The 144,179-nt window shown below is 43.1% G+C and overlaps 1 protein-coding gene across 4 annotated transcripts; it reads right to left on the bottom strand.

Annotated features, from left to right (window-relative positions):
* Nucleotides 1–34,621: 34,621 nt before the first annotated feature.
* znf827 (zinc finger protein 827) lies at nt 34,622–139,443 on the bottom strand. Of its 4 annotated transcripts, none has more exons than XM_079552691.1 (15): nt 138,941–139,443; nt 112,639–113,874; nt 107,697–107,869; nt 106,801–107,287; nt 91,281–91,553; nt 72,983–73,225; nt 69,012–69,066; nt 67,913–68,013; nt 56,693–56,830; nt 51,963–52,134; nt 50,482–50,648; nt 43,459–43,662; nt 42,177–42,354; nt 37,576–37,626; nt 36,807–36,946 (listed from the first exon to the last, which is right to left on the bottom strand). In XM_079552691.1, the coding sequence occupies exons 1-14, from the start codon at nt 138,981–138,983 to the stop codon at nt 37,578–37,580; spliced, it is 3,519 nt and encodes a 1,172-aa protein (XP_079408817.1). In that variant the 5' UTR covers nt 138,984–139,443; the 3' UTR covers nt 36,807–36,946; nt 37,576–37,577. The 4 variants fall into 4 exon arrangements, 3 of the variants coding, with proteins under 3 accessions (XP_079408816.1, XP_079408817.1, XP_079408818.1); XR_013792673.1 differs by having other exon boundaries at nt 36,861–36,946; nt 42,168–42,354; XM_079552690.1 differs by lacking the exon at nt 37,576–37,626 and having other exon boundaries at nt 34,622–36,946.
* Nucleotides 139,444–144,179: the final 4,736 nt, after the last annotated feature.

Below are 144,179 nucleotides of genomic sequence, written 5' to 3'. Positions count from 1 at the left end.
TAATATGTGCAATAAAATAAATGCATTAGATGGTCGTCTGTGCATGTTTGTCAGGTAGCTGTCCCGTCGAAGGCCCATAGTCACTGGCATAAACTCCAAATACAGTCAACCTGCAAAAGAAAGAAGATGAATGGACTTTATCATGATTCTCAACAAGGTGTGTTCACAGACAGCTTGACACAGTGGTTTGGCCGCTCATTTTAATGTCCGACTAAATGATTTTCAGAGTGGAAGAATCTATTAAGGGAATGATCTTTATCAGACAAGTGTTTAATATTAAATGTTCTCTGGACTTCCCTCTGTCGTGTTTGCTCTTGAAATGAAGAACGGGCTGTGATTAATGTAACCCCTCTGAATATTGCTGCATAGATTTGTCCAGGTTGTAATGACATTTGTTTTTTGCGCTCGTAAGAATGAAATGCCAGTACAAGATAACTCCTCTATTACTCATCTTCAAATTGATTTCAAATGCATTGCGCGAGACAGTGAGCTTGAACTGCGCAATTCACAGTTGTAGCACAAAATAACAAATCAAATCTCTGCATTTTGAGACAGTTTAGCTGCTCTTGTGACACAGCAACATACACACTGGAATTGTCCGCAGAGTGGCTTTAGTTTAGAGGGAGCAGAGGACAACATGAAGATTACATCTCCAACTAAAGAGCACTAAAATCTAACAATCCATTCTAAATTTTACAGGACACGCCATAAAGACGTCCCACTGCGGAAATTTGATGCATGATACTTGCATGCATGATAAACATAGACTTACTTCTTCATACTTGAATGGAATATGTGGCTGGAGATTCATTTTTTTGATTGCTGTTTGAACTGACTATTTTAAAAGGACTATTTTAAAAGGACTACTGAAAAGGTTGTTGTTGGTGGGCAGAAGAAGGAAGAAGCTAACGGGCTAACCTAACTGCGGGCTAACCCCACTTAAACAGTCTTTACAGCCAAGTTTGAGTGAAAAAAAAAAAATCTCCATTGTTTAATTGGATGTACAATATCCCTCTCTCCCTTTGTCTTTTCTGTCAGCATAGTATTTACTCTCACGGACAAATATTGAGTAAAAAAATGTAGCAAACTACGACACCTGCAGTGGCGCTTATGGCCTCTAGGGGCATGAGTTACTTTGTACTGCTTTAAAGTCGAGTACAAACAAATGTTGATTTATTCACAATTTAAAAAAACATTTGATGCATGATGCTTTGTATTTCAATATCGCAGCAGTGGCCCGAGCATTCGTCCACAGATTATAAAGGTTGGCAGTTTGAATCGGACTATATAATATGACTAGTGTTTGAGTGGGTGATTGATAGCTGTGGCTGCAAACATAGCCTTACATTAATGCCATGCTAAGCGCTTTTGAGAGTCTTAAAAGGTGCTATTAAAGTGAGAGGAAATATTGAATATGGAAGAAAGTAGCCCCAAAGTAGAAGGGTTAAGTCTAATGCCAAATATATGTTATAAATAAATAAATAAATAGATAAAGAAGACATTTATTATACAACTAATTAAATAGCTTATATGAATAACTTCTATAGGATACTGTCATCATGCTGCAGCCCTGATCCGTGTTACAGCCAGTAACTTTAAAATCACCCAAAGATTAATCAAATTTAATTATGTATCTCAGACGTACTCAAATTTTATAGGAATGTGATAAAATCCCCCATTTTTTAAAGTCCCACTTTGGTCATTTTAACAGTATTAAATAGCAGACAATCAAACAAGAAGAGTGCTATAAAGCTCCAATTGAGTTTATATTACAAAGACATATAAAACATTTTAGTTACGGCCCTGACATGATTATCTTTACCTTCCCCCCCCTTTCCCTTATCTTTAATACCGCTTTCTACCACGAGAGGTCTCCCTGTGCTCTATCCTGACGAGCAGTCCCCTCCCTCCCCTCTCCCACGTTCTCCCCCCCCCCCCCTGCCCCTCAGGTGCCCCTCCCGCCCCGCGCCCATTCTTCACCGAGGTTGCCCAGGGTGCCAGGTCACGCAGAGGTGAGGACGTCAGCAGCTGCCACTCCGCCTGCTGAGCACACGCTGTTCCTGTGCCGGAGTGGTGCAGTGTGGACGGGATCAGCGGGTGCAGGGCGGGCTATAGCATGACCTGGGATGATCGGATGATACACGTGGGTTGCGCTGGAAACTATAGGGCCATGGGAGGGTAGTGGTGATTACACTCGCCCTTAAAGCTGGAGGATAGTTTAACCTCGTGACGTTGCAATCGTTTGAAAGAAGCAGAGGCTGGGTAAAGCTCACAGTTATTAATAACCCACATACTTAACTCACTTGGAATAGTTTTAAGCACGCTTTTTACTTGCAATTGAGTAATTTGATAATCATTATGTAGCAGTACTCAGGGGCGGACTGGGACTGAAAAAGGGCCCTGGACTCTGGACCAGCCTGGCCCAAACTAGCGTAAATGCGACACTTCCACAAATGCATATTTAACCCTTAACCGAGTGCATTTTCTCCAGTTCGGCTTTACCCAAATCTAAAAGCTTCTTGCCCGAAGAGCAACAGCCTGATTTGAAAGCTAAGACTTACAAAAGTGATTGAAACTTTTTGTCACGTTGTCACCACATTTTTGTCAAGTTTTTGTTGCTTTTTCGTCACTTTTTTGTTGTGTATTCGTTGTGTTTTTGTCACTTTTGTGTCACTTTCGTATTGTGTTTTTGTTGCTTTCTCGTCACTTTTTTGTTGTGTATTCCTTGTGTTTTCGTCACTTTTGTGTCACTTTCGTATTGTGTTTTTGTTGCTTTTTTTCATTGCTTTTCTTCCCATTGCTTTGTTGTGTTTTCGTCTCTTTTTTTGTCATGTTTTTGTGGGTTTTTGTTGCTTTCCAGGCACATTTTTGTTCCGTTTTCATCCTCATTTTCGTCGCTATTTTGATTCTTTTCTTTTAAGCTTTTAGATTTAGGTAAAGCTCGGTTAAGGCGGGGGATAAGAGGAGAAAATGGAAAGGCCAGACCGGTGGCCCAAGAGCCAGTGGCCCTTCTGTGCTCTTCCAGAATGGACATGTGGCCAGTCCGCCCCTGGCAATACTTGTCAATACGTTTCTGTAGTCTTCCAAGTGATTAGCTTGTTGACAAATTACAAGATTTTTAAAGATCTTCTACATTCCCTGAAAATAGGGGGGATATTTCTTTCCTCCGTTCTATGTAGGCTATATTTTTCCTTGTTTTAAATATCAGTTTTTATGCTATATCTGCATGATTACTTACAGGTTACAGGTACCCTACTAAATTGACTCCACTTCCCCTTGAGTAATTAATTGTGTCTTTCCTTTTTTTTTTAAGCGATACTCTTCAGTTTGACAACTCCACCCACCTCAGGGAGGAAGACAGAGATACATCTTCAATAGAAGTAGGCAAGCTCGCTTTGTGGCAGGCCAATTTCCGTCTATGTCAAAAGAGTGTAGGGGCCGAACCTCCCAAATGTTGCCCAAAAAAGTACCACATTCTCTCTCAAATCCCAGGTTTATACATATGTGTCCTAACAGGGGGTTCAGGGGGCGTCCCCTTGAAATTTGTTTTGGAATTGACAGTGACAGTTATATTGGATCTCTGATGTGCATAATCATGTTTATTAAAATAATCTTGTGGGCCAGAGGTTCTTTGCTAGGACCGGATCTTGCCCTTGAGCCTGAAGTTGTCTGCCCGTGAGCTACGCTAACGTATGAATCACATGCATTTCAATTTTCAGAATGATTTATTTATTGCAATAAACTACAGGATTTGTATGTTTGACCACGTGTTTCCACCCTCTTGTATAATTTTTCTCTTTTATTGTTAAATGTTCTCTGTACAGACTTTGCACATTTACTTTATTATTATTTTTTATTATTGCCCTACTTTATTTTACAAACTACAGAAGATTCTGAGGGTCAAACTTGTAATTCCCAGAGGGTTTTCAAAATGGCACGAGTGATTTGTTGTGAAAGCCAGTTCGCTATTTCGAATCATTTTAGCAGGTTTTAAAGACATGAATATGGTGGCCTTGTAGGGCAGGTCACAACACCAAAACACAAATTATGAAGAAATTGAAAATACAGATCATCTACAAAAACAAATCAAGGATTCCCAAAAAAAAAAAAAAAAAAAAGCTCATTTTTGAATTCCAGTGCAGCCGCAGCAGCTCCGAAGAGAGAATAGGTCAGGTGTTGGTGATTCCTTTTACTTTACACTGGACATCGTGTCCTTGGGCAAGACATGTCATCTATAGCCTTTGTGGAGACATAAATGTGCCGCTGTGTGATTGTTGTATTGGTGTTATTGGTGGTTGGAAATCTAACTTAGGCATTTATTCTTGGTGCCAGTGTGTCAGACCAGGGCTGACTGGTGCACTTGGGCTATAGAGAAAGGACCTGGTTTCTCCTGAAATGTCAGCCTTTTAAGGCAAGAACTGTACAGCTGGATCAATGCATCAAACGCTGATATTTATCTACCTTGATGTATGAGCATTCGTCTGTAATTGAATCAGAATTTATGCAGTTTTCAGGTTGACTGGGAGTCTTTTTCATTACCTGGGCACGTTGACACTTGATGGGAGAGTTCTGGAGAAGAGACACAAGTCCTGAAACATCAGCCTTTCATGTTGTGAAATGTCTTGACTAACTGAAATCTCATATGTTAGGGAAGAATTGGCTCTTTAGATCCAAGATGCCTCCTGCCCTAGGCTATTTGCAAAGCAGGAACATAATTTTAGCCCGACTATCCATCAGTGGTCCTGTAACTCAGTTAATTTCACAATTCTTGGTTTGCTCTAAATCAGAAGATTGCATCATTTTAGGGAAAACTCTTGATTTATCATAAACTTTGAGATATAGTTTCAATGAGCTGTCCCCTCGACTGCTTTTCCAGAGTTAAGTCAGTCCTAATGTACTGTATGTTTTGATGATAACTAATGTATCTATAGTAACTGTACGTCGTTCCCAGGTCCCTGTGCGTTTGCCCCTGTCTGGAGGAGGAGGATGGCTCTTGAATGCAGATGGATTCATTAGCCGTGAGTACCACCCTTCTCCTCCATCACGCTGACACCAGCCCATACACACTGGAACTGCTTTGGCTCCTCAGAGGGAACAGGGAGTCCTTCCACTACGGACGGGCAGCGTACACATGCATTTGCTCAGACACATGTTGTCTGTGGTGTAAACAAGCCCATGCGCTCCCACTATAAGGAAGATTAACTCAAATACTGCCGGATTGTGTTCGTCCATTTTAGCCTAAACACAGGGCCAGTCCACATGTGTTTAGCATTTCGCCCGATCCCTCGAATGTAAGCAGAGGACAGAGACTGGCTCTTTGATGAGGTTGCGAGGCGTTTTTTCATGTTTAATGGAGGGGCTTAGGCTGACAGGCTTTCTTTGTGTCAGCAGTCTGAAGTCAAAATGCTTTTCCTGGCGCAGGACAAAACAAAACGCTGCCCTCATACGGTTGTTATTGCAGCCCCAAAAGTCAGCTTTTCCTCCTCAAAACCTCAATGTCTGGACCGAGGGGTTTCAACAATGCAACATGGAGAGCGTTAGACAACAAAGCAATGGTTTTATGGCACGAGAGCCTATGATGTAATGATGTAGCGCAATGCACAGAAGGAATTTTAGATGTGGAACAACGTCTGTGGCATGTAGCATGAATTATGGCATTGCATATATGAGGTCTATTGGCATTAAGATTTCATACAGATTTTCCTTTGGCTTCACTTCATGGACCTGTGACTCTCATTTGAAACTTTATTCATTTTTAATCCAGGTAATTTCATTCATGCTTTAGCAATGTATTTACATTAGGTGTTTCTCTAATTTAGGCATCATTTTGTCCAGTTTAGATCTATTTGTGACCCTTTTTAGACGTGGGTTAGTCCTGATCTGATCTTAAAGCAGTACTAAGTAACGTGTTTACCTTAATAAATCCTTTCCATAGTCCCTGTGGGGGTAATACAAGTGTTTATGGGATGATTGGAGGGTCTTTCATCTCCCCCTGGTGTCTCTGGCCAGAAAACCATATTTGCAACTTGACTGCCACCGGACCGGAGCCACCAATACACACTAATGGAATCACGAAGAAGAAGCTAGCATGCTAACGGGCAAAGCTAGCTGTGGGCTAACGTCTATACAGTATTTACAGCCAACTTTGAGTAAAAAAAATAATTTCCATTGTATAATTGGATGTACAATATCCCGCTCTCCCTTCGCCTTTCCTGTCAGCGTAGTATTTACTCTCCAAGACAATTAATATGTTAAAAAAATCGTAACTTGCTACGACACCTGCACTTGCGCTTATGACCTCTAAGGGCAAGAGTTACTTAGTACTGCTTTAATCAAGGCCTGGTGGTATTTGGAAGGTCAATTATTTTGCAAAGCAGTATTTGGTGTAAAAAGTTTGAGAACCACTGACCTAGACACTTTCCTTGCTTGGACAGTAAGTTTATCTTCATTCTGTGGACCTCCTCCTGGCGTTCCACTTTATTGTCTCCCTCTTGGCCCTCACTTCTTTCTTCCAGATGTGGCAATACCGTTTGGGGACGGAATGTTATAAATTAGACGTTACCATAGACATCTGCCATTTTTGGGGTAACTTGCAAACGTTGGCCATAGATTCACATTAGCTGACATTGTAAAGAGCACCTCCGTTAGCTGCCATGGATCACTAACTATAAATGCATTGACAAGCTCTTTATCAAAGCGAAGTCCAGTAAGGAAGCGGCAACCCTTCAAATGCAACAGAATTAAAACACACATCACTTGTAGAATGATCCGTGCTTAAAAAAGACAGTCAAAAATGGTTCTCCATCGGTTTATTCCGAGGCCCATTCCGGTTGCTCTCTGCTCACATCAGAGCACGAGGGAATCCTGACAGTGAAGGAAATGTCAGCCAGGACCCCCTACAGTCCAGCTGTAGTGCATTCTGACTAGCATGTGTGTGTGTGTGTGTGCGTGTCTGTGTCTGTGTGCGTTTGCGACAGGCGGTCATGCACTACCGCTCTGTTTGTTCAGCTCCTCCACAAACCGGGCTCTGCCACTGCTCCCCTCCTCCTCTTCCCACCCCCCCACCACCGTCCTCCGCCGCCGCTGCTCTCTTAAACACACACGGCTGCCCAGTGCTCACCTCCTGCAGGTCTTGTACATCTATCCGCTGTCACATGCGCCGCTTTGCCTTGTTGGCCGCCTGCTCCGACTCTGCTGGCCACGCTGGCGTTTCCATGTAGTGACAGATGAATGATCGCGGAGGGGATCACATAGCCTTGTTTGCCAGTGGTATAGTATAGGTTAGTAAATAGACAACATGCTTGGGCAAACGAATCTTCTATCCCTTTTTGATGAGATTGAGCTTGTGTTATTATGCAAATCGAGGGGGATGAATCATTAGATTAAGTCCGTGCATCCACGCATCCATCTTCTTCTGCTTATGTAGACATCACTGGGACAGCGGTCTAAGTAGGGACTCCCAGACTTTCCCCAACCCCAGACGCCTCCTCCAGCTTCTCCCGGGGCCTTATCCCAGTGGGACATGCCAGAGGGAGGCATCCAGGAGAGGAGACATGCAAAAACATCTAAGCTGACTCCTCTCGACATGGAGAAGAAGCAGCTTTACTTCAAGCCCTCACTACAACTCGCCTGGCCACCCTGTAGGAAACCGATAACGTAATAACGGCCAATTACGCAACAACTCTGTTAAGCCAATAACATAATAACGATTTACCGGCCGATAATTTGATAATTATTATTATATTATCATCTGTTATTACGTTATCGGCTTATTACATTTTGAAACTGGCCAAATTTATTACGTAATTGGCCGTTATTACTTTATCGGTTCCTACACACCCGACATAGGAAAGTCATTTCAGCCAGTTAGTTTGTGCAATTCGTGGTTTGTTGCCATAAATTGTTGGGGTTTAGTTTAGTAAGTGTCCAGAAGAGTGAGGACCAAGTGCAATAGTAGTAGTCAGTGGGTATGATTACTCCAACATGCGCGAGTGGCTTGAATCACAACTCCAAGTCTGTTTTTGATGAGGGAAAAACATTGTAACATGCCTAAACGCTCTATAAAGCAGATATTTCACAATATCCCCTTTTAATCAGTCTCCAAATTGAAGCTGCGCTATACATTTTTTTGAGCTGAATCTCTGGACCTTTGGCCGTGAGAGTGCACCCACTGACCCGATCCATACCGCTTCACAATCACTCACACTAATAGGGTAAGAAAGCAGCATGGAAGCCTTCGCCGGGACGTGTGTGCCTGCGCTGGTTGAAGTAACTCCAGCGTGATGCTTTATAAAGAAGACCCTTATGGCGACGCGTCTTATTGCATCAGCCGCTAGGATGGATGTTAATACACGGCCCGCAGTGCTGAAGCTGGCATTCGCAGTGCGTCTCATTGCGCGGGCTAATTCTATTTAACCTAGTGAAGTCTGGCTAGCTGGTACGGTCAGAATGCCCTGGGGAGACCGGCGTGTACCTCGGCTTTTATTACCCACCTGAGGAAACGCGTCTCTCCCACACGGACACTGTTTGCTGTGTGTAATTTTACTGGGCAGCCTTTGGGGCAGGCCTTCATCTGCAGGAAGGCGCGAATCGGGCCTTGGCGCCAGTAATTGGACTTTAGAACTGATTGGGGAACTTGATTGACCCCCGGTAATGGATTTGAGTGAATAATTATTTGTAGTTATGGTTGGAAGATGATATCAGGGAGAGAGAGAGCGAGAGAGACCAATCCCACCAGTGTGACTCACCCCTGCCGCCAGAGCACAACGCTGCCAGCACTCAATTAATGAAATCCAGCTGCTCCGACGGCCCTCGTGCAGCGACGGATCAAAAACACACACGCAGGAGTCGGCTCCCGAAAAAGGGTTATCTTCATCCAACCTTTCTCTTTCGCACAACTGGCAGCCTGTGGCCCATTACAATAGTGATTATAAAATCTTCCCCACTCCAGGTACAGGACATTAAGGTTGATAATGTCTCCATTATTTTTTAACGGCCCGTGGCAGTGCTCGGCGCGGCCCGCAGCAGCAATGTTAATGAGACCTCTCAAGATGGCGGGCAGCGCCTCCTCAGGACACAAAATGCAATCACTCTTAATCCAGGACTTTAATTGCTGGCCAGAGCTGCCTAAGTGAATTCAGCCGCCCGCTCTCTGCAGGCTGCACCTCCAGAAGGCTCAGCGTCCGACTGACCAACAGATAAAGCAGGCTTCAAAACAAACTGCGCTCATGAGTATTGGGGTCAAAACCACAGGGGCAGGAATACCGTGTTCATTCTGATGGTCTCATTTGCTTTACAGTTCACTCCACAGTACACACTAATGTATAAGGTACGATAAGGTGGCCTTGTATCATTCCATTCCCAGTTGTAAATCTGTAGCAGCAGTAGTTTACGTAATAAAGAGGTGTGTAAAGGTTCAATATCCCCTGTGAAGCAATAGGTGAATGAAAGCCTTCATTGCCTCATGCTGTCACTCTATTCTTGGGCAAGACATGCACAGATTGGCACTGAGGAATTAATAAGAGGCGGCGGAGGCATATTCTCTCAAAATGGTAATCAGAGACAATATTGAGAGTTATATGTAGTCTCACTTGCAAACATACATTAATTCCTTGTAGAAATGAATCAAAGTGTAATCCTCACACCCCTCAAGCACTCTCACATGGGCCAAATCAACCTCTTGAAGGGCCCCCTTGTACACTACTTATTTGTTCTAATCTCAAGCACTTTGTCCTTTCGGAGCATGCTGTTATTGATACAACAGATTTGTCAAACAATTCTGAAGTATAATAGGAGCACATGTGATGCACTTGTTTTACCCTTACCCAGAACGGGAAAGTCTTTCATGTCAATCTTAATCAATGAGAAATCTGCCTTTGTCTTTTGTTTTTCGCATGTCTTTGCTGTGTCATATGGAACAAATTGACGTGTCTTACTTCTGCTTTGCGTGTGCAGCAAAGTTCACATTTTAATAACAAAGTGCATTTTTGATACAAAAGTGCAGTGCTTTGTGAACTGAGTCCGATGAAAGAAAACAATGTGAAGTGTTTAGGGAAGTGTGTGCAGTGTGTCAGGAACAGTGCCTTATCCATTGAGAATTTCAATGTGCCTTGGCTTCTTGTTTTGTTTTGACAACAAATACACATTAGAAGCACCTCATATCAATGATCTTATACAATTTCTGAACTATTATTTCGATAGATATGTAATCATTTTCTTGCTCTTAATATTGTTTCTCTATGTGTATGTACTAAGACAGTTCAAAGAGGCTAAAATGACCGCAAGCTAACATTAGTACGACTTTTCTCCTTGTTCTTGCTCCTTGATTTATTAGAGCCAAAACTAATTCTCATTATCTTGATAAAAGATGAGAGGTATCGGTGTTTGTATTGGTCACCCATTATGCTAAAACAAACATTGGAATGGGTAGCATTGGTTAAATGATTTCAATTTCGATCTTGATTTAGGAGGCACCCACAAAAGGCATTCATAGGTATATCGCATCCTTCCAGCCCAGTGAAAAAGAAAAAGTCCGACCCTTTCCTCTTGGGTGGTCCATCTTGTTGAAGTAAGGCTTATTTTTTTGAAGGTGTCTTGACGCAGACAGAAAAATCTCTTTCCTGGCTGCCTTTGTGCATAATTTGTGCCGTCTTCAGAGGCTGGAGGAGCTAATATGCGGCGAACAGGCACCTAGCTCCTCTTCTTCTCCTGCTCTTTTATCTGCTCGGTCTGTTCTTTGATTGACCCACTTGCTCCCACATCATTATCGCAGCTCTCCTTTCCTTCCAGTAAATTTCCTTTGCCTCTTGGAATGGCCCCAGTGCCGGTTCGAGCTTTGTTGGGGCCCTGTGCAAAATTGTATTGGGAGTCCGAAAAATGACCACAGTTTTTCTTAAGAGGAAATTGGTTCTGAGAGTGTCCCTCGTGGTGTCCAGTGGGGTTGCTCTGAGAGTATGGGGTCCTCGGCCCTCTGCTATGGGCTGTTCCCTATATGACCGCAGCAGGAGCTTGGTTCGCATTGCCGGCAGTAATTCAGACCTGTTCCCAGTGTATGATGGTCTCCACCAGGGCTGCCCTTTGTCACCGGCACTGTTCGTCAGTTTATGGACAGATTTTCTAGGCGAAGCCAGGGGCTGGAGGGTGTCCGGTTTTCTGAACCTCAGGAACTCATCTTGGCTTTATCAAATTAGAACCTTCAGCATACACTGGGGCGGTTTGCAGCCAAGTTTGAAGCGACTGGGATGAAAATCAGCACCTCCAAAGTCGAGGCCATGGTTCTCCACCGGAAAAAGGGTGGCTTGCTCTCTGCTGGTCAGTTTCTATTTCTGTAACAATTTAACAATGTTCTTGCTACTGTCACATTCATAAGTCACTTTGGAACTTGAGCAACATTTTGCGTAACATTTTGTTGCCAGCAATACAAAACATGCTCCTCATGACCAGCTCAACACAGAAAATGCTTCTTTTGCAGTGGGTAATCAAAGAATGGATCAGAATGAGGACATATTTAATCTCATATTTGGCTGCCTTTCTTTTTCTTGTGCAACTGGTTCAGACTGTTCAGACAAGCTATTAAGTTAACAAAAAGAAGCAGCTAATCTCAAAAGGCACTTTTATTTTGTTATCTCGTTATCTATAAATGCTGCACTCAGAAAAAGATTGACCTATTTTATTTATAGGCTATTTTTGTTTCAGATTTGTATATATTTTTAAATGTGCACCTTACGGAGCTTTGTTATACAGTGTTATGTTTACATTTTATAGTGAGTTTTCAATAGAACTGCTCGTATTTGCCTTTGACTTTGACTGAACATTTCATTTCACAGCTCTCACGTATTGATGTACATCCCTATATATCGATTCAACCTAAATATATCGGGATATGACTTTTGGTCCATATCGCCCAAACTGTGGCTGTAGTTTAGTATAAAGACTTCACTTACTTTCAATCTATCAAAAGTGACCTGCTGTAAATACATTTTTATCGTCTAGTCTAGAATTTTCACTTCTATTTTGTTGGGTTTTGTGACGTGTGAAACTTAAATCAGACTTACTCGTGCTGTATTACTTTTACTTGAATATGTTGGCGTAGTCTCTCAGTCGTACATCTGGGAAGGGCTCTTCAGAGTAGTGCTAAACTACTGCTCTAAGCAGCCCATCCAGATTACAATGTGACCCTTCTTTAAGATGTTTTTGCTTGAGTAATAATTTGGCGCACTATTTTATACTTCTCTTGGGTAAATATTGTGTCTCCTCCTCTGCTTGAAACAGCTTTATATGGGCTCATCCTTGCAGCACTCGTCCTGTCATGTGTGTTCATGCGCCCCTCCCTTCCCAGCCTGTCCCCCCCTGACTGACCCCTCATTGCCCTCTTGCCAGTGTCCATTATTTCTGGCTGCCCATTGGCCTGGCCGCTCTGCTTGCCCCGGAGCCCCCCAGGCAGCCCATGTTATGACAGGCAACGCGGGGCCACTCTCTCTCTCCGGTAACATGTAGAGGTCAGCCTGTCATACCTGTCCGCGGCCCGTCCGTGCACACGGCTCCGCACGTGCGCACACACTCGCGCCATGAATCACTGTGTATGGATAACTGCCAGACAGCGCGGGCCGTAACCTTAGATTCTGCAAAAGTGAGCGATGGGGCGCAGTGGACTAGAAATTCACCTTTCCCCAACGGTGGTGGAACAATGTCTTTTTCCTTCCAAAGGTCTTCCATGATGTGTTACCTCCTTTGCACTGGGGGCTTTATGGGACGGGCACATTTCCATAATCTGAAAATGCAGATGTATGTTCCCCAAATGACAAATGTGGAAGGAATACTTCGACCTTTGGTGCAGCGCTCAGTGCGTGACAGGGTGCTGATGGACAATGAGATCTAGCAAATAAACTATCGTAAAACTCATAACGGTGATTCCAAACATGCTCCTAATGCTCAGACATTCATTTGATTTAAACATGTTCGGTTTTATGTAGTCAACATCATCTCCAACAAGTAGGTGAGACACTCGTCATCTTACGTATGACAGTATGTTGTATTGTGTCTGGAGTATGCTCAAGTTGTACGCATTCCCCTCATGGGTCATATCCAGGGGTGTTGCTTCAAGAAAAAGCTCAAATCCATCAACGTGAAACTTTGTGGATTAGTCTCTTCTTGCATGTAAACCTAAGGACTACTTGTGCAGAAGTCTTTCATGATATGTGTTTTTCCTGCCTTGGCACCTGCACAAGAATGCAGGCCCTGTTTAGAGCCCTGTTTAACTGCATAGTGGCTGTTAACTACCGCTCGGCCAGTCTCGGAGCTGGCATGGGCTGCTCCCGTGTTAATGACCACTCACAGTGAGTGCCCTGAGGGGCCGCAGAGCCAGCCAGACCCTCACCGCACCCCCATCTGCGGCGGGCCACACCAAATATGCTCCGCATGTTATCCGTCTTCTGCTCCCATTGTCAGGGGCTGAGCGGGCTGAGGGTGCCAAGTCCTAATTTATTATGTTCATTTCTGCACTTTAATGGGATGGGACTGTACAGCCCAGGGTCCTGACATGCTTCTCTAACCTCCTTTTGGAAAGTCATGTCTTATTCCTCTGTTTTCTTCAGAATTCAAGCAGTAGTGGTTTGTCTGTCACTAAGATTTTTTTCAAGAGGAACTTAGTGAGTGAAGTTTATATTGATGACCTGCACTTCTAAAACATTTACCATACGGCTGCCTAAAGTAAAGAGAGTCTTGCACTGGCGGATATATGTTTCCTGTGATTATAAAATCAAATTAAGTTAATGTTGCCATTATGATTGTAATTATTTTAACCTCCCACCTTTTCTCTAAATCAGCCTATAGGCCAGTGTAACAACGTCTCATTTGAAAGCTAAGACATACAAAACTGATATAACACTTATTTACACTTTTTTGTCACTTTTTTGTCACTTTTTTGTCACTTTTTTGTCACTTTTTTGTCACTTTTTTGTCACTTTTTTGTCACTTTTTGGCGCTTTTTTGATTGTTTTTTTTAATGTTATTTTTCCGGCATGTCTTTGTCACATTTTTTATATTTTTCGTCATGTTTTTGTGGTTTATTCATGTCTTTTTCTGCTTGTTTTTTGCCACTATTTTGTTGTGTTGTCGTTGCGTGGTTGTCACGTTTTTGTTTCTATCCTATAGGCCAGTGCAATACCTCATTTGAAAGCTAAGACCTTGTAGTTTCTGAGAATAAGTAAAAAACAGCTCACAGGTGGGGGATGGCAGATATTAACCAATTACCTGCCATCCCCCACCTGTGAGTTATATAGAATAGAATATACTATAGTAGCTAGAATAAATGCACAGGACCCTCTGAGAACCAATGTATGGCACATATACCAATAGAAATTCTCCGTTCTGGGAGGTGGTTAATGACCATTAGGCCTCCATCACCTCTACCCTGACCGAACACGCTCGGCCCATCCTGACAAGATGCTCTCTCCGCGGTAGTTGGTCAGCAGTTGGTGTTTGGAGTGTGTGTCTGGCTCCTGCTCTGGTCTGGGGCAGTGGCCGCACCACAGGCCGGAGTCCACCGCTCTGCCGCACCAGCGTGACATGTTCGGGAGGCGAGCCAGGGACATGATGGCACATCCCTGCCTCCTGGACACATGTAGCGGGAGAGAGAGCTGTCAGCCTGGGCAGATGGGCAGGCATCAGTCCAACCACACTCGAGCTCCGGAACGCTGCCTCCTGCAACTGTCGCCCGCCGCCACACGCAACCGCTTCCTGGCACGCACCGACGGCCAGGTGTCCCCCCACCAGCAGAGTCATGCTTTATCGAGAGGGTGACATTTTTGCATCCTCATCCTAAAATGTTGTAGCTGTGCGTGTGTGTGAATCACCATATCCCCCAAACTATATAAAATGCATATATTTTGGGATATTGGTTCATATTATTCATATATTTTAATCTGATTTATTATATTATTTTACGCACATTGTTGACATTTAAAGTGATAGTCTGTAAGATTGAAAAATGAGGAGAGTGAACGAAATTTCAAAAGTAAACAATCAAGCTCCCTCCCCCTCCCCTCCTGATTGGACGTGACAGGCCGGTTCACAGGACAGCTCGTCCCATTGGCCAAAGTTATGGCACCGGGGATTCTGATTAGTGGCTGAGATCAACACAGGGACTACTTTACAAAAAATGTCATGATTTAATGTTACTTACATTATGTCAAATTGCAGGCCCAGGCGGTCGAATTATGTGCATTTACTGTATCTATTCAATTTGGAAAACATTAAGTTACAGACCATCACTTTAACTATCTTGTTCTGAGGCTGAGACTCAACAAATGAAAAAAAAAAATCTTTGCTTCACACAAATTATTGGTGTTTTGGTGGACAATGGCATATTTCATCTCCAAATTTTTCACCAGGTTTTTTTTTTGGGATTGATTTTACTTTTGACTCTTTACCTGCTTTTACAACTTTTAACACACATTCATTCATACTACACTTCATGTACATATTTAAACTCGAAAAGGAGTGGGAGGAAGTGTAACTTATAAGTTCCCACCCCATAAGTGTTTCATTAATGTGGTAAAAGTATTCTTTCATTTTCCTTTAAATGTTTTTTTTTATTTTTTTTTTATGTTATCATTTTGAGACAGGCCTCAACTCTGACAATGTTCAAATCCAGGCTGAAAACAGTTCTGTTTGCCCGTGCATATGACTGAATGTATTTTATTTACACTCTTGCCTTTTACAGTAATTGATGAGTTTTATGTTGATGTCCAGAGGAGAAGGAGCGACAAAAACAGAGGTTAGGTAACTTTGTGTGAACGAGCAAGAAAAATAGTGCTCAAGACAGAGCGAGTCAAAACAAGACTTAAAAATAGCGCTCAAGACAGAGCGAATCTAAACAAGACTTAAAAATGCATATAACTGAAAGTATTTTATCTACACTCTTGCCTCTTACTGTAATTGATTAATTCTATGTTGATGTTTTTATTGATTGTATTTGTTTTCTTATATTTATGCAACTGTGAAGCACTTTGAATTGCCTTGTGTATGAATTGTGCTCTACAAATAAACTTGCCTTGCCTTGCCTTATTTTTGCATTGATCTACTCATGCCACGATCTAACATACATTTTTAGAATCGGGCCACCTCCAGCTTACAAGTATGAATTTACTAAGTAATAATAATAATAATAATAATAATGCCTTACACTTGTAATGCGCTTTACAAGCCTGTATTAACAAGTTTCTCAAAGCGCTACATTGTCGTCATTATTCATTCACTCCATACTCGGTGGTGATAAGCTACTGTTGTAGCCACAGCTGCCCTGGGGTAGACTGACGGAAGCGAGGCAACCAGTCTGCGCCATCGGCCCCTCCGACCACCACCAACCACTCACTCACACACCACATTCACCCCAGGCTTCCTGGTGTTACCAAACGGTCTCCCATCTTTTTTTGTGCGCATACCTACAGTACTTGCTTTGCATCAATCTCCGAGCTGCTCAAACGTACCAAAGTTACTCCAAACATAAAACTTTCAGTGCAGAGTGTACTTGCTGGGTCAGTAAGCGCGGTCTTGAACTTGCACAGGTACGGCTCTCCCCTAAGTGCCTGTCTGGTGTTATCATGCTGGCGGCTAATGTATGGGCGTATAAATCCGTGTTGTGGAATGTTTTCTTGGTGTAAGAGCGCTGCAGAGTGATTTGTGGAGTGTAGTATAGGTGCATGTTTGGCCTCGTGCGTACATCTCCGACAATATCATTAGGCATGTTCGCATACAGCCCACACCTGTGCTTGTGTGAGCGGTGGCCTGTGCAGCGCAGAGCCGGGCCTGCTACGAGGGAGGGCCATTAATCTTGGCTAAATCAAATAAATCAAGAGCACTTTAGAAAAGAGCTGTCAGGGTAATTGTTGTGATAGCCCGTCTCTGGCTTCTCAAGGGGGAGCGCTATCGAAAATTGTGCCAGGGAATGCGCGCTCACTGACACCTCCCTAAAATGCAAGGGACTGGGGGAGAAGGTATAGCTATGGCTGCCCTGTTTTTACTGTTAGAGAACATCCCCAACACAAGTAGGTAAGCATAGTTTTACTCAAGCACTGAGCACGTTTTACTCTTCTCATTGAGCATATTTGCAGCCAAACCGATGTGTGTGACGTTGGCCTAATGAGTTTAGCACCAATTCTACCACCAGTGGGCATTTCAGCCAGACAAACACACGCTCCCATTTAAAGTGTGAGTTTTATGATAAATTTAAATTTTTCGATCTTTTTACCGTGTTACAACATTGTTCTCTCATCAAAAACATATCTGGAGTTGTGCTTCGAGCCTTTCATCATGAAGTAATAGTTCCCTACTCCCATTGTTCCCTACTATGCCACATTTGAGGCATGTACTCTTTTTTTTCTTGTCATTGAAACAGCTGCACAGCGAAGAGGAAAAAGAGGAGGAGGGGTGAGAGGGGCTTACAGGGAGATCACGTGCAAACCAGGAAGTGAAACTACTGGATATTTACTTTCATTTGTTTTAGATCAATACTGCAAACCAATACTCAATACTCAAGTACGGAAGTGAGAGAGAAGTAAGAGAGAAGTAAGTGCTTTATTTGTCATTGTACAATTGAACAACAAAATTGCGTTCAGGTGTTGGGTTAGTCCTGAGTCGCTGTGACTGAGCCGCGCTGCCATTTTGGGTCAACCTGACCAGCATGTTTTTGGAGGTCGGGGAAACCGGAGTACTTCCTTCAGTGCTACTCTGAAACAGTGCAGTGTTTTTGTCACTGTTTCAGAGCATGGTATCCTGCACTGGTCAGCACTTCCACCTCCTCCTTCCTCTACCTCCTGCGCAGCTCCCTCCGCTCCACAACAGTCTTTTACCATCTTCTCCTTTATCCTTTCCTCTTCTCCGGTAGCTCCTCTTTTGACGCCTCCACTGTGCTGCAGTAACCTGGCTAACGTCATGCTGCTGTGTGCGCTCGAATCATTACGAACTGCACAACAGCCAGGGGACCATGGCCGAAATTTTCGCAACCAATCACAGAACGATGAGGGACGGCAAGACGATGACGCGCTATTCGATATACGGAAGCTTGTAGTTTATTTACCATGGATCTTACGGATAAAAATGAAAAAGTTTATTCACGGATCCAACATGACAGCAGCAGACGCGAGGGTATTTTTCGATCAAGCTTTAGACCTTGTACGTCATACGTCATCTCATACGATGATACGATTGGCTATGGCTTCGTGCAGACGCATGATAGACATTCGTAGCGCCAAATGATGATGATCGTAAACCACACCTCTCCTACGAGAAAGACTAAATATCACTTGTGATTTTAGTCTGGTGTTAGCCAGGCTAGTGCTGCAGGTCTTTCAGAAGAAGAAATGTGTAGGTCTCAAATGTCTTTAGCTCATAAGCTAGCTGAGATGTACAAAAACATCCAGTAAAACGATGTGGAGCACAGAAACTACAAATGCAGTTTGCAGAAAAACGCTGCTGTACCAAGAGAGAGAGAGGTTGCCAGATATCTGCTAAAAGCTTAATAACAAACAGTAAAACCAGATTAGGAAATGGAATTTGGCAAAAACACATGATTGTATCTTCTCTACGAATATGAAAGTGTTGAACTGTCTCAACCACGTGTACCATTTACAATTTTACATGGGGCTAAAATGTAGGCTTCTCTTTTAAATGTCCAGTTGTTTTTGTTGTAAAGTTAGAAGTTAGTTTTGAAATAGGGCTAAATCCTGTTGCACACTAACACAAACTTTTTATGAGAGAGAATTCATGCAAAAATGTGCAATGACACGCCTGTTCACTTTTGGTTATGGGTTTCTTTTCCTGCCATCATGTCAATCCCACATCTGTCAGAAACTCCCTCTATGCTGTTCCTGCTGTTTGCATTTCTCATTAAAGAAGTCAACACGACTACTGTATGAAACATGCGACCTAATCTGCAGCACCTTCCCTGTAGGGGAATAAAGCCCAGTGTGATATTTCATTCAAAAGAGCGCGGCGGCCTTTCAGGGTAGCCATATTGCCGGTTGCGGGGATGAGACAGTGCAGATAATGGGGACGGAAAGAGCAGCATGTGAAAAGGCTGCGCTGCCCTCGGCGCCTCCCCGCACCAATGAGGGTTAAATGACTATCTTGGCACCTTGGCAACCATTTCCGTGCTCCTCGCGCTGCTGCTAATTTTTCTGCGGACGCGCTGCATTCACACGTCAACCTACCTTCGCTTTTGCCGTCAAAAAAAAAAAAAAAAAAAAAAAATCAGAGCCATTAGAAGTCCTTGAGATTTTCTGTGCCGCCTTTTGGATGCACTCAGGCTACATTTTGCGCTGAAAGGGAGAGGCCGGTGGTTTGCAAGATTAGTTGTCTTTCTTTTTTCAATGAGTATTCGTGTTTGGACTGCTAAACAAATTTGACCCAGCTCATTGCTTTCATGTTTATAACTCAACTTCGGCTCACATTCAGGGGGAAATAAGGCAAAAGGTTTTCAAACAAGCAGACACAAATTATGACTTATGGAACATTTTAATTGCAGAAATGTGAAGTCGGAGGCTTAATTTGGCATCATGTGTCAAGTTATTACAGTGCATTAGCAATGGTAGGTAAACATTCATAGGGAAATTACATCTCACTATCCAGACATTTAATTATTCAGCATTAATGTGACAATGTAGGTTCAGGTTACTTTGTCCCATTATTTTATTTTGTCACTTTACTCAGTTAAAGCAGTACTAAGTAACTCATGCCCCGAGAGGCCATAAGCGCCACTGCAGGTGTCGTAGCACGTTACGTTTTTTTACTCATTAATTGTCCGTGAGAGTAAATACTACACTGACAGAAAAGACAAAGGAAGAGAGGGATATTGTACATCCAATTACACAATGGAGATATTTTTTTTCACTCAAACTTGGCTGTAAATACTGTTTAAGTGGTGCTAGCCCACAGTTAGCTTTGCCCGTTAGCCTGTTAGCTTCTTCTTCGTGATTCCATTAGTGTGTATTGGTGGCTCCTACCTGTTGGCAGCGAAGTTGCAATTGTGGTTTTCTGGCCAGAAACACCAGACATTTAACACGTATTACCCCCCAGAGGGACTACGAAAAGGATTTATTATGGTACACAAGTTACTTAGTACCGCTTTAAATTCATGTATTAATTCTTTTTTTGCAATGTACTGTATACTTGCTATCCCGGGTTTGTTTTGTTTAGTTCTTGTTTGGTTAACATTCATATTTCATAGTTCATAGTTAAGTATTTAGTTTTTATCTGGTTCAAAATGTTCATTTAGACTAATCAATTTCCAATGTAATCAAACACAGTAATGCTTACAACCTTGTCCAGACAGAGGAGATGTGTGTTCATTTAAAGGCTTGGCTCTTGGTGGAACTGGTTTTCTAGCTTATTGAGTATTTTTGTATTTTGTTTTGTTTTGTATGTTGTTTTGTATTTTGTGTTTTATTGTTTTCTTAGTTAAAGCACATTTTTGCGGTTAAAGTCATATCACGCATTCCAGTTCACACAGTGTCCGTCACACTTTAATCCGTTATGTAATTAGGCTTTTAATCACGTTTTAAGTAAGTAATGCCAGCATATTTGTTGAGTTGAAAATTGCAATATAGGAGCTTATATCCCCCATTACCACGGTGAAGCTTTTGAAAATATTTTTTTGTCAAATGGGATTTTTGAGTCCGCCTCTTACTTGACCACATTGGCCAGCTTCCCCACAATTACAAAAAAAAAAAACAACTCACCCATTCACTGTTTGAGTTTCCCAGATTCCATTTCTTAACCAATACTTCATTAAACATTATGAATCCGCTAAAGGCAGCTTTATTTCACTACCACGTTTCAGGCGCAAAATCAATACATCTCCAGACAGTAAAAGTATTCCACTTTTACTTTTCGAAGCTGTCAATGCTGTTACAGAAGAGAGTAGCAAAAGCAGACTGAGGGGTCGTGACCTCTCCCGTTTAAACGCGGGATGGATTTGTAAAGCCATGAAAGACATATGGAGTCAGACATTATTACCATATTCATAACCTGTGGGGAGTTCAGGCTCTAATGTTGGCAGTCAGTCTAATGGTCAGCAGGGAGCCAGCCAATCATTCAGTACATGCATCCTTGATAGAAGTACTAGTACAGCGAATGTAGTACTTATAAAAGTCTCCTCTTCAAATGAAAGTTTGAACTTGAATGTGCCGGCACTTACAACGGCGGCGGTGAACTTTACACGTCTCCAAAACATGTGTTGGATCGACACACGTGACTTTCTGTGCCATCGGACTGCCGGTGACATCATCCCCGCCAACCTCCGACTACATATTCAGGGCAGGCTCAAAAGTTATAAAAAAGTAAAAAAAGCCATAGCGATAGGGATGGATGCCGCCTGTTCATTTGTGTGACCTACTCTCCGGCCGAAATGAGGATGAATGGAGAGAATCCCAGTGTCTGTGTGCAGAAGATGGATGAGCGTGTGCCTCAGCCTTTAATTGATTGAGGACTGGAATTCAGTTAGGGATAATTCAATCATGAAAATCATTAAAAGCTCAAGTGCACGAGATAATTAGGAGAGCTAACCAGGTTGTAATCAAGACTGTACAAATCATCCACGGAATAGACTTAGCAGCCTTTTATCCCCTAAGTCTAAGGCTTCACGGCACATGTTTTTAAGCCTCCTACCTTCTTTCCCCGGTACTTTGAAGCAGCCTTTTCTCCGCTATAGCCCGGTATTTATTAATAAACGGCCATTGTGTTTTAATATTTCCGTTTACTTTGGCCTAATTGGTGTGCAGGCCGCTCTCCTCAGCTGCAGATTCCCAGGGTCAGCGGCAGGTCAGCGTTCTACTTCATTACTCCGTCCGGGGAAATGAGGAGCCTGATTAGTTTGGGCCTGACCTTGGGCTATAGCGCTAAGCTCTCTCCGACGGAAGCGCCGCACTTCAGATCTCCCAGAGTCGAATCATTGAAATCATCACTGTTCTCGGAGTATATAAAAAAGGAAAAGGGCGGAATGTGTGGAATGAATTTTCTGGAGATAAGGTTTTAGACGAAATTCAGTGTAGTCAATGAAATATTGGCTTTGTCTGGGAATGATTAAAACAGCTGTTTCAATTAAGATGCTCCAACATCTGGGGTATATCGAATGGATTGTCCATTGTCCAGTTACTTTAATGCAACTGTCTGATGTGTAAGAGCAGCAGCTCTACTCTAAGCTTCCTGACATCTGATTTTCTGGTATTGGCCTGAAGCACGTTTTTGTTGTCCGTACATATGTCGGATTTCTGCTGGTTGTTGCACTTCAAGTGAAAATTATTATTAAGTTAATCTTTGATAAAATGTTCATGAAATGTTGTTCTTTCTTTGTAAATATAGCTATGTGACAGCAGACATGAATGAAGTAAAGTGTTGCCCCTGGAAACCGACTATGGCGGGTGACTTTAAGTACTGCCATGGTAACAGAGGAGCCCAACAACACCATTCATTTCAATGAGCTGCGTCCAGTCAGAATGTCCGATCCAGGGGGTTTGATCCTCACCCCCCGCTGGGACAGGCTGCCCCAAGTCTGTTGTGCCAGCCCCAGAGGCTTGTGGGTAATCCCCTGGTCTCAGTGGGACACCCCTGCAGAGCGGGGACACAGCAGGGAGGAGCCGATCACATAAATATACGGGATATAGAGCAGTGATACACAGTATCCTCATGCAGGTCAGGTGTGTGACAGCTCTTGTCACTGCATTTACAACCACAGCATAGTCTGGATCAGAGCGTGAATACAGTCCTCCAATGATGAACTTCTCTCCTGTGTTCACCTCGGCCTCTGCACGTCTCTTTGTCACAAACTGGGGACAAAAGTACTTTTCTTTGCTACCGTGCTCCTCTGCTGTGGCATATCAGTGCAAAGATTCCAATACAGTGGGCCTGCTCCAAACCTGGACAAATGCAACAGATTGCTCTTAAGTCACAATGATACATTAAGTCACATGTATCGTTTGCACAATAGTAAGAGGTGAGCCAAAACAGTCATCTGATTCATGTTATTTGTCCATTTGTTTATAGGCTAAATGACACTTTATTTCCCTTTGTTTTCAAATTGGTCAAAATGTAAGTATCTGTGAAAGTGGAGCTATACTCAGCTTGGTCCTGACATCAGCCCATGCCAATCGATAGCAGAGGTCATTTTGTCTTTTAATTCTCGCTCTCCTCCTTGTGCTCCACTGGTCTGCAAGCCAGTCTCAGTGGGTATACCTCCTCACTACTGCGCTGTGTTTATATTGGGCCAAAAGGAGAGCTGTCCGTCTCAAAAACTGTACTTCATTCAAGTATTTATGTGAATTTACTTCGTTACTTCCCACCTCGGAACATACATTGCCGACCTCATCACCCGGCCGTAGAAACACAAGATAATCTTTTTCCGTAGCGATGCGCGGCACATCAGTGTGAACTGCAGTGGCCCTTTGATGGGAGTGATTGTAGGAGGAGAGAGCGCGCGAGGTGGTTGTGTTGGGAGCCCGAATGGTGTCTAAGCAGCTTTTCTCTCAGGGCGGGGTCAGGGGGGGTCATGGCGGGATTACACTTTTGGCAAACAAGAAGGAGCTCCTCTCGCACACCGCCCCGCGCCGCTCCCCCATGACTCTGTGCTGCTGTAATAAAGCCGCCGCAGCCTCAACCTACAAACAAAAAGCTAACACGCTATCGATCGACAGCGGCCAACTCAGGCGAGGGGCAGTCAGGAGGTCGCCCCGGCAGACAGCTCGCGCCCGGGTGAAGGGCTATTACAGGGATGAGGGAAAACTCAGCCGTTTGGTCTTATCACTGAAATTCCTCCCTTAGTTGACAATTTCAGCAAACTGTCGGTGCACAGATGGACTTAGTATGGACAAACTGAGACGTGCAGTGTCCTGCAGGGGAACTGCATCAGTGACGCTCCGTTTTTGTCCTCGCTTTTAGTTTGGCAGAAAACACAAGTCATAAAGAAGACGGCGTATTTCATCAGTTTTGTGCCAAGCATTAGGTACTTGCAGCTCTTTTCTGTTGAGCATGTGCCTAGAATTGAACACAGCCACAAAAGGAAGGTGGGCGAAGTGTCTGGCCCAAGAGCACATTGTGTCTACGAAATATTTTTGATTTTTCTAATATTATTACAATGCTCAACAATACTCAAGATTTTGCTGCTCTTGACACGATGAGTGTCTATGGGCCAGATCTTGTGCCTGGCGCTCGGGGTAATAGTAAATTGAGAATTTCCGAGTGGTAGAGGTGTGCGCTCTGGCGAGAGGGCGTCACAAGAGGAGGTGACTGCTCTGATGGGAGTACCGCTAACATTCATCTCCTCGTTTACATCGCGCTGCCTTGTGGTCTTCCTTAAAGGGACTATACAGAGTTTAAAAATGTTAAAATGAGCCTCCCCCTACATGTTCCAGCCATGTCCTAATCTGTAGCATGAGCCCCGACCTATTCACCACAACTGCCTCTAAAATCCGGCACTGTCACTCAAAAAGGTGATACTTCGGGTCCGAAGTGCCGTCATGCACAAGCTTAAAGGGGGGGTATTATGCAAAATCGACTTTTTCAAGCTTTACATCATGAATGATTTTTTTTGAGTAATCTGTAAAAACTCTGATGGCAGCCATTTTAGGGATAGGTTTGCCGGAGTCCTCCTAGGAACGCCCCCACCTCCTGGAGACGCCTCCGAGCTTTCGTCACCAGCCGAGTAACCAACCACTGCTCCTCAGCAGAACCCCCTCCCCACTGATGCCACAGACAGTGTGTGGAGGGGGCGTGTCGGAAAGGGTCAGAGGTTCTTAAAGAGACAGAGGCCTATTTCAAGACATTCGCTACAGCCATTTTGAGAGAGCAATTTTATACAAGGCAGTTGTATAAAACTGCCTTGTTGGTCTGCATTTACAGACCAACAGAAGGTTTGGTCATCATTGTAGTGTGCTATAGACTGGTGCTATGTGATTGAAAAAAGCATAATACCCCCTCTTTAATATAGAAGCTGCAGTTACATGTATGACCTGAGGTGTCAGTAGTGAGTATAAAATGGCCAACTTGCATCTAGCCCCTTTAAAGGGACTATACAGAGTTTCAAAATGTTAAAATAATGTATTTTCCTCTCCCTACATGTTCCAGCCATATCCTAATGTGTAGAATGAGCCCAGACCTGTTCACCACAACTGCCTCTAAAATCATGAACTGTCACTCAAAAAGGTGATACTTAATACTTAATATTAAGTATTAAGTATTAAGTACTTAAGTATTAAGTACTTAATATAGAAGGTGCAGTTACACGTATGACCCAAGGTGGCAGTAGTGAACATAAAATGGCAAACTTGCATCTAGCCCCTTTAAGCATTACAGGCTCTCACAGGTCAAACTAAAAACTTTATTAACCCCATCGTGAGCTAAACAATGTTCATGTCTCTCTCTCTCTCGGCTGTAGAGAAAGAGCTACAGTCGTCCGCAGTGGCGTGGATCAGCACTCGCTTGGTTGTAAATGCGAACAAGAAAAAATCACATGTTCACCCCCCTCAACCCCTTCCCAGCTGAGTCTGTTTGGAGGAAATCGGCTCTTGTTCATACACCGCCATTGGCCATGAGCGTTTCACCAGCCCACGTACCTCCCACTTAAATTAAAATCTTAAAGTCTGGAGTGGCAAGATGTCAAAATGCGCTCCTAATAAGCGCAAAATGTCACGCCATAGTCTGCGTTTTGAAACACAAGATCATTGAGTGACTCAAGGATGTTGGATTACCAGAATTTTGAACATAGTTTGATACGTTAGTTTTAACTTCTGTACTTCTATCATGAAGGACAGCTGTGCATCTTCAACTCTTCAATGCCAAAATGTGAAGGGTAGAACAAATCAATGTTTTATTTTAAAATTGAGTCAAGATAGAGACAGACGGCAGCTCTGGAGTCGCCCATATATGGTCATGTTTGAAGCAGTTGAAGGGGAAAACAAAGAGGAGAAAACTCTAAACTTTTTATAACAAATTATTAATAACGTTTTCTAACTAATCAAGATACAAAGACATGGAGAGGGGCAAAGTAGTTCAACAGCCCATAATAACATAAATATAGTGCTAACATGATGCTTCACGTTAGCATCATGCTACATGCTAAGGCTGCTACGACTTTTTTTTTTGCTTCTACTGAACTGAATCCATATGGGCCCGATTTAGACTTGACTTTATTTGTGTGTGATAAATGAGTTTAGACCCCGCCAGAAAACGGCTAAAAAGAGTGAACATTTGTGTTTACCAAAATATACTTCCTTCCTCCTCGGCGAAGCCACACCCCCTTCTATGACTCGATGCCGACTGCGTCTGTTTAGTCAAATAATTCTCTCCAGTTTTAGTCTAGTTTTAGTCGACTGAAATTGCATATAAGTTTAGTTGACTAAATGTAAAATCAATTTAGTCAACTTTACATGAATGATATTTTTAATCAAGGTCCTCTGCTTGATGTTTGTTCTACATGAAAAAAAGCTCAGAGCTGTTCCTTTGGCAGTGAAAATGATATGAGGCTCTTTCAAACCATCACTGGAAGTTTTGATGATTTCATTTTATTTTTTAAATTTTATTGAATCATATTTTAAAATATCTTGACATTTCAGTCATAGTTTAGTCTCATTTTAGTCAGCACAAAAATGACTTCAATTGCAATTATGACGAAATATTTTAGTCAACGACATTAACCCTGGTGAGGAGTGAATGATAATGCCTGGAACTGTAAAGTGACTTGAAGCGTTTATAGAAGCGCTCTGTTAAACTTGTAGAATAAGTATTGATCTCATGATGTCATAGCCCCCCCTCACAACCCAGTTCTCTTGAGAGACTCTTTTCTAAAAAATGGTTACCAAAATCATCCAGTAATGATCCAATCTGTAAATCCAAATGAGTTTGGTGTTCTCAGATCAATAGACATCCCCTGCAGTGGCTGCGTGTCTGCTCACTTCCTCATCAACACTTCCCTCATGGAGAGGTCAGGAGCGGCTGCACTGCCCCGAGCGCTGCTTTCAACTTAATTAAGCAGCTTTAAACACAGCCCCAAACATTCATTAATACAGGACGAGATGAGCAGGCAGATGAGAGAGAGAAAAAGAGAGAGAGAGAGAGGGGGGGGAGGGGCAGGTCAACAGGGAGGGAGTCGTCCCAGAGTTTTGTCCTAACGCTCAGGAAAGTGCCAGGGTGGTGCCAGTCCCCTTACTGACTGCAGAAGTAGCTACCCGTATATTGCCCGGTTGCAGAGAGATAACAGTTGAAATGGGTTGGGGGCTGGTAAACTATATGAATACATGCCAATGGTGCGGTAGTTCGATAAATGGAAGGTATAGACTCGGGGTATACAGATTTCTGCGTTACACAATTTAAGCAAAAAAAAAAAAATTCAAATAAATGAAGATGAAGGATAACCTATGGGGGAATCCCACAGGGACAGAAGGCGAACTTCATAGAAAGGCCAAAACTACTTCTGTTAAAACTTAGCAAGGATGAAGCGTCATTTATTGTCCACATTTTGAAATGTTCACTCTATATTCAACCCTTCCTTCGATGTTACTGGATGGGGCGCCTGCCAGGTATAAGCTGCTGACGTTAATGTTGTTAATAAACTATAAACAGGGGTGGCAGACAGTAGCCACAGTAAAAACAGGATCCCAGACTGCTATTGCACATGTTTTGGGTTGATGAGGGGACCTTAAGAGCTGTACTTACATGCGGTAATATAATTCCAAAAGTAATCTGATGATTCAAACCCCTGCATAAGGTGCAAAGGCATGTATTGGTGACATCTTTATTGTTACTATAAATAATCATTTAAAGGGGCTGTACCCAATTTCGAGTGATATCCATTTGGCCCACTTGCCCTAGATCTATGTTGTACTTGCTGACACTTGCAAAAAGAAAACACAAGAGAGAAAGAGTGAGAGACACACAGCTGTGCAGAGGATGAAATTATGGACTATTTTTATGTATCACAAACCTGGAAGTAGCCTAATGCTAATAGGCTAATTGTTGTTAGCATTACACCACATCTGTCCATTTCTGCTTTTCCCCTCACAGCGATGAAACATGCTAAAACACGCCACAAAACGCTAAACTTAAGTCGCTCCCACTGTCCCTCTCCAAGCTACACATTTGATATAGCTAGACCTACTTTAACATCGCTGGCGTAATTAAACAAATCCTGAGCGTAAGCCGGCGTGCTAGCGGGAAACGCCATGTCACAAAGGCCTAACAATGTGTTTCCCTCCCGTGTAGACAAAATAACATGGGACTTGCGAGTGACAGCTGCTTTCGATGTAAACAAAAGCGAGCCGCGTCACTCGTCCTGACAGTGAGGGGAGTGAGAGAGAGAGAGCGGAGGAGGACGAGGCGGCGCTGGGAGGCAGGGCTGGCAAAAGGAGAGCATCGGACCAAGGTGTTCTGTAGCTCGGGGGCTAACGGTGATAAATGAGTCCCTTAATGTCGGCAAACACTTTATCTCTGCTTCATCTGTTTTCATTAGGCGGGTCCAACCTTTGCGCTGGCCGGGAACGCGCTGTAACTTTCATTACTCCGACAGCCACAGCGCCGGGAAGAGGACCTCCCATCGGTCCAATAAAAACAGCAGCCCCGCGCCATGACACCTCCTATTCCTTATTATTACCGCGCCACGCCGCAGTGGTAAATGACCCCGCCCGCTGTCCCTCAGACCTCATCAGGGATTTCCTTAAGTCACACTAGAAAATACTGTCTATTGACTGCATTGAGTAAACCTTCGCTTTCATTATGGACCGATTAGATGTGTCCACAGAAATGTGCTTTTGATTGTTGCGCAAAGGTTACAGTATGCTGTAGGGGAAGTGGCGATTTTCTTCTCACCACAAAATCATTCATGAAGTATTCATTAAGCAAAGACCTCCACCAGGTTCTTATCCTTTCATGCCACAAATTAGTTTCTTTCCTCACTGTCCTGGAAAGCATCTTGTCATGAGCTGTCAACGCAAATGGGAGGGACGTGGCCCAAACTCAAGCAGTTCTTTGTAGTGTTGTCATATTTTTTGTTGCTTCGTGACAGTTGCATTACACTAAAAAATGCGGCCAACAAAAAAGCAACAAAAAACGACTAAAACTTGACAACAGAAACTAGGAAGAAGCTTAGATGAGTTTTGTTGGTCTTAGCTTTTTTGAGGTGTTGCCCTGGCCTATAGGCTGTAAATTCTTAAGAGGTTAAACATTTCCTCATTACTTACAACTTGTGTCTAATTAGAATGGAACATATTGTGTTGAAATGCTTAAAGGGACTATACGGAGTTGAAAAATGCTAGAATTATGTATTTTCCTCCCCCTACATGTTCCAACAATGTCCTAATGTGTAGAATGAGCCCAGACCTGTTCACCACAACTGCCTCTAAAATCCTGCACTGCCACTCAAAACGGTGTTACTTAAGGGGTCAACGGGATATGTAGGAAATCTTTAAAAGGACATTTCCAGTGTGAGGGAGCTGTCCACCATCCCTCACTGACCAGGTACGCCCCCACTTGCACCCTCCATTTGTTGTTTCTCCCTGATGTCATAACATTGTCTCACCCTCTAATTGGGGCTCAGTGGTTCATACCCGTAGCTGGGTGTGTTCTGTTGTGTGTGGATGGGGAAACTCTTACGGACTGTCCTGGTGTTCATTGATTCATCACCTCAGATGCTGTGGTTATCCTGCGCTAGTGAGAGGCCATTTTAACAGCTAAAATCTTACATCCAGTATTGTTCCAGTACTTAGCATGTGTTAACTCTGTGGGTTGTAATATTATCAGATTTCATGGTATCGTACTTGTTTATAGAATACTGTATGATCTGGCTCCGCCCCCCACTGCAGGAATGTATCCACATAAAAGACAGTGTTGGCACATGAGCCCAAAGCAGGGGAGACTGTGCTGTGCCTTTTAAAGGAATAGTTCACCGTTTTTCCATACTGTGATATGTTCTTACCAGAGCTTAGACAAGTTGATGCGTACCTGTCTGGTCTTTATGCGTGCCCTCAGTCACGGAAAAAGACCAAAGATGTTGTTAGCATTTGGCTCCTCCCAATGTATTCCTATAGCTCCAAACGGGGGTGAAGTTGGGAGCTACCACGCTCCTCCACGGGCATCCACAAAGACCAGACAGGTACGTATCAACTCGTCTAAGCTCAGGTAAGAACATATCACAGTATGGAAGAACTGTTTACCCTCAGTCACGCAAAAAGACCAAAGATGTTGTTACCATTGGCCTCTCCCAGTATATTCCTATAGCTCCAAACGGGGTGAAGTTAGTAGCGATCAAGCTCTTCCACGGGCACGCACAAAGACCAGACAGGTACGTATCAACTCGTCTAAGCTCAGGTAAGAACATATCACAGTATGGAAAAACGGTGAACTATTCCTCACACCTGGAACACTGGTCCCACCAACATCAGGAACATTAAAATTCTGAGAAGAACCTTCACTAAATCGCTTAAAGTATCTCTTGGACAATCAAACATGCAGTGGATATATTGGTTTTAACCGATAGTGTTTACCATTTTGTGTTTTGTATTGTCTTGTCATCTGTGTCGCTTTGTTTATAACGCCTGCTTGCTGTTGTTTTGTAGTTGTGTGGCCTTTCCTGCCTGTGAACAGCAACCTGCCCTGGGACTACAGATGAAAATTAGCCATATTTACATGTGGACTTTGAGGACTCATTTTAATTAATATGCACTGTCCCATCATAAATAATTAATAATAAATAAATAAATACAGGATTTAGCCTCTGGGCCTGACTTATAGGCCCAGGGTCTAATGGAAAAACATGTAACAAGGATCAATGGATGTTCAGCACTATCCATGCTATTTCATAATAAACAACTCACATAAAGTGATCTGATCATTACAACCTGTTCATTTCGAATATCTTATAACAGTTTTCTTTAACAGCATTTCATAAACTAAATTGCAAACACTTGGCCACTCCAGCAGTAGTCGATTTCATTGCATTAGGCTACTTTAGGAATTTCTATCGTGGTTTTTGAACCCAGCCTTGACTAGTTGCAATAGCAAAAGCATGCCCCCGCTAGCTTTAGCATGCTGTTGCTAGCTGCGGCATTCTGCGCGGCAATCAAAAATACATTTAGGGAGGTTAAAACTAACTTAGCGATTTAATTCTCCAGGTTCTTAGCTTCAAAATAGCATATAGCATGCCCATATTCAATTAGATTTAGTCGGTAAAAGTGGTGTTTTTAAAGCGGTGAGAGCCAAAACTGGTATCGGTTCAGTATCAGATATTTGTAGCCGATACCCGATATATTTTATTTTTTAAAGTACAATATTAAAACAGCCTTGTGATTGAATTCATGCCTGGGTTGGTTATTGGTCCCACTACAGTATATTGGCTTTTTAACCCTGTAGTCTACATGAATGACCTGATCCATTTTGGTTCATGGTTGTTGTCCTCCATCTAAATGAATGCTTGAACTGTTTGGACTGTCCACTCCATCCATTTCATAATACCATTAGCTGTATGAGTGGAACTGCATTCAGCGCATAATCATATTTTTGTGTTTTAATGCGATCTTTTTTTTTATCGTCCAATTACTCCTCTCGGGGTTTTCATCATCAGCTTAGGTAAAAAAATATTAAATAAATACAATCAGATAAGGACAGCTGCTTCTACAAATGTAATATTCCACATTTCACGGACCTTAATGACCGCTTCTATTTTAAATTGGCCCCGGGAGGATAAAGCCTAATAAGTAACAGCAAAGCACAACCTGAGGGACAGTAAAATGACCCAGAAATGCACATAATTAATGCTCTCTATTCAGACGCTGTAATTAACTAGTCTTCAATCATGCTGTTTAGGGCCGTTAGCTGCATTGTTTATATCAAATGTCATTTCTAATGTCAAATGAAAAACATCTGAGGGCTCTTTTACCAACTGTGACCGAATGTGTGACTTTAACTGTGCCACACAACTTCAAATAATAAAAAAAAGACTACAATGGGAGTAAATTAGGTCTAATGACTAAAATGACAGTAAGAAAAAGCACAGAAACACACACACAAGACTAAAAGCAGAGTTGCAATATCTGATGTAAGCTTTACTTTCAAATCCTGTTACATTTAGATCTGGCAAGTTGAACATAAAAATAATAATGCCAAACAAAGAAAACAAATACAAAAACCCAAAGAAGTACAAATGATCTATTTACCAGTTATCATCACAACCCTGTACAGCCTTAACAATGGAGTAATAAAAAAAGAAAAGGAAAAAAAAAAAAAAAAAGCTTTGTACAGCATATACCAATCTTTACCAAGTGCCAAAACAAGAAAGTAGAGTTGAGCCTTTACTGATCGGGAAAAGTACAGCCGAACTTAAAGCTAACCGATTGTAGACAGTGCAGCGCGATGCTAGCGGAAATTAATAAGTGCTAAGAACGGGGGGGGGGAGGTCAAAGTCATGCATACTTCGAAGTGCTAAGAGAAAGGTAGTCGAGCGTGGAAACAAAAACAAAACAAAAAAACCTACGGCGCAACTTAAATAAGTGCTAAATGAACACTGGTTCTCAAAAGCCCTGTTTGCCTCGTTAGACGGTGCATTCATGATTCGTAAAAGGCAGACAGTTAGAAAAAAAAAAGGTGTCAAATACCGGACACATTCATGATTCTATTCTTTTTTTTCTTTTTTGTCTTTTTGTTTTGGACCCTGACAATTAGTTTGACTCATTCTCAGAAGTCTCCGGTGGTTTCCTTCCACCAAGTGGCACTAGAGTATAAAAGATAACGGAGATAGTAGGCCGCGTGAGTGAACAGTGGCGTCAGGAAGTTTTCATGGCTCACATGTTTGAAGTTTGAGTCTAAAAACATTTTCCAAGGTTCAAAAAAAAAAAAAAAAAAAAGAGTGCAGCTATGATTAAAGAAAAGAAGAAATGTAATGGCTCTTCAATAGGCATTGTGTTGGGTCTGAATACTTACATTGCTGTGATATTAAAAAATGTGTATTCATATTTTTCTAAACTTTTGACTCAATGGATAATTTTTCACCAACATTTCAATGTATATGCTTTTGTACATAATATGCAATGTAATAAGTAGTAGAAATTGCAGACTGAGACACTGGTCAAAACAATGCACCCCTCCCCCGATGTCGATCTACTATACCCAGGCTGCTGCTAAAATATCCTAAGTTGCTGACGAAGCCTCCGGGGAGTGGGAAAACAACCCGATTGGCTTGTCTGCGATGAAACAGCCGTGTACGCTGGGAGAGCTAAGAAATGATTTCAAGAGGTGTGAAAACTTCCTGACGACAGCATGCCTTCCACTGACAAAGCAAAGAGGAGCACAACAGACAGCAATGTAACGGGGGGGGGGGGACGTGACCGGGACGTGACGGATTCGATCCTAAAAATCACATCCCGCGAGCATTTTGGTCTTGAGAAGTTCAATTCCGTGTCCAATTGTTGTTATGTTCTCATAAACAAGACATGATTCAAACAATGCATGATGTAACAAATTACAGAAAATAATAATAATAATAATAATAAAAAAAAACCTCTTTACAAATAAGAGGTTTTGGCTTGAAGACCACTTCGGAACACAAGCGCCACATCGACAAATGGGTAAAGCTTTTTCTAAAATAATTTAAAAATGCTTGTATTGGTCTCGGAGACATACTTTCTTTTTGAGCATTAATGGATAAATACATATTTTTTTATCTTAATCATCAAAAAAGTGCAGCACTGTGCAAAATTGGCGTTGACAATTTAGCCTGGGAGCTTTAGATCCCAGGATGAGCTCGACCTCTACTGTCTAATTCATGCTAATAGTATTTCACACAGTCTTACTGCTCCATGTGAGGGCTTTCCAGCTTTTGTTGACACCGAGTTTAAAGCTACGGGTTGGGTCAGTGTGGCAGTGTTTCTATAAAAGTGTGTGAAGGAGTTATTTTTAGTTTCTCTAAAAAACAATTGCTCTGTGCAGACTCTTAAGTTGCACATTCCTTCAAGTGAATAAATAAGTAATAAATATAAAAACAATGTTTTTTTTGATGTGCTCAATTATGTCCATCTACAGTTTTTTTAGACGCCACGATGGATTCCGCTTTAATAGAAAATGTAGTGGTACAACTTAAAGGGATAGTCTGTAAGTTTAGTTTACAAATTTAATAGATTACGTTCTAGCCTGGGTCTGCAATTTGATGTAATGCAAGGTCTATCAATTATATTTTTACTAAAGTCCCTCCTTTTGCTGATCTCAGCAACTAATCAGAATCCCCGTTGCCATCGCTCTGACCAATGAGACGAGCTTTTCTGTGAACCGGCCTATCGGGTCCAATCAGGAGGGAACGTGATCGTTTACTTTATAAATCTGTTCCTCGCACGCCTCATTTTGGAAATTGGGAGTGTTTTTTGGGTCCAATCAGTAGGAGAAGAGGGTGGGAACTTAACTTGTTTACTTTTTAGATTACTCTATCCCTCTCCTCATTTTGCTATCTTGCAGAAGACCACTTTAAAGTTAATATATAATGTGTAAACAGGAAACTGGCTGGTTCAGTCTATTATGTATGTTTTAGGTTGAGCTCTTGCACTGCGTTTTTATAAAACTGCAATACTGACCCACCGCATATGCTTCAACCCTCTACATTGTGATATCTTGGACTGACATTTCAAATAAAACTAAAACGAACATACGAGATTAAGTGCTTTTGGCTTGAAGTGTAACTACATTAAGTGCAATTAAAACTTAAAGAAAAAAGAAAAGATTGACAGAAACAAAACAAAAAAAGAAAATGGGGGGGGGGAACGTGAAGCGCTAAGTACCGTGTCAGCCGGCGTCAGGCGCGCGTCGAGCCTCTCCACGCGGCGCCGTAACAAGTGAATGGCTTCGCTTTACGACGCGCCGACGCGAGCTCTGTTCATTTCATGCGTGTTAGTAGAAAAATGTCGTGATGTAAAAGGCTCAGTACAAAAGTCCAAAAAAATGTAAAAACAACAACATGAAAGACAACAACAAAAAAAAGGCCACCGCTAGCTTTGCCGACCAGCACAGAAGACGTCCCTGTTCACACTCCTGCGTCACTTGTACATTTAAAAAAAAAAAAAAAAAAAAAATACATTCATTCAAGTCATTTTGGAACAGTTTTTTTTTTTCTTCTTTTTTTTTATACACAAAAAATTACAAAAATCTCCAAAAAGCACCATTGAATCGGCCTGTGGCGACCGGACGCGTGGGCGAACCCGACGCACGGTCACCTCCACAAAAACAATTATCTCGTATATCTCCTCTAAGTATGCGTGATACATGGTTGTGCATATAAAGCTGCGTTCATATTCGTGCGGTCTCAGCAATAATGATTCACCTTGCCCAGCTATTTGTACTAAATCCACCAGGGAGTGCAAATACTTCTTATAATAACATCCTAATAAAGTCGCATTTATCAAGTTCTCACCGTATTTTCCCGTGAGCTTTAAAAACAATCCAAAAAAGCCCTCATTGATTCTGAGACGCAGGGGATATGAGGCAGCAGTTATGCATAATATGAATTCACTTGTACAAAAAGAATGGGGGGGAAAAAACAAAACGAAAAACATGGGAACGGGAGGGGCTTACAAAAACTATGTACAAGATTGATAAATAAGTAGTAAGTGCGTGTTTTTTTTCTTTTCTTTTTTTGAGGCGTTGCTTTGGAAACGTGCCTTTTCCTCCCATGAGAAGCGTTTCGTTTCTGTCCGCCGCTAACACTCGAGAGAATATTTCCAATTTAGCTTCCTAATGACGTCAAAGCTAGGTTGAAACACAGAACCAGGCATGCTATTTTGATGCATAATAGCAATAGACAAAAAAAATAAAAAATGCACTAAAATATAGCACTTGCAAATTTTCCTTTGTCTTTTTCAAACTTTTATATTGTCAACCGACCAAAGTAAATAGCTATAAAAACGGAGATGCGTCAGTTTCCTCTGATAATGCAACCAGCTCCGGCTCATTCAGACATTTAAAAACAGAAAGTCATAGAGTAGTAGCTGAAGTCGTAATAATTCAATTGATAGAACTGATAAGAAAAGCAGCTTCTTGATATAAATGCCTTTAGCATGTACAGCCTTTTTCTCTTATAAATGTTTTTTTATGTTCATATGTTTGTCTGCTCCAGCTTATTCTGCTGGTCTGATTGAAAAAGACAGAGAGTCACACAGTCTTGGCCCTCTCGGTGAGTCCCAGGTAAGCCATGAAGGAGTGTTTGTGGGAGGAGGAGGGGGCGAGAGGCGGGCAGGTGCGGGGCCGCGGCGCTGATTGGAATGTGTAGAGGGTGGTGAGGGGGATGAGGGGGCGCTCACAGTTAGCGCGCTGCTCCAGAGGGGAGGAGAGGGAGGGGGGGTCCACGGGCTGGAGGGGCTTTCCTAAAGTGACGGACAGCGCCACAGACTGCAGAGCCTGGGAGGCACTCAGGTTCATGAGCGGGCTGCTGCTGCCGCTGCCCCCGCTGCTTCCTGCTCCCAACAGGAAGTGCAACTCGGCCGGGGACACCCTCTCCTCCCTCTCCTCCTCCTCGTCCTCCCCCGCCGTGCGCTGGTGTTGCTTCACGTGGCGGCTGAAGACGAAGGGGTGTGTGGTGGTGAAGGGGCACTCGTGGCAGCCCAGCATGTGGCGCGGCGCGTGTTTCAGCTTCTTGTGCAGGTTGAGGTTGTCTTTGCGTTTGCAGCTGTAAGAGCAGCGGTCGCAGTGGAAGGGCCGCTCACCCGTGTGCACGCGCACGTGCTCGATCAGCTTGTTGGCCGTCTTGGACAGGTAGCCGCACTGCTCACACTTGTAGTGGTTGCCCAGACGGTGGGCGCGCATGTGGCCGTCCAGCGCGGCCTGGTCAGGCCACAGTCCTTGGCAGATGCGGCAGCGGTACTCCATCTTACAGTGCGTCTTGAGGTGGCACTCCATGGCCGCCGGACGATTGGTGGAGTAGATGCAGAAAGGGCACCTGCAAGATGCACACAGGGACCAGGGGCACGGGAAGGACAGCACACAGAGAGAAGACTGTTACGGCAGGAGCTCCACAGAAACACAGTCACATTCTGCCAACAGGGTTCCTACATGTTCAACTTTACCAAACCAGTATTTCAGAAACATTTCACTGATGTGTAAGGATTCAGAATCCAAATATCTTTGGTTTATCAAAATAGAATTCACCTAAATAAGACTAAAAGTATTCAGTTTATACAAATAACTGATGTGTCTGGTTGACAGGACACAGCAGAAAATGACGGTGCTGGAGAAACGTTCAGCAAATGTCAATCCCAGGCAGGTGGGTTGAACAACTGGGCCACATTGCAGCATATTTTTAAAATTAAGTTGAATATTTTGTTGCAATAAAAACTAGAAAACTATGTTAACAAAGCTCTCAAGAGGCCATATTAATTATTAACTATATCTTTTTTTTATCGAGTCTTTGTAGGAACCCTGATCGGACACTGATGAGGAGGAAAGGACAGTTGGAGGAGTGTGTCATGTCATGTGCAGGTCGTATGTGTGGAGTTTTAATGTGTGTGGGAGTGGGGTGACAGGCTGCAGTAGGACATGAAGGAAATGAAGGAATGGAGTGGCACTTACATTTAAATAGCACCTTTCATCTGCTCTGGGCCCCAAAGCGCTTCACAAACCCTGCAGAACAGAATGACCTCAGAAAAACCAACTCACAACGGTCAAGGCCCTATCTCCCTCACTATACTGCACACAGGAGCACAAGGAGCATATTATCTGGAGAGCGCAGGAAATTAGTTGTTCAGCATGGTTTCAAGGATGAGCAATGTGTCATATTTTGGTCAACTTTATCCCAACTCTTGGTCAGAACGTCACAGCAGCAAGTTAGTGAATTAATGGGTTTAACAGTGTGATATTTGCATGTCCCTCACCTCCTGCACCTGTCGAGGGCTGAGTGTTTTTGTGAGACTGGAGTGTGAGCGGAAGTGACTCAGCACATACACACTGAAGCAATGCGTCAATGGCTCATAAAATATCATTCTAGCCGGTTTTTCACCGAAGCAGTGGTCTCAATTTCAGAAAGCCATTTTGGGAGTCAATCCTTGTGAGTTTGCAACTGACTTTTAATATTTGCTTAAAGTGATAGTCTGGAAGTCTAAATGTATTACAAATGTTATAAAATGTGCAAAATCGCCATTTTGTAGTAATTAATAATTCCATCCATCCATCCATCCATCCATCCATATCCTCCGCATTGACCAATGAGACGAGCTTTTCCTGTGAACCAGCCTGTCAGGTCCAATCAGGAGGGAGGGGGGAGGAGCTGGATCCTTTACTTTTGAAAATTCTGTTCCTGCTCTCCTCCTTTTTTGCAAAAATGAGAAGGGCTTCCTGGTTAAAGAGGGGAGGAATTTGATTGTTTCCTTTCAAATTTCACCATCTCGCCTCACTTTGCAAACTTACAGACTATCACTTTAAAACTATTACATCAGAATCAGATGGATAAATCCGTACTACAATTTATTTTTTTATTTTTTTTGCTACAGGTCTCAAGATGATAACCCAATCAGAAAGCAGAACAGGTCCCTCACTTACTGTTCGGAAATGAACATAAAAGGACTCTCTCCAGCTTCCCTATCAAGTTAGCGCAGCAGCTTGCCAGTAGGTAAAGCTTAGTGACTCAATACTGGAGATTCTTAGCTTTTTTTTTAGATTCTTCAGTATCAACACTAAAAAATAAGCACTGCCATATAGCTTCATATGGCAACAGCTCGATATTCTGTAAGTCTAAACTAATGGCTGGAATGGACAAAAGCTTTGCCCGCCGTGTGACGCCTCTGACCAGTTGTTGATGCACAAGTTGACATTAAGTGGTCAAATTTCATACAGTTCGCTACAGCACTGGAATTGCTTTGCCGAAATGTTGCAGTTTCTAACAGATTCATATTCAAAAAGATGTGTCTGCATCTATTTGATGGAATCTAAAACATCCGCCTCCTGTTCACTTGCCTTTTGACTGCTAGTTTAAGGAAATCCATGTGGTTTGACAAACATTTACAGCAGACAGAAGATACATGTCAAACTGTTAAAAAAAAGCTCCTTCACAGTTATTCACTCACACTCGGCAACCAGCAACAAGTCCCCACATTAGCCGCTAGCGTGCGATCGTTTTTCGGAGCTTTTCGCGCTCCTTATGTGTCTGTGTTGCGTTTGACGAATTCAGTGAAGTGCTCTCGACTTTCGCACGCTCAAAAAGAACATCCACTGAAGGCTACACAGAGATGCGGAGCACACACTTTTTTGTCAATGAGGAAAATGAGGCGACATTCATGGTTCGGCACATGCACAAGCTGGAGTTATGAGAAGTAAAGAAAAGCAAAAAAACACAAAAACAACAAAAACACGTGTCGCTTGGAATGAACCTTACATTCTGCCACATGTTAAAATTGTTAGCTTGTTTTTGTTAGCTTTTTTTTCCGTAATCGCTGTAATATGGCTAAAACTGGTGTGTGGTGTGACGTTGAGGCTCGTTGGTCACGGATTGGGCTTTGTGTGAGGCCTGAAATGACACAAAAAATGTATAGCAGTACAACAAAGGCTCCTGTGGGGGTCAGAGGATGGACGTGAGAGGGTACGGGAGAGATGTCAAAGCTGCAAAAGCAAGATCGAGAGTCGCTCCTGTTGCGTTTGGCTACTTGTTGCTTGGGTTTCAAAGCACAATCCTAATGACTGTTTAAGACTTTCAAGACAGTAGAGGGACAGGGAGCAGAGAATTGTGAAATGAGCTATTGAAAATGTTCCTAGATCTATCAAGCAGCCACGTTCATAGACTGAAAGTGGGAGTTTGCCAAAATAATGCTAATCGCCAAAGATAGTAGGCTTCTTTGAGCTTGCGTGATTTCTATACGCACCGAACTTCAACACCTAAATCAGTGCACTGTGTATCAAATGAACACACTTTATTTATTTGCAGAGTCTTGGAGGGTACATTAGATTTTACGGGGGCCAATCTTTACTTTTGGATTGGGTTTCTCATCACGAACAGATCCGACTATCCCTCTGCTGTCTGTGGTGTGATCCTAAAAGCACACATTAGCTGGTGCATTAGCCTGTCACGGGGTGAGGCCTGTGCTAATGCTGTGAGCTTGCACTTGGATGATCATGTTCCAGGGGCGTGCCAAGAAGTTTTTTTTTCCTTTTTTTTCTCCGTTCTGCACAATTAATTGCGATCGAATCAAAATCACAGTGTTAATGGTTGCTATATATTTAGGGAACACGATGTGATCCTGTATAAAGCTCGCAAACACTGTAGTTTAGACCTCTTTAAACATGTTCTGAAATACATGTGATTCTTGTATTATTTTTGCATTCTTCTGTGAAATGTTAAAGAGGGGGTATTATGCTTTTTTCAATCACAGAGCACCAGTCTATAGCACACTACGCTGATGACGAAACCTTCCGTTGGTCTGTAAATGCAGTAAATTAGAATAACTGCCTTGTATAAAATTGCTCTCTCAAAATGGCTGTAGCGAATGGCTTGAAATAGGCCTCTGTCTCTTTAAGAACCTCTGACCCTTTCCGACACGCCCCCTCCACACGCTGTCTGTGGCATCAGTGGGGAGGGGGTTCTGCTGAGGAGCAGTGGTTGGTTACTCGGCTGGTGACGAAAGCTCGGAGGCGTCTCCAGGAGGTGGAGGCGTTCCTAGGAGGACTCAGGCAAACCTATCCCTAAAATGGCTGCCATCAGAGTTTTTACAGATTACTCAAAAATACGTGAATGTGCCAAGGCAACACTTCAGGCGCGTTTTTAATGAGGGAATGACATAACATGATGTAAAGCTTGAAAAAGTCCATTTTGCATAATACCCCCCCTTTAAAAGGAAACATTGACTTTTTTGAGCTTTTAACATTACGCTATACTATTCTCTTTTATTTCTTTTTCTTATTCTGCTGCTGAACCCCGCCAATCTGTACTTCCCAGATTTTACTGCATTATAGATCAGACACGGAACTATCCACCACATTTTAAAGTCCATAATCCATCATCGGACCGGTTCAAAGCAGTTCTGCGCTCCATCACGGTGCCATCAATTTGCTTGCACGTCATTAGATGAAAGTGAAGGCTCGTTTTCACAAGTGTCTGCAAGAAGGGCATACTGTACTATATTTGAAATTATGACCAACCCAGTCTCTCACTCCTTACTGTCCATTTCACAATTTAGAACGTACAGATCCTAAGGTAGAAGAATTGAACTGAATTCTGTTGCCTGGATGTGGCGCAGTAGTAGTGACTGCAGCAGCGTGGAGCTCGGCGGAAAGCGGGTTGTATGGGCTCGGCTGTGTGTGCGTGTGTTTTTTGTGTACGTGTTGTGTGGCTGTGGGCAGTGGAACAACAGACCCTGAGGGGAAGCCCATTTCCATCTCCTTTCACTCAGCCTTCTGCTGCCTCCGGAGCATGCACTAGTATCTAATAAGTTCCACTTGCCAAGACAGACGAGCACAGCCACAGACAGTCGCTTTTCATTCGCTGGCTCAAGATAATAAGTACGTGGACTAGAGTCGGCATTTCAACACAGCCAACCTACTCCTTTGTAAATCGCATTTCTATCAAGTGCTATGCAGCGGTAGTTTGCGGGAAAATAATCAATTTGAGTGTATTTTAGGAGTAATCATAAGATAGTGATCAGAAAGTGTGGGTGCTGACAGTAAAACCTCATCAGTGGAATGTTGGTGCCTTTTTCCCTGGTTGTATCACATGCTTTGGTGATCCACGCAAAATACGGTCCTGTAGAACAAAAGCAAATGTTTCCTTCTATAACTGGCTCTAAAGAATAAATAAATAGGCTAAGTCGTGCTGACCGTTTTATTTGGTAGGACAGTTATTATGAACGATTTGGGGAAAATGCCTGTCATTGTTCTGACAGGCACAGGGCCGCTGCAAGCCATTTTGGTGCTCTAAGCAGAGACTGGGGGATTGGTCGATTTCGTCGTTGTGAGGCTTAACAACAGAGATTTGATTTGCAACAAATATATATATTTTTTTATAAACAGCAACGCTAATACAAGAATCACATGCATTCCAGAGCATATATAGAAGTATTGAGATTTGTTACGTAACGTTGACTGTAGCGCCTATTTCTGTGTTCCTGTGTGGAGTGAGTGGAGGGGAAGAGGGCGTCAGGGGGGAAGGGGAGGAGCTAGGAACCTCTGTGTGTACTTGCTTTCCTTACTTGAGCCCTCCGGAGGGGACGGTGTGGCACTTCTTGTGCTCCAGTAGCTGCTCGGGCGTCTTGAGGAACTTGTGGCACACGTCACACTCGAACATCCTGGTGATGAGGTGGATCTGCAGGTGCCGCTCGTACATGCTGCGCGTCTTGCACACAAAGTTACAGAAGACGCACTCGAAGCCTGGGCACAAGGACGCAGCGCGGGCCAAGGTCAGCAGTGGCAGGGTGGCAACCATTTCAAAGGGGCATGGCTGACTTTAAACAATTCTAGTATGTTCAAAACAAACAACCGCAAAGAGGGGGTATTTTGCTTTATGCAGGAAATTGGTAATAATGTCAAACACATCGTTATCACCTTACACTTTCTTTGTTATAAAATGTAATATCGATCTAAAACGGCTCAAACTAAATATTCAGTAGTTTCACTTCCTGATTCTCCAAGTGATCTACCATAAACTCCTCCCACCACCTTCATCTTGCTCCCCTTCGTTGCGCAGTAGTTTCAATAAAAGAGGAGGGGGGGGTCATGTGGCTGTGGTGAAGCCATGGAGAGTGTTTTTACGCTGCAATGAAAGGATAAGAGATGGAGAGGTGAGGAAAGCGTGGATACGTCGGACCTCAGAAGGAGCTTTTTGGAAGCTGCTGCTGCTGCCCTGTTATGAATAGCCACTGGGGAAGAGTCAAAGATTACTCAAAGATGCGACAACTCCAGGTATGTTTTTGATGAGAGAGCCAAATTGTAAAGTGGTGAAAAGCGATCAAAAGTACCCCCTCTTTAAGTGGTAGTTAGAAGAGTGGAATATTGTGTTTTCTGAAATGTAAAGTAGTGCTTCTCATACATGGGCTCTCCGGTTACATATTAGACCTGGTTAAGTCAAAGTCTCCCCTCTCTGTTCTTCTTATGTCACTGTGTGTAGATGGAGCTGAACTGCACAGACCCTCCATTCAGTCCAGTTGTATATTGTTGACCACACATTCAGAGGATTTAATAATATATGTGGTACTTTCTCTACTCTACTAAACAAAGCAGAAATCTATGCTAGTCCTGTGCAACATTCATTTGTTATGTATGTGTTTTATAGCATTCTCGTCTGAATCCAAGGGCATACACTGCATGAATAGAACTAGCACTAGCTCAGGTATTACAGGTATTTCTTTTTTAGACATTTATATCAAGTGATAGTCAAATATTCTTTAGGTTGCAGTTGGTGTGAAAAGTTTGACAACTACCGACTACCTTCTGCTCCTGTGCGATTTTGTAGTTTGATCTTCTCACGTCTTTTACCTTTGTCATTTTTGTCCTCAGCTCCTGATCCCGAGTGGCTCCCGGAGCTGGATTGGCTGCCGGCGGAGGAGGGCGGGGCCAGCAGGCTCTTGAGTTCCTCGCTGCTGTGGTCCCCGCCTTCGGAGCTGTTGAGAGAGTCGCTGAGGGCCGACAGGGACGAGGAGGTGCTCTTGGTCTCACTGAGGGGACTTCTGGAGTTTAGGACTGCACACAAGAACGTACACGCAAATCAATTGCTGTTATTAAGGCATATGCTCAAAAAGTCCCATTCACACATCAACGCAAGAGCTGAGAAGAAGAAAAAAAAGAAGAGAATTAAAGTGCGGTTTCTGCATTTTTCTGATTTTTCAGGTAACTCTGCGCAGGGAGCCAGACAAGGGATTAGAGAACAGCAATTTACAGTACTCCACATTTAGTATTTCTGCCTTGGCATGTCTTAATGTAACACGAGTAATTCTGAATTCCAGCACAAAGAACATTCGGCATAAAAGCCTACGTTCCTCACACCCCCATAATTCACATCCGCAGAGCAGCAGACCCTCTTGCATATCCTGCTCGGGCTGAGACCCTGTGCTGCCAGTCCAATCAAGACGCGGTGTGCTTTTATCGATCTCCCTTCTCTAAAGTCTGCAATTCAGTGGTGAGAGAGAGAGAGAAGGGAATTAGACGAGAGGCCAGGGCGCGGGAGGAAGGGAGGGAGGCTCGAAGGCTACGGAGGGAGGGGTGAGGGAGCGCAGGTCACGGCCGAAGGAGCTAAGATGGCGGGGAGCATCTCAGGGCAGCGCTCAACAAAGGCCATTCACACGGGAGGGAGAAAGGCTGCGCCGATCCGGAGATGGCTGACCTATCTTTCATAATACGAGCGCGGCGATGGAGGAATTTAAGACCACTGTACGCGCTTTTTACGGTGAAAGATGTGATTAATTGCAGTCAGCCCGGGTCTAAATATACCAGGGTCGTTTACAGCACAGGCCTGAATGAAGGAAACGCTTTACTTCCCTGCGTTTAGCCAAAAGGTTACAATAGCTCCAATTAGATAGCGTAATGTGCAGGTGGACCTCGACCCTGAGCCTCCTTAAATATGAAAGATTTTCTTTTTTTTTTAAGGCGAACGGCTTTGACCACAAAGGCTCGCATAAAGCGGAAGGTGGTGATTTGTCTTCCAAGGAAAGGTATGTTGTTGAAGATCTGATGTTGACCGTTGACCAGGTTCGGAACAGCAATTTAACTAAAACATTCGTGTGGCATACTTTTGCCGAGGCTGCTAATTTTAAAAGTAATCTTCACAGATAAAAAGTCCTCGTCCTGGCTTGGTTTCTTTTTGTCTTTAGTTCAGCCTTTTATCAAGTGTCCGAGTAGAAGAAATGTAAGATTTTCAACCCTCTTACAAATTTTTGTCTAGTCTTCACCTTGATCTTTTTTTCTTTTGCAATACATTGGCAAGTATAACGTTTTTGTTTCAACAAAGGTATGTGCGTAACGTGTTCCATATTTAATGCTTTCCCAATGATATAAACTGCATTCTGTCAAAATGTACGCGAATGAGAAAGAGATCCCAACATCTCCTCTTAAAAAAAGTTGGGGCCATGTTCATACTGTACGTCCATTGTATGTCTGTAAATAAAAGCCAAATATCAACCCCGCGCTGGGATGAATTAGGCGCTGTCCGCCCTGTAACAGTGCGATAAACGCCCAGCGCAGGTTGAGAGACTTAAAGAAACGGCCACAGTTGCACCGTAAAGCCGGCTCGTCTTCTCGGGACCCAAGGCCTATTGATTTCTTCCCCCTCAGGCACGATAAGGGCCAGCCTCCTCAGATAAACAAGGCCACAGCGGCCCCTCAAAAGACCCCTGAGCTGCCCGTGCCGGACCATCCCCACCCACCCACACTTCTACAAACACAGGCAGGCGGGCAACGATCCGCAATAAAGTGGACAAAGCTCTTTTAGACAAAAAAAAGCATCGCATCGACCAGCGGGGTTCAGAGCGCATCATTTAAAAGTCCACAAAAAGGTACAGAGGGGGCTGAAGCTGAAACACTATTCTGCCCGCTTCTCGCCGCACTGTCCTTTGAACCGGAGATCTGACTGCATTTAACAGGTTTACAGAGGAGTTGGATTACGGGAACCGCTGATTCCTATTCACGTCGAGGGTTGTAAAAACACAGCTCATTGCGCTGGAATTCAGACTTATAAACCATTAAAAGGTCATAGGCAAGCTTCTTCCGATCCACTTTAGTCATGTTTTTGCTTTTAATTCTAAGTGGCACTTAGAATTGCAAGTCCGCCCCCCCTGTTACTTGTCCTAGATTGTCGAAGGAGGTACAGACTGATTCACTAACATTCAACATGTTTGTTCTCTGTGGCTTTTAACTGTTTTGAGATATTGACTTGAGCCATTTTCGCATCACTGTGACATTTCTATTTTTCGTGTTTCAGTCACGTGACTTTTCCTTTTGAAGACTATGGAAGCTGTCTGAGCCTATTCCTTCAAATCCGTGCTTCTGTTTGCCAACGGTTTACTGGACCTGTATCTACATCAAAGTATGGCGAGGTTTTCGGAGCCTTTATATAATTTCTGTGGTTTCTCCATCATTATGTTTATATGTGAGGTGGGGAAAGAGTGTGTATCCGACTGCGCAAGATAGCAGAAAGTTGACTGAATATGAGTTAACATTTAACTCAGAGGCCTCTTTTATACGCCTATTCTTATTTAAGTCAAATCTAGAAAAGTCTGTACATTCATAAATGATTTCCAACTTGGCTTTTATCACCAAAATAGGTCGATGGGTTGAAAACATCTGGAGGCTTAAGTCCAGCGGCTTTAGGTAAAAAAAGAAAAGAAAAATTGAACAAGTTTAACTGCCTGCTTCTCCTTTTTATTTCTGTTATGGACGCCATTTTTCAAAGATTTATATTCAAAAGATTTGTATTTATAATTGCTTTTGAAACGTAAAAAATTCTAAGTGCTGTAGAGTTCAGGACTGTGATGTCACATCAATAAGCATCATAGGATTTGCAGCAATAATAAACTAACGAAGATTTTAAAAGGTAAAATACTGGAGTTATTGTTCACATCAAAACACCGGGACGCTACAGTATGTTAGATATATTTAGCAGTTGTTCCACAGCTTTTCTCTCCATTTTTTAAATACTGTTTTTAGCTAATGCTAGCACCCACAAACATGGCGGATCTCCATAGTGACAGAGACTTTTCCCAAACTCTATTCACCTTATTCCGCCCCGCCCACTTTTGCTTCTTTTTGCCACGGATCGGCGCTTCCATTGTATTGATACTTCCGGTATGACACACCAATAAAGTCACGCCAAAATCAGGTCCTTAGGGATGTTTTGTCACAGCAGATTGTTCAGTAGAAGTGAAAAACGGCACTCGTTAGCATAGGTACCATGAAGCTAGCATATCCTGGCTAGCATTTTTTAAGCATTTATGGGCTGTTGAACCACTTGGCTCCTCTTCATGTCTCTGTATCTTTACTTAGTAGAACAAAAAATATTCATAATGCAGCATTTGTTAAAGGAATAGGCCACCGTTTTTACATACTAAAATATGTTCTTACCTCACTTTAGTCGAGTTAATATATCCCCGTCTGGTCTTTGTCCGTGCGCTCTGCCAGGCAAACGGAGCACATACGCAGCCTCTCCCACATGTCACATAGCTCCAAAAAAGCTCACGATAGAAGCTACCAAGCTCTTCCACGTGTTCCCTATTTAAATAAAGTTACGTGAAGTGTTTTCATGCGAAGTATATTTACACAGAAATGTAACATGTCGATTTTATAAGCAAATAAAAAGGGGTACTATATTGTGAGGCGTAATGATACGAGGAGCAAAACGTCCGCGCAGTAACTCCTAAAGGTTATTGACGGAAGTGAGCGGGGGAAGTCTTTAGGAGTTACTGCGCGGACGCTGTGCTCCTCGTATCATTACGCCTCACAATATAGTCCCCCTTTTTATTTGCTTATAAAATCGACACGTTACATTTCTGTGTAAATATACTTCGCATGAAAACACTTCACGTAACTTTATTTAAATAGGGAACACGTGGAAGAGCTTGGTAGCTTCTATCGTGAGCTTTTTTGAAGCTATGTGACATGTGGGAGAGGCTGCGTATGTGCTCCGTTTGCCTGGCAGAGCGCACCGACAAAGACCAGACGGGGATATATTAACACGTCTAAAGTGAGGTAAGAACATATCTCGGTATGTAAAAACGGTGGCCTATTCCTTTAAAGCAGTACTAAGTAACTGATGCCCCTAGAGGCCATAAGCTCCACTGCAGGTGTCGTAGCATGTTGTGTTTTTTTCCTCATTAATTGTCCGTGAGAGTAAATACTACGCTGACAGAAAAGGTGAAGGGAGAGAGGGATATTGTTTTCACTCAAACTTGGCAGTAAATACTGTTTAAGTGGCGCTAGCCCGCAGTTAGCTTTACCCGTTAGCCTGTTAGCTTCTTCTTCGTGATTCCATTAGTGTGCATTGGGGCCTCCGACTCGGAGGCAGCGAAGTTGCAATTGTGGTTTTCTGGCTAGAGATCTGCCAATCATCTCACTAACACTTTTATTACCCCCAGAGGGACTACGGATTTATTAAGGTAAACAACTTAGTACTGCTTTAAAGAAGTGATGGAGAAATGGGAGAAAGTCACGTTTTTTTCTCTTCTCTATTTTCCCCCTTTGGCTGCTTGAAACATGACCATACATGGGCCTTTGCAAAGATATCGTCTGTATCTATAGACGTGAGGTGGGATTCAAACCAGTCGCACATTTTCCTACGTTTATTACACAGAGTAGAATTCCGATCCAACTTCCTAAAACTAACTAAATGTTATCCATGGTCTAATAGATCTAAATCAAAATTCTATAATGGTCTACTGAGGCGTTTGTAGCCATAAGCAGACAATGGGGCTCCTTTGTAGCATCTTTCAACTGTACGTAATATGCCCACACAGTATGCTTCAGAATCTTCATATTGAGTAGCCCATAATCTCAGATCTAGCTCCATCGAAGCATCCCTTAAGTACCTTTCTTAAGTATTGCTTGAAGATAAACCGCACACCTTAGAGTGGTCTCTTATTAGGACCATTTCTTAACAGTGCAATATTCCTCCTCATTAATCAATATCCTACCATAACATCTCACCTGCCAAATAGATGGATTGTGTTTGCAGCGCCGAAGAGCCTATTAAGGCCAAATAGGTTTTATTCCATTTGAGTGAAATCTTTTTGTTTTTTTGTTTTTTTTTGCTTTAGAAAAGACAGTCTCTCTTGATTTTACGATGAAAAGAGAACATTTGTGTTGGGATAAGTACTCTAAAAATACTTCATCTGATTCACATTCTCCTCTATCACAAAGAATGTAAATGCAATGTGCTCAAGAGCAGAGCCAAAACAATAGAAAGCGTGGCCAAATTCAGCCCGTGACTATTCTGAGCTGTGAACGAGAGCCACAGTGTGTGTAAGCTCCCACCCACTCCAGCAAAGAGCAGCGATATTCACAAAATGTCACTACAAATGACTTTAGTATTTAGTTATAACATATAATTAGCTCTATATGCTTGAATGGAGTACCGTCTTCTCTTATTAGTTCCCTGGGAACAGAACAATCATTTGTAACCTATATCTTATGTATTTAACTGTGTTTTGATGCAGCACATTCAAGGCGTGTGCCGAAACATAGATTGGTCATTAGAGCTGGAGGGAATTCAATTATAGCTGTTGTTTGGTAATTAGACTTATTGATTTCTGACGGGAATAAAAGTTGGTTGGATGAAAACAAGACACAAGATTAAAAACAAAAACAATATCTATTTTAAGCCAAAAGGTGACTTCTCAAGGATACCAAAACATGAGCACATGTGCATTCATTGTATTTAAAAAGGGTTGTACTTTTCCAGTTCTCCCATGTTGGACTTACAGAGCTGGTTAAGATCGATTGTTTTACTTAAATATGCACCAAATTAGTTAAACTATCTCATTCACGGACGTCCTTTCTCCTTTTGGTGGTAGTGTATTACATCACAAAGAAAGAAACATAAAATTACTTTTCTCTCTATACTTTAAAGTCAACTAAAGTTTGCAGATTGTGTTAAAGGTGTTAATAGTAGGACACAAAATGATGGAGAAAAAATCCTTATATATAGATAACTGCTTTTAATATGGCAATAAACATTAAATGCAAGCAAAAATAAGAAGAATTTGTTACAACAAAACCAGGGCCTTTCTGTGTGGTGGAGTTTGCATGTTCCTGTGCCGGGTTCTCCGGTTTCCCCTACCACTAAGAACATGTGCAATAGGCTAGTAAGAATGAAGCCTGTGTGTGAGTGAATGAATGGTGGTGGTCTGAGGGTCCGTTGGTGCAGATGTGTGCAGCTGTGCTTCTGTCAGTCTACCCCAGGGGAAAACATGCGTAGGTACCTTACCACCACCGTGTGTGGACTGAATAAAGAACCAATCCCCTACACTACGTGAAGCGCTTTGGGTGACATGTGTCATGTGATAAGAACCAAACATGCTTCCATTCCATTGTGTTGCTTAATATGCCAATTATAATTTCACTATAAATTATACAGCCCTAAAGCACAGAGAAAAAAAGATCCCATGTTTCCCATAAGCAAGGGAGAATATAGTGCCCCCCATAACCTAATTTTCCTCCACCATTGTCTAAAAATAAGCTGGAGAATAAATTACATACAATTACGCTCTACTAATCAAGAAGAAGTATTTTTAAAGCTTCAGAAATCTGTATTCCCTACAAAAATACTGCAATTGGGATCACCAGTGCCCAAGAGTCTCTGCAGAATTCTGTAGGAAACACTGAGATCCAGAAATGTGACATACAGGTAGTGCTTTTCCCAAATTAGTAATCACATTTGACTGATCGGGTTCATGCAGAAATGTAGAAAGCCTTTGGGAAGCCACTGGGCAACAAGCTGGAGGGCCCGGATCAAAAATCACTTCCCGACGCTTCACCTCCAGCCTCACCCGCTCTTGGACGTCTGAACAGTCATACCTGCGTGCCCCGTACTGATGTGGCTCTTCATGTCGCTCTCGTCCATGCACACGTAGTCGCAGACGCTGCAGCACAGAGAGAACATCCACTGCTCCTTGTCCACATGGAGCGACATGTGGCTGACAAACTGGGCATTCAGCTCCGTCTGGAAACCACACACATGGCAGCTGGACGCACAAGACACAGGAAGAGGAGACAGTGAGACGGACAGACGGACCCAGGCAGCGCTACATTCTGCTGCATAAATTCATGAGTGGCACGCAAACCGAGCGGCATTTCGACAAATCATTACAATTGGAAATGGAGAACAAAGATGATTGAAAAAGCCAGGCGGTGATTTCGTAGTTTCAAGAGTGGAGGAGAGTACGACCAACAACAGAAACGGGAGAACGAACTTTGGTGAACAAAAGATGCTTAGGATTAGGGGTTAATGTACTGTATTGTGCGATTGTGGGTTACTTCAGGTGGTGTTCAGGCTCCTCTGCAGTTCGAGGCTTTGTTTGATTTAGAGCTGACTTTATGTACATGCTGTGTTGTTATTCAAGTCAAACAAAAATGTTAACAGGCACATTGTTGGCACATTTCTGGTTTCCTGCTATCCATGTGCAGGCCGCATATACAGGCTTTGGTCCTGAAGTTAAACCATGAGGATGTTTCTGTTACATTTAATACAGAATATCAAAACGTGTACTAGATTTAACTTAAGTTACTGTATCGAGGTTCTTGTGGTGAGGAATAAGGAAGAATGATCGATTTTACTTTAGTAGCTGCTCACAAAAGTAGTTATTTTGATACGGGGTTCGTACAGACAGTCAAATGTAATGCTTTATAATGCCCAAATACTGTATTTTAATGCCACAAACGCAGAAAAAAATCTGTACTTATTTCAGTCCAACCCCCACCTAAACCGAGCACATTTTCTCCAGTTTGGCTTTACCCAAATCGAAAAGCTTCTTGAAAAAAGTGTCAAAATAGCAACAAAAGAGTAACAGAAGTATGTCTTCGCTTTCAAATAGGCTGAAACCTTTTAGATTTGGGTAAAGCTGAACTGGAGAAAATGCACTTGGACACATTTCATCAAACAGAGGACAGAGAATTGGACAAAACCAACTTTTTTTTTTAGCGATTTCAGCCAAAACTCCATCTGAATATGTTTTAGACCATCATCTTGGTAAGTTAATTTTTCCTAATTTTCCAATGAATTTGGATTCAATGCTGGTTTGAATCGAATTTAATGCTATGATTTAGGCACAATTCAATTAATAACTTTTAATGCCCTGCAGAAATCCTGTGTAAACTCCTTAATTTCCGGACTGTATTGATCTCACAATGGAGCAATTCACTTGTATTGCATCTATCTTTTTTATCTAAATCTTTTCTTTCCTCACATACATAAACAACAGGAACAGAAGATACACACATCCATGATGAATGTTTTGTTCACAGCTGAGACATGTTCCTCCTCATGAGTTCGTACCCACCTGTAGTAGTAGGGGCAGTTCTTGCGCTCGGTGGAGTCCGCTGTGACCGCACTCACAATCTGCTCGGCGTCTGTGCTGACCAGTTTGACAGAGTGGATGGTCAGGTGCTGATTGAGGTTAGCCCTGCACTTGGCGGCGTAAGGACACAGGTGACACTTGTACTTCCTCTCCTCTGAAAAAAGGAAAAAAAAAAAAAAAAGGGAACACACAGTAAGCGCAGGAGCGAGTTGGACAGCGCCTTGGATGGCAGGTACATTGTGGGACACATTTCAGCTAATGTAACAAGACAGTTTGACTAAACCTCACATTAGTTATATAATTTGGCAAGCAAGAACCATCGCTAACTTTGTACATTTTCATATTCTCACGGTTGTTTTTGAAAGTCTGAATGAAATGGCACCTCCTTATTTATTGGAACTGCTGGGGTCCTCATTTCAGCCCAAGAATCTCAAGTTTTTGCCCTTTGTCCCAACCAGCTTACCCTGGCTATTCTCAGGACAAGACTGAAGACTGTTGCGTCTCAATTATGAAATCACTTGCCCTGGCACATTTAGACTTGAATACTTTAATACACTTTTTATTTCCAAATGTTTTTTGCAATAATTTGCAATAAATATTTTCCATTGAACAAACTTTACTCCGTATAGAGCAAGGAAATTAGGAAAGTATTTCTATTGGACATCTCAGACATAATGCTTTGGAATTGTGTTTAAAACCCTCTCAAGTGTGTGGATTGGCTGTGGGTGCAGGTCCCAGGATTTGGCGACTCGGAGAGATTGCTGCTGCTGAAACATTTTATAATGCTCAACAAAAACAGTGGACCAATGAAATATAAGCTTACTGCACACCCTAAAAAACATGTAAAGGAAAAAGACTTTGAATGGTAGTTTGTTCTTTTTACTATATTATAAAACAATAAGTAAATCAATCACGGTAACGTTTTATATTAAGGTGTGCTCATTAAGTATTAATAAGCATTAATAATATGCTTGTAAAGTATTAACACACTGCTTATACATTTATCAACAGACTAATAGGCAATGAATAATACGCTTATTCATAGCCAACCCTTAACCATAACTGTAAAATGATTACTAATGCTTATCAATACTTTATGATCACACCTTAATCCAAAGCAATACCCACACTGTTTCTCTCAGTGCTACATCTATTGCGATATGGGTAATGCGTCAGATAATGTTGCAACAGCGGTAATTTGAAGATACATTGTGTAGTTCAGTTTTTACACTCCAAGTAACCCCAAATTTGCAAACCTATGAACTGTTGTGGCACATCCTGTAAAATGTTTGTTCTGTTGTATAAGTATGGCCGAGTCACTGCACTGATTCTGAAATGTGAGAGTGCAGATGATTTTTCAGAAAGTATTCCCCTAAAACGTTGATTCAAAACACAGCTAAATACTGCAAGATAAGAGGTCATTCAATTAGTTCCAGTCTAATCTGAAATACTTCCAAGTACCCCCTGCTCAGTCCCCGTACCCCTGGTTGGGGAAACTCTGGTGTAGCCCCCTTTCCAAAAAAGCAGCCCGGAAGCCAGCGAAGACTTCCTCAGTCCCAGACACGCATCTTTACATCTGAACGTTTTTTTTTTGTTCATCCCCGGAATTAACCACACAACAACAAATGACTCCCTAGATCTTGTCCCCCCTCTGACACACTTACACGCTCCCCATTTGCCCAAAGGACACGAAGCCAGGCAACCTTTATGTCGCCGGGGAAACCAAAAAGACCATCACAGTGACATATGCCCCTGCTTCTGCTCTCTGTGGTGTGGCCAAGCTGTTCGCGGCCAACACGCTCAGATGGTGTGTGTGCGCGGGGAGGCCGGGCAGCGTGGGTGTGGGTGCGTGAGTGTGTGTGTGTGTGCGCTAAATGTGAGAGCATGTCCAATCGTGTGGGGGCATTTTGTACACGAGTCTCCATTTGTGTGCCCAGTAATTTAGTCTGCTGTCCGGCGCACTCTGCATTAACGTCTAATCTAGTGTTAATTCGCTGTATGCGGCGGTATTAGATGTTAAATAGTAAGCCAATATTACAACAACAGTAAAATGGGGCTTTTCCTAAAAAGGCCAATTATATGATGTGAGAAATTATATTTGAGTTATCGCAACCACAAAAACGGCATTGCCAGATCCTGTCCCAAAACCAAAGCCCTAAAAATGAGTGCTAGCGCTGCCTCCAGTAGTTGAAGCTCAGGTACTGGAGAGTGAAACCTGAGCTTGTGTCTTGATATGCAGCTCAAGGCAAACAGAGTTCATTTGTAGTTGTACGGAGGCTAAACCACCCAGAGCGCCTCCTACAAAACGTGATCTTCAAAGTGTTTGGAGAGACCGCATGCACGTTTAAGCTTGCTTTATCATTCTGCACCACAAGATGGAGCAATGAGTGACTACCTGGACCTGGGCCACTCAACAATGCTCAAAGCGGATACATTTATTATTACCCTAGAAAGCTAAAGCTAAGGAAATGGTCAAATGGTCTAAGTGAGTGGTTCATGAACTTTCTGGAGCCGTGAACCCCCTGAAGCTTTGGGTGATGAGTCGCGTACCCCCTACTTTGAAATGAATGAAAACGCTGGGAATACCACATGTAATATTATGTTCTTTTCCTCCGTTATTACAGTGAGCTCAAGCAGGTTTTCCACATTCATTAATTTTTTGCTCGTCTGGGTGATAGGCTATTAAGAATATGTAAATACTTATTGTGAAAACCAGGTTGTTAGTGTGAATGGGTTAAGCTGAGTGTTTTGCTTTGTCCCAGTGGACCAGGACTCTGCTGTCACTCATTCTGAGCATCAGACTCTGGCCCCGCCCCCTCTGCGTCTCCCTCAGTCGCACTGTCAAACCACCGTTACAGATTCAAATGTGCTGGTTTAAGCTTTTGTTTAAGCGAAGACAATGTATACGCAGGACATTATCATCTTTGCACGTGCCAAAGCACATCAGCTCGTAAAAATTAAATGTTAAATGTTTGTGTCAGACACAAAGGCACGGGTTTAGCGGCAGATGGGGGGACAGCATATACACTTCTCCTTCTCCCCTCGGATCAGAATGAGAGGAAAACTCCTCTTGCAAGTCGACGTCACCATCAGTCAGACGGGGCACAGGCTCCTCTCTCTTTATGACAGATATTACAGAAATTGCAACTTCAGATCAAATGCACTCGGATCCAAAGTGTCTCTTGAAGTTTGGTTCTGGAGTGGACACATTTAGGTCCAGAACAAACTCATCCACGTCTGAATTATAAGACTCTTCCGCCTGTACAAGCGGGTTTCCCGCGCGGTGGTAAACGGGTCAATATTGATAAAATTGTGATAAATGTTTTCTCCAAAATTTCTTTGCATACCCCTGGGGGCATCTTGTGTACCCCCGGGGTACATGTACCACAGTTTGGGAACCCCAGGTCTAAGCAGGAAACTTTGCCCCAAAGCAATTTCTTTAATCTCTTGACCCCCCGCCTTAAATGAGCACATTTTTTTCTTTACTTTGACTATCAAAATCAAAACAGGTGACAAAAAAGCAACAAAAATACTATGAAAAAGGGACAACAAGGCGAGGATATTTGAAGGGTCTTGGCTTTCAAATGAGGCATTACAATGGCCTATAGGCTGTAAGGCTTTTAGATTTGGGTAAAAGTGAACTGGAGAGGCGGGGGTAAGAGGTTAAGGTTCGGCTCATAAATGATAGATTTGCCTATATATATATAACGGTAATGCATATAATCATTATATCATTTGTTTATTTCCTGACAGAAGATAAGGTACGCAGATATTTGCACTTTAATTGTAGCTTTAAACTTCATGTATCATCAACATCTTTTTTTTTAAACTGATAATTCAGTTGTACTTTACTTACTGTGCGATAACAGCCATATTTCCATTTTAGTTCTGGGGAATCCTAACCTATGTAATTGCCATGTTAGTTACCATGCTATTTTCATCCTATTTCCATGTTATTACTGCGCTTAAAAGAGGAAATGCTACCGACCCCTCTTACACATTTTATAACAATTTGTTGGATGTTATACGCTTTTGTTTGACTCAACGGTTCATCGGAATCCCACTGTTTGCCAGGAAGCTCACATATTCACATTTCCCCTTTCATTCATGCCTCTGACAACAGCAATAATTTCTCAAATGTCATGATGACAGTTAATCCCTCGTAAGATCTCTGACTATCATCTGCTCTGTTGTTCTAATAAAGGTGAGGGGTGAAGGAAGGGAACACAGGGGTTTATGTATTTATGCTTTAGTCTAATGATTATTTTTCATTCTTTAAAAACACTATGCTTTTATAGAGGATGTAATGCTCTGTATCCTGGGAATGAAAATGAAATGATTTAGAATATAGGAACTGAATGCACATCACCATGAAAACTGAAAACTGACTGCGACATGATAAACTAGAAAAGAACTCAGAATAAGCCAGTAACAGCGATCAGATCAGTTTGAAAGCACAGAGTAATCAAGTCACCGGGGACAAGTATTGCCGTTATTCGACGCTGTTGACCAAAATCCACCAGAATGACTTGGGTTTGTTTTGCTGCTCTGTCTGCGAGGCATCCTTCTAGCGGGGTAATTAGACGATGCCGTATTCCCACTGAGACTAATCGCGTGGTAATCGCTTTAAAAGAAGGGTAATGCAGTCTAGCCCACCGTCTTTACTTACCGTACGCGGCCTGAATGCGTAACACAGCGGCGGAGAGTCGTACCTGTGTGCAGAGAGAGGTGTCTGGAGAGGGTTTGTTGTCTTCCGAACACTTTGCCGCAGATGGGACAGGGATAGAGCTGCTCGTTCAGCCTCCACTGGGCGATCCCGTTCCCAGGCTCGCCGTTGTCCTTCTCCGAGTCTAAAAAGGGAAGAAAAACAAAACAAAACGCAACTTGTGAGGATGAATCCATATCGCTGTTTGAAAGGGCACAATTAGCAAATTCCATAGGCTGCAATCATTTATGGTGTGCGTCCTACAGATATGACATATGGATCACACACACACACACACGTTTGTAAGGCTATCTTAGTGAGGACACTCATAGACATAATGTATTACCCAGACCCTAACCCTGAACCCTAAGCCCCTAACCCTAATCTTAACCCAATTCTAACCCTAACCCTAAAACCACATCTTGATCAAATAAGTTAGGACCACCCAAAATGTCCTCACTTTGTTGGTTAAAAACTCAAACTGGTCCTCACAATGTCGTAATTACAAAAAAAAAACACACACACAAATAATAACTACACTTCATTTAGCCTTAACCACCGCCTTAACCAAGCATATTTTCTCAAGTTCGGCATTACCCAAATTGAAAAGCTTCTTTAAAAAAGCGGCAAAATAGCAATGACAACAAGACGTAAAGGAGGATGAAAACGCAACGAAAAAAGCACAAAAATGTGTTAAAAAGTTCCCAAAACGTGATAAAAACATAAACAAACAAACAAAAACGCAACAGAAGCGCAACAAAAAGCATAAAAATATGACGACTTAGCTTTCAAATGAGGCATTACACTACAGAGGCTGTAAGCGCCAATCAAGAAGCTTTTAAATTTGAGTAAAGCCGAAATGGAGAAAATGCGCTCGGTTAAGGCGGGGGTTAAGAGGTTAATAAATGATTAATTAACACTTAATTTATCATGAACAATTCATTAGTTAAGTGTGACTAACACTTAATAACAACTTTACTACAGTTAATGTGGAACTCATAATGAATAGTTCTTCACATACATCACTTATTCATTAGGTAGTTATTATGTGTTAGTCACACTTAAAGGTACACTGCGTAACATTTTGGACTATACTGTTGTGGCAAAACAAAACATGCTCCTAATGACACAGAAAATGCTGTTACTGCAGTGTGTAATAAAAGAATGGACTTGGATGAGAAACTAACCTGTTTAAATCCCACATTCTACTGCTTTTTGTCACATCTCCATGGAGACGAGCTGGAGACGTACCCACTCCCAGTAAAGTTTACAGTCATATCTTAGGAGGAGTGAGCCTCATAAATGTTTGTTTCTACATTTATGAGGTATTTTTAAATGATGAAAAACTCTGTCATAAAATAAATGCTTGTATTTCAATTTTATTTATTGGTTAAATTATACGCGGTGTGGCTTTAACTAATGAGTTGTTCATGATTAATTAAGTGTTAACTCATCATTATTAAGGCTAAATAAAGTGTAGTTCTAGTTCTAAAGTGCATTGACAAAATTAAATGTAGGCGGTAACGGTAACCTAGCTTACATTACTTTCGGTCTAGATTTCCGCTCCAGTTGATTTGGTTTCCAGCCAGTGCACCGGAGAGGAGTAAAAAAAATCTCAGACAACACATCCTACATGAGTGTTTAACTGTGAGGTGAGAGCAGCCAGTGGATCTTTGGCTCCAGCTGGAAACAATAGACACTGTGATACACTGTGGGCTAATTTGTTAACCCACAAGACTGAAACCTGTCTGGCAGCGTTTGACAGCTGCTCTGTGTGTAGCCCGGGGGCAGCGTTCGGCGCAAAATACATTCTTAATGTCAACACAAAGTCCTGGTCCTTTGCTCTGAGCCTGCAGCTCTGCATCATCTGACACGGACTCCACTGCTGCAATAATCAGAGGAAAAAAGGAGAAGAGGGTTGTTCGTACGCTTTGATACAACTGGAGGAATTAAGCTTCAATCTGTCCCTGACGAGTGAGCTTAGAGTAACGCACATACGCTCTTCGAACATCCAGGTAGTAGAGAGGGATTGAGGAAAAACACACAGGCACTCCGTCCTCATGCATCAAAGTTCTCTTTTTTCCATTTTCACAATATAGCCTTGTTTTTCAGTCACTGTCATGGGTTTTAGCAGTGTTGCAATGACAATGACAATGACAGAAGAGGTAAAAGTATCAGTAGTAACTATTTTTAATTAACAATGCTACAATTTTGTGCTGTAATGGGCAAGCCATACAGTGATATGAGGAAGTCTGATACAAAAATGTTCAGTTTTTTTTTTTTTATCTTAAAAATATGCTCACAAGCTTATATATAGGCTGCATCAGAGGGCAAAATGAATGGAAATTGCAATAGCAGCTTTTTAGTGTCACAATACTTTTAATATAAAAAAACCCCTGCTATTTTGATGTATTATTGTGGGGTAATCACTGTAGATTTTTTACCAATCAGGTACAAGAAATTGATGCTTTGTAATCCGATTTATAAATGTAAAAAAGTAATTGAAGGGGTTTTGAAGAATCAATTTTTCTCATAACTTCACTGTGATATCAATTATTATTCAAATTTTGGGGCTGGTTATGAAATATACATGGATGTTTGTATAAATAAATATATATTGTTGTCTTATAATGTGGAATAATGTGTATTTGTGGAAGAGACAGTAAGACGTTAGACACTGGGCTGTTCAGGATTAAGAATTGGCCTGGAGCTCCCTCTGTATGCAGCAGTGGGAATGACAATATTAAACAGTGAATTCGAGCTTTCACTTTTCGGCATACTAGCAAAAAAAGTGTTGCGGTAAACTCATTTCTAGATGATCTATGGGCTTTACAAATGTGGAGCCAATATTGCAGTGGTTAAAGTGATAAGATTGAAAAGGGACCATTTAAAAAAGTAAGTATCGAGTTCCTCCCCTCCTGGTTGGACCTGGAGGCCACCTCTAGTTTGCGAAATGAGGAGAGAGAGACGGGCACTTTGAAGCTGCTGCACATGTGGCAGTTCACCTTTTTTCACCCTTTGCTATCTTGTCAAATAAAGCCTGCGGGCCCAAAAAAAAAAAAATCCTTCACAAAAATGAAAATGTGCTGCACAGTTTTGTGTTCAATCTATTGAAAATACAGATTCCTTCGGCAGGTTGATAAGAAACAACCAAATTAAAACAGGATTAATCAAAGCTGCGTGAATGAAGTCAAATATTACTTCAGGTACGTCGTTTTTGGTGAGAGAAAAACATGTTTTAAGGGCGGGGAAAAAAAAAAAGGATTTCGTGTGATATGTCCCCTTTAAAGAAACTTGAGTTGCGGAAAACCTCACCTGACCTCTGAGCGACGTGTGCTTTGATATCCGACTTTGACCTACTCTTCGCGCCGCTTTGCCTCCGACTTCTTGTCTGTTAATACGGGATATCCTACACCTTCTTATGGGGCGTGTAACTCGAGCTCAGCCGATGAAGGAATTAACTTGTCCCGTCTCGCGCGCCGTGCAGGGCTTGGAGGGATGCCCCCGGTCACGCGAGGTGACGCCGTGCCATGACCGCGCCGACACACTGGTGATTAAGCCAATTAGAGCGACGGTGTGGCCCTTGAAGTGGTTAATAGTTTAATTAGTGTTATTAGAGAGGGAGAGAGAGGCCGACAAACAAGGGATGAAGGCCGGACAGGAGCGGGGAGGAAGAGGATCAGCAGCGCCATCACACAAACTCCTACACTCTCACTGACTTGAGAAACACCCTTCTTACATGAGCCCTACTCGCTAAGACCGGTGTTACAATTTGCACTCTGTAGATTTATTTCGATTTTTTTAAGGGCACGCCGAGATCACATGACTTAGAACTCTACGATTAGCACAAATTTTACATTTGCAAATCCCATTTTCAAACACATACATTTGCGACAGGTCCAAGCGCCTCCCCAACTTTCCAAACGCAGTCAGCATTTCAATTTGTGGCAGAGATGAGTTTGCAGGCACGTCTCACAGGTTTCAGTTTGCAGAGTGATAACATAATAGAGGTTGACCGATATATCGGCCGGACGATATTTGGGGTTTTACAATATCGGCTATCGGCTGATCTGGCGCCGGAAAAAACTGATATCTCCGGCACTGAAAGGGATAGGGACTTCCCATTTTTTTGCATTGGAAAGAGCAAAGTCAGGGCTTTAAAACTAGTCCTCCCACAACTCCCTCGGCCCCAGGGGAACAGAAAAAACATCGCAATGAAAATTGGTGAGCTACAAGTTCCTTAAAGCAGTACTAAGTAACTTGTTTACCTTAATAAATCCTTTTCGTAGTTCCTCTGGGAGTAATACGAGTGTTAATGGGATGATTGAGGGGTCTTTCATCGCCCCCTGGCCAGAACAAACACAATTGCAACTTTGCTGCCACCGTGTCGGAGTCACCAATACACACCAATAGAATCGTGAAGAAGACGCTAACAGGCTAATAGGCAGAGCTAACTGGTTAGTGCCACTTGAACAGTATTTACAGCCAAGTTTGAGTGAAAACAATGATTTCCATAGTGTAATTGGATGTACAAAGTATGTGGCCATACCGCCTTTGCTCTGCCCAATCCCGTCAGATCTCAGAAGCTAAGCAGGGAAGGGCCTGGTCGGTACTTGGATGGGAGACCGTTTGGTAACACCAGGAAGCCTAGCGAATGTAGTGAGTGAGTGAGTGAGTGGTGGTGGTCGGAGGGGCCGGTGGCTCAGACTGGTTGCCTCGCTTCCGTCAGTCTACCCCAGGACAGCTGTGGCTACAATACCGAGTATGGAGTGAACGAATAGTGCAATGTAAAGCGTCTTTGAGTGTCCAGAAAAGCGCTTTATAAAACCAATGCATTATTATTTTTACTACTTTCTGTCAGCGTAGTACTTACTCTCACGGACAATTAATGAGTAAACTTAACATGCTACGACACCTGCAGTAAACACAAGTTTCAGTAAACCTCAGTGAATATGCTGCAAAACATTTTGAAGCACAGAACTTGGAGAATTTACTCGTGGACTTCGTGGCTAGTAACAGCATGCTAAAGCTAATGGCGGCATGCTGATGCTAACGGCAACTTATCAAAGTTGGGACAAAAACTATTGAATCACCTAAAGTAATAAAGTAAAATCGGCCACTGCAGGAGTATTTATGTTTTTCCAGGATTAAAGACCAGACATTTGTAAATAAATAAATAAACATTACTCAAAAATATAAATAAATAAATAAAAATAAATAAAAATCCCCCAAAATCGGCATCGGCCTTAGAAAAGCCCATATTGGTCAACCTCTACCACATAATGTTTACTATATTAGCCAAAATCCTTCTAATTGTTTTTAGCATCGGTGCCTGCTCCAGGTTTTACATTCGCTCGTAAGAAGCTGCAGACACCATGTTCCACAACTATTTCTAAGTATACTGCAACGGTGCGAGATGGTTTTCGCTAGAATGGCTCTAAAGCCTGGTCTCATGGCGGGATAATTAGGCCGATTTTAGCCCCCGATATTCCCCTTGCGGCAATCTTAAAGGAATAGGCCACCGTTTTTATATACTAAGATATGTTCTTACCTCACTTTAGTCGAGTTAATATATCCCCGTCTGGTCATTGTCCGCGCGCTCTGTCACGCAAACGGAGCACATACGCAGCCTCTCCCATATGTGACATAGCTCCGAAAAAGCTCACGATAGAAGCTACCAAGCTCTTCCACGTGTTCCCTATTTAAATAAGGTTACGTGAAGTGTTTTCATGCGAAGTATATTTACACAGAAATGTAACGTGTCGATTTTATAAGCAAATAAAAAGGGGGACTATATTGTGAGGCGTAATGATACGAGGAGTAAAACGTCCGCGCAGTAACTCCTAAAGGTTATTGACGGAAGTGAGCGGGGGAAGTCTTTAGGAGTTACTACGCGGACGCTGTGCTCCTCGTATCATTACGCCTCACAATATAGTCCCCCTTTTTATTTGCTTATAAAATCGACACGTTACATTTCTGTGTAAATATACTTCGCATGAAAACACTTCACGTAACTTTATTTAAATAGGGAACACGTGGAAGAGCTTGGTAGCTTCTATCGTGAGCTTTTTCGGAGCTATGTCACATATGGGAGAGGCTGCGTATGTGCTCCGTTTGCGTGACAGAGCGCGCGGACAATGACCAGACGGGGATATATTAACTCGACTAAAGTGAGGTAAGAACATATCTTAGTATATAAAAACGGTGGCCTATTCCTTTAAGGATGCTCCGATTATCGTAATGGCTCTAAAGAGAATCTTATCAGATATTCCTGCCGTGTGAGGTGTGTTAAGACTGCTCTCGTCTGCTCGGAAGGATGTTGGGAAAATTTAATAATAACATTTTTGAAAACCCTCATTGTACTTCAAAAACTCACTCGCACAAAATAAAAAGTCCAAGAGGTTAGTACACAAAAATGGCTATTTGGCTTTTCTGGAGTTTAACTACAACTTAGGGAAGATAACAAAAACAAGTCTTCTGACGGGCTTCAAGTTGAACAAAAAGCCATGCCGTGTTTTCAGACTATTCTTCAAGCAACTTTATAGCAAATGTCATGATAGATAGAGCACCACATTTATCAAGTCAAGGTTGAAAAATAGCTTTCACGATAAGAAATTTTGAATATCCATTATGATTTAGGCTCGTGTTGGGGAAGGAAAAGCCAATGTTTTCAATTGTATTTATATAAAATCCATATCAATAAATAAACGCTTCAAGTTACCGTCTCGACTTAACTTCCCACCTCTCTATGTGACAGACCTATGGCATTAAGAGTGACTGTGTTCTGGTGTAGGTTCATTTAATTTACTCGAAAAGAAATAAAGCTTTTACAGTCTGACAGTAAAAAAAAAAAAAAAAAAAAAAAGCGAAAGGAGGAGGACGTGAGGCTTGGGGACACAGGGGGAAAGAGGAGGTGGTCGGGGCGAATTAACTTTCAGGACACTCTTGACACCCAGGAGCCAATCAGATTTTCATTAACTGGCAGTGGGACGGGCAAAGCTGGCACAAGCTAATTAACCTCTGGAAGTGTCAGTGCCAAAGAAGCACAGAGGAGAGTTCCAGGATGCCAGCACGAGCGGGAGGGAGGGAGGGGGATGAGTGAGCGGCGTCCCAGGCAGGCAGAAGGCTTCGGGTTGGGGCAGGAGTTTTGGTGTACATTTGGGCTGCAGCGGGCGACTAATCGGATTTATCGTGACGAGCCTATGATTAAAATAATTGATGACAGATGTGGCAGTTGTTATCTGGTCTGCACAAAGACTTTATCACACTGGTTTTATCACAAAGACAGCACTGTAATTAAAGAGGGGGTTTTGTGACTTTTTGCAGGTATTCGATAATAATCTCAAAACACATCTTTATCATTATCTTACACTTTGGTGGTTAGAAAAGACAATATTGATCAAAAAAAAAGGTAAAACCAAAATATCCAGTAGTTTTCCTGGTTATTCAACTCTAAGAAGAAAAAAAAAGGCCCGGGTGGCCTTGTCTGGCTATGAAGTAGTGGAGTTACAGTTGAGTGCTTTTACTCCGCAATGAAAGGAATAAGCTTAGCAAGGGATTGCTATTGTGCTAGAAATAGCCTCTGGGGAAGATTCATTCAGTCATTGCAACATGGCAAAAGCTCTATGAGAGTGATTTTGCATCATACCCCTTCTTTAAGAATAATGTGGAGATTTTGAAGAGAAGGTCAGGTATAAGTTTTATTGTTCACAAAGATGAACATGTTCTCTGCATTAAACCTATATTCAATGTTACTGAGGGAGAGAGAGACGGCAGAGAGTGGCCAGAGACCATAGACGGTAAAAAAGAATAGACGTCTCCTGCTCACTCCTCCCCGTTTGCCACAATGACTTCACTCGAGGGGGAAATCATGGCAGGTTTACAGACTCCCCCTCCCCAGCTCTGACGAAGCATGTTCCTAAAAAGGGCATAAGGGCGGGATCTTCACTGTAGACCAGGGGTCTCAAACTCATTTGGACCGGGGGCCAAAAATGCAAACCCAGTGTTGGTCGGGGGCCGCAACAGACGAAGCCTTTTATATTAAGTCAATTATGATTTAGCAACTTTTTATTGTTTGCTATAATATAACTTAAAATAGACTGTACATTACCTATCTGCACATTTTAAAGCTTCCAGAGGTTTCCAATCAGCCAAACATTTGCTGAGCTTCTAGATTTGAAATTACAGATTTAGACAATTAGTTTTTTGTAATTAATCCCATTTTGGCTCTGGGCATCAGTGAATGATCTTTCAGGAGTCAGGTCCAGTTTCTGTCTGTGAGCCTTTTAAAGAAATGCAAAATGTACAAATGTCATTTTAATTTAATGTTGAAAAGCACAACCAGGGACTGGAGCTGATCATGAGCACCAGCAAAAGCATCAGCTTCAAACTTGTTTTGCTCTGTGTTAATTTTCACCCTGTCATATAATAAACACATCGATGAATGTGTGGACTTGGACACTTTTCCAGACTCTGGTGTGTCTGAGATCAGCTCAGTGAGATTCACCTCATGTAAATAATGTGGAGTCACTGACCTCTGACCTTTTTCTGACCGACAGTCAGAACTGATAGGGCTTATATTTTTTACTGTCAATGTTGCTGTCATTATTTGCAGTATTTTAATACATTTCCATATTCTCTATTTTTAATGTAACTATGGGTCATGTGTTCCCACATGTGTCCTTAAGATTAAATTCATTGACCTGATAATGTAGCTCTGAGAGAGAGATGGAGAGAAAAGGCTCCTCACTTTACTGTTGTGACGCTTTTAAACACTATGCAATGCAATGTGTTCGCTTTGCAATGTCCTAGGCTGGGTTTACACATGGGCACGATGCGTTACGAATGCCACGAATCCACATTCGTGGCCCAGGATCACGAATGTGAGTGGAATTGGTAGAGGTTTCACGCGCCGCCACGAACTGTTGCTGCGTGTTGTGATTAATGGCACGAATTATTACGCACTGTCACGAATATGCCTCCTGCACTGCTGCGTGCGGTGGCGCGCTGCTGCGTGCTGTTGCGGGTTATTGGGAATTGTCGCGTTCTGTCAAAAAATCTGCCATGAATTGGGCGAATGTGGACAAGATGGCCTGCCGCGCACACCGGGTTGGAGGCGGAGCAGGAACGTCTCGCTCCGCCGTGCTCTCCCTGACTCGTTGGGCTCTCGCCAAATCGGGATAAACAAAAAGTGAATAGACCATCAGCGTCGGGCTTGTCCATAAACTGAAGAATGGCAATAGTTTTTTCAGTCTATGGGACAGTCACACCAGTTCAACCCCGTTCCTGTCAACGTGTAACACGGGCAAACGCATCAACAAACGCACGCGCTTCATGTCAGATAAGTCCGTGCAACAGCCGCACATTAAGGGCTGACTTTGCTCCACAGAAGAAGCATAAAACACTACACTCACTGTGCACTCGATCTTCTGAGGATCCGTCGTAGAACTTGCTGCTCTTAAACCTCTTTATCCATGATTCTCACGTGTCTGGTCAGTCCTCAGCTCCAGTTGGAAAAACTTTATAATCCACAAACACAGGCCTGTCTTCACCTGCCCCGCGCCCATCATCGCTTGCTTTACGTGTCTAAGGTTGTAAATAAGCCTTAACTTATCCATGGTGTAGCTGCTGGAACCACGCGCTGTTGTTTTGGTCAGTGGAGGCAGCGTGGGAGATGCATTCAGGGACAGCGGCGCATCTCCCTTTCTCTGTCTGATGTTTACATTCTCGCGTCCGCAGCAGAGTTGGCGCTACCGCGCGGTGCCTCATGGGAAATGTAGTTCTAACGTGTTTAATGTGATTTACCGGCGGGCCGCATATAATATAAATAAGTAATTATCTCGCGGGCCGCAAAAAATTACCTCGCGGGCCGCATTTGGCCCGCGGGCCGCATGTCTGAGACGCCTGCTGTAGACTCAGCCCTTGCGTGACGTGTAGTTCACGCTGTTCCAATGCTAACAATGCGACCCTCATTAGCACAAGATTTCAAAACATTTTCTTACAAAAAACAGCCTGGTATCCTTAATCCCTATGTTATCACAGGAGGAATATCTAGCTCTAGATCAGTGGTTCTCAACCTGGGGGTCGGGACCCCCAAGGGGGTCGCAAGATGAATTTGGGGGGTCGCCAGATCATGTAGATAAAATATGCATCCTTTTTTTTTAGCGTATATTATAATATTTTATTGTTGCATGTGTTTGCTATGTTACCAGAGTGCCATTATATGTTCGTAATTTGATGAATTTTATTATAGCCATTTGTTTTTTTCTTAGTTTTTTACAAATTATGTAGGATAATGTTCTGATTTCTCACGGCGTGACCCGGGCGGGGGGTCACGAACCCCTTTAACTGTTATAATGGGGATCGCGGCTCCAAAAGGTTGAGAACCACTGCTCTAGATAGTTCCAAAAAAAATGGGACCATGCTTTGAAGTTGTTTTTAACGTGTCTAAAGTACAATGCTTTCCAATGGGGGACTAGAGGCTATATGGAGGTATTACAGCAATGGCCATTGCCAGAGACCCATCAGTGAAATCAGAATATGAGCTGTGGAATAGCCACAGGAATACAATATAGGAGGTTTTTAGCTGACTGTAAAAGTTATAGTATGTTGTAATTATGAAATTATACTTATTTACAAATATGCTCCAGCAATGGTGGATCAGTTTCTTTTACCTAAATGTGGTAAAACATTGATTTAAAAAATATCATATACGCAATAATTGTTTGACTAGTACACAAATAAAACAACAACGCTGAGCAGTTGACAACTAAAATACTGTTTGGATGCTGAGTTTTACATATACCGGTAACTATAAGGATTTGAATTCTAATGATGAGGTGGCTGTGTGTTCATTCTCACGTAGAAGTCTAGCGTGTGGGGGGTGTATGTTATTTGCAGTTTAAGGTGATGTGAAATTATGCACAATCATATGTTCCTTCATAATTCCCGGTTAGAAAAAATAGCTTCATGCAGCTATAAGAAGAAACACCGTAGTATATTTTCAAATGCGTGTTGTTTATCACAATTTGAGTCACACACTTAACCTAAAACATGCCAAAAAGAGGACCTCCTGATGCCAAAACAATGTTTATTAAAATATTGTTTTTGCAAAGTCCAAATGTGTATTGTCCTCAGCATTTCCCACGTAACAGATGAAACCTAGACTAGCCCGGTCTCGGCAGTCGGCACACTCCCAAGTGCTGTAGGTGTGTGCTCTGTGTCTTACCGGTGAGTTCGGGCCTGTTGGAGGAGCTGGCCTCTGCGGGGGAAGAGCTCTTGGAGCGCGAGTTAAAGGGTGATTGTCTGAAGCACTCGTCCAGAAAAGGACTGAAAACACACAGACATGATACATCAAACACCTGCCAATATCTGAGGCTGCTTCCAACTCAGTCAGGCAAAGGCCAAGAATCTATAGGTGGATATAAATGCAAACAAAAACACAAACAGCTGGATATATGTACTCTTACTGGTTGAAAAATCCGCACTACAATCCCAACAGCTGGGAGTATCTTAAGCTGCATGTGCAGGATTGTAACACGGGTTTGTGGACATGCCACGCCTCATTTGAAAGCCCAGAACCACAGAATACAGTCCCTGAGCTTGGGGTAATGGAGGCCTGTACTAGCTACAATTAAGACTTCATTTGGACACAGCTGGATAGAGTATTTAGAGAGAGTACTTTTATGTTTACTACAAACTTGTAGTAAAAGGATCGAGACCACAACAAATGTAAACAAATATTTTAATATGGATAAATTGTTCAATCGATATTTGAATTACTTGTTCACTTTATATCTGGGGATGTGATTGGTATATATACATATATATATATATATATAAGATTGTTAAGACCATTTTGAGTTGGCTTACATTGTTTTTGAAAATGTAATATTAAAGGTGCATTATGTAACTTTTTAAGCGAGAAATAAAAATTGATAATGCCGCGCAGTTGGCCTTAACGTGACCCAGTGGTCAGCATGGAGCCTTTACTTTCGATCACTGTGGTCTCTAGGACGCTCCAGGATCAAATGTTTGAAAGGTTTTCACTGCTACCAAAAAACCCTACAAAACAATTGATCCTGGGGCGTTGTAGAGGCCATAGTGATTGAAAGTAAAGGTGCCGTGCTAACCACTCATTGGGTCACATGAAGGTCAATTACACACATATCGAGGTTTTTTTTGTTTTGTTTTTAATCACATAAAAAGTTCCATAATGCACCTTTAATGCAGAGTATTTTTTAACAATATACAACCCCAGCAAGGTTGTAGCCCTCTATAATAAATGGATTGCCTATAGTATGTTTCCAGTAAAATGAAAGACTCACCTGTTTTTCCCGACCATGTTGCCGTCTTTATGGTTGTTGGCTTTGCTGACTTTTTCTGAAAGAAGGAAAAGGGGGAAAAAAATGTCAATTTCTTACACTGACGCAAACAAAGCCACTCTGAATCGACCTCCATTATCCTCGTGCGGTTAATGCAGTGAAGTTCCGATCAAATTTCACTACAGGAACTTAATCTCCTGTAAGCCCTGAGTAAACGGCTGTTAGCAGCTAGTTCTCTTCCGTGAGTTTAACATAATGCACGTACATAAAAGGTCCATTATGTTCCTGTATGCCAGCCAAAAGGGCCCGCAGACTGTAGGTTGCGCGGTGCTAGTGAAGCGCAGGTCCATGCCAGCAGGGCGCACCGGCCATCTGGGCTTGTGGGAGTCTCTCGGTAGGGCCGTCGCCCTGTGGGACAAAAGTTAGCCCCATGGTGGGAACAATTTTGAGAAACTGTAATAACGCGAACCGATCTGCATTCTGCTACCCAGATGGCACATGTGGGATTTTGTATAGTGCTGGCCTCTGTGCGTTACCTATAGTATGGAGTCCAGGAAACTTTCAAACAGTGCTGTTCGAAAACGACTCCTAAGTACTGTGTATAGTGCTGTATATTTGTTTATCCAAGCTTAACAAAAACAAATATGAGCGGGGTTATATTTACTTTCCTCAGAGTTATATAAGATGTATGACAGGGGTGTGTCCAGACTTCTTCTTCTTTTTTTTTTTTTACCTTTATTTTGTTTGGTGATCCGAAGTAAAATCTAATCGACCAGTGAAATTCCAGAGGTGACCTGTGCCTCCCCTGGCCATCCCCTTGAAACACCCCTGGACATCTAATATGGTGGACTTATGGCTCCAAATATATTCCTGCATGATTACCTTAGGTGCTTGATTTGTTCAGGATCCCACAACTAGTAAATACACAGATTTCTATTTTCTCTTGCAGAGAGAAAAAAAAAACTCCTTTAGGCCACCTGAAGTGAAAGGTTTTTTTTTACACTTTTCCTTTGACATTATGAAAGGGATGAAAGTGCATTTCTGATTGACATTTCAGCCAAGCATTCATAGGTCAGTCGAAGCCAAGGACCCGCAGTACCACGAGTGACCACAGAACAGCCACCTTCATGTGGGAAAAGAGTTTTTCAAGATCAGTCTATAGCTCTGTATTATGCCATGGCGGAGGTCAGCACTCAGCTTTTGGTTAGAAAAGAAGCTGTTAGTCTTGAAGGTCTCGGTTATGCAGTTCGTAACCGTATGTATCTGCATGAACCTCAAGAGGAACTCCACAATCAAAGCTGGGTTGAGCAGCCAAAATATTAACATATACATAGCGTATAATTAATTTTCAAGTATGAGACACATTACTCCAAAAGAAAAAGAGATAAAATTCTGTATAACTGTATGAGATTTATTAATGTGGATACTTGTGGCTCAATGACAACAACAAAACCCAAGCGGAGAATGGAAACTTTAAATGTGATATAACTTTAGATGTAAAGAGTTCCATGTCATAAAAAATACTACTCTCAAAAGTACGGTGTTGTCAAAATCATTCATTCATTTGAAAGTTAATGAATTTCCCTGTTACCTTTCCTAATAATTTACTGTCTACATCTTTATCTCTACTACATCTTTATTATGGCGTATTGTTCCCCAGAGAGTTGACAGTATCTAGTACCGTTAATATCGTTTATCGCGATACTTTCCTGCCTTAATATATTGAACTTCAAATTTGTCATCGTGACAGGCCTAACCACACTTTTACTCTTTAACAGTGCTTTTTCTACTTTTATTCGAGCCATTATTTGGGTCACTACTTGTTACGTCTACGCTGCGTTACTCTTACCGCTGCTGCTCGGTCAGCTGGTGTAAGTACAGCAGCTCTATAGAAGACGGCTTCAGAATAGAAGCATATGTGTACGTTTCAAGGCGACGCTCTGAAATGAATTTTCAAAGCGCCAGTCGTCTCAGTGTTCAGAGCGACCTTGCTACTAATGTGTCTCTGAGGTCTTACTGCTCTGGGTAATTCATATTGATTGCTCATTGTGTGACAGCCGCAGCGGCCCACTCTCTTCTCTAGTGCCCCCTCCTGACCGCGCCGGAGCAGCGTACTCTATGGGGGGGGGGGGGTTGGACAAGGCCTGCCTCCCTCTTTCCCCTCTTCTCCCGCGCTCTCTCTCTCCCTGGGTGGGCCGCCTGCGACTTACTGTACCCCCTCTGCCGATGCCCTCTTCCGATACACCCACCCTCCGCTCCCGAGCCCACCCTGAACGGCCCCCGCTCCGTCGCACGGACCGCCAAGGACAGAGGTCTCTTTTCGCGTTGCCATGGCGATGCGGCACGGGAGGAAAATGTAAAGGGGAAGGAGGGGGAGAGAGAAAGAGAGCGAGAGAGAAGGCGGTTGTGCAGCCAAGTGTGCTCGAGTCGGCATGTCTGAGAACCAGAGGAGGGGGGAGAGCGGGAAGAAGGGGGGGGGGGGGGCAGTGGGGCAGACACTCCTCCCCAGGGGGGCCCTCGCGCGACTGTGTAAAGGTGTGCGCGGGAAGAGAGAATGTCTGTCAGTGTGTGAATTTGTGAATTTATGCAGGGACAGGATGAAAAGGAGGTGGGGGAAAAGGTGAAAGCCGTAGAAGTAGAGGATGTGTAGCAGGCGCTTGTGGTAGTACCTCTCACTACTACTATTTACTACAAGCTAACACTATATTTAGTACACTATCAATTTGATTTTTATACTGTGTGGTCCTGTGGTCCTAGCTATACTAGTAATCAGTATTAGAGGTCGACCGACATGGATTTTTCTAAGGCCGAGGCCGATTTTTGGGAATTTTTATTGGCCGATGCCGATATGCTAGGCCGATATTTTGGGCCGATTTTTCCAAATGTCTATAATCCTGTAATCCTAGTTGCCGTTAGCATCCTGTTGCTAGCCGCTAACTCAGTGATTCTCCAGGTTCTGTGACCTGACATGTAGAATGTCCATATTTATTCATTGCAATGTTTCTCAGCTCCCCTGAGGCCTAGGGAGTTGTTGGAGGACTCGTTCAAAAGCTCTGACTTCGGTCTTTCCAAAGCAAAAAATGGGAAGTCTCTATCACTTCCTGGTGATATCGGCTTTTTTCAGCGCTAGATCGGCCAATAGCCAATATTGTAAAATATCGATCGACCTCTTAATCACTAGTCATGTTTGTAGAGGGATTAACTACAGAATTACTAGTAATTTCCAGTCTACACTACAACATGCCTAGGCTTCTACACATGCTTATTTACATGTGCAAGGTGCAAAATGGGGAAACACAATAGTTTGAAATTAGCTGAAGCATTCAAACCTGGGACCACAGCTTGGGCTATGAGCTGGGCTCTCTAAAATGACACTCTTCTTGTTTCTCAAGAGACACTTGACTTGTCTTAATCTAGCCGGACAAACAGCTGTCTCCTTCCTCAAAGTCACTTTCACGATCAGGGCAGGTAAAAAGCGCGGTATCCTTCACTTTTACAATATGTTCGTCAAAGCGAAAATAGATGACGTTTGATTAAGCCTCTGCATCCGTCTCGATCAAAAAAGATACAGTATGTGACGCAAGTGATAAAAGGATTTTGTTCTAACTGAATAAACTTTAGAATTTATCATCAATTAATAAATGCACATATTTGACCTTTTTTCCCTCTAAAGTTTAACCATGCAGAATGAGATGTTTTAAGGGTAACTCCATTTTAGTATAGCAAGTGTGAAAAAGGCATGCTCCAAATAAACTGAAGGCTGAAGTGGACTGGAGACAACTGTATTTTTGAATTATACAGATTTACTTGGACTAGAGAGAGTTCGCCCCTGAAGTAAAAGTGAACACTCTGCACATCTAAAATAGGAAGAGAAAGTAGCGCTCCTCGAACTACGACACGATGACAATGTTCAACTTGTACTTTGGGAGTTTGCGGCTCAGGCTCATGTAGATTCCCCGCGGGGAGCGTCGTACCTGACAATTTGAACAGCAGCTCGGAGGCCATTTTGACCGATATGTCCTGGGAGAAAAGATCTTTTTGAGGGCGGGCCAACGTCTTGGGGAGGTTACTCATGGGCTCGGTCTTCTCGCTCGTTCCTAAAGTGCTGAAGGCCAGCAGGTGAGAGGCAGGAGGGGTGGGGTCAGCCGGTGGCGGGTCCACCTCCATGGGCTCGGCCTTTACCCTCACCTTCTGGTACTGGGCGTCTTTGTTGTTTTCTGTAACACATAAGAGAGCCGTGGTTAGGGTTGAGGGCAGAAAGTGTTTCAACCAGGAGTGAAAGACTGGTTGGACTTCAGGAGCCGCCATCACACTAGGACGACAAGCTAAGACAAAAAACAGAAATGAATTTGTTATGTACTGTATAGTAAAAAAATAAGTCATTGTAGAAAAAGCAACAAGTCACATACAACTAAAATCATGATTAAAACGACTAAGCACACAGCAAATTGTCCACTAAAAGTGAAAAACTGGCACTCAAAGCTAGACGTGAGCATGAAACATGAAGCTAACAATAGCATTATGGTTAGCATCATGTTAAATATACTCATTTGGGAGGTTGAATCACTTCAGTCCACTTCATATCTTTGTGTCTTTATTTAGTAGAAAATACATCCATAATTCAGTATTTGTTGAAGTTGTGGAGTAATAGGTGAGAGACTTTTACTCTTTGTCTACCTCTGTGGAAGTGAACATTAAAGCAGTACTACGTAACTCATGCCCCTAGAGGCCATAAGCGCCACTGCATTTGTCGTAGCATGTTGCAGTTTTTTACTCATTGTCCGTGAGAGTAAATACTACACAGACAGAAAATACAAAGGGAGAGAGGGATATTGTGCATCCAATTACATAATGGAGATAATTTAAAAAAAAAAAAGTGTTTTGGCTGTAAATACTGTTTAAGTGGTGCTAGCCCACAGTTAGCTTTGCCCGTTAGCCTGTTTGCATCTTCTTCATGATTCTATTAGTGTGGATTGGTGTGCCGACCTGGTGCAGGCAAAGTTGCAATTGTGGTTTTCTGGCCTCAGACGCCAGGTGGAGATGCAAGACCCCCCAATCATCCCATCAACACTTGTATTACCCCCAGAGGGACTACGAAAGGGATTTATTAAGGTAAACAAGTTACTTAGTACTGCTTTAAACACAAGGAAGTGCATTGAGTAGATCAAATCTGGTGCTTAAACCCTGGCAGTTAAGTGTTAGATTTGCTGGAAACTGCGTGCATTCATATGAATATCTTGAGAGGTGATTGGTTAAGAGGTTTAAGAGTGTTGGCTGACAAGACACAGACGGGTCACTGGAGGTAACATTTTTGGAACGTTTAGACGCATGGTGAGAGTAACGTGACACAATCATGTAGTAAGAAGATACTGAGATGCACCACATTGATGGGGTCTGGAGAGAGCTGTCATGAACTCTGAGGTGAATTAAAAACAATTAATATAAGCGCACTTTCTGTATGTGTTGATTGTTTGCATGATTGTGCAATGTACAAGTTGTATCTATGTCCACTCGCTGAAATGATATTTGGCACAAAGAGAATGAGACTAGAATAATAATTTAGCTTTGTTAGCATTCCAACATCATACTGAAGTATCTGACATAGGGTATCCGACTATTGCCATGCACTGCAGTGTTATCCAAAGTTGTCTAAAAAGGCTTTATATTTCAAGCATATCCCACGGTGTCCTAATATGTAACCTCAAGTGCTAAAGGTCTTGGTAAAAGTTTGTTTAGCAGATTAAAAAACAACTCTTTTGGAAGAGTCTTCACTCCAGCATGTTGACCTCTGTCTGTGGCCTCATGCCTGTGGCAGAGGTCAGAATCCTCTTCAGCACAAACTGATTTGTGTAAATAAGATGGAGTTTTTTCCCTTAACCGTCTGGTTTATCCGCACCAGACGAAAACAACGTGATATCTTAAGCAAACAAAATTGCCCGCGCCATAGCTATGCTTTGGATGAAAACATCTAAGGTGGGTTTGCTTGAGAAAAGAACTACGGTAAATCCTGAATACGAACCGTAGCCTCTATTCAAGAGTTCCAGTCACATGTTGAGGACTGTTGACTTCTCAAATTATAGAATATAGTGACGTTAAATTATTTTACTCACGTAGAAGTACATAGAAGTGACCCAAACCATTATTCAAGTAAAAGTAAAAAGGTGAAAATACTACTTGATTGAATACTGAGAACCTGAGCATAAACAATTCCAATGTTTTGAAGAATACCCCATAACAAGAAGTAGTATGTAAAACTAACAATAGAAAAAATAGTTCAAATAAGCTTTGAAAATAACCAAAGGTGTTCAAATACTGTTATTTCAGTGGGATAAATCTACGGCAAGAAGTTCAGTTTCAAGTTCAGAGTACTACTAAATTCATTAAACTGTATATATTTTTTGAAAAACAAAAATGCAAAAATGGACTGCATCGCTTAATGTTAAAAAAAAAAGAAGTCAAACTGAACTTGCCCATTTTAATGTTGTCGACGAGCAAAATGTGGATACAGTTTATCTAAAAAGTTGCTTGTACATATAACAACTTTGGGAAAGAGTTGTTAAGAATCACAATGTGCCGTTTCTTGGAAGAACTACCGAAGCCGTCCGATTAAACATGCTGTATTTTTAAAGATGCATGAATGGAAGCTAAAATAGGGAAATCCACACAGCAGCCCAAACATCCTCGCGGACTCCCAAGCCGCTCTGAGCCGGTTAGCTTCTCGCTGCGTGATTAGCGGGGCAGGAGGGCACAGCGAGGTCACACAGGGAGGGCTCGCTGAAGCAAACAGGAAGAGACGCCACAAGCTTTGGAAAGTGAGCCTAGCCAGGCTCCGACTTTGTTTATGTTAACTGGAGGTGATGACCAACAATGGGCTAAATGGGTACTACAAAAAGCCCCGCTCAATGCTAGCGCGAGTTCACGAGGTCAGGCTAAAAATAGACTACATGGCATCGGTGAGGAATGTCCCGGGTTGATCCGCACAATTCTCTTTTATTTTCTGTGGACAGCTGGGAAAACAACACATGGGAAACAAAATGATGATTCATAAACATTTTTTATATTTTGTGGTTTTGGGGATACATTGTATTTCAGCATGAGCAATTTCCAGCTTATAGCCTATAGGTATCTATTACTATTTTGTATTTTCGTGCAGTAGCATACAGTTTTTTTTCCATTTTTTTTAGCTTTTTAGTGTTGCACTTGTAATGTGCTTTGTATTTTTCGTGACCACTTTAACCTGTTCCCATAAATTCCGTTGTGTTTTTACAATGATAATAAAAGTGTAAATTTGTGATGGAAGACCTCAGTGATTACGCAGTAGGCTGTGGCTGGATATTGCACCAACTAATATTGCAATAACGACAATTTTGCGATAATTGCAGGGCCTCTTGGGGTGAAGGACTGTCAATTTGATTCCTTGCGTTTCCTTGGCAATTGACTTCACCCTTATAATTGCAAAAATCTTTTGTCTTATTGCTGTTTAGTGGCGAGGCTGTTTTGACGCACCTTTGTTAGTTCACCCTAGGGTAACTATGGCAACAGAGGTCGCTTCTCATGTGTCAAAATGTGGCTTTCCTTGATGCAAAGAGAGAACGATGGTATTTAATTAATCCATCCATCCATCCATTTTCTTCTGCTTCATCTGGGACCGGGTCGCGAAGGCATCAGGCATTTAATTAATAGGAAAATTAACAGTTTCTTAATGATTTTACTCAGGCTTTACAAACTACTTTATTCCCCATTAGCCTTGGTGTGTTTTTGTGGTAAAGCTTAAAATAACCTACCTATGCCAAATAATATCCTTAAGTTATTATACAATACGATTACACAGAAAGTCAGAAGAAAGCGCACTTCCTCCACTTCCACTTCCTTTTGCACAACGGTGACCAGCGCAGCAATGCAAAATGAAACTTACAAAAAGCGAGTGGAAGAGAAATTGGCAACAAACGGGATCAGAAATAAAGTTTGGTGAAGGTGCTTGGAAATAAAACATAGAGGGACATCGTGGAAATCTCAGTGTGGCGTTCACCAGAGTGTGGGCTGGCGTTTTGAGTGCGGAAGAGTTGACATTGGTTAAAATAAAAATAAAAAATGTCTCTAGTTTTCTTTATAGACAAAATTTCAGTTTGACATATGTTTTTTTTTTTCCTGAAGTGGTGAGAAAGAACCGACATGTGCATTTTCCCGGTATAGCTCCATGATCTTTGACTCTTGCAATAGCGGCGCACTGACAAGCGGCGAGCAAGACAAAGCAGTGCGGCTGATACGGCGCTGCTGACATAGCCACTCCGCGCGATTATGGGATATATGAATTTGGCAGGGCATCGGGAGACCAGGGAGGAGGGGAGGGGGGGGTGAATGGCCGCGAAGAGGGAGATAGCAGTAACCCTGGGCCAACCCCTTCCTACCCCCACTTCCCCCTCCCTTCCCCCCTGGCCGCTGCTGAGCCAGGATGTAGCGTGTGTGGACTCCCCAGGTGCCGATGTCTGGTTTATTGGTAACAGCCAGCGTGGAGCGGGCACTGACAACCATCGGCCGCGCTAATCCCCTAATCAGGTGGCCGGCGCTGTCCAGGAGTAACCTAGGAGGGGCAGAGGAGAGAGCGAGAGAGGGGGGGGGGGTTTGTGTGGGGCACAGAGCTGTGAGGGTCAAATAAGGGACACTTCCATCATTGGATCATCACCCCGACGACAAAATCTGAGCGGACTGCTGTGGCACATATGAACTCAGTGATTCAGACAGGGCAGGACCGACGGTACAAAAACGCAGCAGCCAATTTTATATATATATTTTGATAAAGAGTATATATAAAACTTGGCACTTAAAACAAAAAACTGTTTCCATGAATATTATTATATACACAACAAAAGCTATACAACTTTACTAGAAGGAAATATTCTATGTTTCTAGCTGAAATTCTCTATTTCATTCGGTCATCATTATTATTATTCTATTCTTGATTAGCATTACATTCATATTTATCTGATAGTGAAAGGAAGTAGTATTTTGGCGGCCAATTCTGCAAACCTTCCAAACTATGGCAATGACTAGGAGTGTACAGGCCTTTTTCATCAAGTGAACATCGTAAAATGTGAAAAACATGGACATGGCATCACTATTAGCTGCTGAAGCATAATAGGAAATGGGGGCAGGCTCCGGAAGCTCTTTTCTGTCATGGACTTTTCATACAAACTTTTTTGCCCCTCATCAAGTCATTACTGAACACAGTCTTGTCATTCGCAACATCGTCCTATTTCCCTTTTCCTATTTTTTATATTATTTTGACCCAATTCAAAATCTAGGAGTTGGCTCCAACAACCAGCCAAATTGCTTGCATGAACGTGCTTCAGTTAGTCATTGGGAAAGCCACTCTCACTTAATATAACATATTAAACAATGTACTGGAGTATTTAGTAGATGTTTTTACGCAGCACCACACTTTCATTTAGACTTTAGGAATGTTAATGTCAGTGTCAAAACCCGACTTAGAGAGACTTAGAGACTACTGTAACGGCTTGCTCACTGTCAGACAGCTGCAGTACATCCAGAACGCTGCTGCTCGAGGCCTGACAAGAACCAGGAAATACGACCATATTAGTCCAGTGCTCCGGTCTCTGCACTGGCTTCCTGTCACTCAGAGAATAGAATTTAAAACAGCTCTACTTGTGTACAAGTCTTTTCATGGTTTAGCACCAAAGTACATCGGACATGTTATCGCCGTATGAACCATCTCGGGCCCTGAGAACTTCAGGGAGGGGTCTCCTGGTGGTTCCCAGAGTCAATAATAAACACGGTGAGGCTGCGTTTCAGAGGATGAGAGAACTCTGACAATGTTCAAATCCAGGCTGAAAAAAGTTCTTTTTACCCGTGCATATGACAACTGAAAGTATTTTTTATTGTAATTGATGATTTTTTATGTTGATGTTTTATTGATTTTATCTGTTTTCTTGTAATTTTATGCAACTGTGAAGCACTTTGAATTGCCTTGTGCATGAATTGTGCTCTACAAATAAACTTGCCTTGCCTGTGCCATATATTGTCTGTTTAAACGAGCAGTAAAAAAAAAAGAAAAGAAACCTCAGCAAAAAGCCTGAGGCAGAGCGTCCATAGTTTGGACACTCGGCATATGGTGCATAAGTTTTTAGTCCGAGACCTTTCATCATAAGGACTTACTCCACTGACTCTTGACTCATTGTTTAGCTGGAAAACTGATTTTAGCTCCACCAAAAAACTCTTCAGTGGAGCATCAGCCAGCCTTGGTCACACTCTGCACTCAAGCTCTCACTTTGTGTAAATAGAGCCATTACAGAGATCACACGACACGTCCGGAAGAAAATACTTGATAATAAACGACCTCATGCTGGGAGCAGAGCGTCACAGCAGCCAAAGGAGGCAAAAGAAAAAAGTTTACCTGACACAAAATAATATATATATAAAAAAAATATGTCCTTACTCCCACACTCTTAATAGCCGTAGCTTTTTGGCTAAGGTCTTGACCTAATGTTCTAAGCCATAAAAGCAGCCTTCAGTCCACGTACATTTATGTGTCATCTCCTCAAGCGCCTTCTCCTTCTCCTCCCGCTGCACTCGCTGCCATTTCAGAGACGAGCCAGGCAGGTCCGTGAGAGCGTCAATGTGAAAAGTGCGGCAAACCTTGTGGCAGTAATTACAGCTTTTGGTAATGCTGCAATTGAACAATATCTAAAAATATTCCAGTGGATTACAGGTGAAAATCAGGGTTAAACGGTGGACTATTTAGCTGATTGTAAGATGCTGGTTTTGTTGGCGCGACTCTATTCGGAGAGAGTGAAATATCAAAGCGACAACTTCTGAGGAGTGTGATTACAAAACACGGAGAGGAAATCAATTCAGAAATGCGGGTAAAGCTTTGTTTCCAGTGACAATGCAGGGTCAGAATACGATAAACTAATCGAGGAATACGCCGTGAGCTGTATAAAATGAGACAGAATAGCTTGAAATGAAGCGCTGTAGTCAGAGCCGAAAATCAAACACATGACGCTAAGGCGCAGGCCATCTTTGTGTGCAACCTAACCCTTAGGCCATTGCGCACCACTGGTTCAGTCAGTGATCGCTGTTTGTTTATTTATGGAGTCTAAAAGCAACCAAGAGCCAGATTTAGTAGCATGGGACCAGACATTAGTCATGTCAGTCAGGTAGAAATGTGTAAATATTCCCATCAGAAGTGGAGGCTCCCACCTGTAATAAACGGCTGTGCGTATCTTTCATCTTTCCGTTTTATATGGAATGCCATTTGGGGTCAAAAAAAGTTTTAGAAAAGGCTTTGTCCGTGTGTTTGTGTGTGTGCTTTGTTTAGGGATCAACAACAGAAAAAACACAATGTTGATCTCTACAGCACAGCCTCACTCCAGTTCTCAATCTCAGACCGACTGTGACTGGATTTTCCTGTTTTTTAGCCATCAACTCTGACCCCGTGTGTCTACTCGAATCTATACCAAAGTGACAAGCCACCACTGTACAGTATATTAAATATGTACGCCCAGGCCCGCATGCCGCTAAGGCCTTTTAATGCATGCAAAGTCGATTTATTGCAGCGCTTTGAAGCAATGACAACACGCCGCCAAGTAGTTGAACTTGACAGGCCGTGATGAAGACGTAGAGTGGGAGATGCATAAGCAAAGGCGAAGGGCACCGAGGGGAGAAAGCGGCCAAATGGTGCCAGGAAGAGAACACCCCCCTCAGGCAAGATAGAGGACAGGGGAAGTGGGACAGGAGGAACGGGCTGGTTTTTAAGATGCGACCATTAGGAAGGATTAAAGAGGAAAGACTTACGGGTTACTTTGATAAGGCCGGTGATGTTGCTGAATTAGGAAAACGACTCAATATTCTGAATATTCGTAGGACGGGCGACCTGGACCTGACCCTAACACAATTTCAATTTTAGAGCCTAGATAGCCATTTCAATCCTGATTCTTGATTCAAGTAGCTTCATGTTGACTCCTTTGCTGATACATAGGGGAGTGAAGCAGTTTCTATAGCTATTAGCAGGATACGTTTATTTCAAAGGAGGCCATTTGCACAATATACATACCTCCATACTTGTGCAATAGTCTCATTCCTTTCCATGTTTGCTTTCTTTTAAGCCACATGCCCTTGCTCGTGTGTTTCTGTCAATCCATGCTAAGTAGGGATGGCAATAGACTAGCTTGTGATGAATTTCACAAATGCATTCGTCAGAGTAGGAAAGGTTCTTCATTTTAATGAGAAAAGCAAATGCGTGTTCAACTATTGCATCCCAATCAAGGTATTTATTGTAAAGCCATTTGTATACTTGTAAAAAGCTCACTGCTTGACATTATTATGGACGTAGCGCTGCAACAAAAGACTTTTTACTGTACTAAACCCTGCTTGTACCGTGCCGCTCTACCGTAAACAAGGCTTTAACATCTCCCTCCCCTCTCTCCACCTCTATCTCCTCTGCCCGTTATCCTAATCTAGCCCTCTCCCTGCTCTGGTACTACACATCTCTCTCCCAGCCCCCACTCGTCCACTCACTCCTCTCTCAAATCCCTCTCTTCTGTTGCTCTCTCGCCGACCTGCTCAGACAGGGGTGAAGAGTTCAGCCGCTTCAAAGGCTGCAGTGTGGAGACTGCATGTCATGTGGGAGCCACAGCAGCCTTGCCTTGCAGACTTCACAGACGAGCTGCTGCTACAATTGATCCTCAACTTGGAGAAATCTCGCTAGCCTCGCCTCCACCGGGGTAAGCAAAACTCTGGTGTGGACAAGTTGATAAACAGCCTTTAAAGAGCGAAATGGCTGCGTCGATGCTCCTCCCGACAATAACACGAGGTGCAAATGTGGGTCGCCGAAAGAGCCAAGGCCTCGTCCCAAAGTGGGTCGAACAAAAGACGGCAGCAGGTTTGAAAACGGCCACTTCGGCATTAGGGGTGGCGATCTGCGCTCCTATAGGCGGAGGTGAGGGAAGTGGCGAAAGAGGAAGAAAAGATACGGATGTGGAGGAGAGAGACAGAAGGAGCGAGGGTGGGTAGGGCGGAAGCTGGAGAGGTCAGCGCGCGGCCACATCCAGGAGGCATGGTGAGGACACCGCGAGTGCAGCACAAGGCTCCGCATCAAGTCATACAAAAGTAGAACAAGTGAATCTCGACCGGGGCTGGGTTTTTGCTGACACAGGCTGCAACGATAAGTGAAAACGCAATAATGGGCAGCAACGTTTAATATGAGAAAAAATTAAATCAAACTGAATGTGCTTCTCTTCAGCCACTTAATCTTTTTATGAAATATCCTGCAATTTGACATAGCAGTCTTGTTTGAAGATGCAATTAGCCATTACAAGTGTACATAACATTGTAAAGCACTTGACTGATAGCAAAAATGAAAGGGCATTGACATATGAAATACCCGTCTCAATACAATATTTGAAATGGTTGATTTTGAATAAACTTGTGTTGACTTGCTTCGATTGCTTTGCTTTTGTAGGGGATTTCGCTATCTTAATGCCATTTCCGTTTGGATATTTCACAAAATGTCAGGCAGGTTTAAAGGCACAATGCGGATCATTCCAGGTTCAAGCGTTGCTATGTCACGAGACCAACTAAACTGCTAAATAAACACGCATGATAGCAATACCAAACATACCCCTATTGGTGCGCAACAATGCTATCGTTTCTAGGTGTTTTTCACCAATTATAAAGCAGTAGTAAAATGAGTGCTTGTACTTTGAGCACATTGAGTTGCCTTGTATTCGGAACGCGCGGTATAAATAAACTTGCCTTGCCTATTTTGTTTTATTTGAGTGAAATGGAGCTGTATTTGGGGGATAGCTTTTGGGTGTTTTGCATGTTCAGTGAACAGACCGAGAAACTCTGAACAAATGCCTACAAATGCCTTAACTTGACCTTACATTTTTTTTCACAGCCAGTGAACTCGTGAAATGCGGAGGTTTAATTAAATGTATACTAGGTGTAAGTAAAAGGGATTACTGTTTTTATGACTACTATCTGACATCTAACCCGGCTGTAGATTCGGAAACCGGAACCCTTGAGATAACTACACCCCCGCCGCCACCGGAGGGACGCGAAACAAGAAGTGTGTGTGTTCTACCAGACTGCTTGCTTCGCTACCTGCTACCTGGAGGAAACCGTGCAGGCGCAACAGCGGGCCGAAGCCCACACACACCTCTGGGCATGAACACACACCTACCTGATCTCCATCTATCCATTCCACACTCATTTTACTAGTAATATCGCACAGTGTATTTTTTATTTTTTTTTCTCATTACATCTCTCGTCACTGTCTCTGGAAATACAAGGATTGCTAAAAAATGATTTCATTTGGGAGACTGGAAAAAGATTTGCAAAAAGGAAAAAAAAAAAAAAAATCAATTTCTTCTTTGACAAGAAAAAATAAAGTAGGCCACTAAAATGTAATAATAGTCACTATAATAAAACATCGCACAGATAAGACGGCTAATAAACCTCAGCTCAAACAAGACAATGAATCATTTCCCCTCATTCATTCATATCATCACAAAAATCTTCCATTTTACTTTAAAACGCCTGGTGCTGTTGCTGCCACAAAAACTGCCTGGGGATTAGATTTCGATTAATAGCACAGAAGGCATGGAATACCGTCTCTTGACCAACAAGGACACATTAACAAACATTATTAGATATGTTGTCCTTGATCTTTTAAATAGCATTAGTATTTCCTGCTTCAAGTCAGGTGTATTCTGAGGCTAAGAGCAGTGCTAAGGAGAGAGGTAAATGTCCATGGTAGGCCTGTTTCACAGTATGCAGTACAAAGTGTGATTTCACACTTATAGCGAGGGTGGCTGGATGGTGAGTGGGTGGCACGGCTGTTACCCACACGATGCCAGTCTGCCAGGGCACCACCTAGGGCCCCGCGCCCCCTTCTTGAACCACCGCTCCGTCCCTCCTTACCGTGACGCCATGTTCCCCTTGCCCTGCGACACCAGCGCCCATCTGCTAGACCGCGTTAGCCGCTGGCGCAAGGGACTACTTAGCCTGGCGTAATTAGCCCCTAGACACCGGCAGCCTGGTTTTAAACAGATGTGGGGGAGGTATGCGATAGCAAGGCCACTCCACGCCGCCGAAACAGCGTTTGATAAGGAGGAGAGGAGAGGAGGAAGGAGAGGAAGGAAGGCAAGAAGTGACCCAGTTAGGAGATGATGCAACTTGTGTTACAGCACAATGTGCAGTGCTGATGACAAGCGCACTGGCCGTCGACTGTCCACTGGTACGGTTCGGCCATAGAGCACGGATTAAATTAGGCTGCATCTGATTTCTACATTGACAAGGCTCCTTCACCCTTCCTAGTTCAGTGGTCTTTATTCACGCTTGCTGGGCTAGACACGTAAACAGGAATAATGTTCAGGTTAGAATGAGGGCTAAGCACCACCCACTAGAGGGCAGTAACTGAAGACCACCCCCCACTCCTCTACCTGGAAGGGGTCCTCATTATCACTCCATCACCATAATATTGAACTGAACAGAGCACAGACATCTGCATGTTTGGCGTTTACTTCTAGTTCACCAACCTGTTTAACATTTTTATACTTCAAAACAGGCAGACTTTAGGCTTTGAATGAAAGGAAGATCACTGTGGCAAAGCTTTCAAAACTGAACATCGTCTCCGTCTAAAAGCAGAATCTTTTCCCTTTACCATCATGTAGAAAAGGCGTGTAAAAATATACTTAAATGTTAGGTACCGTTAATGCACATGGACTTTTTTAGCATTACAATGCATATTTTAGTTTGATGGACAACATAGAGTATCTTTCCCCCTGGGCAGATTCCTTACATTGTTGACAGGGGCACCTGACAGCACACATTCTTATGTATCTCAGACTGAGGGCTTTATCTGAAAACAAACAGGACACAGAGCATGGACGGTCTTAAGACTCAGAAGATGTGATTTAGGTCTGGCTCACTGGCTCACTGGCTCATTGTGTTCTGTGACTGACCTCTCGTCCGGGGGGAAACACTGCGAGGTCTCCATGCAGATGCCCTTGAACCTCGTGACCATAATCACACGTGACGCTAACGCCAATGACCTTTCCCTGGCTCGGCTCTCCTGTCCTCCGCCGCCGCCAATGCCTCGCTCTCTTCCACTACTCCTCCTCCTCCTCCCTCCTCCCACCCCTCCCCCCCCCACCACCAGGGTCACTTCAGGGTCCAGACTCTTGTCAAGGCTGTCACTCTGAGACGGCCCTCTCCATCTAACCGCCCCCGCTGGTTGCCATGGCGACGGACCGACGGGCACTGGCGCTCCGGGGGAACTGTGTGAGGGGGCAGAGGGAAAAAGGCAGCGGAGTGGATGAACACGGCGCCATCTTTTACCTAACCTGGGTCGACCTTTGCAGCGCTGGTGTGAGAGGCTCGGGCAGGCAATGCAACTGTACGGGATATGGAGACTGTTGGAGAGGAAACTGCAACAGATACACATGGGTAAAGGAGTGATAGTAGGTCTCAGACTGTGCTAACGCCACTGTCCATTTAATACTGGATGGAGCAGCGGAACGAATCGCAATGGATTCTGAATTAAAGAAACAAAAAACATAGCTATTAAATCTGATATTCGCAATAGTCAAAACAGAATTAAAATCACACAGTAGGAAAAAAACTAATTTGCTCTTGTACTGTCCCACAATGAAAATCTACAAGTCTGTCGGAACAAGATATATTGCTTTTGGGAAAATTGTCCGCGATAGTAAGTTGTAAATTTCATAATTCGCTCTGTGCACAGAATGTTTTTTGGCTAACTTCCTGTTGACCACTGTAGGATCACGACTACTTCCTGTCCACACTTTAACGTAAATTAAATCAATGAAAAAAATCAAGATTTTAAAAAACAGGACAAAACTTAACCGTCCAGTTAAGTGTGGTTCTTAAAAATTAAATTTAGATTGTGATGGTATTTTACCATTTTGTTATCGTCAAATTAGCGTTAGCCTTTAGCGTGAAGGCTAAAACGCTTACAGTTATAAACACAGATGTCTCCTCTGGGGAAGTATTTACATTCTGAGTAAAGCTTTGAACATGTTGTAAATAATTATCAGACAGCGGTTTGTTTTTTGCCACGTACTGGTAAAATATTTATTTATTTCAGCAAGACACGGCTAACTCCATAAGAATAAGACTAGGAAAAGAAACGAGTGTTACACCAGGAAGTTAGCATCGTGTTTCTTTGCCGAGCACAGAGCCTAAAGGATTACCTTCCAAACTAACTCCTGAGATTGCACATTATTGGATCACTTGCTATATAATTTGTTAAGTAGAACAGAACACATATAATTTATGACAAGTCTCTGGCAACAGCATGATGCATAAGATTTACTGAGCACTTTATCCTCCATGAAGGCAGCATTAGTGAGGCAGGGACAGACCGGGCCCTGATGGTGAGCAGCATTCTTTTAAAGCACAAAAGATAAACACGACTGACATACTGCTCCTTCCACTGGTCTGTGGAGCAGGCCACGCACTGGCTTCCTTTTTTAGAAACTCCTCAGACGCTGTATGCATTGCTACTTTTTGCTCCCTTGCCGTAAACACTGTAGTACAGAAGTTATTTTTATGTTTGCTATGTGAGAAAAAGCCCAATCATTTACTTAGACGTATGACTTCAAAAAAATGTCTATTTTTCAAAGTGTTGGGACAATGATTCCATGACAATAGGAGACCGTATTGACTGTAATGCGCAGTGTTTCAAAATGCAAGTCTCAATACAAAGTGAACATATGAAGAAGCCACAAGGCCACTCAGAGTCGCATCAACAGCCTGCACATGGCATCAGTACAAGCGGGGGATCATGTTGTTCATTACACATAAAGCTGCAATAGATGATGTACAGGGAGGCACTCGCTCTGTGGCAAAGAGTTCATCCAAACCTCCATGTTTTGATACTGTCGTTGTGTCCTTGAGCAAGACAAGACAGGAAAAATGTGATGTAAAGTGCTTTGGGTCTCTTCTAAGGCACTCTATCACAATAAGGTGAAGAGATAAAGTAAACCCGGTGTATGCTGCACACTGAATGATGCTGTATTTTGTTCATGTCGTACTTGACTCTGTGACCGGTATTCCAGATACTGCATTGCTATTAGACACTGCTTGATATCCGTCACACTATGTCTTTGGCTGTATGACAACAGTTTTCCCGGTTTTCCCACAACAACACTTTCATCATCAAGTACACCCAACTTTCAGAGGTTTGCTTATTGTTTGCCATAAGGATTAAAATTATTGCAAATATTGGGTTTATTCTTCTATTTCAACAGTAAAAAATGGAACACTGCCATTGCCTAGGCAGTACTTATTTTTTATAAGTTCATCCGCCTGAAGAAGTATTTATTCCCATACTGATCATTCAAAAGGACAGAATGGCACTCCATGGCCAAGACTGAACTCAAAGTGCAAGGCTAGCTCTAACATTCAGTTTAAAGGTACTTTGTTAAGGTAAAATATAATGCCCAGAGTAAATGAAAGCAGCAGACAATGACAGTCTGAGTGTGTCTCTGAATAAAGTATGTGTTGTGCACCATAATAACTTTGTAAAGTAAGAATTTATGAAGCGGAGCTGGGCAAAAAAAAAAAAAAAAATCCCATACTTACGAATATATCGTCCATTCAACTAAACCTCAGCTTGAAAAAACAATTGCCTCTCAACATAAAAAAGTTTATATTTATTTGATATGTTTTTTTACTACTGTATGTGCGAGTACCACTTGAAACAATGAAAAGTTAGAGACACAAAATTGTCAGGTAGTAAAAAAAAAAATCCATTACTCGATCAAGATTTGATAATAATCTAACTAGAACAGCTCTTTTATGGAATAATTACGTCAAATACTACAGAGACCAGGCAGGGGAGCAGACGCATGTAGTAGCACTGAGCTACCACAAATCACTGCAAACACCAGAGGAGCCTAGGACAACAATGGCGGCTGCTGTGGGCTGTCCGTCAGGGAGGCAGGCACTGGTACGGGATGAAGAAATGCGTGTTACATCTACCGTGCCATCATCATCATCAAGGGAGATGCACGTTTATGTTCAAAATCAACAGCAAACGAGAAAGAATAATAGACTTTTCTTTATTAGAATTACAATGTGGGGAGCAGTTTTATCTGTGTGCAGCAACACTCAATAATAGCTCATTGTCATGCTCAGAATAGACGGCGGCGAACAGCACAGAGTCGCGGACGGCAGCGTGCAGGCGCCTGTCAGTCAACGTCACAACACGGGAAGGCGAGTTTTTTGCGGCAGGCAGTGAACATATTGTGCAATGAAGCAAGATGTGCCACCACTGTTGTGTTTGTCTGGCCAGATGTGATCACCGCCAGCCCACATCAGCCGAGCCAAGCACACACTGCACGGCGCTGGCAAACTGGACTAGGACTGTGTGACATCTATACTGCGAAACAAAGCCAATCAATTTCCGTCTCAGAGTTATCATATATGACGTGCCTGTGAATTGGAATGGTAGAGCGCGGAGCCCGTAGAAATCATATTAAATACCTTTAGCTATCTGAGCCTGTTCCTACAAATGCATGCCTCTATAGCCAGCGGCTCCCGGACCTGTTAGGCTTGGAAATAGAAATTAATGGTGAAGCCAGTCCCTATGTTAAAGTCTGTCGAGGTATGACAAGTCCGTTTCATGGCATTTATATCATTTCTGTTTCGCCATCATTAATGCATTAAAAGAGGATGTTCTGTGGGCAATGGGCACTGTATATCTGGCTCACAAAGAAGCTTAAATATGATTTAGCATTTAGCTCAGAGGTCACTTTGTGTTCTTATCAAAAATAAAACACAAAAGGTTTGCATGATTAATGATTTCTATATGGTCGATGAGTTGACAACAGCTGAAAACAAGTGTATCTTTTATGATTTGCGATGTTTTGGGGCTGAATGCTAACGGCTATAGGTAAAATACATGGAACAGGCTAAGGAACTTTCTGGGACTAGCCGGCTTGCTAACTTGCTAACACCCCCCGTTTGGAGCCTTTGCTGAGAGAGGCTAAATGCTAACAACATTTGCGTGACTGAGCGCACGCACAAAGACCAGACAGGTGCACATCAACTCGTCTAAGCTAAGGCAAGAACATGTCTCAGTATGTGAAAACGGTGGCTTATTCCTTTAACGCCGCTTCTCCTTGTTATTTCTATGGTCGTGCCAATGAACACGACTGTCATGGCGCCCTTGGATACGGTTGACAACCCTTTCCCACTCCAGTAACAGCAACATGCCTGATTGTAACAGAAAGAGCACCTGACATACACATTAGTTTTTCTCCAGTCCTTGGGCACAGAGAAGTTGCCAATACAGAATGGCAGTCCGATACCATGGTGTGTGGGGAGAAAAAAAACAAAGCATGTAAAAAGATAAGATACCCCCGCTTCCATTCTAAAGATAAAATGAAGGCAACAAATAAGCAACACAAATGCCCACAGTCAGTATTTAAGCTGACGTGAGCGTTAGCGATGGCACAGCGAAGAGTCCGGGATCGCGATGTCATATTGCAAAGCATTATGGGATGTAAGCTGACCTAACATTTGGTCCCTACATTGTGTTCTCGATCGTGTATTTAGCTAATGTTACTCTATGTGCCGCGTGTGCTAGTACCCACAAACATGCCGGATTTCCATGGTAACAGAAATCAGAGTACCAAGTAATACCAGTTTTGGTATCGCAACCACCATAAGAGAAATCTTGACAAAAAAAGGGCACAGAAACATACAATGACCACACACATAACTGTCATAACTTTTGTCATTAGTTGAATGAGATGATTTCCAAATTCAAAACACTTCTCCCCCCCCAAACCCCACCACCCCCCACATCCACGAGCTCCTCTTGGATTAGCTTCCAGTTAATTACACCGATACTTGAAATCCTCATGTAGGCTTGCGGCTAGTGGCAATCCAGCGCTCTACAAAGGCTTGTACTTTAAGAATTCAAGCACATAAAGTAGAGTTTGGCTTCAGACTGTAGCAATAGTGAAAACACAGGCAGTCTCTTGTCGTTTTTTTTCTCAGGGCTTCTGAACACAACAAATTGTTTTGCTGGCCAGGTTAATAACGTGGCACTGTAAGCTTCAAGGCATACAAAAGAAATTAGGACAACTTTTTTTAATCAAATTTCAATTCGGTTGGCAATTAAGGGATGATAATTTTTCAGCTACAATTTAGCACTACAGGGAGAGCAAATTTGATCTTCGACAGCCCATGAAACAGCCTGCATTGAATAAAACACCTGTCCAATAGACCAACAGTAATTTACGGCAAAAGCTAAAATAAGTTTTTGAATTGATTTCATTTTGGCCGGACGCCGCTCACAGTCAATAATTGCTGCGAAACAACTATTTCCATACAGAGTTATAGCAGCGCGGCCAGAGTTTGAAGAGAGAGAAGGAAAAAAGAGGGAAAAAAAGCGCAATGAAGCCGTTGCCTGAGGACTTGTTGCTAATGTTTTCGCAGAGCTCAGAGCAGAAGACGCAAAAGGCTAAACTGCAACTCTGTCGTAGGACGTGATGCCTGTCAAAAAGCGTTTAACGCGGCGCCGTGGACAACAGGTAAGTCAGGGTCAATGGAAAGCATAACAGAGAGTAAACCGCGGCGTTGTTAATGAGAGCGAGATGGACAGCGAATATATAGAAGCCAATATGTTGATATGCGACTGGATGGAGGAGGAGAAGAAAAGCCCCGGCGTGTAAATCTAAATGTATAAACTACGCATGTTTGACATTTCTCCCATCACGCAAACTGGCAGGCAAAGGCGGCTCTTTTGACCTCGGAATATTATTGAATAAATGTAAGTTACTCTTGTACATTGCCTGAAACCTGCAATCATTTGTATCTATTTTTCTTTGACCCCTCCCTGACCTCGACTCCTCTAATCTGCCTGGATGAACCTTTCCCCTTCCTCTTGCTGGGTCTGATAAAGCTTTGCAATCATTTCATATTTACTGAATATGATGGAAATTTGACCAGATGAAAGCTACGGGTTATGCTGTATAGTAGAGCTCTGGATCAATTAAATCAAGGTTTAGGAGCAAAAATGCGAGCAAAAGCTTGTTGCAAAGAGATGGAATTGTAAGTATATAATTACATGTTCCAAAAGAATGAAAAAACTGAGGACAAAACCTGCAGAATATTGTAGATCGTACATGAAAGCTTCTTCTAGCAGGTCACATTTCAATCCCACACTGCGAACAATGCAAAATATTTCATTTGATACAATGTGCTAGGAGGACATACCTGAGAGCTTCATGAGCAGCTCTGAGGCCACCTTCACGCTGATATCATGACTGAGCAGGTTGTTCTTAGACAGTGGGCTACTTTCCCGTGGTTTCATAGACCCAGGGCGTTCAGGGGTGGCCACGGCCCCCAGCGGTCCGTCCTGGCAGAAGGGGCTGGGGAACCCGGTGTGCGCCTGGGACTGGGAGGCCGGTCTGGGGCTTAGAGCTTCCTCCACTTTGGGCTCTTCCTTCAAGTGGAACGGAGACTTCATGGACTCCCTCTGGTTGGCCGCTGCGGGTAAAGACGTAAGGAATTAGTTGTTTTTCTCAAACTCATTGTGCAGTAAACAGAACTTTGTAGAAAGAATCTTTAAAGCCGATACAGGAGGCTGGATATATCGCTGTGATAAACTACAGAACAAGTGTTTGCAGAGATGAGTTATTTTTATGTCACACAATGCTCATGTTTAATGCAAGGCTGAAGTAAATTTCATTGATTTAAGCTGTAATAGTATATTCCAAGAAGCATTACCAATAACACATTTATGTATGAAAACAAACGAACAACAAGATGTGCGTTATTTCTCATTCAAAGTGTTTACTCGCACCTAATTTATACAATAAAGTATGGAGTGTTTTTTAAGAGCTACACACACCATAAGAGAAGTGATTTCATCCAGATCAAAAAAGTGTGTTATTGATGCCATAAAGGTATTGGATTTTTACAACATCCACGAAAAATGTGCTATATTCTAAGGTGAATTCAGCGAGAAGCGTGAGAGAGAGCAAAAACTGGTCAGAGGGACGCATTTGACCCCTGAGCCATAGTTTGGACAACCCTGATCAATACTGCGCTGCACCAATGGAGAACAAACCTAACCCCTTTCATAACTACGGCAATATCCAGCACTGAAAGCGACGCCTGACAGAAGATTGGCCCAGAAAAATGACCACTTGCTTTTCACTTTGACTGGACGAGCGAAAACAACTTTATTTCATGCAAATTGAATCAACATGTTCCATTTTCTCCAGAAAAAGAAAAAAACAGATAGCAGAGTGCCACAGGGCTGCGCATCCCGCCAGTACCCTCACTGTCCAAAGAGCATTTAGAACACCATTTCCTTCCCACTCCCAGACCGAGCAATTTATTCGCCGCTACTTTTAACTTCTAATCTGAATCCTCCGACCGCACTACCTCTGACATCGTCTCAATCCACTTCAGACGCTCGAAACATGAAACAGTTCCTGTAAAGTTCTGGACGGAGAGATTGCGATCGGCTAAAGTCTTATCAGAAATCTGTGCGGTGCCTTGCCTAGGTCAGGGGGACTGGACTGCCACATGGATCCCTCTGCTCTCCAGTCATCTTCAAGCGAAACTGGGCCACATCTAATGCGCCTTAGATGAATAATTAATAATGAGACATGGAGCGAGTTCCGATAGCCGCCAAGAAAAGAACAGTGGGCCAAGCTCCTCTTTTTGCGCGGCCCTTGGTGGATTGGAGTGAACTAAAATGTACAAGATGATCCGATTCAGGCTGTTTTAGCGGCTTTACGCGCTTGCAGGACACGTTTCGGTGCGTGTCGCAGGAGTATGCTGCCCTACAACGCCAATAATGTGGAGCCAGTTATTTACAAAACAATTCTTTAAGTAGCTCTGACCTTTGAAGTTAACGCGTGACAATGGCCAAGAAAGTACACCCTGTGCAATGTGCCCATTTTCCCCATAGTGAACAACGCAGATTCCCTCATGAATAGGTCTTGCCTAGTACTTTTATGAAGCAGAATCAGAAACTATAGCAATGTAAAGTGGACCATTAGTTGCCATGGAAATGTTCAGAAGGAGGTCAACACATCAATACCCATAACGGTTGCTCTTACATACGTTTTAAAAAAAGAATTATCTACTTCATTAACATCAACGAGCCCAGTTCTTCTCAAAGCTTTCACATCAACTACCACCTCATAAAATCTTTCACCTTCAGTACCATCAGGCCGAGATTAGGATGAAATCAAGACCAAACCAGGTGTAAAACGGGTTTACAAAAGGCCTGAATTGGGCTAAAATATGTCCAAAAAACACCCAACTTAGTATTTGTGAGCATGTTGCACATCATTTACTAATATGTAAAGGGCATATATCACCGGAGAGTTGCAGAGACGTTGCGGAGACTGTTGTGACTAGTCTCCGCAACTTGGACTGACTGCGCGCATACAAAGGGCCTATTCTCACCGGCCTAGAGACTAGTTGGAGACTAGAATCGCCACTGGTCACAGATATGTCTCTGAGACGTCCCCTGGTAATCAGATGAGACTCCAGGTAGCCTCTGTGAAAACTTTCAGCCGAGTCTCCGTGTCGTCTCCGAGAGCAGCTGTGGCAACGTTGCGAACACGACGTGAGACGTTTCTGTGATGTCCCTGCAATGTCTCCCGAGACCAGTCGGATACCAAGGAGATCTCAAAGAGCCGTATGGAGTCTCTTTGAACTTGTTCATTTTCACTGAGACTACCTGGAGACTTGCCTTATCTCCAGGGGACATCTCGGAAACATCTCCGTGACCATCTCCAGGCCGGTGAGATAGGCTCTTCAATGAGAGAATATTTTGCAAGTAAAAAAATTTGCAAAAACAACAGGAACCACGTGGAAAAGTGGATCAGCATAAGAATCATTTGCGCAAGAACGAACACTGTATGACCCCCTAAGTGCACTACTGGGGCGACGGTGGTGCAGAGACTAGAGTGGGTCGTCTTGGGATCGGAGGGTTGGCGGTTTGAATCCCATAGGTGCCCACTGGTGTATGAATGGGTGAGTAGTTGATGCAAAGCGCTTTGAGTGCTTAAAGCAGGTAGAAAGCTGCAATATAAATGTGACCATTTACCATTTACTGTTGTCTACACCAGTGGTTCTCAACCTTTTGGAGCCGCGACCCCGATAATAACAGTTAAAAGGGGCTCGTGACTCCCGTCCGAGTCACACCGTGAGAAATAGGAACATTAGCCTACATAATTCTTAAAAAACAAATGTATAAAATAAAATTCATCAAATTCCGAACAAATAATGGCACTGCTACAATAAAATATTATATTATATGCTAATAAAAATATGTATATTTTATCTACATGATCTGGCGACTCCCCAAATTTGTCTCGCGACCCCCAGGTTGAGAACCACTGGTCTACACAACAACAAATCGACTGCTTGGCTGTATGTGTTTAGGTCATGAATTCTTGCAGCAAATAAGAGTTCTGTAAAGAATTTGTTGTTCTTTAAGCCTGTAATGTATTTAAACTAAAGATGAAACAATTTTGCGCACATTATTTAGGCCTAAAATGCAATGTGCAAATACCATGTCTTGACTGATGTTAACAAAATCTGAGTATAGGAGGAGTCGGCAAAGTTATTTACAAACACCCAACATTTCATGCCAAGCAAACGCTCGAGTGAATATTTCAGAGGAATAAAACCTCCATTAAAGCAAGGTCCACTTAAAAACAGTTGCACAGAGCCAGACAAACACAGAGGCCAGCGTTCGGGTCGGGCAGTAACAGACGAGAGGCCATCACTCTTGGGCAGCGTGCTGTCCAGTCTCCTCTGGCCCCAGCCGCGATCTGCTCCGCTCCTCACCCCGCCGCCTCACCTAACATCTCTGCCCCCGCCACAGGCCCACCGCCCCCCTGCCCGCATCATCAATCTGCGCCAGCTCGGGCCCCTCTGATTAATGATGATCTATGCCAGGGTGGGGATACCGGGGGCACGCGAGGGGACAGGTGCCTTTGTTTTTGACCACCCGTGTAGTCTACAGCGAGCGGCGCCCAGGATCAGGCCACAGCGCCGCGGCACGGCAGGCACCTGTTCATCAATTTATGTTTTTGTTTATTTGTTTTAGTCAAGGTTAGGGCAGCAAAAATGTCAAGCAAATGTACTCGTAAGAAAAATTCGGAACGATTTACCTATTGTGCTTGTTTTGGGTGGATGGGAGAAACCAGAGCACCTGGAGGGAAGCCAGCCAGACGCGGGGAGAACATGCAAACTACAAAACCCATCTTTTTCCTCATGTCATTGCGACGTTGTCGTCGTTTTTTTTTTCTCAGCGTTACGTTTTTGGGATGCTCTTTAGTTGCATTTTGGGATGCTCTTTAGTTGCATTTTGATCACATATTCGTTACATGTTATACATTACTTAATTTTGTTCCTTTTTTGACGCTTTTTTTTCCGCATTTTCAAGTTATTCTCCCCCTTTGATTGCTTTAATAAATCTACAATAATGCATACAAACAGAATACCAGTATATCATTTTGTCATAGTTTCATTGGTGATTAGTTTTTGTCAGCGAAATAACTGAAAAAGACAAAATGAGTCGACAAATTAACACTGGTGGAGGTTTTTTTTTTTTTTTTTTTTAGAGACTTTTTTGGGGGGGACGAGGCGGGGTGCAGGCGACCTTCAAGTTCAGGGGCAGTGGCGTGGGGTCGCAGGCGGCACCAGCTGGAAATGTCAGGCGGTCAGATGTCAGCGGGCAGGCTAAGTATAACCTGGTCAGCGCCGGGGAAGGACGTCCTCTAATTAGAAGCGTGTTGGGCCATGTTGGATCAGACGGGGACAGCGCGCCTGGTCACTGCCCGGCAAGCACACACACATTATTCAGATATGTGCTACACAAGGGCTGCACGGTAACAGAAAACGGCAAATGTCTAAACTAGGGCCAAAAAGAAGGTTAACCTATAGGGCTAAATCGACCTTTTCATGAACATGAGATGCCACATTTCTGTAAGGCTTTATAAAAAAAAGAAAAAAATGAGAGGAAAAAACAGTGTAAAACTCTGTCGGATTGAAAACTTCAGCTATATTTCTGGAGCCGAAAAGAGAAAAATTGATTTTCACTTTTCAAATACCAACCTAGCCTCAGTGCCGTCTCCAATTTCATATCAGACTCCACTGCTTTAAATCTCCAGTCTAATAGCTTTTTGATACATCTTGCAAGACGGACCGGAATCATTACTTGCATCAGCTCCGCACTCGCTGCTGTTTACAAGAACATTCTCAAATCAACTTTTTTTTGTTTCATTTGGTGCGACAGAGGCAACATCGTGGCAATACATCTAGCAGGATATAGGATATTATGGAATAGTTATCACTGAATATTCGTATGAGCTGAAATATGTATGCGGCTGGTTTTGGCAGCTGAGCTTGGGCTAAATAAATATTTCACAATAACTCGGGAAGTAGGACTACACTTCAGTTCACCATTTTGGAGGATATTAATATTGTCCCCCTGAACCGAGCACATTTTCTCAAGTTTTACCCAGAATCTAGAAGCTTCACAATTGGAGAGCTCAGAGCATTTCAGGCCAGTGTAACACCTCATTTAAAGCAGTACTAAGTAACTTGTTTACCTAAAAAGATCATTTTTGTAGTTCCTCTGGGGGTGATACAAGCGTTAAAGGGACTATAAGGAGTTTAAAAATGTTAAAATAACGTAATTTCCTCCCCCTACATGTTCCAACAATGTCCTAATGTGTAGAATGAGCCCAGACCTGTTCACCACAAATGCCTCTAAAACCCTGCTCTGTCACTCAAAACGGTGTTACTTCAGGTCCGAAGTGCCGTCATGCACGAGCTTAATATAGAAGGTGTAGTTACAAGTATGACCTGAGGTGGCAGTAGTGAGCATAAAATGGCTAACTTGCATCTAGTCTCTTTAATGGGATGATTGGGGGGTCTTTCATCTCCCCCTGGTGTCTCTGGCCAGAAAACCACAATTGCAACCTCCCTGCCAACGGGTCGGAGACACCAATACACACTAACAGAATCATGAAGAAGAAGCTAACAGGCTAACGGGCAAAGCTAACTGAGGCTAGCGCCACTTAAACAGTATTTATTTACAGCCAAGTCTGAGTGAAAAAAATGATCTCCATTGTGTACTTGGATGTACAATATCCCTCTCTCCCTTTGTCTTTTCTGTCAGCGTAGTATTTACTCTCATGGACAATTAATGAGTAAAAAACTTATGCTTATGGCCTCTAGGGGCATGAGTTACTTAGAAGTGCAGTTTAGATGTTTATGTTGCGTTTTTATCACATTTTTGATGCATTTTTGTCACGCTTTAAATGCTTTTTTGTAGCATTTCAGCCGCTTTTTTGTGTGTAGTAGTAATGTTACTGTGATCAAGCGTTATTTTGCTGCACATAGATGAATTTTATTAAAGAAAACGATTAAATCCCTTTGCACTGGTTCTGAAAAGCCAAGTGTTGCATGGATGGGGCTATCGTTTCACACAGAAATGCCTCCCGATGTTGAACCGTTGCCCGTTGCCTCGTCTTGTGCATTTCTAATGAAGACCGTCAATCCGTTCATCCAAGCCCAACAAACACGAGCCCGCACATCCTCCTCTGCAGCCTTACCGGAACAAAAACAAGGGCCCTAGCTCTCGCACCACCCTAGTGACCTTTTGGGCTGCCACTATAAATAGAGTGTATTTCCACTCAGAATCCATGTAACGCGGCCCGATGAATTATTTAGTAGCCTAATCCAATAGGCATGCTTTTTCTTTTGTTTTGTTTTTTTCATTCCAGGCTGATGGCTCAATAACAAAAAGCGCCTGGGCACTGTGGGCAGAACACTAGCAACAGGAACAGTCTCCGAGCCTCCCCATGCCAAGCTTTACACTTTAGCCTTTTGTCTGTCACACTTTCGCAATAACAATACAATCGCGAGCGTCCAGGCTGTGACACGTCGGCTTGTGAAGCGAGCGCGGCGGATCTTAGCGGGGACTTGGCCGTCTCCGGGTGACTGGGCTTCTCGTCTGTCCGCTCTGTGTCAGCCCCGGTGCATGCTCTGCGCTGCTGTGGCTGTAAGGGCCACTTCTAGCTCCGGGTTGGACGATACTATCAGTTTGTCTCCATGTTATCACACCTCGCTGACACCTGCCACCAATGCCACTTCTATGCTTCTTTTTTTTCCCCCTCTCTCTCCCCCGTTCTCCTCGCCGCGCTCCTCTCATCCGTCTCGCTGCCAGGCGCTTGTCCACTCCGCCTCACCTCTCGCTCCGTGGCCAGCGCTGCCGTCAAATAACTTCATTAGCTTTCCACCTCTGTCACACCAGCCTGCTCCCCCTCTGACAATTGGCTGCTGTTTTTTTTTCATGGAGGGAGAGGGGGAGAGAGAAAAAAAAAGCGCAAGGGCTACGCGGGGCAGGTTGAGAGCCCAACAATAGCTGACAGTGCGCTAGACGCCGGGACAGCGATACTGATGGCTGCGGCGAGGATGTATGGTCCAAGGGGTCACACACAGGAGACCTGTCTTTGTCTGTTCGCGCGGGACGCCACCGAGAGGTACATGCAGATCGGACCTGGAGAGGAGGGGCACCAAACATGGGAACTGGCAACAGAGCTTTGCTGTGTGTGTACTATGCATACAGCATTTGAACAAGCACACTGTACTGTATTTCATTGGAAGATGTGGTTTAAGTAGTAACACTCCTTTTTGATGCTGACGGGTGAATCTCTTGTTCAATGAAAGACGCAATGAACTAGCTTGATCTGGCCAACCGTTACTGCTTAGACATATTAAAGCAGAACTAAGTAACTCATGCCGCTAGAGGCCATAAGCTGCACTGCAGGTGTCGTACCACGTTACGTTTTTTTACTCATTAATTGTCCATGAGAGTAAATACTGCGCTGATAGAAAAGACAAAGCGAGAAAGGGATATTGTACATCCAATTACACAATGGAGATAATTGTTTTCACTCAGACTTGGCTGTAAATAAATACTGTTTAAGTGGTGCTAGCCCGCAGTTAGCTTTGCCCGTTAGCCTGTTAGCTTCTTCTTCATGATTCTATTAGTGTGTGTTGGTGGTCCGGACCCGGTGGCAGCAAAGTTGCAAGTGTGGTTTTCTGGCCAGAAACACAAGGGGGAGATGAAAGACCCCCCCAGTCAACACTTGTTTTACCCCCCAGAGGGACAACGAAAAGGATTTATTAAGGTAAACAAGTTACATCATACTGCTTTAAATAACCCTGGAGAAGTTCCCCAAAATGGCCATCCAGTTTTTGTATTCACAGTTAGACCATTCTGACCAATCAACGCGCCGGCATGGAGTAGGGCTAAGCAAAAGAAAAGAAAAGGTCAATGTAAAGAAAAGATCACCACAAAATTCAAACATCAGTAGTATTTTGTCAGCGGAACATCAGCAGTTAGTAGGGGGTGATTTCCCGCTAAGCTTGTTTGTGAAGAAGTCTTTCTAGTCTGCATCTTACATGGGTCTGCGTTACTTTGGGAGGATTCTTTGCAATTTCACTTCGACTGCACTAAGTTTCAAAGACATTACCAGCTATGTGGATGTCTAGTTTGCCATTATGAAAACTTTTTGTCCCATTAGTGCTTATAACCAAAGCGAAAATAACATTGACTTTTCCATTTCTTTCATAAGTCAATAACTAGAAATAATCAAAACAGCTCGTGTGCGTTTCTGCAGATTCTAGAGAGCGTCTTGTGAATGCACTTGTAAATATCTTTTTTTTTTTTTTTTCTCTAAACTGTTTCAATCACGTCGCAATTATGCAGATTCGTTTTTAATTGAGTCGAAATTGTATGTGCCTGATTCCACTAATGATGTTGCCTCTTGGGCGAGGTCAGTCTCACCAAAGAGATGCGAAATGCATTTCTCATTTTGTCCAGTTAGCGCATTCTGAGATTCACTAAACTAATTCGCGACAATTAACAACACGGAATCACAGTACATTCATTATTTTTTACTCCCACAAATAAGAAAGTTACATCACTGATATAGACTTTACTGTATATGATTATACTCCTACAGCAGTGGTGGCTGGTGGTCTTTCAAACAGGGGAAGCTCATGATATTTTCTGTTTAATATCACGGACCTGCATAAACCTGCACTGACATTGAACACTACTTTTCTACACACATCGTTTTGGGCAAACAAGATTTATTTAGACGTTTGTCTCATTGTTGAAATCAAACTCAACAATTAAATTAGGCCTAATATTTAGGGGGAAAATAGGCTATTCCTACATCAGCAACTAAACCAAGTCCAACACAGGGTCTAAACTAGAACAATACAAAACTTGGATTAAAAAAAGAATAATCTGTAACTAAACCAGAACTGAACCAGGTCCAAACTAGGACTAAACAAAGAAACCAGCATCACATTTGGGCTAAATTTGAGCTGTTGTGCTCGTGTCATGATGTAGCTGTATGTGGCTAATAGCAGCTAAAGCAGGAGGAGCTAACGCCAGGAAACACTTTTAGTCTCCACAAAAGTCTCTTATTCACAAAAGTACATTCTTTATAAAGCATTCATGACTGAAGTAAAGTCCATCTCTGTCATATTGGTCTCAGCACCTGTATGACCAAGATGACAGAGATGGACTTTATTTCAGTCATGAATGCTAATGCTAATGCTAATGCTGCTCTCACAGACAGAGAGCAGGAGCATCAGGAGGAGGAGCTGTTTTGACCCTTATTGCGGAGGCAGCCAATCAGCATTCAGCTGGGGGGTGCTACAACCTGTCCGCTGCTTTGATGCCGAGTCTGATGCAATTAATAGCCGGCCAATCAGAGGCAGTATTCTAATAACGGAGCATCAATGGAAATTCACATCAAACTTGTGACTGCTCTGAGAGTCAGGGAGACCAGGGAAGACCACACTGAAACACCTGATCAACAACTGACTTTCTCACGCAATTTAACACAAGATAGTGAATTTATTATGACATTAAATGCCTACATTTGCAAAGTAGAGTTTATTTCATTTGGGATTTTCTTTCTTTTGTGAAATTTTGGGGAAAGTTCAGTTTCCCTTGTAGTCAATGAGGAGTCCTACATTTGGGAACAGAGCCTCAAACACTGTGGTCATAATAACAACATCACAAAATAAGGTCTTGATTTACCAGTAGCTTGTTTTGTTTTTTAATATAACAATGCAGTCTTAATAATAGCAGACACATGATGTAGATTTATCTCATTAGAGTTTGGGGGTGCAGGTGACTGGAGCCTTTTTTTTCATACACATGTAAATTGCAAAAGGAGAATGATATTAAGCATCGCGTTCCTGCTTTACATATGAACATACACGATAGTTCAGAATCTTATGCATTCACTACAAATAGCTCACCATAACGTGCACTGTCTGCGTGAGCGTACACTGCATTCGCCCATCTTTTAAACATTCAAATCGGTGCTCGTTTTCCAGCGTCTTGCATTTCACACTTGCAAAGCATCCCGTGCATGTTGGTCTCCGCGGAGAAGGATAAATAAGACAGTAAGTGCGGCGGCGCCATGACAGATGCAACACCTCCCACTGCCCCTGCATGCCAATTATTCACACCCGGCCGGGGTCATGCTGCTGGTGCCTGTGTCACCGCTGCAGGGGGGGCGCCGTGGTGCCCACTCTCATTATTAACTCGGGGGTCCGCTGGGCACCGGGGCCAGGGCCTGTGTGCATTTCAAAGTGCCTCCGCGGCTTTCATCTGCGAATCAAAAAAAAGAAAAAAAGAAAAAAAAAAGGGGGATCACACTGGACGGCTAACGGTTGTGTCAGCGCGCAAGGCAAGGGGGGAATCAAAGGGGATCGCTGTGACGCTCTACGGGAAGCGGCGTGGCCAAAAAAAAAAGAAAAAGATGTGCTTATTATGTCAGAGGTTGCGGAGAGTTCGTTGGTACGTTACGCCCAGGGAGGACACGTGAAGGCAGCGTCCGGCAAATACAACAACCCGGGAATGCGGTCCCACAAAAGCAAAGCAATTTGAATCTTGCCATTTGCAACATTTGGGAAATCGACTGAAAATGTTGCATTTTTTTTTTTGTGTGAAACAAAACTGGACAAAACCGTTTTTGCCACGCTGGACGGCTAATGGTCGAATGTAGGCAGAGATATCAAAGGGGATGGCCGCATCGCTCTACGGGATGTAGCGTGGCCCCAATAAAAAGAAAAAAAAGATATGCTTATTATTGGCAGAGGTCGCGGAGAGTTCTTTGGTTCTTTATGCCCGGGGTAACACATATAGGCAACTCCCTCTTTCCCGCTTCCCTTCCCCGGCTCGCTGTCACTGTACGCGTCTATATTCCCCCCCCCTTGTCTCACCGTACCGTACCCCCGCCACCACCGCCCCTCCCTCCGAAAGCCTGGTGGGATGGAGGAGACAGCGGTGTAAAAGCGGGCGGGATGAGCTGCTGGTGTGCGCACTCAATCTGAGCTGGCAGGGAGGTCAAAAGAAATAGAGTCTAGAGGTCCTTGGGGGAACTTGCTCACCTCTCCCTCCTCGGCAATGGCAAGTCTTCAAGCCCCTTTTATGGGGTGTTTTTTTTTTTCCTGCTGCTCCATGGCAGGATATTTCTGTCATTTTTACGCCCAACCTTCACCTAAATGTACTTGTTGTGACATGGAGGGAGGAAAGGCACCGGAGGTTGTTAGAGAGGCTGATGGGGAAACAAAATTGTAGTAGTAATGCATTTAAATAGAGTGTTTTGTTCTGGTTTATGCATTACTCACACCCAGTTTAGTTCAGTTTAGATCTATGTTAAAACCTTTGTGATCTTTCAAGACTCTTTTCAGCCCTCGTTTGATCTCGGCCTGGTAGGTCAATTACGTTACATGGTGGTACTTGGTGGAAAAACTTTCAGAACAACTGAAATAGGGCTTATAGTGCAATACATTTGATGCCCTGAGACCATTGTGGGTTAGTTTTCCACCAAAAATAAGGGATGTGTCGATAGATTTGAAATACTCGTAGTAATTAAAAACAGAAGTCAGTCTATTAAGATTTGCTTCTGCTAAAATTGACTCAACCTGACCTTCTTCTTGCGACCCATGTAACTCTCAACACAGCCCCTTACTGAAGTCTGGACGGCGAGATCAAAGCCCCTCCGTTCATTAAAACCCACCCTCACGCATTGGAGTCAAACATCCTGTCCTCATGTCTCCCGTTTCCTCCTCATTCTCCTTGAAAGATGCCCTCAGTAAGATGTCCGCCACTTGACACTGGACTGACATTGTGGGCAGCCATCTTGGCTCCTGCGGGAGTTGCCTGGGCCCCATTGTGCAGTCTGGGAGTGAAGTGGAGCTGGCACCCGGGGGGCATATGCTGGGTTAGACCGAGGGGGGGGTTAACTAAGCCGGGCCCATTCCCTGTGCATCCTGCCAGGGTCACGGGACGCCGCTGAGGGCGCTAATCATTTCAAATTATGAATTCCTTTTTAATTATGAATTATGCATCAATTTTTAATTAATCTAATGTTCCCAGGGTTTTCTCCTCCCTCCGTGCTCAAGATCTCAATCTAATTACGCAGCATTAAGTGGAAGAGTGGCAGCAGTGGCCTCGACCCCGCCGCTGAACCCCGGTCAACCTTTTTCCATCAATCTTGCCTCGTCGCGACACTCGTCCTTTCGTATTTTGCGACACGGTGAAATGCATCCAAACACTGTCCTAGTCTGCCTTACAGCAGCATCTTTGACGACTTTGTCTGAATATGGCTGTGCCCTGCATCAGACCAAGTGAGTCTCCAATCTCACATGTTAAAAATGAGGGTTCAATGACAACGGCGATTTATATACTGCTGCTATTAAAGGCACACTGCGTGACATTTTGGACTATACTGTTCCCATCAGTACAAAACATGCTCCTAATGACCAGAACATGCTATTACTGCAGTGGGTAACCAAAGAATGAATTTGGGTCAGAACCTAACCTGTTTAAATCTCAAATTCTGCTGACTTTTGTCACATCTCCATGGAGCTGGAGACACACCCACTCCTGGTAAAGTTACAGTAAAGGCACATGTTTGTTTGTATATTTATGTGGTATTTCAATGATGAAAATATCTCTCATAAAATAAATGTATGTGTTTAAATTTTATTTTTTGGGTAAAATTCTACGCGGTGTGGCTTTAAATACAATGTCATGATTCTGAACAAAGAGAGCACACACTGAAACTTAGGCCTGAACTCCTCATCTGAATGCACAAAGATGAGTCCTTGGGCAAAACATTGTCCTCTCCTTGAGCGCCTTCAGGACCTGAACATGTTCAGATAGTAAGGTACTGCTCAAATAGGTACTCGTCTAGAATATAGTCGACAATTACCAGAAGGGGACGGGTTGATTTCCCTCTAAGCACTATTGTATCTATCTTTTATTAGGACTCACAAAAATAAGGTTTTTGATGTGAAGGTGGTACAGGTCATTTTTCTAAGTCACACTCTCTCAATGGCTGCATACGTAAACTAAAGTAAATGTATGGTGTGCTCCTTGATTTGTGAAATTCTCCGAGATGTCCTTTAACAATTCTTGAACCGTGGTTTCCAAAGCAAAAAAAAAAGCATAATTCCTTTTTCTTTTTTTTTTCAAATAACACTGCTCTTGTGTCAAGACATTGTTTCACAGTGCACTCCGAACTCCAATTCATCTCCAAAGGTGAACGTGCAGGGTTCATTCTCAATGGCGGCACAAGAGGCTAATGCTCGGAAATTACAGACCATAAAAGCTTTTTTTTGTTGTTTTTTTTTCTCAAAAACTTTGCAAGGTTCGAGGACAGACTTTCAATTGAATCCTCAAATGTTTAAGCTAAATGCTTAAAGAAATACTTTAAAGTGAAATAAATTATGAGAGTTAATGGGAGTAGAAGAATGCCCAGAGGTTAGAGATCCTTCATAACATTAGTGAAAAGTGACAATGTGATTGAGAAGTCAAGCTGTCCTTGAGCAACACGTTCGCATAGAAAAACACAGTGCACCTTCTGGGTTACAAATGTTGCTACGTCACAATAACCGCAACTAAACTCTTGTATTTTTCGCAACTTTTTTGGCAAAACGTATTCAAACCTTATTTTTGGCTCATCATTCTGGATTCCAAAACCAAAGCATTTAACATCTCACTGGAGACAAAGTGATGTCCAGATGTCTTCCAGAAAAGTCAGCTTTGTGAGACAAGAGATGTATTGTTTTGAAGAAGAAGAAAAAAAACAACACCCGCTGTGAAATAAATGCTTTCTTCTATTTACCAACGTCGTATGGCTTTATAGTTTAAATTAACTTTTTCTGCTCCACTCTAATTTTGAAGCCTTACAGTCGAGTATGGCACTGCTCCATATTTTAGCCTTTTAATATGTTAAAGGTGGTACTTGGAGAACAGGTCAAATATTAAGTGCCAGCCAAGGTTTAAGAAAGAATCTTTCACTCATGAAAAGAAAAATGACGCCTATTTTCGTCGGTCATTCAAACTCATAAGCCATAAAATGAAGATTTTGAGTCCAAGGCCCTTTCCAACTTTTTTTTTTTTTTTTACTTTAACCGTTTAACGTGGGTAGTTTTGAGTGTCTTTTAGGTCTTGATCAGGCTAACAGTTTGCACTTGAGAGCTCCAAATATGAAATGCTGGCCTTACTTACAGAGCCTTTGAGCAAACCTTCTTTACGTGTAGAATGTTGAGTAAATTCAATACACTAACCCGCCCCACAGTGCTTAAGTGGAACCTGTAAAAAGGCTAAGAGTCTATGACCTAGTTTTGTAACCATAGCTGTGGGAATAAAGGCTGCAGCCAGGGCGGTAAACAAAACGGCTTTATATATCAGCTAAAACCCTAAACACATTATGTCAGGACCAAAACAATGGTTAACGCGCAAACCTCATACTCCGCTTTTTAATCAGTGTTTTAAGAGGAACGAGTCTAAACAGGAGATATTTGTCACTGTCGAAGCTCAAAACTGCGTTCAGCCGTACTCGCGTTGTGTTGAAAATCCCTTAAAAACAGCTTACAGATAAATACCGTGGCCTTGACCCGGGACGATAAACATAAAACCGTTTACACTTCTTACGAGTGTTATTTCTGGTGACAGTCGGGAATCAAAATAAAAACGTGGGCCAAAGGGTAGACAACATCGAGCAGACTGTCTTTGCATTCAAATTTGGTACAGTTGAGCAGCGTCCCCATTAAAGCGACGGAAAAATGACAAAGTCAAGTCGGAATAAAAATACTGTAAAGGTGCGTTTAGAAGCTACTGAGGTCGAATCAAGCCCCGCTGTCGGCTTCAAAAAGTTCTGCGTCACATAATGGCCTGACCTGGATCTCAATAATGACAACCAACTGTTTATTGTAAGCTTTCTGTAGATATTAAGTTATTATTCCAAAAGCACAGACTTTCTAACATCTGGTCCTTTCAATCCCCGGCAGACACGGAGACTCCAGAGTTGTGAAATCCCACTAAAACAAGCTCTACCTGCATTAACCTTACTCCGAGGTTTATCTTTTAACTTCTACTCAAACGTTTATCTTAACTTTTAAAGTTGTACCCGGGAAATGGTTAATTTATAATGTATAAAACAAGTAACCAATTCCTTAACCTACGCATAACTATAAACTACATGTTTGGCCCAAACAACAACAAAGAGGAGGAATGCACATCTGTACAGAGGGGAACAAATAATAATAAGTTAAGTTTGTTCAACAGCTGTTCCATCCATCGAATACAAGACTGTTCTAAAGTCAGAGAATAGAGCCAGAGATAAGATATGTGTTTGGTGCTAACCTGAGAGCTTTATGAGCAGGTCAGTGGCCGTCTTGGTGCTGATGTCAGGGCTGAAGATGGAGGCAGAGGGGACAGTGGGACTGGAGCGGACCCCCACAGTGACTCCGGGCAGGTCCAGAGAGTTGGCACTGCTGCTGGGACGCTCTCGGCACAGGCTGAAGGGAGACAGCACAGACAGGTCGCGCTCCTGCGGCTCCTCCTTGATGTGGACGTGGTTGGAGGAGGCCTCCAGAGGAGGGGTGGAGTGGGGCTGGGTGTCCGGGCGCAGCGGGGATGCCTCGCTCCCTCTCAGGTCCCCTGGGGTGCTGTCACCCATCAGAGAGCCCTCGCCCTCCGTGTCTGTGGTCAGCTCCTCCTTTACCTTGACGTCTGTGCGGGGGAAGTGCTGGTGGCAGCGCATGTGGAGCTTCAGGCTGAAGTGTCGGGACGAGGTGAAGGGGCACAGTTCACACTGAAACGTCTCCCCTCGGTCCTGGTGCTGATGGACCTGCACAAACAGCTTAGGACATTAACTCACTTTGTAACATTTTCAAAATTACTCATGAAACACCGTCCCCTTCAGGTCAAACGAGTTCTATTCGGGAGCTGCTCTCCTACAACACTTCCTCATTCCCTTTACTAGAAAGTCATGCAAATCAGCATCTTCTAATGATACATAAGTTATAATAATGTCTAAAATACATCATAACATTAATAATTAACATCATATTAATGGTGCAATTAAATGTACCCACTCATCAAAAAAATCCAAATGACATTAAAACAATGCTAATGGTCAGGCAGCTAGCAAAAAATAAAATCATCAATAACGGAGAGAGAAAGTTATTTAGTTGACAGCCTAATCAGGGAAGGCATTTCCTCCAGGCTCTGTCGCTGTAATAGTGTGTCTGCCTCACCTTCATGTGGGACTTGAGATTGTCTTTGCGAGCGCAGCGGAAGGGGCACAGGGGACACTGGTGGCTTTTCAAGCCTGTGTGGATAACCATGTGTCTCTTCCAGTAGCTCTTGCGCTTGATGACCAGTCCACACACCGGACACTGGAACGGTTTGCCACCATCCTCCGGAGAGCCTTGGAGAGGAGCACAGGTCAGAGTTATGACAGGGAGAAAGCATTTGAGGAGTGTCAGAAACCTCTCATCACTTTTATAGCACATGGTACAATCTGTTATTTTTCTCAAATACACCTTTTTGCTGTAGGAAAAAAAAATCAGTCCTTAAGATCACTTCTGAAGGCTTTCTCAGTGTGTGAGCCAACTTGTGCACATCTAATAGAGGGAGTTATCAGGGGAATTACCAGCTGGAAGCAATGAAACAATGCAAGTGAAAGCTCGAGCATGTTTTAGTACCTCGATTATTGTTGTTGGCTTCATATCCGGCATCCATTACTGTTTAATTGGTCTTATTAGAAAGAGGCATGATTGCATTACAAATTCTAGGCGGGCCTGTCAGGATGGCTTCATAAGTATTCTAGCGCTGTTCCTTGAAAAACATCTGGTAATCAGTGTTTGGTGAAATTACTGTGCTCAGCCATTCATTGACCTGAGGTGTAAAACCCCGAGACTGCCTATTTGCAACAATAAACCGCCATCTGCGGCCCAACCTCTCCGTGCAGAGCCGGATCACAATGCGAAAACGACTGGACACAAACAGGAGAGTCAGTGCAGTGCTTTACTCTCCAACACCGTCGTTTTGTTAGTGGGAGCGCTGTGCAAAATTCTGCCTGGCCAGTTCATCTTAGGACCAAAACAAGTAAATCAACTGCAGTTACGATGCATTGTACTGCCATTTTCATACGTATTGATCATTTAAAGTGGGCATAACATACATAACAGTGGCTAGAATGATTTTAAGTGCCGACCCCTGCATTCTAATGTTATCTGACATGTATGAAAGAGACAATTCATGATCAAGGACTGCGTTCACAAGCACCCTTTTCGGCCTGTGGGCACCCTCTGCTGGGGGAATGATCCGTGTGTGTGTGTGTGTGGGTGGCACAAACTCCACGAGACGAGACGATACACAAGACTGAGTTCACCAGAACGATACAAGATTTTGAATCTAATATTTCCTTTTACTGAACCGAGAATCTTTCAGTTTTAAGGCCTCAAACCAGTATATTATGTTTGCATAATAAACTATATTGGGCTGTACAATATATTGCCAAAACTATCGTATTGTGATATTGGGTGATGCAATATCCATATCACAAGAAGCCACAACATATTGCAACATCACTAAAGTCTTCATCTGACTGAGATTGACACTTTTTTTGGTAACTCGGCCAAAAACAAACAACGCATTGAAGTTTAGTCTTGGTTTGGTCCTGATGTAGTCTCATTTTTGCAGAAAATGACAAACAGACAGATGGGGTGGATACAGGCCCACAGGCTGAAGCTTAAGACTGTTCTAGGTTTTGAAAAGGCAAAGTTCAAGCATTATATGGTGAAAAGCCTGAAAAGTAAACTACAATTAAAGTGACAGTCTGTAAGCTTGGGTGAGGAGAGGTAGATTGACATTTCAAAGTAATCAAATTCCTCCCCTTTTTACCAGAAAGCCCTTCTTAGTTTGCAAAATGAGGAGAGCAGGAACACAATTTTCAAAAGTAAACAATCGAGCTCCTCCCCCTCCCTCCTGATTGGACCAGACAGGGAGGTTCACAGGAAAAGCTCGTCTCATCGGTCAACACGGGAGGACACCAGACTCTGATTAGTTGATTAGATCCGGGAACGACTTTACAAAAAGTAATATTTGCGTATTATTACTTATTTTACATCAAAATGAAAGACTCGGTGGATGATTTTGTACATTTTATAAAATGTGTAAGGCATTTAGACTTCCAGACTATCACTTTAATAATTTAAGCATTACTAATGGTTACATGCTCATCTGTTTTTTCAAAACAAATAAAGTCTTTTTGCTTAGAGAGGCCTCCTTGGTTGGGGGGGGGGGCAGGGGGGCCTTACGCTTGCATTGCCCAATCAGAGTTCGCCAGTAACAGCCCTGGCGAGTGTGTCTGCTGCATACCGCCACTTGTCCGTCATATGCAGAGTGCAGGGGAAGGGGGGGGGGGCGGGTTTATAGTGGAACCGCCGAGGGACAACAATAAAACAACACATGACAGTCAATAATCAAGGTCACATTTTTCAGTCTGGTCCGACCAAACAACTACCTGCATTTCTTTTTTTTTTTTTTTTACAGCGCCGCTCGACCTTGACGGCTCGCGGGTTACAGCCGAGCCCCTCTTTAGCATGCAGATCACACAATATTACATCGACCGCCTCATCTGTCTGGAGTCAATTTGATCCAGCCATTTTAGATTTGGCGAGGTTGCGACACAATCCCTGAAAAGTGCCCATCCATCTCTGGGAAAACATTCTGCTCTCCCTAAAGGCTACTTAGATAGAGGCGGCGCTCTCGGAATGTGCCGCGGAGAGATTGGGGGTGTGTGTGTGTGTGTGTGCGCTGCCGCGGCTGGGGTTTACATGTCAGACTGTGCGTTTACGGCTTTAGTCTGACCGCGCTCGTAGCTCAAGTGAGACATCCGACGGACTCGTGTTGTGGAGGGAAAGGCGCAGGGAGCTCCGCCGATGCAGTTTTCAGCTTCACATACAGCGGTGTTCCCGACGCTTATACTCGCATGAGAGTAAACAAGGCGGTGCCAATGAAAAGGTTAAATGCTGCTTGTAATTTCAGCGTTTGACGAGGCCTTGCGTGGTGAAAAGGCGAAACATCCGCCACTCGCAAACAACCCAGTCCAGCTGACGACCCTCCTCTGCGACACAAAAGGCTAATCATGACAAATGCGGTGGCACGTGACTGCAAATGAACAATTCGACTTCAATGAAAAGCAAATCATTTTGAGACGTGATGAACGAAAATGCATCTTTTTCAATGTAGGCCCATTATTCCAGGGGTTCTCAAACTTTTCACCCCAGAACAAGGTTTAAAAAAATACAAAAAAATCTGTGCATATTCATCAACGTCAATATTCAAACACAAACTGGACACGACAAGCAAGATACTATTTCAGCCAAAACTGCAGCTGTATGAGTTTGTGTTTTCTATGAACTTGTGTGGTAAAAATAGTCGAGGAATATCATCATTTTCCAAGAAATGTTGATTTAATGCCGGTTAAGATCCATTTGAATGCTTTTTAATAACATTTGAGGGCCTTACACTTTTGGGGCAATTCGATTCATGACTTATTGCTTCAGAATAGTAACCCGTGGAAACCCTGTTATAATGATATGAAATGAAATCTTTACAAAGTCGGATTTAATAATATGGATTTACTTTGCTCTTTCACCTGAACACGCCGCCAATGTGGACCAACCTGACCAGCCTGTTGTTTTGGAGGTGAGGGAAACCCGAGTACTGCCTATAGTGCTCCTCTGAAATGGTTCGTCCCTGTTTCAGAGCGTGGTGTCCTGCACTGGTCAGCTTCTCCACCTCCTCCTTCCTCTTCCTCCTGCACATCTCCCTCCACTATCCTCTGGGAGGAGTGCATAATCGGTCTTACTCTCCAGTGAACGAACATTAGCCCGAGCAATAGTAGGGATAGAAGATTTGTGTGGCTTTTTCTGCGAGTCTTGCGCGGATACCTCCTCGTTTGTCACATAAACTGCAAATGCTGTTTGCAGGGAAAAAAAGGCAAAAAAAAACGCTGCTGTACCAAGAGAGAGGGAAGCTGCTGCTTGTCTACACGTCGCCATGACATTATTAAATAGTGTGTCATTATCTGTCTTGAAATGAGGCCTCGACCCCCGCTTTGGGAACCACTGTGCTATTCATGTTGGATAGTGATGATGGAACAAGAATGTTTCGAACCTTTGAATATACTACATGGACTTACGATCATTTGGACAGAAATCCGTGAGCCAATGTTAACCAAGTGTTTCCAGAATTCAAATACCGCCTGTAACAGTGCGGAGAGTACATTTGCGCTGGGGTCATGCACCATGTATCACACCTCTAGTGGAGCTTGCGTGGCCATTTGTTGAGCAAACAGGCAGTGTGTGTGTGTGTGTGTGTGTGTGTGTGTGTGTGTGTGTGTGTAGGAGCAAGACAGAGGGAGGGAGTAAAAAAAAAGAAGAGTGTCCACACATCTGTATCCAGTCAGCGGAAAGTATGATGTGTTTGGCCTTAAGTCTGCTGCGCTGATCAGTGCACAGGGCTCGGGTTGGCGGGGGTCGGAGCCAGGAGGAGGCTGCCGAGGATGGATATGGACTCCAGGGCTCCCCGCTGAGCCGAGCGCACACTGACGGCCCCCTTTTGGCAGCGCGCACGTCCCGGCACAAACGAGCTGGTCTGGGAAGGCAGCGAGGTCTCAGGCGGAACCCCCCGTGGAGCCCGCAGACCATTTCCCAGACTACAAGGCCAGCCAGGGCTGTTTTCTCTCAGCTGTGCCTCTCAATGTGCGGCTGACAGTGAAGCTGATGCTACACTGCTTTCACTTCAGTGCCGCTGAGGTGAGAAGGAAGCCATTACAAACTGGAGAAAACATGTCATGGAAGTCCTGAATTGGGTGCCTTTTGAAATTGTGGCGGCAAGTAAATCTGCTGGTTATGTGTTTATGACGGATTCTGCTGCAGCTTGATCCAGACTAGGCTTTTATGCTGTCGTTGACAAAATAACTCCAACAACTCAGCATGGATGCAGAAAGGGAAGAAAAATAAATTGGTGCGTACAGTTTGAATTACTGGATATCAAACAAGGATACAAATGCACAATATTTCAGATCAGGGAAACACCGTTAACCTGGTTCACAGTTATTGAGCCATTTATAAAGTGTTAATTGTACTTTCCTCTATGTTGTTTTGACGTTGTGTTGCACATTACCTGCTTGGCTGTTGGGCTTGACTCTGCCCTTTGGGGTGGAGGGCAGTAGCAGCTCCAGGCCTTGGGTGGGTGTAGAGGGTGTAGGTGCCTTCTGGTTGTTCTCCAGCAGGGGCTTGACGTCCTCTTGGAGGACCATGGAGGTGCTTAAGGGGGAGCCATCCTTCTTCTCCACCAGCAGGTTTCCCGCTGCTCTAGCTGCCACTTCTTTGAGCAGGGCAGCAGAGGAGGTCATGGAAACGAGGGAGAGGAAGGAGCTGCCTTGGGACTGGTGTTCAGAGGCAGCACCAGTCGAGGCCTGGTTCCGCTCACTGACTTTCTTGGAAAGTGCGGCAAGAGTGGAGCTGGCTGACTGCGGGCTGAAAGGAGAGTTGAAGGCATCGAAGCGTACCACGTCATCTGTGCGTCCCCCTGACCCCAGAGCGGGTACCACAGAGGAGGTGGAGGACGACGAGGAGGAGGTGGAGGAGGCCACAGCGTTCTTGTCCTGTAGCACAGCGTTGGCTGCTGCTTTGAGCTTCTGGATGGCAGAGTCCGGAGACAGACTGGAGCCACAGGGCGTGGAGCAGCTGGCTGGGGGCCACTTATCTGTGACCCCTGCCCAAACAAAGCCACTGCCATTGCTGGGGGAGTTAAAAGGGTCCAAGGGCTCCTGCTTGATGTTGGTAACTGAGGGTGCCAAGGAGGCTGGCGATGCTGAGCCACTGTTGTTATTTGCCAGTTTTCGGGCAAGAGCACTTAGCTGCTGGGCATGGTGAGAAGAAGGAGACAAGGTGAGTTGTGGGCCAAGCCCTATTGGTGGAGACTCTCCTCGAGAAGAACGCCCCAGCAGGTCTCCAGAGTCCAGTTTGAGTGATCCCGCCTCTAGGAGGCGCCGCAAGTTACTGCTGAGGGGTTTGCCCAGGGCTCGAGATGCCGCCTCCCCATACAGTGACGACACCACAGATGAGAGAGTGTCCTGGGCTGAGAAGGCACCCCCGTCCAGCCCCAGGAGCTCCAGAGAGGCACGATGGACGGGTGTAGAGCAGCCCAGAGAGCTCTCAGCTCCGCAGGTGTCATGGTCTGTGGAGCCAGCACTGGCCCCAGGCTCTTCCTCTGGAGAGGAGCCCCGCGCCAACAGCAGCTCGTCCTGAGTGTCTCCATAGGACGACTCAGAGCGCGTGTCAGAAGCATTCCCAAACCAGCCTTCCTCCTCCACAGGACCACTGTCCAGCCCTGCGTCTTCATGACCATCCAAATCTGAAACAAGAGAAAGGCACCTCTGTTAGAACAGATTTTTTTTTATCTGTATTGCATATTCAGGACACATGTTTGAACTGCTGCCCTTAGGTAACCGTTACCTGACAGACACGCTCTACATTATAAGTATAGCATTTACATAGTGCATGCATGTTGGAGATATTTTGATTCTCACTCTTTTTTAACTGTATTTTTCCCACCCTTGGTCTGGAAGAGCCTAGTAAAGGGGTTACCATGACAACAGGTCCTTCTGGGAGGCTAGACAGCAAAGATTAGGGTAATGGAGGTTACAGAACTAGATTAATATTCATGAGCCTGCGGATACCACCGGGGAGCCAATAAGGATAGGGTTAAGGTCACCAAGGGTCATTAATATACACTTCATGTATCAATATTCATAAGCAAAACATTACAGCTTGCCAGACAAGGGCGAAACAAAGAAAAGTGAATCTTCCTGATACATATTAAGCAACCTCCATAAGAACATGTCAAAAGAACCAAGCCTGGGCAAAACAAAATGTCAAAACAGTCTTTTTTTCCTCTCTCTCTCTCTCTTTGACTTACAGTACAGAACCTCACAACAGATCAGATAAATGAGAGTTGGCTGCAAAATCTGAGAAATGTGGACATGCATGTCAAACCTCACATGATAAAAACAAAAAATACATAGTAACTTTTCTACAGCAATATCATGTCCTACCACTGACACACACACAAGTGCTCACCCTTTGTGACCCTGACACAGACCAGGTGGGCCTCTGTTTACAGGCTCGGGTTGAGTGGTTGCTAAGCAATCTAGCCCACCAAACTGTTTGGATCATTAGAGTTGGCCGACATCTGGCCAGCGTGCCTCACCGTGGTCCACCAAGGTGACCACAATCACAACCCAGTACAACTGCTGGGTGCACATATCAAACCGTCACAGAGCTCTGGATGCTGACAGAGGGCCAAGAGCAGGGAGAGACATTCAGCAAACTGAATAAGACTCTCACAACGCTGAGCCCAGGAGAGTATTCAGGCTATTACTGCAAACCTTTTGAACATTTAACATTCATTCTCTTACTCCCAGTTTTTCTGAGGTCTCGATACACATGTGAACAAACAGACAAAGCGAACAGCATCTATATTGACCACATTTTAGAAGCTGTAGATGGAGGTCACAGACAGGGGCTAAATACAGCCCACGGTCAAAGGCCCAAGGTGACACAGAAACGTTAACACAGGCCATGTTATCATAGTACTATATTTAAGAAATGTATGTTTGAACATGTGGACTCAGGCAATTTGGCACCTGAGCAGGGGGAAGGCACCGAGCAGAGGGGAGGGGTGAGCCTGTGAGTCATGCAGGGCAGGGCTTGACCCATTTCCATGTGACATGCAAAAAGCAGCAAGAGCCTCTAATGGCTGCAATGTGGTTAGAGAGAATCACTAGCTTTCTGACCCCAGGTCTCAGGTTTGAGGATGAACCCGGCTAAGCTCAGGGTTAGTGAACGCACCACTACACCACTACACCACTCCACCACTCCACCACTACACCAGTACACCACTACACCACTCCACCACTACACCAGTACACCACTACACCACTACACCAGTACACCACTACACCACTCCACCACTCCACCACTACACCAGTACACCACTACACCACTACACCACTACACCACTACACCACTACACCACTACACCACAACACCACTCCACCACTCCACCACTCCACCACTCCACCACTCCACCACTCCACCACTCCTCCGGTGCTTACACCACATTTCCCAAGGTCATGGTCATCAGCACAAACGCCTAGAGGCCTGCATAGAGAAGTTCTACACTTCTGAGTAGATGCCTAAGTTTATGTGCCAGCACAGCGGACAGTTTCATTCAAAAGTTCATTCTGGACTGTAGAATTCCTGACACACATTTCACTCCTTTGCCTCTGGTACAGTGGGAGGCTCTGCGACAGTTCCCCAGCCCCTCACTCCCCTCCGAGTGATGGAGGCATGGACATGCAGACTGGGGCGAGCAGCGTCTGCCACTGAAGGGGAACCATTTAGCGGTGTAATGGCGGGGATGACTTGCATGTTGAGACAAACAGCTGCAGGGTGCTCAGCAGTCTGGAGCTGTTATCACTCACACACCAGTGATTCAGTAGTGCAGGCTTTCTCCCTGGGCCACACACATGTAGAGCACCACCACACTGCTGTCAAAAGACAAGAAGAAATGAAGCCCAGAGGAGTGACAACCAGTTATAGTAATGTACTGTCAGTAATGATGAGGATGAGCTATAGGTGATGCTACAGATGGAAGCACTGACATATAGTACGCATCCATTAAAAATGTACATTTACAAAGAGGATATTGTATTCCAACGGACAACCAAACCTCAACCTTTTGGTTTTTAATCAAACTCTGACCATTATTTTGAGCCACAGCTACTTCACCACCATGTGTGGTATCTTAAGAACTTCTTTAGAGCATGTTACTTTGATTATATGCCAATTCTTCGGCCAAGGAGACCAGGGTCATCACACAATCACAACCACCAAAACATTTAGTAATTCTTAGCTTGTGGCACTGTGAAGCTTAAGTCAACCTACACTGAATACACAGTAACAATAATTTGAGCTCTCAAAGTGTCACTGCACCAGATTTCAAGAATTCCTGTGATGCAACTGCTAAGTAGTGTTAGATGGTTACGTTTTGGACCCCAACCCGCACCATAACACTCCTATGGAAACATGCCTTTTGTTTAACCGCCAAGTGGCATCCAGCATATGAGCAAACAGCTTTAGTCAGAACTGGGAACACACAGGTAACGCTAAAAATAGTGTCAAATCTCATAGCAGCTGAGGAAAGTGTTTAGTGCACTTGCTCTTTGTTTTACCTCGCAGTGCTGTCAACAGCCTCCATTTGTGAACTTGGCTCAACCGCTTTGGCCTTTTCCAGGGTAGACTGACTTATGGCCGCGCTAAAGCGGGAGCCAGATCCACATTTTGGCTAACGTCATCAGTGGCAGAATTGGTGCAGGTTAGAGAAAGCAGAGAAGGCAGGGGGACGGGAGTAAAGGTAGGTCAGAAGGTCATTCAGCACATGACTTGTGCTGGGCTGCTGACTCCCATATTCCCTCTCTCCGCCTCGCTCTCTAGCACACACACACACACAAAGCTATTCTGTGACTTAGCCAGGCATGAAAATTGGCCTCGCTGACCCCAGGCCGGAGCGGGGTAGGAGGGGAAGGGCTGAGTGGAGACAGTCAAGGAAGGAAGGGACAGATAGAGGGATGGTGAAGGGGGAGTGTGTGTGTGTATGTGGGGTGATCTGGCTGGGCGGGAAAGGAGAGGAAGCCATTAGCCGATTAAGGCCGGGACTGAGGTGCATCAATACTCCGCCGATGTCAAAGGGAGAGTCATGGCCATGAGCTAATATAGCAATGAGAGAGAGGAAGAGGAGGAAGCGTGCGCCAAAGAGAGAGAGAGAGCGCTCGTGCAGGTCAGGACAATCACTAAAACACGCCGATCGCCGACCGCTAAGGCAGAAAAAAGTGAGGCAACATAAAAAGAGTGTCACAGACCAAAGCCGTCACGGGAATGATTAGTGTTCCGTGTGTCTTCCTGTGAGGGGGAGCCGGTCGGAGCGGTGTGCGTCTGCGGGCCGGGTTAAGGAGGCAGGCCACGGGGTGAGGACATAGGAAGGAGGAGAGAGAGAAAGCGCGTGGATGTAGCGTTAGAAGGAGCTGCGGAGGTAATTAAGTGTCCGGCCGAGCCCTGGTGGGGGTTGCCACAGCCGCGGGCTATGCTAATGAGCACGCCCGGCGGTCAGGCCTTGCTTATTAGCTCGTGCTGGACAATATGGTGGGAGCGACGCTCTACTGGCGCGCACACGTCTCTGCAAATGACTAACTGTACTCTCGAGGAGGCAGGTAATTCCATTAATTGGGACACACTGGATCAGGATCCCTTGCCTTCTCTTTTCCGTAATCTTCACACACCCACATCCACGTTCTCTTCGCCGGTTTATCCATTTTCCTTTTGTGTCTGTCTATCCAACTGGAAATGCAGCGATGAATAACAAAAATAAATAGAACACAGATGCTCTGAATACGTCCAGCTGGACATGTGGGACCGAGCCAACATACTGTATATCCCTTTATGCAATTTATTATTGCTGCCATCGGTCTGGTGCATTATGCTGTTCTGGTGGTTAGAACTTAGTTATTTAACTGCCGTTACAAAGTTTATTAAACACAACAGCTACTACGACGATGCTGGTGTGTAAAACCAAGAAATACATTTCATGAAAAACCTCCTTATGTATAGAATTTGTCCTTTCACATGGACTGGGCTACATGCCAACCTTGCTTTAGCAGGCTTGAAACCTTGGTGATTTCTAACCATCTAAATGGTTCACGTAATAACCCAGCATTTCACAGCTGGACAACAACGCTGTTTTATTTAGGCCTGACAAGCATTTACTTCTCAGCAAACTGATCAAAGAAGGGAAACATGTACGTGAGCATTTCTTTCTTTCTGTTGTTTCTTTGACCATTTAAGAAAAACACTACTTGCATCACATTATATCAGACGAGTTACATCATAAAAGCTCAAAATGAGTAGGATGAAGCAATACCCTTATTAGCACCAACACACATTGTAATTACATTATCAACCATACAATTATCAACATTAATCATACAATAACAGCATTGACAAGGTACAAGCTTCAAGCTACATCATCAGCTTCATCATCATATAGTAATAAATAATAAGATATTTATTGTATCCTAAGTGTAATAACTGATGAAGCCCACACAATATGCAGTGCGACATAGGAGTCTCAAACGTTAGAGCTGCCATAGCATTGTGTTTTCCAGGAGCGATTGTGCCTTATATTGCTTATATTTGTTAGAGGGTGGTGTGCAATTGTTTACTGTACTATTTAAAAAAGTAATACACAGTATCTCTCTCATAGTGACATGTTATAGCATACTACTAGCAGCACTCATGCCAAGAAGAAGATGTAAACCATTCAAATTGCAAGCTGAATGGTCGCTATAAACAATGTGCAGAAGTTTATTTATGTTGAAAACATTGCTCCGTTAAAGTATCTAGTCTTCACTGGATGGACTCTATGATGCAAAATAAAAACATGTTTTTCCTGTACTTTAGACCTCCACAACAATGTTCTGAAATACACGAGATTCTAGTCTTAAATGCACACTGTCATAATGAAGTAACTTACGATGCGCGATACGGCTGTGCAATATCATGATATTAATGCGATATTATGGAATGTTAAACAAAAACAAACATTGCATTGATCTTCGGAATGCATGGAAGTTTAGTTTTCGTCAGAGTTTGCTCAGTCAGATGAAGACTTTGGTGATGTTGCGATAAATTGTGGCTTCTTGCGATACGGATATTGCACCAAATATCGCGATACAATATTATTTGCGATATGTTGCGCAGCCCTTCTGTCAACTGAATCTTAATTTGTTATTTATTTTAATGAACACAATCGAAAATCTGTATGCAATTGCAATACCTTTGCTATGCCCCCCTGTAATTCACTGAAAATTCCTCACACATTTTGAAAATCAAGCGAAGTCACGATGACATGATTAAGCCACCAGCTCATCAACCAAAACAAGGTTTCAATTTAAATATGCGACAGTCCCTTCTCCAGTAAATGTTTTGGTGTTGTATTACTTACAAACATGTATCTATGTGACAGCTTGTGCCTGTGACTTCCTAAATGTCTTCCCTAACACGCCATGACAAACAAAACAAACGACCATCTTTCCGCTGGAATCCGAGGTGTGCCGATACTCCGGGCTGATGATCAGGATTCGGGCGGCGGGGGCTATATATAAAAAGGTGGTCGAGTCGTATTGAAATGTAGCGCAAATTACCATCTGTGTATTTTCGGCCTTGGCCCCGGTGGTTTGTGGGCACTTTTGGGCGGCCTGCCAGAGGTGAAACAGGAAGGAGAAGTGTTCTTGGAAGAGAATGAGACGGCTGAGAGCCCCGGACCTCTGAAATTCCTCATTGCAGATGAAGTGCACTTTACCCCTTGGTTTATTTTTCCCTTCCATTTTTAGCATCTCATGTAAAAAGAGAGGGAGGAAAAAAAAAAAAAAAAAAATCGGCTGGCTCATGAGCTCAGATGTGTCATCAAAGCTACGGGCCTTGGATGCTGGAGGCAAACAAGAGGTATGTCTGATGCATCTCTGCAACATAAACTGACAACACCGGGCTGCCCATGTACACCACATAACAGCTCAATGTGATCTGACACATTGTTTCAGATGACTAAAATAAGAGCTGGAATTTATAGAACTACTTGCATCTCGTCCCGACTGTACGGAATTGGCACATGGCACTGTTATTCTGTCCTACACCAACTATTTTAATGAGGTAATTTGAGCACTGACATGATTTAGAAGTCTGGTGAGGGGGTGTGGACTTTGAAAACACACAGGAGCCGCACGGATTACAACGTGCTGCTGCTGCTGCTGACTAGTACTGGAAGGGGATGAATGCAATGCACATGAATGAAACTAAATACAACTGCAAGCATGTATTTAATGCAAATTCAACTTTATAACAGAGCTAAAAGTGCAATAAAGTCAGTCAGTTTTACACAATAAAGGACCATCGCGGGTAAGCTGGCAAGAGGGATGGAAAAGAACCCGAACAAGATGCCCTTTCTTTCAGAATGTCTCCCAAAAGTGTATTCTAAATAACAAAAGGCGTACACTAACTGTGAGTGACATACAGTATCTTCTATAGACTATGAGAAAAAGAAACAAACTTAAAGAAAATATCGATGTTTTGTGCACTGTCATTTAATACACTAAAAAATACACTACAAAATTTGTAAACATTTCTTTGAAATAAGTATATTTTCCCTTGATTGTAGTAAGTGAGTAAAATTATCTGCTAATGCAACAAGCATTTTTGCACATAAAGTAAGGAAAAAGATCTTATTACTCATAAGATGAGATAAAACTAATTTTACTTGAAATAGATGTTTTTTTTCTTGTTTTACACATTCCGTTGTGTCTACTTGGCAAGTCAGAATCACTCAAATTATGGCAAAATATTAATTAATTCAAGCAATTTAAACTTATCTAGAAGAACGCTCTAATGTCAGACCTACAGTAACATATGGGAGCGTAACTAACCTGTTGCTATAACGGCATATGTACAACGAAGCAAAACAACGTCACCTTTATGAGTTTTGCAAAATGCAACACTATCATCACCGTGTAGAGAAGAAGATGTGGCTACAGCTAATTATTGCTTTTGAATATTTGAATTTCACACATACGTCACTATGTATTCAGGTTTATCATTCGGGCGGTAATTAGCCGAATGCTTCAATGCCAATTAGCCGCTAATGACGCTAACTTGGTGAGTGTCTGTCCCCATCCCAAAAAACGTATGCAAAAATATCCAAAATGTTTCATCCAAGATTTTTGCCGACTGTAGAATTGGTTTCACATTTTATAACTGAATAAAAAAAATCACATTTTATAACTGAATTTTGACTTTAGAACAATTGAATTCCTTCTTTGCTTGCACAGATAGTGTATAACAATAGATTTACTTTTGAAATCAGGTTTTGTGTTATGGAATATAAGAAATGAGTAGTAAACAAGATTCTTCACGCATTAAAATAGTGTTTCTTCACTTACAAACATTCACTGATGCGATACTAAGAAGTTCTCTCAAGGCTAATATAACCAAATAAGCTAGCTGTCACTGTTTTTGCTTTTAATCGGCTTCACAAGCGCTGTTCAATAATGTATGCAGCCATTTGAGAAAAATAAATCTTCGGCACGACGAGCTATTTCTTCTCTCCCCCCCTTTCTCTTTTATCTGGAAAAGCAACTCACACGCAATTCCCTACTAGTTATAAACAAGAGCAGAAAAAATGGCGCCTCCCTGGGCTGTGCTTAAGCAATTAGTCAGAGAAGCCTAAACACACACAAAAAAAAGAGGGGAATATACACAAAAAGAAGAAATAAAATCAACACAGCGTTTGAACAATTGCAGGGCTGTGACGTAACGGGAATGAACGGAGCGAGTGGGCGGCTTCTGGGGTCACAATAATAACGGTTTTAAGAGTTTGGTGCTTGTATTGCTGGAATTTGTCAGAAAAATGTGCCACTTTGCTTTGTAGCGAAATGCTAAGGATAACAATGCCAATCCAGGAGAATTATGGGTGGGCAATAACATAACAATTCTTCACTTTACCTCAGCTACACGTCTATCTTGAGAGCAGCATGTATATATACAGGTTGAAGAGACATAAATAAAAGAATATCAGTAATGGGTTAGCACACATAATAAGCCGATAACAGATTTTTGCAGGTCCCTTTGGTAATCCTTAATAAATGTATGGGGAAAGAGTCAAAGCAGATCAGTACAGTTATAACAAGCCTGTATTAGTGGGGTATTAGACCAGTAGCACGGATCTAATCCCAGCGTTCAAAGCTTAACACCAGCTCAACCCATCAATATGTCCCTCGGTGACCAGCCCGCACTGAACTGTATCAATATGGAATTCCCATTAAGAAAATGCATGCGAGATAATGTGGATACTCCTAATCAGAAAAAAAAGAGAGTCAAACAAAAAGAGAGTTCAGATATAGATTAGGGATCAACGTAGGCCTGCAAGGTTTATCGATATTGAATCGCAATCGAGGTTTTCACTACTGCAGGAACCTAACCTCAAGAGGCCGAGGTTGCTTCTTTCTCTGGCATTTGAGTGATAGATGTTCACCAATCAGAATCGTATGGCCTTGCGATCTCAGGTTCAGCTGCAACAGAAAGAAGGTCTGTCTTTCCATAAAGCAGATAAAACATCCTCTGTTTAGAGAGTTTGCGTTGCTTCCCTCAGGTCGAAGGTACAGGTGCCCCGCCCTGTCTAAAAACAGGACCAGGACCACAAGCCATTTTACAATTACCGTGGTTTGTTCTTTGTATGTTGTCAATGTTTGGATCTGTCTGCTGTGGTCGTCGTTGTCCTTGTGTATTTCCACTCACTGCAAATGAATGAACACATTTCTGCTACTACTACTACTACAAAAGTGTTTGATAGAAGAGTCACGTGGCTGTCCCCCAGTGGTACTTTGAATGTCAGGGAAACTAATCCAGAAGAGGGCGCTGTCCACATAAAACCAAATATTTTTGAATGTAGATTATCGTGTATTGTTCTAATGTGGGGGAATTTGAGCAAGAATGTGTTGTTTGACAGTCTAAAAGTAACACGATTTATTTCACTCATCATTCTAGAAGATTATGCAATGAAATGTATCAATTATGAAAATCACAAATTGCAATATTTGAAATACAAAATGTATCCAACCAAAGTAGGCCTGGATGACATTTTTCACTCTTACCCCCAACTGAACATTTTCTCCAGATCGGCTTTACCCAAATCTAAAAGCTTCTCGAATGGAGAGCAACAGTTTAATGCTCATTTGAAAGCTAAGGTCTACAAAAGTGAAACATTTTTGTCACATTGTCGCAGCGTTTTTGTCGCGCTTTCGTCTTTTTTTCGCCACTTTTTTGTTGCTTTTTATTGCGTTTTTGTCACTTCTTCGTTGCGTTTTTGTCGCTATTGTAATGCTTTTTGTTGTTGATGAAGCTCTTAGATTTGGATAAAGCCAAAATGGGACAAAATGCGCTTGGTTGAGGTGGTGGTTGAGGAAAACAGAAATTTTACTAAAATGCTTCGTGACAGATGTTCCGAAATGAACCTCAGCTTAAACAAATGAATGTTTTCCACTCCTTTACCGAAACAAAAACAGCTTTCCTCTTTCTTTCTCAACCTCCAAACTCCAAACAATGAGCTGTAGCTGCCACAACATCACGTTGGTAATGGAGATCGGCCATAGATTTAATCACAGTTCCATTAATTACACGGTCAGATCCCAGTGTCCGTGATTAGAGCATCTCGCCATGGGTGTGAATCGACATTCTTTTGATAGAAGCGGCGATGATAATATAGTTTGATACAGATATTTATGAATCGTCTATGATAGATGAAAGTCACAACAGGTTCAACAGGCTGCTCTCTTCTCGTGTCGTGCTCAGATTTTACGCCAACATGTATTTAAAAAGACTTAAAAACAAATCCGAGACCAAAACAATGAAAAATGGGACTAAACATTCCCACATTCTTAAGTCACCACGTGATTTCGTCTTGGCTTTATTCTTGTTTAGGAACAATATGTAAATGTCAGTGATAGTGGCTTCATGCGATACGCGGCGATAACAATAATTTGGTGAAATCTTGTGCAGCCCTAGTTTCAATCTGCGTAGAGCCACACAAAAAGAAGTGCACAAAGGCACGTGTGGGCGCCAGCGTGAAGAAAAAGGCCACATGCTCTCAAATGCAACATGTGATGTAAAAAAAAATATACAAACACATATGGGCATAAGGCCTGAGATAAATTTGTGCTGACAGGCGTATGTTATGTCCTCTCTTACGTCGCCGGACGTGTTGACTGACATGACCCGATCAATTTACCATGTATTTCCTTTGCATCATTAGCCATTTCATTTTCCGTTAGTTTTTTTCTCTCTCTTTCTTATTTTTCTTTTATATTTCAAACGGTGAGTAATTGTTTTCCCGGCCACGGCTCTACTGACAAAACTAACTCACACATTTACGTCGTCTCTGGAATTTTGTTGGTTCGTGAATTACAGAACATGCAACTCAGAATATATATGTTTGTATCAGTTAGAAAAGTAACCCAATAAAGCTTTGCATTCATTGCTAGCGCGGTGTATAATGAGCTCTAAGGAGTCTACTCCACTTTCCATAGGAGCAATACCCCACCAAGGCAATATGGTGCAGCGCTCCGACAAGGAGTTCAGAGTAGACCACTTTAGTTGAAAAGTAAAAGAAACAAACTAAAAAAAATTGGAGGAAAGCTAACGCCAGCTAATACTAGCGCTCGGAAACATTACTGCTGTCAAATTCTAACCACTGTCTAACCGCTGGAGACACTAGCGCACAGCTCAACGTAGGGCGATAAATCGATTTCATTCGATTAATTCATGCTTTTAAAAGCAGACAATGTGGAAAATCGCTACATGGTAAAATCGCATCCGCCACTCCATGTCCTCCTCACGTGCGCCGTCCTGCACGCTCCGCAGCGTTTCAGACTGGAACCCAGCGACTTTCTAACCATCTCTGCTGCTTCACAAACGCATTGTGTTTTTGGAGTGCGCGATGGAGTTTTCTTCGGCTAAAAAGTTTGCCCCGGTCTAATCCTCTCTGAGCGGAGACAAACATGGCGGAAATGAGCGGGACAATGAGCAGTTTTCTTCATAATGAAAGATCAGGAAATCTTTTTAAGTTTATTTCCACTAAACAAATACAAACTTTAGATTTTATTTTTTGGCCATATCGCCCAGCCCTAGGAAGCAGCAATAAATAGCTCCACATTTAGGGAGTGGTTAGAACAGTCTGCTAACAAACAGTCATACATTCACTTCATTTTCTTGTTTTTCAGCAATTGTGGTGGAAAACAAAGCACCAGGGATGCCAACGGGGAGGATAGGAGGGGCATATTTTGGTCATTGTCCCACTTCTTGCTTTTTGGTAAATTCTCTACAGGAATTAAGCGTGGAAACAAAAAGGCTGTAATGGTGAATACGCATGCAACGCACAGATGTGTTTACGTGTGAAATGGAAGCATAAAGCCTTTAGTATCCGCCTGGCTCGCTTCGGACTTAGCACACAATCCAAGGTTGGGATCCGTGCAAAAGTCGAGCCAAGCAAGTACTCGCGGAAACTTTCTGCACTCATAAGTCAGATGTTAGCCTCTTTGTGCAGTGAGGATATCGCAGACCAAAAAAATAATCACTCCATTCACCTAAACAGATTGTACTACTGATAGCTTGGCCAGAAGTCACCCGTGGCTTTAGCCTAAATATGGATATTGTGAAGGGTGCATTTGTAACTCTTCGCAATACATCATACAACCCTAAAAGGTTAAATACTTCTTCAGGGCTGTGCTGAAAGAACAGGCTCTTGCCCTGCAGCATTGGTTTTGTGGCGTGCCAGAGCTTCAGACAGAGGTGACTGTGTGTCCGTGGAGAAGTGAGAGCGAGTAGGAGGGTGGAAGGTGGGAGTGTGTGTGTGTATGTGTGTGTGTGTGTGTGTGTGTGTGTGTGTTTGCGTGTGTGTGTGTGTGTGTGTGTGTGGCGTCCATGTATTGTTTGTAAATCGGCCTATACTGGCAAAAGGGACACTGTGCTCCAGAGCAGACAGTCCAGTAGCGGACACAAAAAGAGCTCCGGTGGGAGGTGGGGGAGAGTGAAGTGAGTCTATGTGTAAGGGAAAAGTGTATTAAACTGAATCTGAAAGCAGTGAAGGGGAGCGAATAAGGGCTGCAATTATTGTTGTTACACTATTAGGTGATGCAGTATTTGTATTGCTGATTTAGTGAACTATTAATTTATATAATACAATATTATTTTTGCAATAATCAGGATTTTTTTTTTTTCTTATACCATGCAGCCTAATTGAAACAGGGTTCCTGCAGAATGATATTACTCAGGTGTGCAAAGGAAACGCAAAACATGTCTGACTCAGTATCACGAACACCACCACACTTCACTCAGGTGTGCAGGACGCTCTCCTCCTCGCACCCCTGTCCCCACAAAAGTGCTCAGATTGGGTACAGGGGCACAGGAACCATGCTACCTTTGACACATTGTTGCTCCTACTTTAATCAGCTAGCTGCGCCGCGAGATGCTAAGGATGTAGCGAACCTGATGCGCGCTTGTTCCATTGCGCACTGACCCGTCATCCTTGCTAATGTGTATTTTTCAAAATCTTCTGACAGCTGCCGCAAAAATTAAAACGTTGAGAGGCAAAAAGGATTCCAATAAAATAAAAAGCGATGAGGCGCTGCTAACCGAGAAACATACAAAACGTAACGTACAATTCACACATCGTTGCTGGTCTTAAAACCACACACTTCAAAGTCAAGACCGAAACATTTTCTGACTAGGGCTAATTACTATATCGACTTATCTTTCAATAAATAACATATAGACGATACACTTTTGGGCTCGATATTTATCGTCTGTACATTTAGTAGCATTTCCCCCCTGTTTTTTCTTTACAAAGCTTTGATTTCTAACTGAAGCAAATTGGGTTACATTATATTTTAAGTTTACGGCAGCTATTTTAGGATATGATTATGCACTTGTAGAACAAAGGTTTACGGTCATTTTTAGTTGACCGTTTCTAGTATCGTTAGAGTCAATAATATCGTTTATCACGATACTTTCCTGTCTCAATATATCGAACTTCAATTTTGCTATCGTGACAGGCCTACGCAAGACTTGGCCTTATATTCACAAAATCAAATTTAACATTTTGAGACTCCCTGGGAACCTTGTGATAACATGCAAATAGCAAAATATCTAATCTTCTTAAGGTAATTTTGTGAATAAAAATTGCTCTTTAGACGCGGTCTTCTGAAATGCATGGGCTTACAATAAAAGAATGAACGCATACATTGTGCATAAATTGCTAGTTGCTCTCCACACTCATTGCTAACCTTCCTTCCATTTCTAACATTGTAATTCTTCACAGGGAAGAGTTTCCAAGGACACAACTTTCAGGGGGCAATACTGTCAAGGTAATGTAAACAACAACTAGCTGCTAACAAAGGCTTTATAACTAGATACACAACGCACAAAGGTCTCTTTTACAAAGCACTGGTTGTGTTTCGTTGCCCACAATTATACAAAAAATGTACTCCCAATGCCTGTCAGACATATTGCAATTAGATGTTTTTACAAAATCGTGCAACCATACTTTGATACCTTTTATCTGGCAGTATTGGTTTGATGGCGGTTTGGCATTTCGGCCCAAGGCGATACCTGCTAAGGTTTTAGCCTGTCACATAGAAGAGAGACACTAATAAGGATTGGTCCCTCTCCCTATACCCTGGAAAAAAAGGGAGAGCACGTTCAGGTTACAAAGAAAAAGTGAAAAAAGCAAAGAGAAAGAGAGAGACGAATTGCAGTGGCACAGCAGGAAATGCTAACCGCTAACCTCATTTACATGCAGGTCCAGGGAGGACGGGGGGGTAGAGCTTATTCCGTTTCCAATCTCCATGTTAAATGCTGGCCAGGGCAGCTGATGGGAATGAGCGGTATTGTTCGCCCCATGCTGCTTTTTTCTCTCTCTCGCTCTCTCTCACAAATACCTGGCCACTTTTCTTCAAGGAATAAAAAAAAAAAAAAAAAAGGAAAGGAATCACTTGGATAATTTCAATCTCGACCTAGAATCCATATGAACCTGGGATGTATGCGGCGGTTTACTTTGTGCCGATTGTGTACAGCAGCCGAGCCTCATAGGTCTGATCTGTTCCGTCGTAGCCAGGTTGTGACCCGAGGCTGCCGCATTCAAAGCCATCCTTCACCCACTGAGTCTGTTCTGTGGCATAATGATTGCTATGACAACCATCACTTAAAGCCACGGGTAGGTGGAAGGAGAGATGTCAGCTTCTCGTCTCCTCCTCTGATGATCTCATTGCGGGCCGGCAGGTACAACAAGGTCAAACCACTGAAACTGGAAAAGTGGCTGCTTGCTACATGCAAATGACGGAAGACAGTTTCCAAACAATTACCGCTCAAAAATCGGCTCCTGAACAACACAAAGGTAGCGGATTTAAAAGGAAAAAAAGAAGAAGAAAAAAAAGGAAAAAAACATCAGGGGTGTCAGAGTGTGAGGGATGGTTGTCTTTGGCCGGCGCAAAGTCTGGCGGTGCGTGCCAAATGAGGTTTTTAAACGGTTTTTCAGGGGGAGGATTTGTGCTAATCTAGAAAACCTTCTGGAGGAAGTGCAAATACATCTGCCGCTGACCACTCCCCCGTAGAGTATGAGGGATTAATGACATGGCAATCGGAACCAACATGGCAACCCCGTCCTAGACACTCTTAGGGACCGGAAACTTATGGGAAATCAGTTCAGCGCACTAACTTTGCTAATTTGACTAATTCTAACAGTTACTAACCCGGAACGAACAATGGGGTCATTAGCTGATCACATTAGTGTCACAAGGCCGTACGCAAGTACATTTCCTGGATCAACAATGAAAGGCTGTTTTGTGCGAACATTCAAACTCGGGTCATGGCTGGGGCTAGGCAGTTTGAAGTTCATCAAATTGTTGAATAGATCCACCATCGTCGCAAATAGTCAGGGGAATTGGCATTTGAATGATTACGTTTTGGTGCTTCTTTTATGAATACTAATCGGACATTTTTGCAATCACCTTCACGTTGCTCGTCGTCCGTCTGCCACTTAGGCTGCAAGTCTCTATTCTGCCTAATTTTAGCTGCGCTCTGATATCAGAGCTGCAGTAAAAGTTGAGAAAAATGCAAGAGATTTGGCAACTTGTAAACTTGCGACGCAATCCAGAAATTTAGGCTAAGGCCAGTTCAAATAGCGGAAAAATTCGGCAGCGAAAGACACTAAGGACTAAAGCTAAAAAGACTATGCACTTATGTAGTACCCCTGAATGTAGTGCTAATTAATGTACCTTTTGAATGCATGCAAGTTTACCAAGTGGATGATTAAAAAATTCTTGTGCTGCAGATTTAAAGTCAAGAAATTCATTTTTTAAGTTTAGCTTGTTCAGAGAGAGTGCTTCTTACCATGAATGTCATCTTTTCAAATGATAGAAAACTGTACGTGGCAAATTCCACACAGCTTTTACTGCCAGATCACGTTGGGATGGGAAAGAAGAAGCAAGTGGTTAGAATAAACTGGTCTAAGGCTTAGTGACAACAGCTTTGATGGAGAATAAATTAAGTCAGAAGAATAGGTTTTGGGGGCTCATTGTTATACTGTCCATCAACTGTACTCAAACGTGATTAAAAGATGGCAGTTGACTGTCAACTGACTTCCATTTTTAGCTTATTATTCAGTCATTATAATGGTCTCCCTAAATAAACATTTTCTTCATCTTCGTACTATGAGTACAATGCATCATAGCTAAAGATTTCAAAGGCAACATAGTGGCACTGTTGCATTCACATAACGTGACACTCTGGCTCTTTTGAGAAAATTAAAGTGGCCAGAACCTCTTGCCGTTTCAACAGAGGACAGGCTAGCACCTTCCATTGGCAACCGCACAGCCCAAGTGTGTGGAAATGTGTGAATGAGAGGCACTGAAAAGCACTTCGGGTGCTGGTATAGTAGCATAACTGTATGCATTAACTGGTTAGCTTAAAAGATGCCGAGCCACGGAGGAAATCTCAATGGTCACCTGCATCTCGGCTTTCGTAAATAACTCCCCTTTGACACTTATAAAGGCATTCTCTCAGGTGACATGCCATCAGTGATTTTAACTTGTGGATTTTTGTCCCGGGGCCAAACACACGGCGCCCCTTTTAGAGGTGATATATTGTTTCCCTGGAGAGCTGTCAGAGCCGTATGGTCCTACTATCCAGTGTCTGCAACAGCCCCCCTCCTCCACTGTACTTTTAATCTGCCTATAAAATTGATCTGGTGTCCCAAAAGCTGCAGACACACAGCTGTTAGTCTGGCTAGTTAAAGACATTAGCCTGCCCTGTGCCTTAGCTTTGACTGCCTAAATGTGGAAAGAGTTCCACAGCGGGACAGGAGAGGGGTTAGGAGCCTGGCTAGTGCTCTAAAGGCTAACTGGAGCCAGGCGGCGGGAGAGGGAATGACTGTGTGCATGTGTAAGAGGCCTGCTGCCCTCCTCTACCCACACAGGAAGTGAGGTCATCTCGTAGTACCGCGGCGTGCAGAGTGCGTTCAACGAGGGCGACAAAGATCACCATGCTGGCTCCAGGCCACCTCTAGGCTCTTTGTTGCCTGATGTGGTGTCGTGCGCTACTGATTATTAGTAGTAAAGTCAGAAAGCAAAGGTAAAACAAAGCAATTTACAATTAAAGCAAATCCTACCTAGACCAAATACTTGTTTAGACTGCTCCAAATTCTTCACAGCGTACAGTCACTCTCAGGAGATGTGCGCAGAAGTTCTTGAAATATCTACAATGAAGTTTTAATGTCTTTCTCAGAGTGAAGCGAATAAATCACATGGCTGTTTAGAGCGGGCGTCTGCTCACTCCCCAGACCAGCGCCTCCTCCTTCAGCCTGCTCCGCTCATGCTCTCATCTCTCTTGCCTGTTAAAGGCTTGTCCTGCAGGGCCTGGATGCACTTGTGTGGTACAACAACAGAGAAACCGCCCAAAGCTCTTAACAGCTCTTCCTCTCCACTTCCTCCCTCCCTCCGTCTCCTCTGCTACCACCACTCTGCTTCTGCTCCGTCTTTCCCAGCTGCACCGGCGAGCTGTTCCGTATGAACTGCTGCCAGCTGAAAGCCTGCTACTCCTGTGAGATTGCTATTACTCAGTGCAAGCAGCGCTCCGCGTAGCCAAAGGGCTGCTCTCCGAGCTGTAGATCTCCATGTTGTGACTTGTCAACACGGGAAAAATCGTTACCAAGGCTCAGGCCCTTCCCGAGCACTCAGAGGGGGTCCTGATTGAGCCCGGGCAGACAGACAGGTACTGTACCGGACGTAGAGGGACGGTTACCAGCGGCTGCCTCCATTCATGTCACTTTCAGTTCAATGAAGTTCCATGGAGCACTGGAAGATAATTCAACTTCTGAAAACTTCACTTTGGACACAGTTTATAGTGACTAAAAATAGAAACAATCTATTAGAACAAGAAGCGAATAATACTGCAAGGAATGTGCTGATATATTTACAATTACAGGCAAGACTAGTACTTGCTACCTTCAAGTGAGGTAACTTAAAAAGAAAACAAATCTATACGTGACCCAGGCTATAGGAAAACTACTGCAGTGAAATTAGCCATTAAGGTGCCCAGGCAATAATGAAACTGAGCAAATCCGCTCTGAACTTCCTACAGTAAAAGCTTTTTAAAAAATCCAAAGGCCTTGTTTAAGTATTTTACTACCACAAAGAGAGCTAGCGAAACAACAGTTGGAATTTCCCCATATAACTTAAAACTGCACGTCCTGAATTGCTCCGTTATCAAAATATGAAACTTGTAGGTAGTCGAGTAAAATCTCTCCGCTGTTGCCTCAACGCGTTTCTAGCTCTCGTTACGAACATCCAGATTGTTCATGACTTAATAAGAAGCTCGTCTCAGCCAGAGTTTATAGCGAGACAGTTTAAACCAGGGCTGAAAGATATATCGTTATCATATTGATATCGAGATATGAACATGCAAAATATTAAAATCGAAAAAGCAAGATTTAAACAATAGAAATTTTCATCAATTAAACTTCACTCTTTTGTATTTTTTTTTTTTTTTTTCCACCTAACCCATGGTTGTATTGTATCGAGATATCTGGCATGAATATCGCGATATGAAATTTTGTCCATATCATTCAGCCCTCGTTGAAACGTGAACAAAGTAGGCCAACAAAGCTAACACTGTGCTAACTTACCCTCTGACTTCCTGGTTCGCGCTGGAGGAAAATGTGCTATATATTTGACACACAACAGTGCACATGGTCTGTTTTTCTTTCACAAATGTCACATTTACAGTGTGGATCTATGGTGCCAAATGAAGTTTACTTTGCTACAAGAAAATAATTAGATTACCATAGCTGTGAATATCTATGTACACACCTCAAAACCCATAGACCTTTCAAGTATCTGTAACATTAAGAATTAAAATTCGATGTGAGAGTTTGGACAAACTAATCAGATGAATGTTAAACAGTTAAGACACAAGCATCAAGAGACACTGTCCGTATTAGCGAGATAGACTTAAAAGTTACAGGGTGGACTCGCCTTTTCCGTTTGTCCTCTAATGCTGACACCCGAAACACACGGTCAAGCTGGTAAAGAAATAGTTGGCAAGAACTATGCGGTAATGAAGTGATCAAAATCCGGAGGCGCAAATCTAGTTAGCATCAGGAAATTTGATGTGGCGCACATTGTTTTAGTGAATCAGCAAGTGAAAAATTGTGAAAAACTTTCATTCATTCAATCTTTTACCCAGCAATAGTAAAATGGCTCCTGTACAAACATCAGCAGTCCTTATAAGCCATCAGCAATGTGTAGCATCATATTATTTTTCTTCATTTATTTACGTGCATCAATGTATCGACATCCACCACCTCGTCGCCCTGGTCTTAATTCATTTCTAAGTCAAAGCCTGTGTATCGTTATTCGCTTGAGCTCCACCCGGGCGACACCCCAGCCCCGTCAACTTATAAGGCTCATATGACGGCGGCGGCGGCGGCGGCACTGGTGCTTGTAGCGCTGCTGAGGTGAGGGATTCTTGGCAGAAAATTCCCCACAATTTTTATGCCAGGAGTGAAATGGAAACCTCTTCTCATTTTCCTTTCCTCTTAATCCAATGTTTTCAGGCCCCGGCCGCACCAAGGTCATTATAATCATAGCGAGTGGAAGGGAGCCAGTGACCCGCCATTACAGTAAGGTAGAGAGCCACCCCGGTCGCTCGGGCTATTGGCTGATGAAGCAGGGGGAAGAGAAAGTGTGCGCAAATGTTCAAATTGGCATTTTGTTTCATTGCTCTATTTCAAATGTAGATAATTGTGGGCGGGGTGAATGGACGCCGAGTGCCCCCATACATTTAAAGGTTGCGGTCTTTATTATCCGAGTGCGAGGAGGTTTATCACGCGCACTTACATGTACTAATCTAGAGGACGACAATGAAGGTTAGAGACAGAGGGAAGGTGGGAGACGTATAAAGCGTGCTGTTCTTTTGATATCGCTAAGAACTGCGTGAGAGATAAAGGTTATAGTCGAGTACATTTGGCGGAGCAAAGGTAGAATCAAATCCACACCAGACTGACAGAAAACAGTGATATGGTTAATTGTTTTAGTGACAAATCTTTTAAAATTTGTCACCACTAACAGTCCCTTTATGTCGTTAATAAAGAACTAAATCATCTATGATATGTGGACAACTTCTTGCTTTCATGCACTCCTTTACACTCTTTTTTTACAGCGGTTTTCCGTCATAGCCAGTACTTAATTCTGTACCGTTAAAGTGTGGTGGGATGTTTCATCTCTCATCCCTAAAAGCTCCATCAGCATAAGCGATGAACCAATAACCAAACTTTTATTCTTAAAAAATACAAAAAAATATTTGCAAACAAACGTGTGTTTGCTGTGAGCGGTTCACCTTTCCAAAGGCCTTACTGTAGCTTTACTGGGAGCGGGGACTCCTCCAGCTCGTCTCCATGGAGATGTTGACTAGAGGCAGCCAAATGTGACATTTAAATTGATTAGGTCTTCATCCAAATCCATTCTTTGATTACCCACTGCAAAAGTCGCATTTTCTGTGTCAAGCTGGTCATTAGGAGTTGAATGTTTTGTATTGCTGGGAACAGTGTGATCCAAAATGTTAGTGTGCCTTTAAGCAGGAAAATCCCATTGAAATTCTGAATTTCTTTTACAGGACTCATCTACATCTACACTGGGGAAACAGAAACGACAACTGTTTTAAGGTTCCGTAGGAATCATCTCTTTTTCTCATATTTTTCTTTTCATTTGCAAAAATACATTCTCCGATTCAGTTTTCTTCAAATTACAGTTCAGTTTTACTCACTAGATTTCAAACTTCATGCTAAACATTCAGGTGGCATTTTGATAAACAGACATGCATTAAAGGGACTATACGGAGCTTAAAAATGTTAAAAGTAAGTATTTTCCTTCCCCTACATGTTTCAACAATGTCCAAAAGTGTAGAATTAGCCCAGACCTGTTCACCACAACTGCCACTAAAATCCTGCACTGTCACTCAAAAAGGTGTTAATTCGGGTCCAAAGTGCCGTCATGCACGAGCTTAATATAGAAGCAGCAGTTACACCTATGACCTGAGGTGGCAGAAGTGAGTATAAAATGGCCAACTTGCATCTAGCCCCTTTAAGTCATGTCTTATTATGAAAAAACGTAGTAAAAAAAACAACTTTCAATTATAAAACAGCAGGTTGGCATAACACACACTTTGAGCATAAATTTGTGAATCTTATAGTGTCTCAAAATGGCGATGATCCAGATTGTAAGAAGCTACAATATGATATACAATATAAATGACTTGAGCTCTTCCATTCTGCCTAAAAAAAACTTTAACTAAAACTTTTATCTTCATTGTGCTCATTAAATTAAAACTTTATCCTGAAAATGTGCAGTTTTAGTCATGTTCTGGCTTGTTATGGCACAAACTGATGAGAAAAAAACCCTTATTGAATTTAGATTCAATACAACGTACCTTGTTAAAATATTGCAACCATTTCAATTACAAACTTGTCAGACCAAACAAAAACGCTACTCTTTTTGTTTGTATGTCGCTCTCCATTTTCGTTGAAAGTAATAGGCCACCAGGGCGACACAAACAATAGCAAAGCACAAGGTCATAAAGACTGGCACTTCTCATTGTGGCACCAAAGGTCATGTTTACTTGTCAAGAGTGAAGGCGCCATACTGTACCGTGACCTCCAGAGCCGACTTATGTGCCCGCGGATACATGCGTGCCCCGCAGGTTGCTTGTTCGCGACACATGTGCGAGCTCTTTAAAAAAAGGCATGCCATCTTGCTCTCCCAGGCCGTGCCACGCACAACCGGACAGTGCACGCCCATATATCTTAGGTCTGAAGATAAAGCACCTCTAGCGTCAAAGCCAGTGTATTAGCTTGGCCTTTTTCGCCACAGATGAAGAGATTTGGAGCTCGATATTGTGCTTTTTTTTTTTTGCTTTTTGCTGGCACGCCACCGGAGTGTTGTTGGCTGAATAATAAAAACCGCACAGACTGACAGCGAATGGCATGAGGTGACACTTCCATTCTAGAGTGGGAAGATCCAAAACAAAGCGCAAAAAGCTTCTGACAAATTCATACTTTCGGGTGACAGTTTGTTGACTGAGGACGGAAACAACTCCGAAATGAGAGAAAAGTGCTTTGGTCTAAAGCGGGAACACATGAGCTTCTGAGGATTTCTGTACTGTACATGAGCAAGATTTTTGTTGAGGACTGACTTTGTTGTACTCCACAACATTTGAAAGATAATTATTAGTTTGAAATCACTATAAAAAAAATGAAAAAGCTGATGTTTTTGTCCTGTTTCAAATGATGAATACTCCAGAATACTGGGGGGGGGGCGCTGTACGTCCTGTCAATGCTACTTACGCACAACAAGAAAAGTTTGTCCCCGTCCTGTTGCCGTACAGGTGGGGGATTTGGTTACGATCTTCATGTTTCTGAAGCTTCACAGCGTTAACTTATACGTTGATTTTCAATAGCAATTACTTTAAGAATTTTACTTTTACTTGTTTGGAGAGATGTTTGACTAGTGGTGCCTGTGCTTTTACTGTAGAACAAAGATTTAAGTGCTTAGTTTGACCACCTTCCCAATGCCGGAGATGGGAGGTTTTATTATAATATCGCCAATAGAAAGGACGATTGTACTACAACTTAAATAATTGCAATTGAAGTGATTTGCATATTTGCTTTGCGGCCCTATAAGCCACTGTAAAAGACTTGACAAAAGGACCCATGGCTCCACGGGTCAGCTGCGGTGACACTGGATGAGACGTGATGCACCCTCGCCTTTCTGTTTCGCATTTCTCCGCGACTTTCTTTCAACTCCATGTTCGCATTTTAACCAACTGAATGGGCCTCTTCAAGGTCCAACTACTTAAGACCGCATTAGCAAACATTATCTGGAGAAAAAAAAAAAAAAAAAAAAAGGTCAAGCTTAAAATATTACTTGTTTAGAAACGCACAAAAGGCAATTTCATCGAACGAGCGTTTCAACATCTGTATAAGAAGTTTGTGCCTTTCGGTTTGCAGTTTGGGGCCCTCGCAAAAAAAAAAATCTTCCAGGTAATTATTTGCACTTACCCTCAGGCGATCGCCGAGGTGCTAAAAGGTTTTATGCATAAACCACATTTTCTATTTTGACTCCGCTTTGGGCTAAATTAAAAGACTGAGTCAGAGCCGGACATTCAGAAGGGCTATTTATACGCACGTGTCCCTGTTGTCATCATATCCTACACAATGAGTCACATCCAATGACCTAAACAAGACGGCGCATTTGAAAGTCATATTGTTCAATTACATATTCACGCGCCCGTGCCCACAGTAAGTAGACACAAACCTGGGAACTGTTCCACGTCGCAACAATGAATCGCAACTGGAGAAGAAATCGCAAACTGACCGTAAAGTCTATTGTTATACGTCTGCTGTAAACTAAAATCGCAATCATCAGTAAATGTGTTCGTTTTCCTCCCGCCATAACCATAAAAGTAGATGAATGACGCTTTTTGTTTCCCCCGCCTAATGAAAAGAACTTGTCATTAAGGCTTTCAAATAAACGCACTTCCGCATTTTCATGAAATCGCTAAGAGGCCCCGACAATGTAAACACGAGGTCGGGGGTTATAGAGAGTCTTGAAAGGAGCACGTTGCACTGACCGTATCCTCCAGGAGCAGAAACATGTGGTTTTCTATAAAGGACTCACTGTACAAAAAAGGCATATCTCTCCCATCGCTCGCTCACCCACAAAGACACGCTAACAGTCACTCATTGCACCCACTGTCACCCAATGCCCACCTCTCTGCCTCCAAGCAAACGATGCAATCTCTCAAGTTCAAAGCTTAGGTCAGACGCCTAAACTGTCAAAAATTAACACCGCAAAAATCGTGTTGTATAGTAACACAAAGGGGGGGAAAAAAGGAAAAAAAAGGAACACTGCGTTTAGATTGATGTGTCAGAAATGTTAAAGCGTGTGAGGAAGTGTGCACATCTCTTCAGGCTACACATAATACAAATAAAGTCAAGTGAAAGGTGGTTTTGATGGAGCCGTGGCTCTCCTGAGCAGCTGCCGTGCTCCACAGTGACATTTAACCAACGCAAAAGACACTGTCAAAAGATAAATGTATCAGGACCTCGTTTATTTAAAGATGTGGAATTATTCAAAGGCATTTGCATACCAATATGACTAATGGAGTGGGGGTGCTTACGCATGTATCTGGCAAAATATATATATATATTAAAAAAAAAATGTCACTCGGATAATTCCTTTAGTAATCACATGTCATTGCCCACGAGCGTCTGAAGAAGGAATCCTCTAGTGGCGGGAAAATGGAACTGCTCCGGTTCATTACGAGGGCTGATAAAGGCACAATGCGAAGATACCGAGGGTCAAACGTACCAAAGTAAACTCACCCCCGACTAAAAGCAACAAAACGGTAATTATGAGCAAATAATGAGGAGGAAAACGTCATTCTGGGGGGGCGCGCGGGTGTATTACTCGTGTTTTCCTTTTCCAACCGGGTTATTGATCGGAGTCTGTCTGCAATGAATGGCTGCAAAGGGGAAGGGGGAAAAACCCTGAACTTCAGGTGACCGACCATGGCTCTGACACAGCCTGCATGCAGACGGGGAGGGGAAGAAAAATACACAGGCTTCGGGGGGGAAAAGAACCACACTTTTAAAAAGTCGACGGCAAAAGCGCGAACAAACGCGTTTCCGTGAAAAGGAGCAGCGAAACTGTGAGCCCAAAGTTGGATGTATAAAGCAGAGGAAATGAAGTTTAGTAGCGTTGCTAGATAGAGCTAACTAGGAACACGGGGGTACACGGGTAGCTAGACTCTGGCTTGTCTGATCCGACTGACCCTTCATTTTATTGCGGCCAGACTCCCAGAACCTCCCCTTTCTACCCGAAAGCGACCGAGCAGAGAGGCGAGCACATTACCGACATCGCTCTACTGTGGTTCCTCCACACACGACCGACACATATGCCCAGTGACAACCAGCTTTAGCGGAACCGGACCTCTATCCATTCTACTCTTAATAATAAAGCCACGTATCATTTATCCACTCTCTGCCTCGCTAACGTTACCCATCGCCAACAACATGGCTGCCTCGCTCGGACCTAAAAAGGGAGAAATAACCTACGCCGAGTCTTTTGTCTGTTTCACCTCTTTAACCCTAAACTACTGCGCAAAACACACGGAGAGCGGTACAAAATGCACAAATCGACTGAAGGACTTACGTGAAGGCAGGCGCTTGGGTTGCTCCTGCTTCCTCCTTGGCATTTTCCCCCGTTTTTAATCACATTCTCGTCCTTGTTTAGGGATAAGAAGAAAAAAGGTTTTTCCCATTGAGACTGGAGGCGCCAGTGATGGCAGGGACTTGGTCGTGCACCTGGCTTTGCTCGGTTTAAAGTGTATTGTTGGGAATGGGAACACAGCGGAGGAGGTGCCGCTGTTGTTGTTGCCGTGTCTTGACTATGGCTGCTCTCGGTGCAAGTGTGTCTCCGAGCCCCTAACTAACACTAATGCAGGGATCAAAGGGCAGCAACAGCAGAGCAGACACACGCGCGCGCGCGCGCACGCACACACACACACACACATACACACACACACACACACGCATACTCACTGCCGCACGCGCTCACACACTCACGCACGCACACATGCAAACATACTTCTGCGCGTACGCACGCACGCGGGGAGCTCGCCCCCGAGAGCGGCGCACGGACAAGGTGCCCCCAAGCTTTCAGGGTGTATCGCTGAAAAGAAAATGGATTTGAAAAAGCGTAATTCAGCGCGGCGACCATATTGATGGAGTCAAATTACATACAGCCCGGCTGATTTATTTGTCTGCGGAAACTGTGCCTCCCTGACGCACGCATTTTATAGCCTTTATGCAAATGAACAGGTGAAAATAGACACATTATGTATGATAGATTTAGGGTGGAAAGCAGAACTGCTAAAATAAAATAAAAAGTAGAAATAATTAAACAAAGTAGAATTTTCTGAAAGAATGAAAGAAAAATAGTTACATAAAAAAAAAGTTTATCAAAGTAAAACAAAGATGCACGCGTGACATATATAAAAACGCATTGCAATAGTGCATTCATCTTTTTACAGTAGACATACTGAACTTGAACTGCTGCTGGCCGTATTACAGTTTCTGGCTCCTGGACTGTCATCATAATTACAAGGTAAGACACCATATGAAATACATAGAGTTAGCAGTATTTTTATCCCCACCACCCCCTCTTCCTGCCAGCCCCTATGCTTCATACAGGTCCAGCCACTAATTGCCTACTAAGACTCCCTCTATCAAGAGAACAACAAAAGACGCTGTGAGGGAGGACCGGTCTAAGCCCAGGTGGGGGAATAACAGGTGTCAGAGAAGTGTCCAGTAATTATCCCCAGCCATCTCCTCATGAAAGTTGCCTGATCCGTACTGGCCAGAGCGCCGTCCTCCTCCCTCCCTCTCTGCTGGGTGTTGGGGCTTTTTCACAGCGCAGCCTGTCCCCCGCTCCCTGCAGTTGGACTCCTCCAGGCTGCGTTCTGTTGGCCTGCCACGTTCTTTCACACCTCGGCCGCGTGTGAGAGGAGCTGTGTCTTCTTCCTCTCCATCCTTCCCTCCATCCCTCGCTTCCTTTCCTCCCTCCTCCGGTCCTCCTCCTCCTGCCATGCCGTCCACCCACCCCCAGCGGAGGCGCAGGAGGCTCGTTACCGTGGCAATTAGTGAAAAGCCCAAATTAGCCCTCTTGGCTGTCCACAGGTGACAAAGACACTTTGCATTTCTGCTAATTAGGAAACAGAACAACATGATTAAACGGGGCCCTATCAGGAGGCGAGTGGACACAAACATGTTCCACGAATAGAAAAAGACTTGTATTTTATTGCATCTCCTGCACGAAAAGATTAACACGGGCCATTAGCTTTTTGTTTGAGAGCATAATCATTCTGTTATTACAATTTTAATGACGTGTCAGGTGTGTGGCTCACCTGCGCTTCACAAATAGACTGTGTGCACGGGGAGATTTGCTCATAATAATAATAAGGACTATTTTAAACCTATGCTTTTTCCGCATTGTCTACATGATTCCGGAGAGCAGAAAATATGCATATGGCAAGACCTCTTGATATACAGTAGTCTCGAACTAGCCCAGGGAGCAAGTTTCAGCGTTCACATTACCATTCTTTCTACCACCCAAGGATAACTTTAGTCGTGTTTGGAAACATTCTGAGGCACAAAGAAATTGTAGTTTCCCCTCTAAACTCACTTACAGTGAAGTTTGATGGAAACTTTTTTAGAGCTTCTCTAAACCCACGAAGCAGTAAGTATAAAGTAAGTCACCATGCTGTAAATAAAGTGGATGATGTCTGGTATACGTATATTTGTTTTGCAGCCGTTGTTCCTGACACGGATGGACATCTGAAACAGAAGAAGTGAAATGGTGTGGACTTTCGTGTGAGTATTAGGCAAGGCAAGGCAAGTTTATTTGTAGAGCACAATTCATACACAAGGCAATTCAAAGTGCTTCACAGTTGAAAACAAATAGAATCAATAAAAACATCAACATAAAATTAATCAATTACAGTAAAAGGCGAGAGTGCAGATAAATACTTTCAGTCATATGCATTGGTAAAAAGAACTGTTTTCAGCCTGGATTTGAACATTGTCAGAGTTGAGGCCTGTCTCACATCCTCGTGAAGACTGTTCCAGATTTTAGCTGCATGAAACTGAACCATGTTTATTATTGACTCTGGGAACCACCAGGAGACCCCTCCCTGAAGTTCTCAGGGCCCGAGATGGTTCATACGGCTCTAACATGTCAGAGATGTACTTTGGAGCTAAACCATGAAAAGACTTGTACACGAGCAGAGCTGTTTTAAAGTCTATTCTCTGAGTGACAGGAAGCCAGTGCAGAGACCGGAGCACTGGACTAATATGGTCATATTTCCTGGTTCTTGTCAGGACTCGAGCAGCAGCGTTCTGGATGTACTGTAGCTGTCTGATAGCTCGTTTAGAAAAGGACGTTAATTCTTTCCGATAACTTCCAAGCGTGGACAACAATTTAAGCATTTGTGTTTGTTACATGTCTCCCATTTGTCTAGATGCAAATTTATATTTACATGATGACGTGAAGAAAGAACCGTGCCCCGTGAGAGTCAGGACACGTGTAGAGAGTCGACCGTGTGCTTTTGTTTCGTTTTTTTTTTTACACCATAAAGAAAGCAAACAGACAGACACGTATTTGTTGTGAGACTTTACCGAAGAATGTTTCTCGGGCAAATTGAATATGAAAAAAAAAACCACACAAGTGAATGTTGGTTGCTTGTAAAGGACTATTTCTTCAAGGTTTGTTTATAAACAACATGTCCCCGCCTAGAGCAACTGTAGATGTGTGATGCCAATCTCCAGTTTGTCATTTAATGCTGAAGCAGGCAAGAACACATAACCATGGTCTGTGCATGTGGTAATGATATATCAGATAATTACCGATTAGATTTCACCGTGTTGCATATCTCATTATCCACCATTATACGCTGCACGCACACACTGTTTCATTTTCTATCAAATAATAGCAGTTTCATCGATTTTACCATGATGTTTTTATTTTGATGAAGATCCCCAAATGTTCTGAAACGATTAGGTTTATGAAGTTTTTGCCTTCATTTTCAATAGTTGTGTTTATTGTGATGCTGTGTGGCAGCATGTGGACAAAGTCTATGCAGTAGGCCCTATTGATATCGTAGTATAAGAATCCATCTTCTGACTTTTCCGCCACTGTACGACAAAGACTCCAACAGCCGAAGCCATTGTTTCCACTGAAAACGTCGCCATTAACTGTGATGATCCTCCTCTAACTTCTATCTGCGTTTGCCTTTGTGCTGTTTTCGTTCCCCGTGTCGAGTCGGGGCCGCCGTGGCGAGGTCGCAAGCCTGTTCTCTGACCCCGACAATGCCAGGCAGCTGAGGTAATGCTGGCAGCCACGCACTGCGCTGATAGTCACCATGGCAACGCTGACACGACCCCGGCGAAGGGTTGAACCTAAAGGTCATTCCTCATTGCTCCAGGGACGAGCACACGGGGCTATATTACCAGCGACGGCTCTCAAATTTCCTCAGCTCCAACTCACATACTGTACGCTAATGTGAAAGGCGGCCTGTGGACAGCTCTGAAATAAGTGCTCTGCAGTTTCTGTCGCATTTCTTGACGTCATTGTGGCTTGTTTTGTCGGGCCCGATTGCATTTTATTGGTAGATGATTATGTATTGTTAATACTTCTTCAGTGATGTAGCAGGACAATTGAAAAGGCAAAGCACTGAAAGCCAGAGCACAAGAACATTCCTAGTCTTTTAGGTTAATTCTTTTACGGTACCAAGAAACATTTGCACGATGTTTTGTATTTTTTGCTACCTTCAAGATAAGGATTCAGAAGTTCAAAATAGATGCACCCCTGCGCATGCACATCAGCAAAGTTAAAAGACATTTGGACGTTTTTTCAAGTTCTTGGGTGTTACTTGTAGCCTCAGGGTCCACAGATGAAATATAAGAAATCTTTTTGACGACTCGCTGCTACAGGTATCTGCCTGTGTTTGGCTAAAATATTCAGTTGTGGTAATTTTATGAGCCCATATAAAGGCTGGGGTTTTCAGTTTTATTGATCTCCATTAAGAGATCAATAAAGGCTATCTTATCTTGTCTTGTTTTTAGATTAATTTGTAGAAATTCCATTTGCCATACTTATGTTGTAAATATGTCTTCCTTATGCCACAAAACCAACAGATGAGAAAAATGGTTGATGTATTCATGATACGTAAGTAGATCTTTTTTAATGCTTCATAGAAAATGTATTGACAGTGGAACATCATATAACATTAACATTGATTCTGAAACTTAAGCCACTGTATTGTTGATACATTGACATACCTGTTCACACATTCCTAGCAGTTTGTCCAGTATCCAGATTTTTGGTGGTTCAATCCTACCTATATTAGACTTAGACGTAGACTTAGACAAACTTTATTGATCTATCCTTAGAGAAATCGTGTAAATCTCCTTAGTCTTATTGCCTTGCCTTCCGGGGGCAAGACACTTCACCCACCTTTTCACCAGTATCTGTATGAACTTTAGTTTCTCAGTGTCTGTATGAACTTTAGTTAATTGGTCTGTCCTCATATGAGCTCATGGGTCTATGTTACAACAGAGCTAAAGAGACACATATCAATCTCTGTTAAAGACTATATGCCCATTTTAAGATTCTGCGGTCAGATCCCTTTTAAACTGATGTTTAGCTCCAGTTCAAGTGTATTGTTCAGCACTTTTCATGTCCAAGGACAGCTCAAAGTGCCTTACAAGCAGATAAAACATGATATGTGAAACAACAAGTATGAGAACATTTGAAAATGACAGCACAAAGATTGAGAAAATTAAAGCAAAATACAATTTTATTTGCTTACTTTTCCGTACTAGTAGCCCATGTT

Source organism: Gobius niger, assembly GCF_951799975.1.
Source record: "Gobius niger genome assembly, chromosome: 3".
NCBI lineage: Eukaryota > Metazoa > Chordata > Actinopteri > Gobiiformes > Gobiidae > Gobius > Gobius niger.
Note: the sequence above shows the minus strand (reverse complement) of the source record. Positions and strands in the feature narration are given on the sequence as shown.

Bases quoted from the DNA above. Each gene is read 5' to 3' on its own strand.
- znf827 (XM_079552690.1), bottom strand. From the start codon at position 138,983: ATGCCAAGGAGGAAGCAGGAGCAACCCAAGCGCCTGCCTTCAC. The intron at 107,288-107,696 runs GTGAGGCAGACA...CTGTTTGTGCAG, and splicing joins ATCTCAAGTCCCACATGAAG to GTCCATCAGCACCAGGACCG. The intron at 42,355-43,458 runs GTAAAAGACGTG...CCTTGTGCCCAG, and splicing joins TGAGGACAAAAATGACAAAG to GCTTCGAGTGCGTCTTCTGT.